The sequence below is a fragment of the Eleginops maclovinus genome, chromosome 12 (assembly GCF_036324505.1).
Source record: "Eleginops maclovinus isolate JMC-PN-2008 ecotype Puerto Natales chromosome 12, JC_Emac_rtc_rv5, whole genome shotgun sequence".
Lineage (NCBI taxonomy): Eukaryota > Metazoa > Chordata > Actinopteri > Perciformes > Eleginopidae > Eleginops > Eleginops maclovinus.
The window spans coordinates 10,037,543-10,159,438 of record NC_086360.1 but is presented as its reverse complement, the minus strand read 5'-3'; the positions used below and the strand labels follow the sequence as shown (position 1 = coordinate 10,159,438).

General features: G+C 41.3%; 5 protein-coding genes across 8 annotated transcripts; 2 read left to right on the top strand and 3 right to left on the bottom strand.

The window, feature by feature from the left end:
• Window positions 1–459: 459 nt before the first annotated feature.
• LOC134873303 (flagellar attachment zone protein 1-like) lies at window positions 460–3,815 on the bottom strand. Its single transcript, XM_063896798.1, has 2 exons — window positions 3,597–3,815; window positions 460–2,214 (listed from the first exon to the last, which is right to left on the bottom strand). The coding sequence occupies exons 1-2, from the start codon at window positions 3,813–3,815 to the stop codon at window positions 460–462; spliced, it is 1,974 nt and encodes a 657-aa protein (XP_063752868.1).
• Window positions 3,816–9,482: 5,667 nt separating this feature from the next.
• Window positions 9,483–32,194, top strand: camsap1b (calmodulin regulated spectrin-associated protein 1b). 2 transcript variants are annotated; one of them, XM_063897673.1, is made up of 18 exons: window positions 9,483–9,885; window positions 11,691–11,857; window positions 16,272–16,534; window positions 19,320–19,481; window positions 20,403–20,483; window positions 23,457–23,598; window positions 23,854–23,993; window positions 24,103–24,199; window positions 24,736–24,859; window positions 25,267–25,352; window positions 25,455–25,539; window positions 26,105–28,403; window positions 28,725–28,861; window positions 28,946–29,169; window positions 29,755–29,857; window positions 29,986–30,098; window positions 30,302–30,420; window positions 31,713–32,194. In XM_063897673.1, the coding sequence occupies exons 2-18, from the start codon at window positions 11,692–11,694 to the stop codon at window positions 32,007–32,009; spliced, it is 4,638 nt and encodes a 1,545-aa protein (XP_063753743.1). In that variant the 5' UTR covers window positions 9,483–9,885; window position 11,691; the 3' UTR covers window positions 32,010–32,194. The 2 variants fall into 2 exon arrangements, with proteins under 2 accessions (XP_063753743.1, XP_063753742.1); XM_063897672.1 differs by having other exon boundaries at window positions 24,736–24,892.
• A 2,733-nt stretch (window positions 32,195–34,927) lies between these two features.
• On the top strand, window positions 34,928–40,679 carry LOC134874063 (uncharacterized). Of its 3 annotated transcripts, none has more exons than XM_063898052.1 (8): window positions 34,928–35,037; window positions 36,043–36,567; window positions 36,636–36,797; window positions 36,903–37,004; window positions 37,100–37,195; window positions 37,938–38,015; window positions 38,093–38,134; window positions 38,222–40,679. In XM_063898052.1, exons 1-8 carry the CDS (start codon window positions 34,962–34,964, stop codon window positions 39,457–39,459), a joined length of 2,319 nt encoding a protein of 772 aa, XP_063754122.1. In that variant the 5' UTR covers window positions 34,928–34,961; the 3' UTR covers window positions 39,460–40,679. The 3 variants fall into 3 exon arrangements, with proteins under 3 accessions (XP_063754122.1, XP_063754121.1, XP_063754123.1); XM_063898051.1 differs by having other exon boundaries at window positions 37,079–37,195; XM_063898053.1 differs by lacking the exons at window positions 36,903–37,004; window positions 37,100–37,195; window positions 37,938–38,015.
• kcnt1b (potassium sodium-activated channel subfamily T member 1b) lies at window positions 40,262–109,753 on the bottom strand. Its single transcript, XM_063898050.1, is given in 35 exon segments — window positions 40,262–43,602; window positions 44,374–44,458; window positions 47,684–47,746; window positions 49,585–49,882; window positions 50,561–50,581; window positions 51,243–51,371; window positions 51,448–51,531; window positions 52,529–52,630; window positions 54,740–54,851; window positions 55,104–55,141; window positions 55,143–55,239; window positions 56,121–56,192; window positions 56,979–57,151; window positions 57,277–57,382; window positions 58,534–58,747; window positions 59,281–59,301; window positions 59,625–59,860; window positions 59,950–60,099; window positions 62,012–62,120; window positions 62,215–62,323; window positions 62,604–62,667; window positions 63,800–63,936; window positions 64,403–64,567; window positions 65,051–65,231; window positions 66,484–66,578; window positions 68,053–68,136; window positions 68,338–68,412; window positions 70,280–70,339; window positions 70,553–70,601; window positions 70,690–70,731; window positions 71,330–71,435; window positions 72,626–72,705; window positions 104,490–104,657; window positions 105,454–105,586; window positions 109,285–109,753. Coding segments are annotated over 35 exon segments (3,840 nt in total). The 5' UTR covers window positions 109,352–109,753; the 3' UTR covers window positions 40,262–43,487.
• An 889-nt stretch (window positions 109,754–110,642) lies between these two features.
• On the bottom strand, window positions 110,643–117,889 carry si:ch73-29c22.1 (kelch-like protein 20). The gene is made up of 4 exons (XM_063896796.1): window positions 117,654–117,889; window positions 115,648–115,859; window positions 111,838–111,944; window positions 110,643–110,700 (listed from the first exon to the last, which is right to left on the bottom strand). Exons 1-4 carry the CDS (start codon window positions 117,772–117,774, stop codon window positions 110,643–110,645), a joined length of 498 nt encoding a protein of 165 aa, XP_063752866.1. The 5' UTR covers window positions 117,775–117,889.
• Window positions 117,890–121,896: the final 4,007 nt, after the last annotated feature.

The window sequence follows — 121,896 nt, the reverse complement described above, 5'->3', positions numbered from 1 at the left end:
CAGTTGTACTGTGTTTATCTCTGAGAAAGACCGTAATCAGGTTTATATTATAGCTGTTATTTTGAATGCCAATTACCGTAAACAGGTTTATAATATAGCTGTTATTTTGAATGTTAATTACCATAAACTGGTTTACAATAAAACATTTTTTAAAATGTTTATCCCGTAAACAGGAACAGTTCTTAACTGTAATGTGTATGGTTGCCAAAGAAGTAAACCGTAACTTCTTATACGTTTTTACACATTTTTTTTTTACGGGGAAGTTTCAGGAACACTGCTGCCGGTAATTTACCGTAAATTTCACTATTTTTGTTTTACAGTGTACATTCTAGCAAATAGTACCATTGCATTCCTCTTCCTTGAAAATGTAGGATTAGCCAGTTCATCAAAGTTCATCTTTGTATCATCAAAAGCACAATTCATTCACATATCTGCTGGACTATTAAACACATTTCACAATTACACTGTGAAACAATGTGGACTGAAATCTGGGCGTGCGTTTCCTTGTGCGTAGCTGAGCCTCTCATGTCTGACCTGGAGGGCAGTGTGAGATTTAAGCAGCTCGCGATAATCCGCATTGATGACGCAGTGGCTCTTCCCCAGATCTGTGTACTCCTGCTGCAGGTGGTAAAGTGCCTTTCTGCTCTCATCCAGGGCGGCGTTCTTCTCGCTGAGCCTGAGCTCAGAGTCGCTGGTTTGACGACCATTTGTCTCAGCACGTTGTTGTTCCTGAATCATGGGGAAGATTTCCTGAGCTCTTTGCAGAGACACAGCCAATCTGTGCTTCTCCTCCAGGGTTTCAATCTGCTTTGTCACTGCTTCCTTGAGCTCGACACGATGCTTCTCACACCTGGTCCTTTCTTTTTCCAGAGCAGAAGAGGTGTGATCGAGTCTTTTCTGAAGCTCAGAGTTTCTTGTCTTGTCCTGTTTTAAGGCTTCTTCAAATTCTGCCTTGCTTTTCTGGGTCTCTGACTCCTTCGCTTGGAGTTCATCTACCATGCACTGGAGCTTAGTGATGGTAAACTGGTTCTCAGAGAGGGTGTCATCTTTGATTGACAGCATCTCTTCATGGCGCTTAGAGAGAGAGCGGTGTTCAGATCTCACTCTGTCATGTTGTTTTTCTAGGACATGGAGTTTAGCCATGATGTCGGTTTTCTCCATCCTCAATATCTGCATATCTTTTATCAAATGCTCTGAGGACATGGATGCTTCTCTCAGTTGGTTAATGAGTATTGTCATAGGTCCAGCTGCAGCCTGCTTTTCTACAACCATCTTCTCAAAGCGCTTCTTCTCACTTTTGAGAGACGACCTGAGAAGTTTTTCGGCGGTCAGGCTCTTCTCCAAAGCCAGAGTCTTCTTTGATAGCTCTTTCTCTTGGCTCTGGATCGTTTTGTTGGCTCTGGATAAACCAGACTTCTCCTGCCGAATGGCCTCCCCCTCTCTGCTACAAGCTTCTCTGTCAGCCTGAAGCTGCCTTTCCTCAAACTGCTGTTGATTTAGAGCAGCCTTCAGGTCACAATGCAGCCTTTTGTTTTGAAGGGCGAGGTGTTGGTTCTCCTGAATCAGAAGGTCCAGTTCTTGTGCCTCCTTCTTTTGCTTGGAGACAACAGCCTCGTAGTCCCTCTGCAGTGAGAGGTTTTTTGTTCGCTCTTCTTTGTGTTCTGAAGCCCAGTTGTTAACTTTATCATTCAGTGAGGAAAGAATACTATCCCTGGCTTCTTTGTCGTTTTGGAGACTCTGGATATTTGAGCGCAAGGATTCAATTTCTTTTTTTTTTGTCAAACATTCCTCCTTCTCCTCATTGAGGCAATCCTTGAGTTTTTTTTCTTGGGCAGTATTCACCAAAATCATTTCTGAGATTTCTCTTTCATGCTGACTGGAGGATGCCTGCAATTCTTTCTGGAGCTTCTTAATCACCTTCTTGTCGTCTTCAAGGTCACAGTTCATTTCAGAGATTGTGTCTTTCAGCTTCTCTTTTCTGCGCTGCTGCTCTTTCTGTGTCTTTTTGAGATCAGCTATTTGTGCCTTCATGCACTCCCTTTCAACACGAATAGAGTTCTTTTCAGCTTCCTTCATCTCCAGAGCCTTTGCAAGAGCGTCTTTTTCCTTTCGCTCTTGCTTCAGGTCTTCTTTATGTTGAGCTGTAACGGTTTTCTCTTTCTTCAAGGCCTCTTCAAGAGTAGATTTGGCTTTTCTCTCCTTCTCCAGGGCTTCCTGAAGATCAGTTGATCTCTCATATCTCCCAGATCTCTGTGATTTCTCAAATCTCCCAGATCTCTCTGATTTCTCAGATCTCCTAGATCCCTCAGATCTCTCTGATTTCTCAGATCTCCTAGATCCCTCAGATCTCTCTGATTTCTTATATCTCCCAGATCTCTCTGATTTTTCATATCTCCCAGATCTCTCTGATTTCTCAGATCTCCCAGATCTTTTACTTCTCTCGGAGTCCTCTGTCTGTAAAACATAAAACAATTATAAGTGTGTTGTCTATGTGCAGTCTTTTTAGATGTTAAAGATGTCTACAACACCAAAGTACTCTGTTTCCCCAAGGATGAGTCAGTCCATAGAGACTATGCTCCAATTAAAACATTGAGTAAGTGCATTGAACAAATCAAAGACTGGATGAATCAGAACTTTCTCCAATTGAACAAAGACAAAACTGAGGTAATTATTTTGGGAGTGAAGGAGGAACAACAAAAAGTCAGTGCTGAGCTTCAGTCAGCGATGTTCAAAACAACAGCAAATGCCAGAAACCTAGGTGTAGTCATGGACTCTGACCTGAATTTCAACAGTCCCATTAAAACAATCACTAAGTCCGCCTAGTGTCACCTGAAGAACATATCTAGGATTAACGGACTAATGTCACAGCAGGATCTAGAAAAACGTGTCCATGCTTTTATCTTCAGTAGACTGGACTACAGTAACGGTGTCTTCACAGGTCTCACTAACAAATCCATTAGAAAGCTGCAGCTGATACAGAACGCTGCGGCTCGAGTCCTCACTAACACTAAGAGAGTGGATCACATCACTCCAGTTCTGAAGTCTTTACACTGGCTTCCTGTCTGTCAAAGAATTGATTTCAAAGTGCTGCTGCTGGTTTATAAAGCATTGAATGGTTTAGGCCCAAAATACATTTGTGATCTCCTGCTACATTATGAACCATCCAGAACTCTCAGTTCTTCTGGGACAGGTCAGCTTTCTGTCCCCATAGTCAGAACTAAACAAGGAGAAGCAGCATTCAGTTATTATGCTGAAAATATCTGGAACAAACCCCCAGAACCCTGCAGGTCCGCTGCTACTCTTAAATCCAGGCTGAAAACATTTCTGTTTGCCGCTGCTTTTAATTGAACTGTTCTTATCTAACATTGCACTGTTACTTTTATTCTGCATCATAACTTTTATTCATGTGTTTTACAGCTGTTGTGTTTATTTTATTATCTTTGCTCTTAAATGATGTATGTATGCTGCACTAATTCTAAATGCTCTTAATGTCTTTCATTTTTGTAAAGCACTTTGAATTGCCTTGTGTTGAAAGGTGCTATAAAATAAACTTGCCTTGCCTTACTTAAACAATATTATATGGAACTTTATCTTACCTCATCGACAGAAGTGTAGTCGTAGTTTTCGCTCCAGCTAGAGTCAGAGGGCTGGTCCTTTACAACTTTCTTTCTGAATTCCTCCTCAATTTCCTCCTCAATCTCCTCCACTATCTCCTCCTCTATCTCCTCCTCTATCTCCTCTTTTATCACCTCTTTAACAACAGGGTCTTTAGAGGAATAATTTCCCGGGAGCCAGGAAGAGTCGAGGTACTCCATAGTGAAGACTGATCTACGTCTGTCCATTTTCTTATTGTAAAGAAATGGCTGCAGCTTACTGATATTGTGGATTCAATGTAGCTGGGATAACACCTTGCTTGTTAGGATCCTGAGTGAACTGCAGTTTGTGATCATTAGTAATGACCTGCAGTGCGGTGTCATCTTCAGAATCACATCAATAAAGCGGAACATTCTAAAGGGCTTTGAGCTACTGACACATTCTACATTCCAGAGTTCCAATGCCTGAGTTCTTTGAAATGCCTTCCTAACTCCATCGCATCCAGGCTGAAATCATTTATTTTTGCCGCTCCTTTTAATTGAACTGTTCTTATTTAACATTGCAGTATAACTTTTATTCATGTATTTTATATCTGTTGTGTTTATTTTATTATCTTTGCTCTTAAATGGCTGTTTTTGAACATTAAGCTTATTGTATTTTACAATATTGTATTATATGAATATGCTTTGGGCCAATTCAAAATTGACCAATGGGCCCCCGGGCCACAGTTTGGACACCCCTGCTTTAAGTCATCTGCTATGTCCTCAAAGGCTTTCCCACAGTGGAAGTCCTGCATGGACTCGGTTTTATATTGCACAATTAAACATGATAATCAAAACACCTTACATATTATTACATCAATGCATCAATATGTAAAAAGGTTTTGAAGGATTAATAAGAGGCTGAATTCACACATTAAGGCAACAAGACCAATCAACAAGACACATATACATTAAATCAGGAATTGAGAGGAATAGTGCTTTGTTTTTTTTGAATTTATTTTTACCACCTTGTTGTTTTTAACCTTAAATGATTGCTCTTATCCAATTTTTTTGTATATATATATATATATTTGTTTAAAATATTGTCTACTTTTGAGGTACATTTACTACGTTTTTACGTAGTATTTTACGTTATTACTAAAATTAACAGACTCTCAACATAGACTCCCTGTAGCCATGGAAAGGCTTGCAGGCAATTACTCTGGGTGATTTGTGATCCAATGAGCATATATTAAACGTGGAACAAAAGACAGTTTATTGATAAATATATTTTAAGATTGACATATTCATGCTACAACAGTGGAGGCCAGACCACACTTTAATTTACATTCTCGGTTTTGTAATTTTATTTTAAACCTGTGTTTAGAATACGAACACTTATTTGTTTCCTGCATACATTACTGCATGTTGAAACTGCTGTACAATTACAATGAAATGTTTTATTTCAGATTCTGACACTTTAATCTACCACTAGATGGCGTTATTGATCAATGTCACAAGGACAACACAGGAACATAACAATATAAACGTGTTGATCTGTTTTGATAAATTCCTTCTGAAATAAAGACATCATTTAAAAGACAACAGTTGGGCATGTGAATGGCTTGAGTCAATAAATACAATAGTCAGCAAGAGTTTACATAACTGGAGGTAAATCAAAACTAAGCAGATTTATACCATATAATTCTTTCTATAATTCCGGTTGTTTGTAAGAACTTTTTCAGCAGGTTAAAGACTTCTTCTGATGTCCCTAGCAGATTCCCCAAAGTAAGGCTGAGTCTTTCGTTAGCTAATTTAGTAGCTAGCACTCTCCTTTCATTTCCGTACTTGTGACAGTCAATAAGATGTGTTTGACGGTTTCCGGTTTATTGCAACCTGTACAGAGCCCAGTGGGGTGCTTGCCAATTATGTGGAGCATGTGGTTTAGTCCCGTGTGTCCTATTCTTAACCATGATGTTCTTGTCTTCCCTTGGGCTCCTGCTTCGTCTTCTACCTACCCCTACACGTTTCTGGATGCTGTAGAGATGCCTTCCTGTATCACTGAGATCCCAGTATTCTTGCCAAGTTTTCTGTATATGAATATTAATAATGGTTTTACTTAATGGTATTTGTACATCTATTGACTTTCTTTTTAATGATAGTTTAGCTAATTTGTGTACTTCCTGATTCCCTTCTACCCCAACATGAGCAGGAACCCAAAGGAAGGAGATTTCAAGTCCCCTACATTGCAACCCAACTAGCAAGTGCAAAATATTAAATACAATATCTTGCCTGCATATCGACCTCCCAGGTTTCACGCTACACAAACCAGCTAGGCTGTCAGATGCTACAAGCACTCTGGGTTGGTTGTTCACTTTCCCACTTGCCTGTACGCCTGGTCTCTGGGTCTTTTGAGCCATCCGTAAAGATAAACACTTCACTTTTGTGTTGGTCAATATGTTTTTGTGCGCTTATTCCAACTGGTGTTTGTTTTGGTTTGCTTTTCAGTTCAAACTGCAGGCTTGTGTCAATTGTTGGCATAATAAATGTCCATGAAGGTATAGGCGATGATGGAACAGTGGGACTAACTTCTAACCAGCATAGAGATGCATTTTGTGCTAGAGCATTTCCTATCTACCCAAAGCTGTTAATTGTGGAACTATTATGTTCCCAGAATTCCTGTAGGATTGCCTTTGTGGGTTGAGAAATACTATGCCCTCTAATGTTAACCCAATATGCCAACAAAAGCTTGATGCTCCAATTCGTAGAGGAATTTCACCCACCTCAACCTGTATTGCAGATACAGGCGAAGTTTTAAAAGCTCATACATATTCGGAGAGCCTGAGCCTGTTCAACATCAAGTTTTTTAAGGTTGCTTTCTGCAGCAGACATATAAGCAATACATCCATAATCCAGGGCTGCTCTCATTAGAGCCAAATAGATATCCAGTAATGAGGTCCTGCTTGCTCCCCAATCTCACCCAGAAAGACATCTCAGCAAATTATTAATCTTTTGTCTCTGGTTTGACGATATATTTAGACCAGGTACGTTTTTCATGGAATAGGATTCCAAGAAACCTAACCACCCTAACCTATTCTATTACTTGTCCATATTGTTTAATAACAACTAATATATGACTTGGCTTTTCAAATGATATTTTAAAACCCCATTTATTTGCCCATTCTTCCACCTTACCTATACTGCAGCTTGCATTTTCCTTTTTAAGTACTCTACATTATGACCCCTTACCCAAAGAGCCCCATTATCAGCGTAAAGTGACTTCCCTACATTTTGCTGAACCTGTTTAAAGACATCATTAATCTTTATGTTTAAAAGTAACAGACTACAAAATCCGCCCTGCGGAGTTCCATTTTCAACAGAATACTTTTGGGAATATCCTGTTCCCACTTTTACTTCTATTGTCCTCCCAAACAGAAAATCTGATACCATACACACTTAAACCATTTAGCTTTATAAGCAATCCCTCCTTCCATAGCATGTCATAAGCTTTTTCTACATAAAACAAATACTGCAACAACCATTTCTTTGTTAGTTTGAGCTTTCCTGATTTCTGACTCTGATAAATTGGAATCCATGGTGCCTCGCCCTTTCCGAAAACCACTGAAGAAGATAAGAAGGAAAAAGGTTTTTACTTTCTAGAAAAAGGGAAAGTCTCTCTGTCAAAGTCAAAGTAACCATGTGTTCCATGGTTTTCCCTAAATGTGAGGTTAATACAATGGGCCTGTAGCTTGATGGTTTTGATGGATCTTTGCCTGGTTTAGGTATTGGCACTACAACTGAATGCTTCCATACTGAGGGTATTTTGCCTGTGTCCCATATTAAGTTAAATAATCTTAATATTACCTCAAGTGCACCATCACTCATATGATTTAACATACTATAACAGATGTTATTTTTACCTGGTGAGGTTTGTCTTGCATTATCGAGGGCTCTCCTAATTCAAATAAATAAAATGGTAAATCTATCTCTTCTTTTGATGTTGTCATTATTTCTGTTATTCTTGGATTTTCCACAAGGGTGCTATCTCTAGACTGTTTGTTCTATTAGGGATCATTTCTCTGAGCTATTGATCTTAACAAACTTTTTGCTAGGAGTTCAGCTTTTTCTACATTACTGACTGCTTGCATGTTATTGCTGGTAAAATCAAAGTTCTTTTTAATGCCATTCATTTTCCTTGTCATTCCCCAAATATCTGACAACTGAGTTTCTCTTCCAGTTTTGTTACAGTATTGTCTCCTGTATAAGCGCTTTGCTGACCTGATCGTTTTCCTTACTGCTGCGTGCTGAGTCGTGTCCTTTCTGTATTCTGTGAGCTGTTATATCTTGTGCATTTTCCATCGTTTATACATACTTATTCCTTTTCAGCCATATACTCCTCTATTATTGACCCATTTGCATCAGTAATGTTACTTCCCCAGAGGTTGCTGTGCGCATTAAAATCATCACACCAAATAATTTCCCCTTGTGCCAATCCATGCGTCATTTAATATAGCAGGATTTAATCTATTATAGGGATTGTAATAATTTGTTATTGTCCGACTGTCCCTTCCAGTCCAGACTTTAATAACAAGGGATTCCTGATCCCTACCTTTATAAATAACATTATTGCTTACTCCATTTTTAATACAGCTCCACCTTTCCGAGTCCCTATCATTTCTAACTGCAGTGTAACCGTATACTACAAAATCCCATTGCGCCTTTAACAATGTCTCCTGTGTGCAAATTACGTGAGATTTATTCTGTAAACTTGTGACACACTTTTTGAATTCTTGACCATTTGCCATTAAACTTGTTGCATTCCACTTTAAAATAACTAACATTATGAAGATCCACCACCCCATGTCTGTGAGTTAGATGAGCCTTCCTTTAACATTTCCCCCACTGCTTCCCAGCTTAACCCTGTGACCCCACGGTATTTCTCCGTTGACCTTACTATGATTCTAATATTTTCAGTTTTCTTGTTTGTCTGAGCGTACAATTAATGACATCCACCATGAACAGGACAAACTCATTTTTGCTCATAACTAGTGTGTCTTCCTATACAGCCGTCTTGTCACATCCCTCACAGTATGTGCTGCTGTTGATCTTCACTAGTAGTCATGCTCGACTGCACATTTACCACATCTTTGTTTCCCCTTGCAAATCGCCACTACATGGCCAAAACGTTTGCACTTTAAACATCTCAATGGTGGAGGAATATAGTCCCTGACATAGTAGCTCATGTACCATATAAATTACTTTGGATGGTAACTTTGGCTCATCAAACTTTATCATGACTGAAAGGCTGTCAGAATTTACCCCATTTCTTGTCATTTGCAGGCGTTTGACCGCAAGCACTTTTGCACCTTTCATGCTATTTTTGATTTTGTCAGCTGACACAACTGCGGGTATTCCTTAAACAACTCCTCGGGTAACCTACCTATAATCTAGCAGTGAGCACTGCACTTTCTTGCCATCTATTTTGTTCAGTTGCATTGCTTTGCCTTGTTGCCCACTATTCCTGCAAAGAACCAACACCCATTTTGCAGTATTTTTGCATTCCTGATCTCACCAATGTATCGGTCTATTATTTCTGTTAGCTGAATTGGGTTCTGCTCTCCAAACGATGCACCCTCCTGAACAAGTTTAATTATGACTTTATATTCCTCTCTCTTTCACATGTTGATCACTGTCTCCACTACACTTGCGTTGTCATTACGCTGATCTGTATTTTTTTCCGTTTTTTCCGATTATTATTAGCGCGTACGGTCTACGGTAGCCAACGGTTCATCACTCCCGCCAACTGCTTCAATACCCATCTCACTTCCTTATCCGTCACTTCCCCCTGCCGTCTCCTGCATATTCACAGTCCAGCCTACCTCCTAATTACATTTCTATGGGCAGAGCGCGAACACACCACGGGTCCTCGCTGCATAGCGCCAGCCACTTAAATATGTGTTTATCTGATAACTAACATGAGGCATTTAGTACATGGATAGTTTATAAGACGGAAAGCCCCCGTACGTCGTGTTTCTTCACAGGAGAGCACTCCCTTTTTCTGCCTGGCGTTTGTTTCAGCGGAAAACCTGCCGTGGAGCGGTTGTCACACAGGCCGCGGATCGGGTCTTGTTGCTGGGAGGAGACCATCCAGACTCGCATCCCTGTTAGCATTATTAGCTGGCTACGATGCACCGCTGCTGCTGGTGTATTTTCTACACGGCAGGCCACAGTAAAGCGAGGCAGGTCCTTGGATAATTGTTTACACCGACGGAACTGAAGGGTGACTTGGAGAAACACCACACCTTTCAAGGTAACGTCTTCCCCTCTAGCTAACGTTACACACGGGGCCGATGAATGCAGCTCCTGTAACGTTACAGTACACTTGCTAGCTAACGGTTAGCGGGCTGCTTTACATCTGCATGCATGGTCGTGCAGCTAACCTAATGTTAGGCAAACGTGAACCATGTCTCTAAACGGCTCATCCCTCCTTTAGGTTAACATAAAACAAGGTAAATAGCTAATGTTTTAATCATAGCTAATCTAGTTTATTAGCTATTCCTAGCTTGTTCATCAGGCCAACATTGGGACGTTAATGGTCACATCAGTGATGTAAGGTTACTAAGTACATTTACTCAAGTATTGTATTTTAGTACAATTTTGAGGGATTCTACTTTACCTGAGCATTTTGTTACTTTGTTTTTCTACCCAACTTCAATTCAGAGGTAAATAGTGTGCTTTTACTGTACACCTGGAGTAAATTCACAAGCTACCCTACAGCCAACAAAGGAGTACAAACTATCTCCACCTTTGATATGATTTAAATGCATCAATAATGGACAGAAAATATATATTATGGCCAAATGATCCAAACTGCATAATGAGTAGATTTATTTTTGGTACTTTCAGTATATTTTGATGCCAATACTTTTGTACTCTTACTTGAGTAACATGTTAAATGCAGGACATTTACTTGTAACAAAGCATTCCTGCTCTCTGATACTTCTACTTTTACTTTAATACACCATCTGAGTACTTCTTCCATCTCTGGGTAACACAATGATGAATTGGTAAGGTAACGTTGAGGTTATTCTACAGGTAATATAACATGTTATCTTTCAAAATAAGTAAGATGTGCTGTGTAACGTTAAGCAGGTGTATGCATTGTTTTTCTACAATGTTTGTTCATTCATTTCAGTAAGGAGTCGTGTCCAGCGAAAGAAACAGAACAATGTTACAGTGTATTGGTAATATCTAGGCAATAAATCAGCCTGAAGGCACAACTGAAAGTGAAAGTGCTCTGAGTTTGATGTGGTCTCTGATTAGAAACATAAGTCTCAGGCTACTGCAGATGGCCTGTTACGCAGTGGTTATAACATTGTTAGGGCCGGATTACTTTTTTAAACACATGTGCTTCAGAGGAGAACTGACTGAAAATATGAGTTAATATTCTTAAGAGACAGTGGAAATAATTTCTCAGACCCCAAACATATGGCTCTTGTTGTGTTGCAGGATCTGGGTGATATCAATAAGCAGGTGTAGGTTAGCTTCGTCTATTATCAGTAAACTTTGTTTTTACTGTTAAAATGTGCCATGACATGTCCTGCATGTCATTTTCGGTTCAGGCAATACTATGATATTTTATTGAGAAAAATACACAAGTGACCAACCAACATCAGATACCTTTTGCTCTTCAGTTCATGTACACAATATCCATAATGACCATAAGGTTTCATATTTGAATACAGCACTGGTTTCAGGCAATGTAGGCCTTACTGTAGAGTCATGTAAGTCCCACACAAAGCAAAGACACTCATCCAGCATCGACTTAATGATTGTGATTATGCCAGCGAAGATACCACTTTGGAGCTTCTCTCAACAAGATGTGAGCCTGGTTGACTACTAAAGGGAGGGGTAACTACAGCACCCAAAACAGTACTTTACCCAGTAATCACCTTAAAGCAGATGGAGATTTAATTTAATTACTTATTGAATAATGACTCCAATAGAGCCACCCTCACAAACCATGTCGATGACATTACCACTCTGTCGATTATGGATGGCTAGTGTCCCTTACTCAGCAGTATAATAGTGACTTGAACATGTTTTATTTTTCAGGATGGATGTTGATTTGTGTGCTTGCGGGGACAGCACCAGAAGAAAAGTGGACTTTGCTGGGGTTTCCGAAGTCACGATGGAGGTTGTACCGTTGGAGATGTACGATTCTGCCAGAGCAAAAATAGCTGCCAACCTGCGGTGGCTGTTTGCCAAAGCATATGGCATTGGTAAGTAATAACATTTACATTCATGCTGGACAAACAATTCAAATGTTTTGTTTTCTTTAGATCTCCACTGGGTTAAATACAAACTTAGTTACTTAATAAATAATATATATGTAAACCTACCATAACAATGTGAACAAATGGCACAGCTGGGATAGTGGTATCTGCACCTTGTTTTCCTCATATGGTCATAGTTATTTAAAAGGGTATTGTTGCATCAATTTGTTTAATTTTCTCCACCAGAAGATTGTGTTAATTTTCGTGATGAAGCATTGACAGGAAAAGAGAAAGAAATACTAATGCATGTGTGCACTTGACTCGAGCCAACATTAATTCCCCCATGACACTTGGCAGCTGAAGCCTCACTTACTGACTCACCAGATCCTTTCAGGCTTGACTGTCGGCCAGGGAGGTAGAACCTAAATGAGGCTGAGTGACAGGGACTGAGGATTAGGGTTCGTTTGTTAGACCGGACTCAGAGCATGGAAAATACTCATCCCCACCGCCAGCCACTCACACCCCCTGTTAAGATGGGATTGGCGTCAGTAACTGGGCTTTAAGGCCAGATTTTCAGTCGTGTCTGTGCTTGCAACATTCTATTGATGAGTATGAGAGGAGTTGTATGGAATTGCATTTTAGTACAACCCTTTGGTACACATTTCCTTGTGGCTGCAGAACTAGCAACCTTGCAAACCCCAGCACTATTACTGCTTATCGGCTGTTGTTTTCTTCGCATCCTAAGTGCAGTTTCTCATGTGTAGAAGAATGTATTGTAGATGTAAATGCTTCCTACTCAGTGGCCAGTTAGTTTGAAAGTCTGGTTGCCGTATCAACTTACACAGGTTTTCCTTGCTGTAACCTTTATTATTCCTGTTAAATATCTTCGACTGTGGTTTCTAAATTCTGGTGGACACAATCTTAGGTTCTTGATCTGCAAAATTGGATTTATATTTATCTGAAGATATTTGAGATCAGCAGTCTAAGGGAAGTGGATATATCTTCCAAAATGTTTGTAGTATAACGTTTTCTTGAAAAACTATGAACCTAATCTATAACACAATATGGCACCTTTGCAACAAATGTTACCTTCATCATGATAATTATTTTGTTAAATCAATTCAGATTGATGATGATTCCAAAGACGGATATGCGGCTGTTGTATTACGTTATATTTTGAGATGTTTAACACCCAGTTGAACTGAGTGTACCTGAGTCTCACTGCAAACACAACAAATGCAGCTAGTTCTATCTTGTTGGTATATAATGGTTTGAACAAGATACAAAACATAGACAATAGGTTTTGGATTTAGTGGTGGTTGTGTTGTTTTATCCCAGCAGTATGCAGAACACCTTATGTCTTTGTATCCGCAGTTAGAAGTGGAGAGCAATGAACAGTCCAATGTAGATGATCTGTATCCTCTGCACTGGTAGGTAACCAGCCATCATTAGGAACTCTATTATCATAGACTTTCGAGTCCAGTGTTTCTTTGTGTATACATATTATCCATGACTAAAAAAAACCTTCCATGTGAGGATTTGATCCTCTCTGTTGGCCTAATTTTTCTCCCAGAGCCTTCTCTCAAATAATAAATATTTAACCTCTTGACGCAGACATGGCAACTGAGAACATCCTCCACTGTTTGGTATTTGTTTAATCATCCATCCTGGAAAGGCTGCTGGATGAACACCATGGCAAGCTGCCCTTCTTTTTACTCCAGGGCTGCTATTTAATTTTAGTGTATAGCACGTTGTCTCCCTATCGTAGAAGTTAAGCGAAGTCGGTGCAAGCCTTGGCTATGTATTGCACAAGGCCCATCATTCACTGCTTTGCATGTCTGTCACATCAATGTAGTCTTTGGTCAAATCCTCCATCATGATTTCACAGATTCATACAAGCTTTCCTTTGTATTCTGCGGTCTCTTTTATATCTGTGGTCATTACACAGATTTTCCTAATGCCCCTGAGCACTCATGTTGAACAACTGACCGTACGAGTGGAGATTTAATGCTAATCCAGGTTTTGGAGGGAAAGCTATTATCTCTTTTGTCAGTTTTTTTAGGCCCAGCGTTTGCCCTAGCATGTTCGTTAGGTCTCCTATTTTCGTATACAAAAGCTAAGGCCTTTGCTTGCTCAGTTCACTGTCTGTCTTCACTCGCCCTAGCTAATGATGCACGCATAAAGGTGGAGCATAACAGCATCCCTGCACAAACAATAAGGAAGCACTGCAAAGGATTTGGACGTACTGTTACAACAGAAAGCGAGGCATCTCTCAGGTGCAGCCGCAATTATCTTCCCCCTCGGGAACTGAATATACTAGGCCCATTTGATTCTCACCCTGTAGCTCACGGTGTCTCCTATGTTCCTATCGCTGCCTAGCTTTCACAATGATTGCCAGGAACGAACAACAGCGTGGATACAACAACCTCCTTCTATTTTTAATAAGTGTAGTCACGTCCGGATGTTTTGGTGCGATTGGCGATCACAATGTCTGTATCCATGCTCTCCTGTCCTCCTGACACAGCTGATCCTCCTCCGCTCTCTAGTGGTGCTCTCCACTGCTCCTGCCGGACGTGTTGTGCTGCGGCTCATGCTCCGCTGACTCTGCTGTTGTTTTTCCAGCCAGACCCTATCCTCATGCTCCCACCCCATCTCCGTAAATGTTTCAGCTTGGTGGAAGGAGGGGCGGGGGGGCAGCTGCCACACAACATCATTGTCTGTGGAATGAAGTCAAACGTGAAGTCTCACCACAGCCAGACCCCTTTTGTTTTTGTACACAATCATTCCCACTGTTCTGATTTGTTACTGAACTGAGACGCAGCTCTCTAGGACTGACCCTCGCTACTGGGGCTGTGCAGGACAGATGAATGCTGTCGTACAGTAACATCCTTATTGGCACACATGTGTAGTGGCAGGATGTCAGTGAGGCCTCTGTTGTGTTAATGAGCGTGATGGATGCTGACAGAGCATTAGCAGCTACTTACAGGTTTATCAATGTATATTACCATTTCAGTTTATACCTTATTATGCAGTCTAATTCTTACATATCTTTACAGTTGTGTGAGTGATTTGATGCGTCAAACAAAAGGCTCTTAATAACTTCCTGATGGGAAAAGTCCCGAGTCTATTCTAAGGTTTGGGATATCCCTACTTCTTAAGTTGCATCAGCAATGACTGTGATGCTCCACTCTGCACAGGAAGAAATAAAAGCAGATCCAACGACAGAACAGAGAAGAGCGGCACTTCGGTTAGGAGGACTCTTAAAAAAAAAAGACTGAATAAATGAAGGCTAGGAAACCTCTCCTTTGATGTCAAGTATTTGATCCTCTCTAAGATGCTTCTGAGTAAAGGTTCTGTTTATTCAATTCATGAAAAGATGTGATGATCGAAAGCTGAAAGCAACATTTGCAGCACTTGAGGGGTAGTACCACACATTTGAACATTTAGATGAAACACCGCAAAGTATAATATGATGTAGGCCACAAAATAACAGCTGACCGCCAGACATGTACGATGTGATCATACCACATTACGCTATGATAGCCTCTGATGAATTAGTATCGTAGCTGTATGCGTTCATAAAAATGTCGTCCCCCCCATGTCATTGTAATTGGAAAGCAGATTTTCATTTGAATCGGGCAGTTAATTTGTGCTCCATGTATTAGGATCTATAAAACCAGCTGAAGGGAGCTGCCTTCCTGTTTTTCTCGTGAGTTTGCTGACGAGTGGCTCTCTTTGTCCTGCCAGTCAGAGCTAAGAACCCATCACATGCACCCGTACGGCTTATGCTGTGTTATTGCAGCCTGACGGATTCAACAGAATACATTTCTTTCTGTCTGGTTTTATGAAGTGCAGGATTCTGGACAGGTTCTGTGACTCTGTTAAGCCTCTGTGTTCAGTATGAATGATTTGTACATGCCTGAAGTCGACTGCTTCAACCTTTGCCCTTATATGGCTGTGATTTCTGGTATCGAGGGTGACTTCACATCCAAAGCAACAGAAGCTCTGGTGCAGGTCATTGTTTCCTTTTCTCTTTTTTTTCCTGTTTGAGTATTGTTATGTTTCTGCTGGCAAAGCCCATCGTGTCACCTGAGAGTCCTGAGCATTCAGATTAGCAAGGATCTGTTTCCCAATGAGCTCCTGAGGCAGTAAGCCCTGACTTACGCTTACACATGGCCATGTTTGCTCCAAGTAAACTAATGCAGGCGTAGAACAAATATTACATGGTAAGTTGTCACATTCCTGTGTCCTGTTGATGCTGAACATGTTCGATGGGTGTATACTGAAGCAGATGGAGATGTTGCCACTGAAGCTGCTTGCCTAGCACCGTCATATTCAAACAGTAGCTTACTGTATGGTTTTACCAGCCCTATCTTAAACTAAATGCATCATGTTTTACCAACCCCTTTCTCAATTGCAGACCATATTCCAGAGGATCTAAGGGACCCCTTCTACACGGACCAGTACGAGCAGGAACACATAAAGCCTCCCGTCATCCGCCTGCTGCTGTCCTGCGAGCTCTACTGCCGCGTCTGCGCCCTCATCCTCAAGACGGAACAGGCGGCGTCCCTGCAGTCCCACCTGTCCGTCATCCAGGCCCTGTCCAGAAAGGGCATTTATGTTGTGGAGAGTGACGATACTCCCGTCACAGATGAGGACCTGGCCTGTGTGCCCATCAAAATGGTGAGTGGATGGACTTAATGTTTAGGTAGATGTTTGTTTTATTCTCCTATTGTTTACCTTCAGCTCCAGGCAAGCGGTCAATGATGACGATGTAGCTTTGATCAACTTGTAGCACACATTTCCTGTCAGAGAAGAAGGAAATCAGAGGCTATGCACATTAACTGTAACACCCACAGCTCTTCCTGCTTCTGATGTGTTATCTTTCCACAGAGAAACCAGAGGAAAGGCTGCTGCTCAATCACTCTCAGACACTGGGAACCTATATCCATTCTGCACTTTAAACCTCGTTTATAGACTTGATATATACTGCGAATCAGTGAGTTGCAGAGATTTTTCGCTGCTTAATTTAGCTGAAGTCCAGCAGATTTTAGCCACTTGCTTATCGTTATTTATTCAAATGAAGAGGTGGAATTTGACTATTACTCAAGCTGGTCGTGTGAGAGCTATCACGCAAGATAAGGCTGTGATGATTAGGGATGGTTTTATGTTTGTTATATTGCTATGGCAATGTTATGTTGAGTGTGTATTGGGTTGATGTGAGTATAACAACTAACTGGTACTTTATTAGTAATTGGGCTTGTGTCCGCTCAGAACCTGAAGTTCAATCATCCCAGTTAGGCGGGTTAGTTTTGTGCTAATTCTCCTTGATGGATTTTATTGTTGGCAACATTTTTCTCACTTACATTTTTGCCAATCTTTTAGGAGCTTTTGCTGAATTCTGGCACTTGGAAATCTAACCCCTGTTTGTCCTCAAACAACCTGCTTTTATCCAGTCTGTCGTCCCTCCGCTTTAGTTAGTTTTTTTGAGGAAAATATAAATATGACGTCAGAGGAGATCTTATCATGCAAGAGGCTGGTGTTGGCGACGCTCTCCTGAATGTTTCTGTAATCATCATACAGGGCAGGGTTAGGGTCCTCTGTTCCATCAGCAGCACCACGTCACAGCGTGAAGAATGAAGTACTCTGTAGCAATGAGATCGGATGTCTTAAAATTTCTCCAAGAGCCCTTCACACAGGATAGATAATCGCCAACCTGCTCACTCGCTCTCAGCCATCTTCCTACCTTTTTTGTAACCAAGGAAACCAGATTTGGCTGCAGCTCGGCAGGGATGTGCCTCTGCTGTTCCTGCTAGACGCCTGACAAAATAATCCACACAGGCCTGTGTGCTTGCAGCCAGACACAAAGCCTGGTGAGGGGAAGGAAAATCCTGAGCAGGACGGCGCTTATCTCTGGTAGACCGCTGGAATCCCCCCCACTTTGCTGAGTTGACAAGACGTTTCTATAGCAACGTGCATTTTTTGACTTTGTGTGAATGGAGCGGCCTCTGCACCTTCAGGAAGTCCCTCTGCACCAGGTCTGATTCTAGTTGGCGGGGGGGGGGGGGGCTTGTACAACCTTGAGAAGCTACCAAAGGTCTTTAGGCCATATAAACCTTTTATTTTGTGTGTGTGTGTGCTCAGGGCAGCAGCAGCCCTCACCATGGGGTTCCACGTTGGAGGAGAACAAAGCGTGCTGTTATATTTTCCAATTTGATTATTTACTGAGCACTTCTTAGCAACGCTTGGTTGGTAAATGAAGTCCTGTGATATGTTTTAGTGCTGCATTATAATTTGCACAGACCTGATTTATCCTATACATGGTTTTGTGAGTGAACTCCCCTCTTGAGTCTTCATGCTTTGTTTATTCACTCGAGCTCTTGCTTACAGTTTAGGTTTGTCTGGAGGTAGATTCTAACTGTGACTGTCAGTGCTGTCCATTAGCGTCGTGCTGTGGTGAAAGCTCCGATATCTCCTCTGTTATGCTAACGAGCCACCTCTCTCTGCACTCATTACCAATTAAGGGATGCACGCAGCACTGACTGAGACGGCATGCACATATTTGCCATGTAATGGATTCAAGGGCTGCATAATTGGGATGTTTTAATCTTTAGTACTGGACTTTTCTTTTCATTAAATGATATTCACAGAAAGAGGTTGACAAAATTGGGTTTTGCCAGCTTTGCCACACAGATTTATTAGTATTTGGTCCATTAAATGACACCCTGCCTACCAAAAAGCAATAATATTACTGGAGGGCACCAGGTGTTAGGCTGTTGACAGTAGGGATACCCCTGCTGGGCCTCATGATTTAAGGAGAGGTTTAAAGGCAGACCCCATCGTGCTGAATGAGAGGCGTCACCTTTGATTAAACCATGGCAAGTTATTTAAAGGCCTCGAACCTGAGGATTTAATATTATTCTATAAGCTACTGACACTTTTTCTGTGTTGAAATTCAACAGACACTATAATGGCTGCCATACATGTAGAGATAAAGATTTAAGAAACATTTGGAGTGTTCTCTTAATTTTTTCCGAAGCTGTATGTCCCAGAATTCACTGGTCCCTTTTATTATAGAAAATAATCTTTTAAAATAATGGTTCAATCAGTGGCCATAGTGAGGACTGGGAGATGCTTAAAATTTACACATACACCAAACACTTCTGAAAGATGTTTTTTAAGAATTCCTAGGGGGGGAGCCGTCTAATTTAACACATCAAAGTCTGCAGGTCGTGGGGAGTACTACTGTAGTGTGAAAAAAAGTAGTATGAAGCCTTTTCTCACTTTTTATCAGAAAGAAGAGATCAGGTACCTTACGATCAGCCGTGTAGTGTTTTATGTTGTTTGCGTTGAATTGCATTATATTGCAATCTGGAATTCCTTGCCTCCAGCTGATATAATTGCAATGGAAAGCTGGGGGAAATCCAATGAAATTGAGTTGTCCTCTTTCGGTTTCTCCCTCATGCAGAGTGCTCACATGCCCATGATCGATGCCCTGATGATGGCGTACACAGTGGAGATGATCAGCATCGAGAAAGTGGTGGCTTCTGTCAAGCGCTTCTCTACCTTCAGTGCCTCCAAGGAGCTGCCCTTTGACCTGGAGGACGCCATGGTCTTCTGGATCAACAAGGTGGGCACACGCGGCACAGAAAAGAATACAAAAATAAATAAAGAAACCCAGCTGCAGGGGCTTCAAAATCAAGTATTTGTATTTCCTGAATGTTTGATTATGAACCTCGGCTGCTTTAGTGTGGTTTGAATAATCTGTTCACACTGATACTATAGCGGCCAACTTGAAGTAGCTGCTCAGAGACCAGCCAACAGATCGGAGTGTGGATCTGGCGAACACACAAGAGGCCCGGGCTCATGTTGCACTCCTCTTTCAACCGGTTGAGACCCTGAAGCAGCGAATGCCGTGACACAGTGTCCATTACATATCATGATGTCTCACACCCCCAATGTCTGGACGGAGCAAAGGGTCCATTTGGGATTGAACGTTTTTATTTCCCATTGGCAGCATACAAACGATTCAAAATGATTGATTGTTGAGACAATGAATGTCAGAAAACATTGATAAGGGTCCATTACAATTGAAATAGTGTAATCAGATAACTCACCTGTGGCATTGTACACAGACACATCTGTCAGATTTCTGCAGAGAAAGTAGGCGCTGTTCCCAATGACCTAGCAGTGTTTCCAGCAGTGGCTGTGTCAGTAGGGGCTTGGACTGGGAATCGTAGGGTCGCCAGTTCAAGTCCCCAAACAGACATGAAATATGGAAAGTGTACTGCTACTTGGAGAGGTCCCAGTTCACCTCATAGGCCCTGCTGCGGTGCCCTTGATCAAGGCACCGGACACCTCCAATCCCCCCTCCCCATTGCTCCCCGGGCGCTGCACAATAGCTGCCCACTGCTCCTAGTACTAGGATGGGTTAAATGCAGAGGACACATTTCACTGTGTGTGCTCTGCTGTGTGCATGTATGTGACTAATAAAGAGGGCTTCATCCTCCGATTCTATTCTATCTACATAATGTCTTTATTCTTACTGCAGGTGAACATGAAGATGAGGGAGATTTCAGAACGGGAGCATAAAGTGAAGCACCACCCCCTGGAGTCCCCCAGCCACCAAAAGGTAAAGCCACATAGTGTCGTCCAATCGCTGAAGGATTCAAGAACCTCAAACACAGGAGCCAAAATGGCCAACAAGTTTCTCCCAGCAGTTCCATCGAGTTGCTTCTAGTTTAGTCTTTATTCAGCTGTCATTGCAACCACAGGATCCTGAGTTTTTTTACAAGGAATGTTTCTCCCTAATGGCATTTCAGAGTTGTTTTGACCCTGCTCTCTTTCTCTCTGTTCAAACCGGAAGCAGATCTGTTCCTTTTTGTCTGTGACCTTTGACCTGTTAATCTCTCTGCTCCTCATCTGTCCCCTCTTCCCCTCTCTTATCCCTGCAAACTGGATAGTCTCCCTCCAAATGGTATTGGAAGCTAGTCCCTGTAAGTGTGATTCCAGCTCCCCCACCATAATCCCATTTTTCTCCCCCCTCTCCCCCTTGCACGCATAGTCCTGTGTTGTTCTGCGCGCACACTCCACCACGGCTCGTCCAAGCTCATTCTGTGCTGCTTGTAGCCAGTGTGTCAGCAAGGAGGGGAATCTGACCATTTTTTGTTTCCTTTTTTTTGTTTCCTGCTTGTGGCAAACATGTCACAGAGGTGTAAGGTTAGTCCCAGCTTTTCTGAAGTGTTCAAAAGATCTCATTTCAGGCATAAGAAGGCCATGTGGGTTGGCTGTGCGTGTGTGTTTGCCCAGTGAAAATAATTGGAAACCCATGCCTAATGCTAACACCGCGGCTTTGCTTTGCAGTCCCATCCCGGGCCACATCCTCTCACTGATCTGCTTTGTCATCCCCCCTGCGCTCTTTCTCTTCTGCTCTCACACTCCGTTCCCCCTGTGCACACGCTCTCCTCTGACAGTGTATCTGCTCTCTCCTGTGTATGTCAGCCTGATGTCATGCACGAGCTGGCCCACTGCATGCTGGAGCCAGAGCAGCTCTGCGAAGCGGTACAGTGCTCCTTCTTAGTCAGGAGGAGTCCCTTTTTTCTGTAGAGCTGATGTTGTAGTAGAGTTCTTGAGCGTGGTAGGCTGTTTCAGCTCTAGCTCTGTATTCTTTAGGATAACTTGTAGAAAAGCATCCCAATGTGTCAGAGTAAAAGCTGTACAAGTTAGTTAGATTCAAATAATGAAGCTATTCGGATGTGTTGTGTATGGTTGATCTTTATTAATCGTGCAATGTCATCGAATAGTTTCCTACGGTTTGATAATTTTGTGCTGAAAAGGAATTTAGTTTATGAACAGTTTTCCAAAGGCTGACATTTTGTTCAATTATTATGTCTGCAATAATCCAATATTGCATCTATCTACCTATCTGTTGCAAAATGATCTGTTGAAGTCATTTCCACTTCATGATGTGATAGTAGTTTCTTCCACATTTATTTAAAACAGGAGAGACATCAAGGCTACTTCAATGTTGATTTCTGAATAACTTTGATCATTTAATTTATGAATGTTTCACAAATTCACAGTTATAGTTGAATATCTGTGAGTCATGCAGAATAATCGGCAAACGGTAGTACCAGTCAGTACTCTATATTAGTAGCTCTATATTGCTGTTGCTCTAAATCTAATGTAGGTCTCTATTTGAGCTCCATGTCAAGATTCTATAATGGGTTCACAGGCTTATGTAACAACCTTTATCATTTGAGTAGTCAGTTAATCTGTTCTTGTTTCATTTAAAAAAGACCTGAAATGAATACAGAAAACGCCCATTCTTCCAAGCTGTGTAGAGTTTGATCCAAAAACAAATGCATCTACAGTGAATGAGTAACTGTACGTCCTACACACACATTTGTGGGACGGTGGTTACCCCAGTGTGTCTCCCACTCTGGGGCATGTTTCCTGGTTTGACTGGGCTCCCAGCTAGCCTGAGGAAGGCTGACCATCGACTCTGTGCTGTTCATATCACCGCTCAAACACTTTCATCTCCTCACCAGTCACCAGGTCTTCAGGGTTCTCCCTAAACTCGCTGTTTATGGTCCAAAATGTTTTGTCATCATCATCTTAAAATTATACTTAACCTGTTGTTAATCAAACAACCAAAAATCTGTTGTTTGGATTCTCTGGGGGAGAACCTTGATCTGAAGCGTCTCGAGCATAAACTGAATCTGAAACATCCGAGACCAATATATGCCCTGACTAGTTCAGACGGGAATCTCCCAGCAAACAGAGATTTGTACTTGTGACACTAGTCATTGCATTTAGGATGTTTTCTGTTGTCAGTGGTTGGTAGAACCATGGAGTTATTTAGAGATTTTATACAGGAAGTGGACTGCCGTTGTAAAATCTTGACATCTTTTTTAGACATGAGGTTAGAACTGGGGAGGAACTGCTAAAGCTCTGTCCTGATTGGCAGGTGGCTCCGTTAGCACCTTGTCAATCAAAATGTAACACTGCTATAAAACACAGGCAGCTTTCTCATTCATTTCATACTGAAGGCAACAATGGCTTACAGGTGAAGGTGTTGCTGTATGGAAAAAGATTTGACACGAACAAGTGAGATGATAATCCGTTTTATTCTTTACTGAGGTTATAAATGAAGTGAGTAGTTGGAGTATATTCTCATAAACTTCTACAGCTCTGGAAAAAATGAAGAGACCACTCCAAATTGTTCTTAAATCTTTATCTCTACATGTATGGCAGCCATTCCAGTGTCTGTTTAATTCCAACACAGAGAAAAATTGTCAGTAGTTTTTTAGAATACAATAAAAGAATAAAACCAATTTGAACTCAAAGACATGCCTATAAATAATACAACGAGAAAATGATAATGCTGAAATGGTCTCTTAATTTTTTTCCGGGGCTGTATACAACCAGACTTCTTTTGGAGTCGCCCCTAGCTTCCTATTGGAAAGAATGCAGGTTCAAGGCTCTTCCATATTTAGCCTCACACTTCAGACCCGAAGGCTACGTCCGCTTCTTGAATAAAATCTGTTGTTATTGCTGTTTTTTGTCTTCTCATAAAACCTCTTCTTCTCTGCTGGCTGGTTAGGTACGGTATCGCCGGGAGCACGCTTCAGGCCGACAGCTGCCCTTCTTCCCCCTGCTGGAGGACCTGATGAGGGATGTGTGTGACGGCGCTGCAATGCTCACTGTGGTCAACTACTACTGCCCGGACCTCATGAAGCTGGAGGGTAGGCTGTGCTTGCACGCTCACATGCCCACATTCAATAGCTCTAACTCACTAATTATCAGTTTGACCTCAAATAATCTTTCCGTGAAGAGCATTGAGCTGTCTTTGCTCACACATTGAATTTAATATCCATGTGTGACTCTATTTCTGGCCGTAGCACATGGCTTACTGTCCCAGTACAGTCAGTGTGACATTTATAGCTCTCAGGTCATTGAGTTGTGGCCCAATCTAACTTTCCCCCCCGTTGTCTGATCAGATATTTGCCTGAAGGAAGTCCCCTCCATTGCTGATAGCCTGTACAACATCAGGCTACTGAAAGAGTTCGCCAACGAGTATCTGAATAAAAGTTTCTATCTGACGTTGGAGGATATGCTCTACTCGCCGCTTGTGCTTAAGGTACAAAAAGTGACTTTCATTCAAAACAGATGTGCGTTTATTATACCAGGCAGCAACACAATCTGCATGCTGTCACTTTATAAATATATGTCTTATGCTCTTCATGTAGCACAATGTCATGGTGTTCATCGCTGAACTCTTCTGGTGGTTTGAGACCGTCAAGCCCGAGTTTGTCCAGCCCAGAGATCTCCAAGAGTTCAAAGATGGTAAGCGTCCCAGTGTGACTCCAGATACAAACTGAAAGTATCCCATTGGTTAAAGACTTCACAACTAGGCAACTTTTGTATTCAACACAACAGGAAGTATAATTAAAACACATTGTTCTACAAGCATGACAGCAACCTATCATTCAATTCAAGCAGTACACAAAGCATCAAACTCATCACCTTCTGCCATAATTTGCCTTCTTGCATAAAAAAAACATGTTGTACATGTGCTTCACGTAGACGGGATGTCACGTTTGTTTCATAGTTTTCAGAATGATATGAGAAATCCTGTTCAACTGAATATAAGAATAATTATGTATATCTATTATTTTTATTCATTAGTGAGAGTTCAGACCACAATGTCTTTATCACATTTATATGCCAACAACTTTCTTTCTTTCTTTCGTTGTGTTTGGATCCCAGATTAGAAATAAATCCCATTTTTTTTATCTCCGCCTGAGCTTTTCCAATGTCAGCCAGCATCACCGCTGAAAGCTTTGGCACAATCAAAACCCTACTCTACGTTCTTTCCTCAGCTCGAGCTATAGCTCAGCCCAAGTGTGCCCGCCCTTCAGTGCCTATCTCCAACGCCACCAAGCGCAGCTTCCTGGCCAGCCCTGGTGTGGCCGATAACCAGAGCAGCCCTGAAGTCTGTAACAGGTACTTCCTGCACCCTGAAGACTCTGACCCCCTGTAAGTCTTCTCTCGCTTTCCTTCTCGTTCCACCTCATCATGACCCTGTCTCCTAACCAGTTACAGAACAAGGACAGGTAGACAAGCAGTGCCTGACCTTCATTCATGAGCCCTCTAACCTTCTGCTCAGCTCACTTATTAAATACGTATTGGAACAAAGTTCAGATCATTCTTGCATTGTGTCTGTGTGTGCAGTGTTAGTGTGTGTGTAGTGAGGGTTTAGGTAAGCTATCTTAAATGGTGCTGAACACACATTTAGGACGTTTCCATGCCTCTATCTTGTGAGAAGTGTTTGGCTTTGGTCTTTCTGCTCTCCCAAATGAGTTAGAATAAAAGTTGTGATTTTGCCTATTTGCTAAAAATCTTTTTTTTAGTAAAGGGGGTCCAACCTTCAGTCCTTCCCACCCGCTCCTGCCCCTCCGACAGAGGCAACAGAAGCAGCAAGGAGAGGATGTATCGAGTAAGCACCACATTCTTTAACCCACCAAAGATACAGCCTTGCTTGATGGTGATCAGCAGCTGCTTTATTCATTTCTTCTGTGTCTGTGTTCTGTCTGATCAGGTGTCAGAAACCGCTCCAACTCCCTGACTCAGATGGAAGGACAACCCCGAGGCTCTGTTGTTGCATGGCCCGACAAGAGGCAGAGGTAAATACCAAAGGAAAAAAAACCAAAATGAGATTTGATCCAAAGGAAAGGAGGAGGATACTGCTGTAGGGGTTTTCAATGCTGCTGAAAACTATTTAAATTGCAATGGATGCAAATATGTGTTAATTAATGTGCATCATCACTACTAATTAAGTAAATCAAATAATTACGTAAAAAATAAAACAAAAACATGTGTAGGATGTATAGAAATTTCAAATGTTGTTTTTTCATATTACTATTGATTCATTTAACATTTTTCCAATAATCTTTTTGTCTGTAAAATTTAAGATCATATTTAAAAGATGTCCCTCCAAATTTCTTAAGGTCCAAAGTGATGAATTCCAAATTGTCAACCCCAAATCCATAAAAATATAGTTTTATATGATAAAAAAACATTCTCTGAAAGGCTGAAAACTGCATTTACTGCCATGTTTGCATGGAAAATTACTCTTATGATTTAAGAAATGATCTAAATAGTTGGAGATATATATATATAATGGTTGCTACTCAGTTGTAAATCCTGCTGACTTTAAAGTGAGCTTCTTCCTACGTTCTCCTCCTACAGACCCCTGTCCACACTGGGCCCCTACATGTTCCATTCAGCCATAGACAGTGACGCAGACGTTGCCTCTGGAGACAGTGTGAGTCTGGCTCGCTCCATAAGCAAGGACAGCCTGGCATCCAACGTCGTCAACCTCACGCCCAAACACCAGCCTGCTGTGCACCAGCCTCTGCAGACGGCCCTGCGCAGAGTCAACGGCCACAGCCTTCTGGGTAATGTCAACATTGAGGACAAGGAGGACACTCTGGTGGCAGTTGCCAGGACTGAAGCTCCCGTCATCCCCAAACGGGTCGAAGGGACGCAAGCAGCTGCCACGGCAGGACCCAAACCTTCGGCTGAGTCCAAACCCGCGACAGATAGCTTTTACCTAGAACCACTGATGCCTTCTGTGATCAAACCAGCTAAAGAGAAGTCTGTATGCCTCAACAAGGAGGAGGAGAGTGGCGAGGGGCCGCATTCTTCAGGCAGGGGCTCTCTGCGCCGAGGAGATGGGTCTACGTCGGTCGTTCGGAGGAAAGCTCCCTCCGGTCTGAACCAAACCTTCACTCCTCCAGGTCAGGAGGCAGACCTGTCGGAGGAGCCTCAACAGGCTCCAGCAGAACTCCGACCCGCTGGGACCAGCAGCACGGACCCCACGCCCATAGAGCCGGCTGGGGGCTTCTACCTTCACTCAGATTCTGAAGAACCAAAACCTAGCCAGGTCCTGGATGCGGAGCTGGAAGACCTGGACGAGGAGGAAGAGGATCTAGACGAAGCCGTCACCACTAAAGACCCCAGCAGGCCCAGGAAAGCCTTTAACGATGAAGACGAGGAAGAGGAGTCGGCCAAACTCCAAGAAGACATGAATGTAAAAGAGCACGAGGACAAAGACCTGAATGGTGGCAGCGGTCGCTCCAGCCCCTGCCTCAGCGCTCACTCCCAGGCCAGCAGCATGGCGAGCGGCAGCGTGCGCATGACCTCCTTCGCTGAGCGCAAGGCCCAGCAGCAGCGCTTCGGCAGCAACCATGACCTGCGCTCCAGCGCCTCCAGCTCCCAGAGGACCACTCCCGATGGGTCAGAGTGCAGCGGGCCCCTGCCGTCCTCGTGGAGGCTTAAAAGGGACCAGAGCCCCTCCTCCCCACTGGGAGGATGTGGCCGTATAGGCGATGGTAGCGGCTCTAATGTCCTGGCGTCTGAAATCGTCCAGCTCCGTATGCAGCTGGAGGAGAAACGGCGTGCCATTGAGCACCAGAAGAAGAAGATGGAGGTGCTGTCGGCGAGGCAGAGGCAGAAGCTGGGGAAGGCCGCCTTCCTGCACATCGTGAAGAAAGGCGGAGGCAAGAGTGACACGCTACCCAACCCGCTGAAAGCCGACCTCTCCAAAGACGAGCTTGGAGGGGAGAAGGCTCTGTCCAGTAAAGATGATCTGTGTGTCAACGCCCTTAAGGGGGGCAAAGAGGCGGCGGGACCGACACCATCCACGGTCCTGGAAGCAGACAAGATAGGGAGCGGGGACAGCTTCTATCTGGAGGAAGAGCTGGACCTGAACGAGTGCAGCCGCTCCATCGAGCTGCTGAACGACGCCATCGGCAGCATCCAGCAGCAGATGGTGCAGCTGTCCCTGCAGCAGGAGGTGCTGATGAAGCAGAACCCACAGCCTTCCCCTGGCACGGCTCCACCTGTCCCCACCGACAAAAACAGCGACTCTAAGTCAAAGGCAGGCTTCCACTTCGTGGAACACAGCTCCAGCTCCAGTACCAGCACCACGCCCACCAGGAAGCCCCCGAAGCTAAGCTCAGGCCGGAGCTCTAGGTCCAAACCCTCGGAGCTAAAGATCGCCAAGGAGCAGAGCCGGCAGCCTTCCAGGACCCTCACCCCCACCCAGAGTGGATCAGAGACATCACCACATGCACGGCAGTTAGCTGGGGGCCGGTCCCCCAGGGCCGAGCAGCCCAACAGCCCCAGAACCCCCACAGCAGGAGAGCCGTGCGACAGGCCGGGCTCCGGCCACATCCGGAGCGTTAACTTCCGCCTTCACGACGAGGCCAACATACGCCTGCCCACCCGGGTGGACCTGAGGGCGGTGGCTGCCCCAGAGCTGTCCTTTGAAGAGTTCCTGTCTAGCACCCTGAGAGGGCCTGACCACTCTTCAGACGGGTCGGGCAAGGAGAACATACCGTCAGATGAGGGGCAGCGTAACAGATCCCACCTGATCGAGGTGGACCTGTCGGAGCTGAAAGACCCCGAGGAAGTCGAGGCTGCTGAGGACTCGGTGACGGATGCAGATGGAGAGCAGAAGTCAGGCATGGGCTTCTTCTTCAAGGTCAGGCCTCTGAATATGCAACTTTATTTAAATATATGAATTCATGTTTTATTGCAGTGAAGATGATTTCAACTGACCTAATGATTTCAAATGAATTATTGTCAAATATAAATATATAATATTCATTTGATGGTATTAAAGCTGTACGGTCTAGAGTCTGAGCTGAGAGGTTCTGATAGAGCGCGGTTGTGTTGTCTTCTCCACTGGCTGCTCATTGCATCGTCCTGTATTACTCCAGTCCTGAGTCATTCTCGTTAGTGTTCTGATGGTCTACCCAGTCATTCCTGCAGTAAATAAATCCTCCATGCTGTTTTTGTGTAGGATGAGCAGAAGGCAGAGGATGAGCTGGCCAAGAGGAGAGCAGCATTCCTGCTGAAGCAGCAGAAGAAAGCCAAGGAGGCTCAACTCCGTAAACAACAGCTAGAATCAGAATCAGAGCAGAAACGAGATGAAGCCAGGTAACCACCAACTTTAGCATCAGATCCAGATGTCTCTTTAAAAAAAAAAGAAGCTAAAATTCATGTGCTTCTTTTCAAAACCAGACGGAAGGCGGAGGAGGACCGCCTGCGCAAAGAAGACGAGAAGACACGGCGGGAGCTGATAAAGCAGGAGTATCTGCGGAGGAAGCAGCAGGAGATTTTGGAGGAACAAGGCCTGGTGAAGCCCAAAATGCCCAAAACCCCCAAACCCAAGCAGAAGAACAGACCCAAGTCTGTGTTCAGAGAGGAATCCCACCAGGATCATTTCTCCAAGTGCCCTTCCACACGTAAGAATGTTACATAAGAAGCCTGACATTCAGCTGTTTCATTTCTCTTTACATGTCTCAGCACGGCGCCATACCTCCGTTTTTCCAGCTGAGCCCTCCCTGCCAGTCATTCCAGTTTCTCTGCACCACGTCCTTCACTTATTAACACCGCATCACTGCTGACTGAGATCAGCTCTGACAGCATGTGTTTGGGCCTCAAATGAAAGAGTGTGATTCAAATATCAAATATTAAGTAATACTGAGGATAGTTCAGGATTTTTTAGTGAAGTTGGTCAGCTTTTATCAAATACAGATTACCAATGTTAACATCCTAAAAATGTCATTACATAAAAGTATTAACAGGTTAGTGTGTAGATCACGTTACCCTGGCTAAAAGAAGTTGAGTAGGAAACCTCTTTTTATTGTTCTTGATTGTCACCCTCAATATTTTATTCTTATATTTGATGCGTTCTACCAACATATTGTGTTGTATATGCATTTTAAATTCAGCGTTTTCAGTCAAACAAATATTAAGCGGCTGTGTGTGTAGCACTTTCTCCTGAAGTTATATCTTGATATGTGAAGTATCCTGTCTGTTGCTCCTAGCTGAGAACCTGAGCACCACCCAGTCCGGCTCCAGTCTGTCCCTGGCCTCCGCCGCCACCAACGAGGCCGACAGCGTCAACTCGGGAGGGGCCGGCTCTCAGCGGTACGTCTCTCACACATTTAGTTTGTTTGCGCTTAAGAATATTCTGTGTATTGTTCATGGTTAGGATTTTGTGTTTACAAAAACAAAAGTCACACTGTTTGTTAACCTCCGGTCTTTCCGTCTTCCAGCTGTGACTCTGTGGAGTCGTTCCCAGGCAGCCGGAACAACAGCCGAACTGTAGAGAGAGACTGGGACAACGGCTCCACCGCGTCCTCCATCGCTTCCATGGCTGAATATACTGGTGAGTGCACACATCATTATCTTTAAAAATGTCACGGCTTGTTAAAACAAAATGAATAGATTGCATTTACCTGGGAAGGGACTATTGCATCACAAAGACCTGTTGGCTTCAGTAGTTCTCTACTAGTCTGACTGACAGATTATTTAACCTCTTGTTATCCACTGCATAGCAGATATGTGGTCTAACAGGCTTTTCTCCTCTAGGTCCCAAACTGTTCAAGGAGCCCAGCGCCAAGTCCAATAAGCCAATCATCCACAATGCAATCTCCCACTGCTGCCTGGCTGGCAAAGTCAACGAGCCTCAGAAAAACCAGATCCTGGAGGTCAGTTCTCCACCACACATCCACCTGCTTAATCGTTTGCTTCTGCCTGTACTCAGCATTTTCTCATATGAAATTCTGCAACACTTCTGTAGACTTTTTCTGGTCCATGTTTGCGGTAACGAGGTGGGAATCAGGTTTAAACTTGTACATTTAAGTTTATTTCCTCAAAAACAACAAAACCTGCATCATGAGGCTGAAGTAAAACACTATAGGTTACGTACTATACATGACACAAACACAAGGTGTCACTCTTACTCTGAATAGATCTGCTTCTGTAACATCTAGATTCTTTGTCTTTAACCCATTTACTCCTAAAACGCCTGCAAAAAACGGCTCTAAAACCCTATGTATAATAGATTGAAATGTCCTTATGTCCTGAGAGTTTTCTGAAAAAATACTAAGAATTGGCAACGTCTATGAAAACCTTAATATCTAAGCCTCTGCAGCACATAGAAACATGAAATAAACTGCATTTAAAAGGTAAGACTCACAGGTTGTATTAAAACATGCTCCCTTAGCACTAGCATACCAACACATTTTTATAAAAAATCTCAAAATCAGATTGGTAGGGAAAATATTTTATATGATAAAATCACATTTTAAAACATGCCAACACACAGACCAAGGCACCTTGGTATGAGAGAGAGGTGGGGAGGGGTGGGAAAGTCCTCTACCAAAGGATCATCAGGTACAAAAACTTCTTCTTCCACCTCCTCTCAAACTCCTCATTCTCTCCCAATTCCAAATCGCTGACGTCGCTGTCAAAGTATTCGTCGATCGTAGCCATTTTTGCCTTTAAAAACAAACGCACGTGAATGTCTGATTGATTGACGTGATTGTCGGCCAACCACACAACATTTGGGTGGTCACGTGGTTTAAAAAACCCAACAAGACCCACCTCATGTGTATTTGAACCAATGACAGTGCATTATATGCTGCATGCGTCATGAAAATGACGACAAATCAACAATGTTGCGCTACGCTGCAGCCGGCAGGAGCTTCAAAGCTGCGCTACGCAGCAGCCGGCGGTAGATGGAATGTTGCGCTGCGCAGCATCCGGTACAAATGGGTTAACTATACCATGTCCCTCCCAACTTTTTCAAATACATTTTTTGAAATAGAATGCCAAAAAGAGATTATCTTAAGACACTTTTGATCAAATTTTTCATCATTTTCTGGGTTTTAAATCAGCAGTCATGCACTCACAAACCCACTGATAAAATACAGCTCAATGTTTTATGAACCCGTCGTTAATTCCCCTTTCCACCGTCTGTGACCCTCTCTCCCCACAGGAGTTGGAGAAGTGCGAGTCCAACCACCTGATGATCCTGTTCCGTGACGGCGGCTGCCAGTTCCGGGCACTCTACTCGTACTTTCCGGACACCGAGGAGATTCAGAAGCTGACGGGAACGGGACCGAAGACCATCAGCAAGAAGATGATCGACAAGCTGTACAAGTACAGCTCCGACCGGAAGCAGTTCACCGTCATCCCCGCCAAGACCGTGTCCGTCAGCGTGGACGCCCTGACCATCCACAACCAGCTGTGGCAGGCCAAGAGAGGCACCGTGCCAAAGAAGAGTGGGAAATAACAGACAGCCAGATTCAACCCCCCCTGACCCCCATCATGCCAAGCTCACCGCCATGGAGACCTATTCTGGAGAGGCAGCACTTATGAGGTCCTCTGTGGGGGGGCAGACAAAAGTGTGTGTGTGTGTGTGTGTGTGTGTGTGTGTGTGTGTGTGTGTGTGTGTGTGTGTGTGTGTGTGTGTGTGTGTGTGTGTGTGTGTGTGTGTGTGTGTGTGTGTGTGTGTGTGTGTGTGTGTGTGTGTGTGTGTGTGTGTGTGTGTGTGTGTGTGTGTGTGTGTGTGTGTGTGTGTGTGTGTGTGTGTGTGTGTGTGTGTGTGTGTGTGTGTGTGTGTGTGTGTGTGTGTGTGTGTGTGTGTGTGTGTGTGTGTGTGTGTGTCACAGGAATGCTGACTGACTTCCATTCAGTGCGATCTGTTCGGCTCTGTTTTTCTACGAGGAGCTCGACTGAAGCATGTGGCATTTCGTTTCCTCCATCATCCTCGTACGTGGGGGACATTTCATCTTTACATTACGTATTTATTAGTTCAGCACTGTCATGGTCAAGAGCTCAGCCACAGCACTAAAGTCCTTCCTTCTCTCTCGGGAAACAAAAACAGGGAGGGGACGTTTGGGGGAATTCTGTCGCTCTTTTATGGAAAATCCCGAGAAAGGGCGCCTGCTCTGCGAAACAACGAACAACAATCTCTTCCTGCGAGGATTTGTCGAGTCAGGCTGGCATTGCCGATCTTGCCTCACCAGGGATCTCCAAACTGCTGCTCTGAACTGTCTTCTTCGTCACGGGGGGGGGGGGAGACACCCGTTGACCTTTCACGCACCGTGATCCTGCCGTCTATTTATTGGAGCGCTTTTTAAACGCTGAACGTGTAGCACTGGATATGTGTATAGCAATGTCATTTTAGATACTTTTTATTTCTCCAAACATCCTTTTTTTTCGAGGGTGTCAGAAGAGGGACGTTTTGGTACAGAGGCGATGCTTTTTTTTTTCTTTTGCTTCAGTGTTTTTTTATGCGGTGTGGTGAGAGCTGATGTTATGTGTTTTTATCATAACGGGGATTCTCTGATGTTTAGAGCTTAGCTGTGTTTTCTCTCTCCACTGGGCACTGATTGTCCTGTACGAAGGTGCACTCATGAACACTTGTCGACGGCTTCTGTCATGCAATGTAAACCCCCCCCCCTTCCTGAGTGTTTTTGTCGGGCTGTCCTCTCTCTGACCACGATAGCGGGACAAACTCTGGTTGGGAAGGGTGTTCTCTCGCCGCTCCGTTCATACTTTGGATGACAGTATTTGGTATATCCACAAAGGCGTTTGTGTGTGTGTGTGTGTGTGTGTGGGGGGGGGGGGCGGGGGGCTGTGGTTCAGTTCTGTAACATTAAAGAACATTCCTCCAAGGTGTGGACAAACACTGCCACGGCGTCTCTCTTCTCTCTGTAAATCTAAGTGCTTTTTTAACCATTTGTTGGCCTCGAGATCAACCAGAAGTGTTGCACGAGCACTTTACTTTCTGTTTGTTGGGGAACCTTTCTGAACGGGCATGGAAACTACAAACTCATCGATAACACTGCTGTTGTGCGCTCCTAAAATCTGTTCAAACTAAACCAAACGCTATGAGTGCATACTGATATGTAAAGCTGACGTCATACTACTGCTGTCTCCAAAAACAGAAACTTGATTTCTCCTTTGCTGCATATTGTTTTTATAGGTGGCTGATCTGTAATTGTATGCAAGTTTATGTTAACTAAAAGATTGTACTGGCATTTGGTCACCGTTTTTGTTACACTAGTGTACTTTTTCATCTTTGTTGATTTTATCTTTGATCCCATGCCATCTATTTATTTAAAAAAAGGAAGCACTGAAACAATAAACTTTCAAGTGAATAAAAGCCACATCTTTAATTTTCTTTTTTTTCTCACGGCCTGATTTGTCCATTTGTTGCATACCACTGTTTGTTTGTGTTTATTTAGCAAGTTTTTTTACACCACACTGATTATACACAGCTTACTAAAAATACATTTTAACTTTTCTTCACCACAGGCAATGCTGCATCTTTTCACTGAAGTGTTTATTTTCTTTCACATTTATGAGTTAAAGAGGTCCTTTTTTGGGAGTTCCCAATTTCCTGCAGTGTGTTTATATAGGTTTTATTGAATGTAAATGGTGTGCGAAGGCTAAAATCCCGAAGTTCCCTGCCTCAAACGCCTCCATTAGACTCATTTGTTTACTTCTGTAACATCCCATATGTGACACTTGCACTTCTATTAGCTAGTGCTCCAACACATTGGATGTGTGGGGCTAAGGAGTGGGACATCTCTAAGCAGTTGACCTATCACAACAGAGCCGCCCACCAATCAGAGCAGACTGGGCTCTGGTTTCAGACAAAGGGTGAATTGAGGTACTGGAGCTCAGGCAGTACGAGATAAATAAAGAGCTTTTTTAACCTTAAAGCAAGCAGACCCTGTCGAGGCCCAAAATACTATTATGACGAAGGCAAAATGTAGCATAATAGTGCCCCTTTTACACTGACGTCACATGATTGTATAAACATTTAAAAGCTTGGATTTGAAAATGCAACACCCGACATGATACTGGGTTTTCTAATTTAAGAAATCTAAGTAGTGAAAGCATCTCCAGGCATCCCTTGTTGCTACCAGTCTCACACTCCACCACCCAACTGGAACAGCGGCTTCACTGCCCGCGCTCATAACCATGGCAAACTCTGCTCCACCATGGCAACAGTGTTTCTCTTCACACCTGCTGCTTCAGGTGATCGCAAGACCCCCTGACCTGATAAACTGTCAGTGCAGGCAGAGTCCAGGCTGTAGACCCCACTGAGTCAGCCAGATCGGTTATAAAGCGTTAGTGCACATATTTCTTCCCTACGACATTTTGTGACCGATGAAGATTGGAACTCAGCATGGACTCCTTTGTGCCTCTAGTTGTTGCTGTTCTCGTGCTGATGCTGGTAAACGTGAATTTGAGCCAGTCATGTCTCAGACTCGAATCGGTTTTCTTGTGCTTGGAAATGCGAACAGGTGAGGACCCTCAGTTTAGCTGGATATATTTGGCTGATTTTTGCCTTTTTGTTAAATGTATTCTGATGCAATTTCTTCCTTACCATCGTGCTATAAAAACAGTATCTCTGTTATCATTCCTTCAAAATAATAACACAAAATACTTGACAAAGACTTTTTTAAAGGTTGAGAGTTTTGGTGTCTAAGGATAAAAATGCTGGTAAAAGGGTAGTCAGACTAACTATTTTAAGACATAAAAAAACAGGTTTGACCTGCATGGATTGAAGTTTTTCATATTTTAACATTTATCTCTTAATCATAGTCAGAAAAGTTGAAGGGGCTGTTTTGTGAGTTTCTCTCCAACGTCCCCCCCCCCCCCCCCCCAACCCCCCCCCTCCTCCTGAAAGCCTCAATTTTACTGCTTTACCTCTGTAACATAGAGGCATCACTATGTATCACTTGCGCTTCTATCAACCGCTCCAACACAATGTACGTCATAGGCTAAAGGGCGGGACATTTCAGAGCGATTCAACAATCATAACAGAGCCAGCTAGGCAATCAGAGCAGACCGGGCTCTGGTTTCAGGCAGAGGGTCAATAGAGGTGCTACAGCACAGGCAGTATGAGAAAAATAAAGAGATTTTTGAATCTTAAAGCATGTAAACATGTCACAGTAGAGGCAAACAATTAAAATATGAACCTGAAAATGAGCAAAATAGGGCCCCTTTAAATGTGGGGACGATACATGATGTATATCAGCCACTAGATGACAGCAAAGCTTTTCTTGGAAATTGCTCAATACAAAAAATGTTCCGAGGCCTCCAGCCCGGAGGTTTAACATCTAGGAGCATTTAGTTTCATTAACAGTGAGACATTCAGGTTACCTTTTTAACCAATTACCAAATTGATTCTGTTTTCAATGCAGATGTTTTCATGTCCAAACTGCCACTGTCCAAATTTGTTGAATTTAACGTATTCAAGTTCCACGTGCCTAAATATAATAGTAATAATAATGCTTTGCTTTTAGTTTTCCCTCCTGGTTTATCCAGTCTGGGATTTCTTCTGAACAGCGCTGGGGTCATAAACTCCACTGTGTTACGCAGTGAGAACCTCACCAATGTAACACGCCTCCAGATTGACAACTCAGGAGTCACAGGAATCGCTGAAGGTGCCTTCAGTTCTTTCGAGAGCCTCACAAATCTGACCTTGGACAACAACTTGCTGACCGAGATAAACCCAAACTGGTTGGGCCGTCCTCATATCCTCAGAGCGCTCAGCGTCACAGAAAACCAAATTGAAACTCTGAATGAGTCCATGCTGGACGGTCTCACTCACCTTGTGGGGCTCAGTCTGAATAAGAACAAAATCAGAACAATCCATCAAAATACTTTTAGCTCTAACAGAATCCTGGCTGAGTTGGACCTGTCTGGGAACAGGATGACTTGGGTTTCCCCTCAAGTCTTCCAGTCTCTCAGGTCCACCCGGATCAGACTGGACGGGAACCCCTGGAACTGTTCCTGCAGAGCTGAAGACTTTGTGGACTTCCTGAAAGGTTAGTAAATTATACAACTCATAAAGTAACAAGTCATTGCAGAAACCTAAAGCTGCTGCTCTGCTCAGATCTACAGAACAGATCTCTGCTGGACAGACAGATGGACGTGACCTGTGAGAGTCCTCCGTCTTTGAGGGGACAACGAGTGTGGAACGTGTCTGTGTGTGTGACAACAACCCCAACCCTGCAAACCTCTGATAATCCCACAGCAGGCCCCGCATCCACATCTGGTAAATCCCTGTTTGATATTTCACATTTTTCAACATTACATTTTGATTTTGCAAACTTTTTAACATCTATCATAAGTGCTTAGTATCTCTGTTGTTCCCTCCTAGCAAATGTTGTAACAATACCTCCATCAAAAACTCCATCAGAGACACATACCTCTCTCCATCCCAAACCCTCTGACGCGCCCACAATAATGTCCTTGCACACCGGTACATGTCGCTCTTCTTGTTCCAGTTCTAGTTTGAATTGTTCACCATTAGAGTTTTAATAAGTGTTTGCTTAGTATCTGTTTTGTTCTCTCTAGCAACAACTCCACCACATACTCCATCAGAGACACAAACCTCCGTCCAACCCGAACCCACAACGGTCCCTTCATCTACTTTAAAGACTAGCTCATTTGGTTGGTTGTGTTTTTATTTTAATGAAATATAATGGGAAGATAATATAAGTCTATTCAGAAATGAGTGAAAGAGAAGTAATAACAGGGAAAATTAAAACTCTCTGATCTCTTTTGCAGAGCTTTTTAGAGCCTAGCTGCTTCAGGACATGTCTGATTATGTGCACAGTGTTTTTGATTGAATTATAATATCAATAAACGCTGATAATAAAGGCTTTTGTTGTGTCACCTTGAACTTCAGGCCATCCACATCCCCCATGTGACTGACTAATATTTCCTTAAAAGCAAAATAAGAAAAATAATTAGAGGATTATTTTGTCTCTTTTCTTAAGAAAATAACAACTTATTATTCTTCATTCTTGAGACCTGTTTTATTTGTCATATGTCCCTAAAACTGGGATATTAGAAACTAAATACATGATTACATTATTTACTATTATTATTTAAATTGTTATTATTTAAAAGTGTTAAAACATTTAGGATAGTTTTTTTGTCAACAGCACCACCAGGTGTTCATTTAAAGAGCAGGTAATATTGTCACGCAAAAAAGACTAAAATGTTCTAAAATGTGTTATCTAGATCTTGTGCGTTTTTCAGCAGGACTGTCACAAGCTTTATGTATTTTGGTGTAGATCTGTATCCCGGTGTAGATTAAACCAATTGTAAACATTGTCATCTTATTAAATTAAGAAGACTGTGTCCTCCGAACAGCTGCTTTCCTTAATTTGTCTGTTGTTTTCTCTAGCAACTCATGTGACATCAACTCCATCAGTAACCAAGATCTCTGTCCATCCTGGACCCCCTGTGACACCTACAACCACTGGTAGCCCTGGTTCTTCTCTGCTTTTGATGTGTGGCCTTTATATAATTTTTGCTTTATTCATCTGTTGTTCATTCCAGATACTTGCGGGACATCTCAACTATCAAGAGATGTCGTGATAGGCAAGTTGTGTTTTTTTTGCATGTTTCACTTTGATTTCCTGAGACTTACGTATGATCAGATGCTTGGAAATGACTTCTTCTCTGCAGTGGTCCTGGTGTTGCTCCTGTTGGCGCTGTGTTTCCTGATGGTGCTGCACAGGAGGAAACGCAAAAACAAAACTGTGATGCCCATCAGTCCTGAAGAAAACAGTGACGAGTTAAGAGAAGACAGCAGATCTCAGTCTCCGGGACACTCTGAGAAAAGAAAAATCAGCCGGGGCGACTCAGAGACAGGATGGAGGAGATCTTTCACTGGAGTCAGAGCTAAGTCAGCAAATGCTATTCTCTTTGTGTCTCCTTTCTGTGCTCCTGTGAAAGATCAAGTGACTTTACAAACTGAGGCTCAGACAACTGTCACAGAAAACCAAGCGGAAGTGAAGCAGAAACAGGGACACGACACCGGAGTACACGGAGAAAGTGAGACAGAAAATCCGACAAATGATGCTGATGTAATAAAATATGCTAAACAAGCCGCTGCTGGTTTGAATCTAGATGAAACCCCACACTGCGTGCCTACAAATACTGACACTGCACCTTATCTGAGCATTGGTACAGTCCAGAATAAACTAACTTCTGATGATTTTAACAAACAGTCCACTGATGCAGGTCAAAGATCACAGGGAGGAAGAGTGATAGGGAGGATCTCCACCTGGCCTCCATCTGCAGTACAGTGGCAGGCAAGGTGTAAAATGAAGGAGGAAGAGGGAGAGGGATCTGATGTGTTCACTGACTGGACACTACAGTTTTCAGGTGAGGTGGTGAAAGGGTTAAATCAAGAGCAGCATCCCTTTGCGTCTGATCTGGATAAACAGGAAGAAGAAATTGAGAAAAACCAACATGATCCCTTAAAAATGAGTGTAGTTCACATGACATTTGGACTCTCTCAGTCCTTCCAACAAAACGATGACACCATCTCTCCCAGTGAGGACCTTTCCACCAGTGACACCAGACTAGAAGAGCAACTAAGGCAGGAGGAGGTGATGCAGGATGTTGCAAACGTGACTCAAAATCTGAATCAGTCTCCAAACCAAGTTCAGAAATCTGCAGGAAATGCTGAACTAAAGAGCAGCAAGAAGAGGAATGAAGCGAGCAGGCAGAGGGCAGCGAAGGCTCCCTCTGGTGGAGCGTCACCTGATGATGAAACTCTACTGTCCGGCAACAAGTACGCCTTCATCGACCTGCTGCATGAGGTCTCCCAGAACAACGGCCGCTGGACCAGAGACAGGTGGAGGCAGATCCATGTCGACAAGCAGCGGCATCAGGACAGAGGAACTGAGGGACAGTAGGAGGTTATGAACACAAAACCTGACATCATATAGTGCAGTTTTAAGATACCTGATGCAGTTAAACATGATTTTTGTCAGCAATTAAAGGTATGATTTGATATTTAGGAAAAAACAATCATTTTGTTTTTATAGCCAGAAGATGAGAGAGAAAATCAACTCTGTCCATCAAAGGGATTTTGTTTTTAGCCATCATAATATTATATTCTTGTATTGGTTTATATCATATTTAAATTAATATATTTAGGTTTTAGACTGACAAGACAACACACTTAAAGACATTAACTAGGCCTTTGAGAAACTGGTATGAAGTTATTTTACTGTTTCCCATTTGAGTGGAAAACACAAAATAAAGGATGGTTAAACCCTACTTACTGACATCAGTCAAATGGGGTGAAGTTCCAAAAAATCCCACACTCTCCCTAATATAACTGAACTTTTGACATTAGAACTATTCCTTTAAAAAAACATGAACTCTACCTGATTCGTATTTTGTATTGTATTTTTTTTTAACAGAAAACCACACATTGAAAGCAATCACCTCGGCCTTTGAGATACTGGTATGAAATAATGTTACTGTTACACATTTTAGTTACCATTGATTCCATTCAATGTTTTTTTGGCAATTATGTAGCCACAGCCACCAGACCGTTAGCTTAACATAAACATTTAAAGCAGAAGGAAACAGCTCGCCTGAAAGCACCTCCTAACATCACTAAGTAACACTAAATAGCTTGTTTCAGCACAAAAGTGCACATTGTTTTTTGGTAAGATTTAACTACAAATTGTTTCTCATAGCTTAAATATCCTTCTAGCTGTTTCCCCCTGCTTTCATTAGTTTAGCTTTCGGGCAAAGCTAAGCTAATTTCCTGCTAGCTTTAGCTTTATAAATATCATACAGACATGATAATAGTGTCTTCATTTAGAATGATTTAAATCTGTTCTTTTAAATTCATATTTTTTGACCAACATATCAACTGAGTGATACATTTTATATTTGAATTTACAAGCGTGTCTAAAACATTACAATACAAATGATTTACTTCACCTGCTTCTGTAGTTAAAATGTATTGTAACACTGTTATAGCAGATATAGTCATACTTATTCTATTTTGATATGTCTCTTCTCAAATTAAATTACACATTATTTACATGTGATTGCCTCATATTCACCATTGAAGTTGTCATCAATCTTTGATCAAATAAAAACGACTTTCCATTCATTGTATCTGGCTGCATGCAGCGTTTATTTGTTCATATTTTATACGTGGAGAAGAACACTTGCTTCCCATAAGAAATAGTACAAAATGGATCAACCCCTTTCTGACAACGACTTGAGAACACAAATTTGGAGGTAAACGTAATACGTAGGCTTTTTAATAACACCTGGACACAACATGCATGTTCCATTCATATAAATACACAGTATCAAATAATGGCTCCAATTTGCAAGCAGTTGACTGGACTATGGGATTCCTAGTCATGGGAAGTCCCGCTAAATGTACAAAATGTATCGTTCTTGGCAAGCCTGGATATCAAAACATGCTGTTGAGTCTTTTGCATGCCCCTCGTGGTATTTTTAAGTAGGAGTGTTAAGGTTTTCCAGGCGTGAGGAGCGCGGAACACGTTAATGGATGGACCAGCACACCCACCGTATCTTCCATCGTGGTCGCTCACACTCCTCCGCTCTCCTGCTCTGTAAACTGATACTGCTGAGGGGCGCGCGGACATAATATCAGCAGTACATTTACACGGGGCAAAACACATACAGGTGAACATAAAAAAGCTGACTGCTTAAAAACAAAACAAAGACAACACTGGCTGATCTTAAAGAGAAAACAAATCCTTCTGAGATTACCTTATCATCACTTCTTTAACATTTAAATAAGAATGGCATCCAACAAATACGATTTCTCATACATCTGCAAACGTGAATCGCACCACAGGAATGGTTGAACACTGTCCACCGTGTCGCACAGATTCATATTAAAGGGTCATGCTATTCCGCTCTTCACGTCCCCAGAGAGCTTAGTGCAAAAATACTTCAAGTCCTCTCTCACTTTGATCACCCGGAAGAGACCGAAACTTAACGGCAAAACAATGGATATATAAAGTTACTATTTACAGAGAACAAAACATAAATTAAGATTAAATACTGCACTCTGACGCTGCCTTGTACACGAGGTGTGGCCTAGTCAAATCTGGGGAGGAGAGCACTTTGTTTTAAGGTCAAGTACGCTCTAAATAGGAACGGTACAGGACAGAAATGTGCCGGTCGCTGTCTGTGCAAAACCATTCTGCTACCAGTTCAACTGAAAATAAAAGACACCAGACTGATGTTTAAGTTAAAGCACTGTGACTGCCCAGTATTCGTTTTTTAAACACATATAAGAATACCTTATAGAAAGGTTAGGTGATTGGTAATATATGTTTTCTAGCTTTAATAAGATTGAAAAATGGACACAACTCAATGTTTTTTGGCAATTAGGACTTTAGCTTAGCATAAACATTGAAGGCAGAGGGAAACAGCTAGCCTGAAAGCGCCTCCTAACATCACTAAGTAACACTTTAATCAGCACGAAAGTGCAGATGTAAAGCAACAATTTCACTTGGTACATGGTTTTTGTCGTAAAAGTCGTAGCTTTAGAGGTCTTTCCAACTCTTTCCCCCTGCTTTTATTAACTTAGCTTTGAGGTTAGGCTAAACTCATGTCCTGCTAGCTTTAGCTTTATAATTATCATACAGACATGATAATGGTGTCAACTCAAGATGTTTTTTTCAGAGGTTTAAAACTGTTCTTTTAAATTTGATTATTAGAGTTGTGAACAAGATATGAACTGAGTGATATGTTTTACATTTGAATAGACAAAAGGTGTCTAAAACATAATACAACTATAAATAAAAATATAAAGAACATGACTATACATAAGTTAAGCTAAGAAAAATAATACTCAATACAATAAATAAAGTAGAACATTTTGTAGGCAAACTAGAAAAACGTAAATAGATTTTTGTTGAAATAGCCACGCGGACAGTTCATCTTCTTTGACATCTCGTTGATAATTTAAAACAAGAATATATATTGGCCTGGCAAATAAAGTCAGTCAGGCTCTTAAACAAAACAAAAACTGAGATCATAAAACAAATGCAAAATGGCATGTAATGTACAAATCATTGTAAAGATATTTACAAAGTAAAACAGTCAACAAAAGAATGGCACATTCTGTATAGCAGACATCATATGGGACACTTAAAATAGAGAAATAAATTAACAATATTCATACTTTAACAATAACCACAACAAAAATCAGTTTCCAAAACACAACAGAGAAAAATGCTGACAATTCTAATATGGCCAAAAAAAGTGCCACTATAGAGTATATTTAGATAAAAAAGTTTGTGCTCATAAAGTAAATGGAAATATTGTCTGTTTTGAGCAGACTTCATTAATTGTAATAAATTAAGAAAAGTGCACATGTATTGTAACTGCATTGTAAATGCTTGAATCAATAGGAACTCAGAGAATTTACTTGTAAGAAATGCGATTAAGATGTGGCGGAGGATGCAGTTACCTCGGGATTCTTTTCTTTGTGAGTTTAGGCAGAAACGGGTGTAGATGAAGTCGGCCCGTGTTGTGGCACGAGGGCAGCTTTCCCCCTGAGTGAAATGTTCTGATATCCTGTACAGTGTGTGCACCTTGAAACCTCCTGCAACTGGCTAAAGACCTCTCAAAACATCCGATCATATCTCAGTGATTCCTGTTTCTGGTGCGAGGTGGCGTGTGCGAGTACAGAGGTGTGCGAGGGGGTCTATGACGAGGCACTCTTCATGCATCCTCCGGTAGCAGCTCAGTGGGAAACAGCAGGTTTCTCATCTTTTAAAAATGTTGATTCTTTTTCTGATCTGAGAGACACATAATGTGGCTTCACGATGGGTCGCTGTCCTCGGCTGTGAGGTCAGCCTCGCTCTGTGTGAGACGAACATGCTCTCTCCGGGGTTAAGGTGTCAGGGTGTCAGGGACTGAGGGGCTTTCAGAGGTGAGTCTCGTCTCTGGTCTCTGAGCCAAATTCCTGCTGGTTCCTGCGGGCCTGCCCTGACTGGGAGTCCTCGGGCATGTGTGCCAGCGGGTCGGACCGGATGATGTACCTGTGAGCACATCATCATCATCATCATCTGCCAGCATGTAGCAGGAACGAGAGTTGGAGATCTACTTTAGATGCTTTAATCTTGGCAGCAAAATGTGACAGTTGGTGTATTTCTTTATATTAAATAAATGTTTAAAGTTATGCATAATTAACAGCATACTGCTTCATGTGCTGTTGGTCAGTCTCTGGATCACAAAGGCTACATGACACATCCTCTCATCATCACAGTTTGGTTTCTAATATTATTAGGCTAGGTTGAGGAAGACAAAGGTTGGGGATACAATTAAATATGTGAAACCCAGAAGTTATATCAGTGTGTCATATAGCCTGTGACTGTTAAAAGACCCTTATTGGTGGCAGTCTGCTGTGCAATGTAAACCGAGACAGCATCAGCTCCACCTCTTTGACCATTTTTGGAAAAGCCAGAAGTAAAAGCCAGAGTCTGCACTGCCAAGACAGCGACAGGCAGATAACCGAAGTTACAGTTTATAGTTTTAAAATGTGTTTTTGAAAAATACTTCGAAAAGAGAGTGCAAATAGTCAAGGGTAGTAATACAAAATTTTCATATCGCAAGTAGAAATTAAGGTTTGAAAGACACATGCTTTTAACTTGTCTGAGACTACAACATTTATTGCAATATGTATTACGGTGGGTTAATTCACTGATACGTTTTCCAGTGTCATTGTATATAAACAATTCAGAAAAGCATCATTATGACATTCAGTGCCCTGATTTAGCACCGAGAGAAATAGAAAAAGCTGTGGCTCTTACACGATGTCATTGAGCTCCAGCATGGTGTCGGGGGGAGGATTGATGAGGACGTAGGACAGCGTGTTCTGGTGGTCATTCATCTCATCTGGAGAGAAAGACAGAGGAGACCTTCAGAGCTGCTCTGGAGAGCCCCCCCCTCGTCCTCCTCCATTTAACACGAAATGAACCCTCTACCCAGAGAAAATATGAGACTCGCACTTTTCAATCTTTCAGTGAGGACGAAGGAAAAGAAAAGAAACCCATGTACAGTATCGATGCTCTACTGCAGGTCTGGCTGTTATTGCTGTTACAGTTTACGATTACACTTTAAGAACTTTAATTGCTGTAAGATGACAATGCCTTTTTTTTGATAGGAAATAAAAAACATAATTTACAAATAATATCATTGGGGTTCAATAGTATTCTGACTGATATATACTGTAAACAAGTTATTTTTTTACATACAACACAAAAAAATACAACACAAATAACTAGTCCTGATGTGGATGATTAGATTGTTTTGAGTTAAACAATACTTTACAGATAAATGTATGTTACTTGATTTGTACTTTACTATTTATTTTGATTTTAAACTATTTATATATTTTTTGTTCTAAATTACTGCCAGTTTTAATCAGCTTTTGAAATATTACTAACTTGTTTCTAGTTCAACTAAATATTTACAAATGAGTTTTTTGTGAATTAAAAGGGGACATATAATACTAATTTTCTGGTCCATACTTGCATTTCTTATTGAACATGTTAGCATGTGTAATTAACAAAAAACAGGTCATTTTTCTTATACTGTGTGTATTAAGATATCAGGATATACTCTCGGTCTGAAGGGATCGGTTTTGCGCCTGTCTCTTTGAGTCCCCCTGCGCAAAAACTGCTCAGATTGGTAAACAAGTATTATTAAGTGAGCTCTCCAGCCGTAGGTGGAGATAATCAAAAGGATGGAGGTTTAATCTAATGAGCCTGAATGTGATACAGAAAGGGAGCCACATCTAAATGGAAGCCCAAGAGATGTCTTATTCCACATTAAGTGGGTAAGTAGGCCCTACACATACCTAAGTTAGTTTTTAATGATACGTCTCTTAGACAGTATCAACAGTTGCAGCAATATTGTTCCACAGTAAAAGTTGCGCACCATGGAAGCTGTTTTATTTTATGAAGAATCAATAAAAGTTTAACATCCATTCCCCTGAAGAGTCCCATTACTGTGTGTGTGTGTGTGTCAGTGTGTGTTATGTCTGTCTGTGTATGGCAGCAGCTGCTACTTGCGGTGCGTGATGGACGGTGGAAGGTAAAGGAGGGCACAAGAGTCTCCATGACAACCCACCTGCTTGTGGCCCTTTATAAAGCCAGGCGGGGTGGAAGAGAGAGAAGGGCTAACCGTTACTGACAGAGTTCTCTGTGGAACAAGGGGGGGGGGGAGGGGAGGGGGGGGGGGGGGGGGGGGAGGCCCATGCTGCCTGCTGCCTCACACAGCTCCCCATGCGCAGCGTCAGGACCGAGCCAGCATGCAGACAGCGTCCGCGGCTACGCCACAAATCGTTCTCCATCACATTCCTATTTTCCTACTTTTTCTTCGGGGCATTCCACACTGGACCAAGGCGGCAGGTTGCCATGCCAGACGAACGACACTCAGCCCCCAAACCCCCAGCAGCCCAGAGGGACATGTGACACATCCACAGACACAGAGAGACATGCTCCAGCATCCGCAACACCGGACCAAAACGCAGAGCGACTCCGACCAAACTGAGACTGGAGCAGAACACATCGGGAGTGTGAGAGTGGAAGAGAACAACCAGCTGCAGGAACACACACTTATTCATCAGTAAGTGGAGAGGAAAGTATTAATGTGGGGGATTTTCACCTCTAATTAACAATATTATTGTAGGCTAGTCTGTGTATTCGATATAGATTATACCATGGTCACATATAGAACTCATTCCAAATTTGTTGGTATTCTAATCCTCATATATAGATGCAGAAAGTATCAGGTCTGTGTGTCATCTGTACTGAGAACTTGCAGCAGAGACAAACTGGGACTTTAAATTGCAGTTTTTCTTTATTCATAGCTCAATCTTAGTACCTTCCAGAAGGCTTAGGATCCTAACCTGCAGGACAGGAAATAACATCTGGCCTCCAACTTTGTGTCACTTGCTAAAGACTGGACTTAAAGCATGAAAAAACTCTAAAATAAATCAACAAATCTTGCTGGTCTAGATTTAGGAAATACTCCTAAACTGTCTACATAATACTAGAACTATGGACTGCACAAGGAGGATGCTTCAACCATTTAGCTTCTTTTACGGGGGCCCTGGGAGCTCAACGCACTGCAAACTAAGGTAACATATTTCACTTGTTGGCAAATTGGTAAAGATGTTTCTTCCTTAACTTGTCTACCTGCAGTTCTTCTTAATTTGCAGCGCGTTGCGCTGTCAGGGCCACAGATCCTTTCTGCTACTTCAGCTCCCTGCTAACTTTAATATATCCCTAGAGTGCACTTAATATAAACAAACTTTAAGAAAAGTAAAACTGCTTTTCCTTTTGTCTGCTGTTAAGTGGCCATGGGATAAGTGTGAGAATACACTTGGAGGTGTCCTGATATATGAAAACGACAGACCCAGTTCTTCATTTTCTACATCAGGACACCTCTGGTCCTTATACATCTACCGTACACACTTGAACATTACATCTAGCCTTCCATCCGCAGACCCGATGCGTTCCGCTCCACTCTTTAAGCCATACTCTGCACCCTGCAGTACTCTAGCCATGGGGGACGCCACCTCACGGGAACACAATGCAAAAAAGACCAGGTAGAGAGAGGGACAGTAGAGTGAGATAGTGAGAGATTTGCTGCTGATGTACCACTCATTCTGGCAGAACACACACACGCACACACACACGCACACACACACACACACACACACACACACACACACACACACACACACACACACACACACACACACACACACACACACACACACACACACTCATGCAGTAAAGTTGTAACACTGATCAACCAGCTAACCTGACGGCCTGGTCCCCTCTGTACACGGGTGCTCTGAAATGTCCTGCAACTCTAAGCAACAGCATTCACTGTTAATTTCCTAATATGTTAATTTATAATCAACTACAAAATGTATTAGCTACCAACAAAAGGGTTAGGACAAACACTAAAGTCTACTTCGATACATCTAGTTCTAAATTCAGTGCAATCTTCAGTGGATGCTGGTGAAAGGACAACATCCTTTCCTACAAGATGGAACGCAGCCACTCACATTGTTGTAAATAAGTTATAAACGGCACACAGGATTACCTTGCAAATATCCTAGATTTACTCGATTCATGACATCGCTCGCAGTGAGATTAGAAACATCCTCTACAAGCCAAAGGAGGGAAGACACAAGAGTCAGATAGAAAGGTAGAGAGAGAGAGAGAGGAGGGGAACAGAGGAAAACAAGAAATAGAAAATAATCAGGCAGGCAGCGAATGCATTTGCAGTTTCAAAAAGAACGTTTCAAAAAAAGGTGAGAGCGATGCAAAGAAGCCATGCGTCGGTGTGTGCACAGAATCACTTCAGAATTATTCATCTGTCACATGTTATGATCCTGCTGCAGTAATCCTCACTGACATTCATGGTTCATAAGGTGATCTTGAGCTTTTGGGGTTCTTCCTGAAACGTATTTAATCGACACGTTACATAATATTTAGCAAGTGCAACACATCTGAAGCATGATTCTGCTTTAGTTTGGAAGCATGAAGCTGGGAGGAAAAGAAAAAGTGAGCAGATAAAAGAGTGCAGGCAATTGCAGTCTGTGTTCATATGCAATTGAGATAAGGCTTGCTGCTCCTGCATCTCCATGCGTGACGTGTTGGTATGATGATGAGGAGTGTGAAGAGGTGAGAGTGTGTGATGGCACATGGAGTAGTTCATGAGTGTGAAACTGATGTGAGAAAATGATTTCTTTAAAAGGGTAATGATGATGTAGTGTGATGTTAATGATCTCTACAATCAAGACCCACGGCACCACAGCTTATAGACGGTGAGATGACATAAAATGACACAGTGGAGCTTTTAAACACAGACTCTCTCACAGCTGAAATCATTTATTGGTTGAGAGTGGGTAGAGCAAAAATTATTACCGGGTATATTGAGTAAAAAGTAGCTAGATTTTAGTGTATTGTTGGTGCTTTTGCCTTGCCTTTCAGTATTTTTGCCCTTAAAAGAGTTGATAAATGTAACTTTAAAACAGTTTAAAATGCTATTTATCTTAACATGCATCCTTATGAAAGACAACACCGGACTAAATGATCTGGTTTAGCTTTGTAATACTTTGTAGCTTCACAAAATCACTGCACCACTCCTAGTTCATTTAAAACAAAGCCACTCAGTAGAAAGGACAGATCAAAGATTAAGCTCTATACTAATGTTGGCCATGCCTCATAAAAGACGCTTTTGAGAGAAGACTTACTTCTGATGTTCTCAAAAAGTCATTTAACTGTATTTAAAAACAGGCAAAAACTGTCAAAACTGCAGTCGCAAAAAACATTTTCCTGTCAGAATACGGTTTAAATGGATGCAATTATTTCCGCTATTGATGAAACATTACATTGAAATTATCTGTTTGGTCTAAAATGTGTCAGAAAAGTGTAATTATGGAACAAAAAGAGCCTAAATTATAATATATATTTCGTCTGATGAACAGTCCAACACCCTATAAGATTTACTTCTCATTAATAAAAAAATAGAAATAAAACCAGCATGTATTTACATTTGTGAAGCTGGAACCAAACTGTTTTCAACTCAAGACGGTTAATCATACATTTTAAAAATACCACCACTGTTTTTAGTGTGCGTTATATTTTAATTCCTGAGAATGAAAACTTCCCGGACTGATGTTTAACTCGACCATTAAATGATTCCTGCGCCCGGAGGTGCTGTGGCTTTAAAGAAACGTTTAGAGAACTGAGAATCCAATCTGCAAGAAACACTATCATTTCATTACTATTCATTTACAGGCACCTTATTATTAATTATGATTAAGTACTTATACATCGAAAACAAAATGAGATTACTTAAACTAAATTGTTAATAACCTTCATTTACCTCTGCTTACAATAAGACATGTATCATTAACTATTCAAGTGAATTTACTATGGTCAACTCCTCATAACATCATGTCTGTCTGTCTAGAGGCCGTCAGTCGGCCCACTCACCGTATCCCACGGTGGGCAGTCCCAGGTGCTTCATGCGGTTCTTCACCAGCTCCGACAGCTCCTGGCGCTCGGAACGTTGGTAAAGGTTGAGTCTCTGCTGCGAGATCCGCTCCGCCCTGCTTGACGGTTTGACGTTCTTCCTGCTCAGCCGCCGAGCCCACTGCATGCTCTTCTTCCTCAGCAGCGGGTGCTCCGATTGGTCACTCGCGGTGGAGTTTCTGTGCGCCGTCTTCTCCTTCCAGGACTCTCCGCGCTCCCGGTGCTCCTCGCCTTGCTGCACGTTGATGGACATCTGAGACTGGGAGAACAGGGGGATATTGTTAACGCTGGGTACTGAGAGTGTGTGTGTGTGTGTGTGTAGATAGAATAGAATCAGAGGATGAAACCCTCTTTATTAGTCACATACATGCACACAGCAGAGCACACACAGTGAAATTTGTCCTCTGCATTTAACCCATCCTAGTACTAGGAGCAGTGGGCAGCTATTGTGCAGTGCCCGGGGAGCAATGGGGAGGGGGGGGATTTGAGGTGTCCGGTGCCTTGCTCAAGGACACCACAGCAGGGCCTAGGAGGTGAACTGGGACCTCTCCAAGTAGCAGTACACCTTCCATATTTTCAAGTCTGTTCGGGGAAATGAACCGGCGACCCTACGGTTCCCAGTCCAAGCCCCTACTTACTGAGCCACTGCTGTGTGTGTGTGTGTGTGTGTGTGTGTGTGTGTGTGTGTCTGTCTGTCTGTCTGTCTGTCTGTCTGTCTGTCTGTCTGTCTGTCTGTCTGTCTGTCTGTCTGTCTGTCTGTCTGTCTGTCTGTCTGTCTGTCTGTCTGTCTGTCTGTCTGTCTGTCTGTTTCAACATCTACTGTGTCAAAACTTCCTGGTAAATGCTATTTTCAGGTGCCAGCATCATCAATTTTTAATTGTTGTGCTCTGCAAAAAGTTGAGTGAAATATCCAAATTAGAAAGCATCACACTCTTACCTGTGCATAACTGTCCTTTCCCTGAAACAAAAGACAAACAGACATCCAAACAAAAAGAAATGCAATGATGGGGACATCCAAATCAAGCAAAATTATCAAAAGCGTCAAAAATAAGCACAGTGTATAGTACATGGGGATTATATACTTTTAAAATGGTCGCAAAATAACAAATCAGCACTGGTACATTTTCTCATGCATGGCGGTGAATTGTTTTGTATACTGGCATCGTATGTTACATGACAAATATTATTTAGACTATGATTTCCATTTTATTAAACCCACAGGCTAATGAAATATCTAAAGTAATTGGGGCTTTCTGTTGGCAATGTATCAACAAATGTTAATATCCTTTTTTAATCTCCCTCTGCTGCTTGGAGTTAATCAAATAGAAGAAAGGATTAAACAATGATTGATGAGAAGAAAAATAAGAAAAGTAACATGTTGAGCATTAAAAGCGGATGATTGTGAAGATTAAAAAAGCAAAGCGAGGGAGGTAGAACGGTCTTGGGTTTACCAAGAAATAAGACATTTCAGGGGAAGAGAAATGATAGCAGGAGAAAATGCAAAGCAAGGAAGAACATCAGGTTTTAAAAATGAAACACAGAATGTGAGAGAGGAGAAGGAAATGACAAAACCCAAAGCAAAGTCTCAAATTTTCAGCATGTGATCGAAGTGAACCTGCCTCTGAGGTGGCGAACATGTGCGACTCAGTGCGGTAGATCCCTATGGGGATCTCAGCGCTGGAGGAACAAAGTTTCTGGAAGAGTCGGCCGTAAGTCCTGATCCACAGGTCCTCCTCTGTGATCTTCATCTGGGGACAGAGCAAGACAATCAAGCACAAACTCATTTACTCACAGATCTAATAAAGTCTGAAGATATTTACTTACAGCACACAGGTACCCAGAGCCGGGCGTGGTGTCCAGACCCAGAAGGAGCCTCGCTATTCCGATCATATAGTCCTTCACAAATGACTGTGGAAATAAAGAATGACTGTGATGAGCAGTAGGAAAACAAATTCAGACAAAAAACTCCAGCAACACTCAAAGTTTTTAACATATTGGGAAAATCAGACCTATTTCATTATTAAAGCAGATGCTCCCATTCCCTTTTAATACTTACATCTGTGTTGTTTATTGCAGGATTAAAATAAGAATCAACCTTCTTATGTGGTTTCAGTGCATCAAGTACAAAATCCTCCTGCTCGCATACACAGCCCTCAACAACCTGGCCCACACCTATCCGGCAGGATTCCTTCAGGAGTACACCCCCTCTCGTTCCCTATGCTCATCCTCTGATATCTTTCCCACTGTACGCCTCATCACCATAGGTGCTCAGGCTTTTGGCTGCACTGCTCCCAGACTCTGGAACTCCCTCCCACAACACATCCGTCAGACTGACACAATCACTACACTAAAAACCCTCCTGAAAAAACCCACCTGTTCAGATCATCCTACTCACTGTAGTGCTACATGTCCACTGTTACTGTCCCTTTGTACAGTTTTTAAGAATATTTTCTGATTTGTAAGGTGTCCTTGGGTGCTTTGAAAGGTTTCTCTAAATAAAAAGTATTATTATTATTAGTGTTGTGAAGTTTGTATGTAGACGTGTTTTCATCCTCAAGACCCTATCTCTATAGGGCAACACTTTTTTTTCCTTTCTATCTTTGAAACAAAACTTGCTTAACTTAAGGATGCTGGATATTATCAGAAAAAAAAACGTCATAAAAAATCCATAGTTAAAAAATAAATGTAGTCTATCCCTTAACCTGCTTTGGGGAACATGGCTGCACAAAAATCTAAGATTGATGAAAACAACATATTTATCTTTTCATATATTTATATACTTTTGTTTAGATTCTACTATTACAATATTAATACAGACAATTTTTGATTCCGTCAAACAAACAAACATAGTAGTTCACAATGAACCCCTATGTTCAACTTCTGATGTCTTTCTTTGTAATCCCACCTGGTACAGCAGTGTGTCCAACATGCTGATACTGAAGACCCTTCCTGCAGCGAACGGCAGCCGGAACATGAAGGCCAAGTTGGAGCCCTTATCACGCTCTATCTGCAGAGAAACAAGAAAGAAAGATGTGAGGAAGAGAGCAACCTGATAATAAATCTTCACTTTTCCAGGTATGTTTGCTTGACTATTGCTCTTTTGCTCCATCTCCAGGAAGAAGTAATAATGAAAATGAAAAAGACCTGTTTTCACCTCTGAAAAGGTGGAAAGTGTTTTTCAGCACTGTGAAGGTGAAGGCTTTACTGCAAGTGGGACAGAAGCCACACATGAAGGATTCCGAAAGGATTAAAAGACTTGGATCGAGATAAAACTCCTTAAAGGGGTAGTCCGGGGAAAATTGACCCCAGGGTCTTTTTCTGCAGGAAAACTGATCAAGTAAGCCCTCCAGAGAGTTTTTTTCATTCATCAACCAGTAAAGAGCTTGCCCGGAAAAACCGGGAGCAACCCTAATAGCCAAAATGGCTTACGGTGCATTCGATCGGGGCAGTGTGCAGAACGCTTCCAAATAGGCATTTTTCAACCACTAACATTGCTCGAAATAGCACCAAACCTCTGCAGTAGCATGACTAGGGTCCATCCATCCAGCCATCTTCTCCCGCTTTTCCGTCAGGGTCGCGGAGGTAACAGCTCCAGCTGAGAGCCCCAAACTTTCCTTTCCCTGGCCACATCAACCAGCTCTGACTGGGGGATTCCAAGGCGCTCCCAGGCCAGCGAAGAGATATAATCCCTCCACCTGGTCCTAGGTCTACCCCTCGGTCTCTTCCCAGCTGGACGTGCCTGGAACACCTCCCTAGGGATGCGCCCAGGTGGCATCCTCACTAGGTGCCCGAACCACCCTCAACTGGCTCCTTTCAACATGAAGGAGCGGCAGTTCTACTCCGAGTCCCTCCCGGATGACTGAACTTCTCACCTTATCCCTAAGGGAGATGCCAGCCACCCTGCGGAGAAATCCCATTTCGGCCGCTTGTATCCGCAATCTCGTTCTTTCGGTCATGACCCATCCTTCATGACAATAGGTGAGGGTAGGAACGAAGATGGCCCGGTAGACAGAGAGCTTTGCCTTCTGGCTCAGCTCTCTTTTCGTCACAACGGTGCGGTAAAGCGCCTGCAGTACCGCTCCCGCTGCTTCCGATTCTCCGGCCCATCTCACGCTCCATTGTTCCCTCACTCGAGAACAAGACCCCGAGATACTTGAACTCCTTCACTTGGGGTAAGGCTTCATTCCCTACCTGGAGTGGACAGTCCATCGGTTTCCTGCTGAGAACCATGGCCTATGACTAGGGTCCCTACACAAAAAACGGAGTTCAGTTCAAGGAGGAATGTTTTGGAATGTATAATTCCAATGAAAGGAGTTGCATGTAAGTTACAGGTAACTCCTTTCATTTCCGTGTCAACACTCACTAGATATGAATTTCCATGGAATTATACATTCCAAAACATTCCTCCTTGAACTGAACTCCGGTGCATTCGACAATCGACTTGTGCGGACTTTCCTTGGAGAGGAGCTGGAATGGGGGGCAGTTGGTGAGTCTTGTAAAACAGTTCTTTTTGATAAACTTTGGGTTTGCAAACTACGTTGTTGGTGCTCCGTTTTTCGCCGGACTACCCCTTTAAGTAAGCGTTTTTAATGTGTTTTATTATTTCCATTCACGATCAATAACAATAATACATGGTATTATGTAGCGGTATTCCTAGGACTAAAAAACAGTGAATCTGAGAAAAATAACAACACATTAAATTTGTTTTGATCCTGAATTTGAAAACTCAGTAATGTATTCAAACTAAAAATAAGTATTTCAACATATTTTTTCAGGTAGAATTTTATTTTGATTCAGTTTAGCAATTTCTTTTCAAATTTCACTTTTATATATATTTTGATATCTGAGTCCTCCTTTTTCAGAGTCGGATTGTATGATTTCAGATTCAAATTGTATTTTGTTCATTTTGAGATTATTTTATCGCTTCAGGCTTTTGGCCGTGATGTTTCCTAGAGGCGTAGCCTTGTGGAGGACGTGGAGGGTAGGGGTATTTATAAACACTGCTACAGACTATCTTCTATAACCCAGCTCAGATCTTCCTTTGAAACATTCACACAAGACGAAAAAAGTGAAAGCCAGCGAGTCTGAACGTGCTTCCCTCTTCTTCACAGCTCACCTTCTCCAGTTTGGAGAGTGCGAGCGAGTAGCAGTCCTTGGCTCTGAACTGCATGAACCTCATGTTGGACGGGTGTGTGAGCTCCGTGATGATGCTGAGGCTGGGGAACAGCCTGGGATTAAACAGAGAGGGATGTTAGTGGAGAGATCAAATGCTTTGTGCTAAGGCGGTGATGGAGGGTTTTAATCTCTGTTGCTAAATAGAAGACTTCTGTCTTTGAGATGAACTCAGTCCCCAAACTCCAAACAAGCATTTACTTTACAACATTTAACTAAGAATAGACAAGGAAGTTGATCAAGTGGAGTCTGACACAACTACTTCAAAATCTTCACTGTGTGTTTGAACAAAACGCTCTCCGTGTTACCTAAACATAGTCTGGACGTTGACGATGGTCTTGGCGTCAGGCCATGTAGTCCTCCTCAGCGCTCATGGTGCTCTCCTTGTCCACAACCACCAAGTTGTCGGCGTAGATTATTCCACACTGGAGCAGATTGTCCAAACTGGTCCATTCACAAAACAACAGAGCTTGTTACTGCACGTCAGGAGATATCTCCACTTGGATAATACAACAGTGATAAAACATCTATCTGTTAAGTGCAATTAATTCTGATAAGATTTGTTTACGCACTTTTTGACGAAACTGCTTTGGATGTTAATTGCTCCAGTTATAAGAACTACCAAGATGCACCATCTTTAGTGTAGCAATAACTATGTGAAGTGTTTATAGTGTAAAGTACATATTTATGCATCCACTAAATTAAAAAAACAAATGGGTTGCGTCACAAAAATCTGTTCTTATATGTTATTTAATACTTAAATCTAGTACATTTTCCAATAGTTACTTATTTATGATTACTTGGTAGCACTTACTAATGATCTGTATAGATTCATCATCTAAATCTGACCTTACACTGGATCAAAATTACTTTTAACAATATTATTATTTCAATTCAACTAAACAACACAAAATATGAAATACACTAAGTTACCAAATTCCACTGGATATGTAAGCATAGTAGGTTATTTTTCAATAATTTTCAACTAGCACTAACCCAGTAAATGTAAGTATTTCTCAGCAGCATTAATAGAAATATTTGACAAAATATTTAAAGTTTAGTTTATTTTATCCCCCTCAATCAATTATAATACCCTAATAATCTAACTCCTGTCTAGCTATGGTGAATCCTATCTTTAACCAGACCCTGAAGCTATGATTTGTGATTGCCAACACCTGCTATGTATCATATTGCATTTTATTCATGATGCATGCAAGTTGAAATATTGCCAGTAGCTATAATAAAATGATAAAACCACCAGCGGAAAAACATGGTCAGTAAATGAGCTAATCAAGTGAGGAGGTTTTTTATGATCAAAAACATACTTATCGATGGTGCCAGCCATAAAGTAAACCATTGGGAAGCAGCAAATGGCCTCTAAGAAGTGGTTGTCTGGCCTGCGGGAGAGAGGAAACATTATGATGTGCACACACTCTTCATTTCTGTAAAACCCCGGAGAGAGATGATGTCACTGATGCTGTCATTTACTGAAATGTGTTTCTGGATCAGGACAGGGAAATGCTGTTTGAATTGTATTTTGATGTTTTTATTAGGCAACAAGAGAGGAGCAGTATATGTTTATTCCTTAAATTCCAGTGTAGGATGTAACTGGTTGCTATGGAAACCCCTTAGGGTCTCACTGTCATGGCTCTCTGTCTGAGTGGTCTGCAGAGAGAGAGGATTTTTATGAATAATGCAAAATCTATTTAATTTGATCCTAAAGCAAAGCTGACCAATATTTCTACTGGAAGCAATTTGGTTATTCTAAATTGCGAACATAAAAAGCATTTCCACATGCAAACAAATACATAAAATAAGACACAAAAAAGGCACTCTGAGCAATAATAATTGAGGCAAGGTTAATTCATAAACTTCTACTGCAGGTAATTTTTTCAGCAACTCTAAAAATCTCCTATAAAGAAAGAGCAGAATATTTTATATGTACTGCCAAACTCTCAAAGAGCAATTATATAATACATGTTACTACCACTAAGCATTTATCAACAATAATGTACACTTATTGTCCATTAGTCTACTAGCAAGATACTAATTTAAGTACATGAGTAAGAGGTCTCTACATATTACACATTACCATTGAGGTTTTGAAGTTATTGTGGAAACGTCAGTGAGTTTACATCCCTGTAGGAGTAAGAACAAACATACAGGACGGTTAAAAGTCTTACTGGTAGTCCAGCAGCAGCACTATGGGGTTGAGCTCCTTCCTGGGCCGGTAGTAAGCGCGCAGAGGGACGATGAAGTTGTAGAGACCGTTTCCCGCCGTCTCTGCCGAAACTATGATCAGCTTATTCTTGAAGCCGTATGCTTTGGCATCCTCGAAGCTGCTATGTGTGCAGCCCTGAACGGAGACAGACAATCAGAGAGGGATTCAGTCAGGTTTTTGCAGAAATAAGATGGTGGGGAAGAAGTTAATGCATGTTTTTGTGGTTTAATTCTGAGCTGTTTTCCTGCGATTTAATTTACCTTGTCGAGGCGAAGGCAGCAGAATGCAGCTTTCTGTGGCAGGAGGTGGCACAGAGTGGGAGAGCTGCCAATGTAGGGCGAGTTGGGAGGGTAGCCCTTCACAAAACTGTTGGTAAACAAACAAGAATATCAGGAAAAAAAACGACCAAACTTTATCAGACATATTCTGCAGATACTTTTTTTTAAAGTATTGAATTTCCAACAGAAATGACCATCTGTGAATGAGTATCCTTCCTTTCATCGCTTAAACACATCATAATAGTGTGGACTGTAATTGAAAAACACCATATACATGATGGTATAAGGGGAGTATAACTGCATGGCTCTTCACTACCTTCATTATTATTCTATCACACTAAATGACACAATGATTCTTAACTAGATTCTGCTGCAGTTTTGCTTAAATTACTAACAGCCTGAAGGACTCATTGTGGATCAATACCAACTACAACAACAATTACAACGTTATCGCAGTCAGTTTAGTTTTAATCGTGTCTCATTTTGTGTTTGCGTCAAGTGTCAATTTGGTTCTGTGTCCTTTAATTACCTTAAATCAGTTTCACAATGCCCTCTAGTTTGCCGATAAAATAGATCCTGACTTTGTTAATAAGCTGCCTCCACAGCCTGATCGCCACATGGGGGCACTGTGGGACCTTGAGCAGCTCTGTGTGTTTCCTGCAGACTTTATCTCCCATACTTCTGTCTGACATTTCCTTAAAGAACACAGTATTAAAGGATCAGAGGTTAGGGGGACTATTTAATGTCCAACTTTGCGAGACCCAATAATATTAAAAAATAATTGGGTTGAGGATCAGAGGCACCCGATCTGTCCTAATGGTAATCTGCTATATAAAAAAAAACGCATATAGGAAGAAGGGAAGCTGCAGATAACCCCAATCCTTGCTCAATTGCTACAATGGCGACTGATACATGAGCGTTGAGGGGTGAGGGTCTATGCAAGGACACACAACAGAAGACATCTCTCGAGAAGGGAAAGTGCTGACCCTCCCCGTCATGACACACACATCCATCACAGCCATGTTTGCACTTTATAGCCTCATGACACACAGATTACACACCTATTCCAAACCCATCAATCTCTCCTCCTACACCCACTGAGACGTGACGGAGAGCAAGAGGGCAGGGGACATCAATCAAGTGATACATGCCTGCACTGTGAGGACATTTCACTTCTTTATATTTTGTACAGCCACCAACCTTACGAAAACACCACATCTCTGCATCAATAACACTTACTCTGAGCCTACGGATCCCTCCTCGTCTGATTGATTGGTCTCGTCCTCTGATTGGTCGCTGAGGAGGTCGCACGGCAGGATGGCGGAGGAGTCTGCTATCTCCAAGACAGGCGCGATGCTCGGCCGTCGGCTTCCTGCACCGTTCTCTGTAGGCAAGGTGAGCTTGCTGCTTTCCTCGGGAGGACTTGGGTTCTGAAGATCAATGGCCACAGTGCCTGGAAACAACACAGGGTTATGTGTGCTCCGCTATGTGCAGCACTGTCACTAATGTGTTGCTAAGTACACTGTGAACCCATAACCATTTTAACTCTTGGAACACTTGCGCTGTAAAGGCCTTCTCAATATGTAAAGTAAATAGGGTCCCATGTTAAGACACACACACAGCATAAAATATCACCTTATTTAACTTGGCTTACTTGACCTTGAAGTGAAAATGTATTGCCTTCTGTAGCGATTGGGCCACAAAAAAGGCACGTACAATCTATTGACATGGTGTGTTTGTCAATAAATATGTCCTTAAAAATACATCATATTGGCTGTGTTATATGATGTATGATATATGCATTACATATATCAGGCATATCATACATATGAACAATCACATATATCATATTATATGTAATAATGGGATTTAGTTTTTGAAAGACAGGGAAAATAAAGCCTTTATAAAGTGTATATCATAGTAACAATTCTAACATCTCTACTGGTATTAAAGTGTTAAAAAGTGATGCTTCATGCACAAACTTACCATATGCAGTGGCCTGATCAACTTTCACAGGTCAAAGAAAAAGCACAACACAATAATGTCAGCCAAGAAAGTAAAATAGGCATGTAAGAAAGAAGTCATGCATAACAGTCAGCGGAAGCATACAGCATCACCAAGGCAGCCAGCACTCACAATCTCTCATTGTGAGTGCAGTTCAGAGTCAGAGAAACACAACAAAAGCATCCACTTTCTCTGTGGACATGGAAAATCTTTCAACCAAACAAAAGTGAAACTTTAGTCAACTAGTAACACTACAATCATCCTCAATCTTCCTTTCTTTACCGACTTCTAACAAATGTTTTTCCGCCCCTGACTCTCAGTCTCACCCATGCTGGCGATGATGCTGTGCACGGGCAGCCTGGAGGGGGCATCGTAGAGGCCGCTGACGGGTATGCCCTTGTTGTGCTTCTCTTCCTGTTTGAAGATGAAGGCCGAGTTCTCCTCCTTGGTGATGTTGATGTAGTAGCAGGTGTCGGGGGCGGCCATGATGTGGCGGGGGCCGGGGTTCAGGAGGATGCTCTTGTTGTCTTCCCTCTTCACTCCGATTAAACAAACACCATACCTGCGGGGTAAGACGGGTATGCAAGGTTTAATGACCTAATGATATCACTGTAATGTGTCGGGATTTAGCTAGAGGAAGCTTTTACTAACTTCTTGTGGGCGTGGAAGGATGCGTAGGTAAAGCTCTTGCCATCATACTCCCCAAAAAACTTGCTGTCACACAAGCGGATGTGGTAGACCTCGTTTCCAGAGCAACGTCCGTACACCCTCTGCCACTGCTCCGGGGACAGCTGCCCCTCCCTGAAACAGCATTGTCATATTATATACTGCTTAGACACAAAATGTCTCCCACAATGAACTAATGGACTGTTAGCAAAACCAAAGTCTTGTTATAAAAAATATGGCTTCAAAAACTTGTTTTTATTTACATGTGGTGCTTCTAATTCCCCAGATGCTAGCTGAACTAAGAACCCATAGGGCCTTTTCCAAACCACATAAAGATGCAACACATATCTTCAAAAATAATTAAAAAAAAAATGCATGATCAGTTCTAATAAAAGGAATGTTTAGTTATAGGAAAAGGTCTCTTCAATAATAAATACAAATTTCAGAATGCTTTCAAAAAAGTTAAGCCCAGAGTTTGAGTTAGCAATAAGTGAGGGCAGGCTCGGGATGCGCACCTCTATTAAAACCCAAAGAAGGCATTACACTAGGAGTTTAAACCTGCTATTCCATTTGGCAGCCAAATAAAATTAATTGGGGGGAGGGAAAAAGACATCAAGAACTAAAAAATGAGGGACGGCCACATATAGAGAACTATAAAACATGTCACACTTTTGGAAATAAACAGCTTTTATTCCCGCAATCTGTCTGACCTTTCACAACCCTATGAAGACAACTTATTTATTAAATTCATGTCCTTCATAACGTCTAATCAAAGTGATAATGTTTATATAACCACAGGCCAAAAATAGGTCCACCCCCATTCCTTATCACCTTCACAGCCCCTGTGCAGCTTCCCGTAATGGAAATTAAAATTGATGTGCTTCTCTGGACAGCAGTGAAGATATAGTGGCCACCTTGCACAGAATATGAAAAATTTAGACCGATTTATTGCCGAGCAAGAATTTTGGTAATGTAAACTGACTCGACAGTAAAACGTTTCTCCGGTGGCTGACAGTTCAGTATTCAGCTCTGCAGAGACACAAACCAGGGTCTGTAGGACTGTAAACAAGCTGCTGTCGTGTTCTTTTTTATTAATCATCCAAGCGGAATTGAATCTGTCTAAAAGAATGATTACTCAAAGAGATATTGAACATTCAAAGAGCACTCAAAGTAAGAGAAGCTCAAAGTTTACTTAATAAAAACTTTTCTTGGAGAATTAACTGCTCTAGAAGCATTAATAATGAGTCATAGGTTCATTTGAATCTCAATGAATGGAGCCAAGAATAACATTGGTTTTGCAAAAGTAATGTAAGGCGGAGAAAAAACTAAGCTGGTGCAAATTAAAGAATGATGTGAATTTCTCTGGCTACTGTTTTTAAAAATGTAAGCAAAGACAAGTTATCAAGGGTCTCTAAGTGGCTTAGGTATCTTAAAGGCTGTGAACACTAATTACAGTAAAAACAAAACATGTAAAAGAATTGTTCAACTGGACAGAGTTTCTTCGCTTTTCTGCTGTTTATTTTAAAAATATTTATACTTCTCTAATGTGCACAAGACTGAAGCCAATATACAGTTAGCTTAGCCTAACAACTGGAAACAGTCTGGCTTTTTTAAGAGGACAACATCTCCCCATTAGCATCTCTAGAGCGTTACTACATAGTCTCTTGTTTGTCTTATCCATTCGAAAAACGTTTGTAGACAAAATGCTTTGCTTTGGACGAAGCAAGCTCTTTCTCCTCCGTTTCCGGTGCACATGCTAAGCTAGCCGTTGCTTCATATCTAAATAACATACTAGGAGTGGCAACATTTTTATCATCTACTAAGCGTTATTCATAGAGGTTTAAATTCAAACAATGTGATCACTTTGGCTGTAAGAGCTCATTCCTCAATTTGATAACTTGTGCGACACATGTTTACAATTTTGGCGAGAAAGGTTCAGAACCATAACAATAACTCACAGTTATAAAAAGGATATTCTGACAGTGGCTGTCACTGTAAATCCATAAGTGCTAATTGCAGTAATTGTACAACAGTAGCGTGTACTCACTGTCCTCTGGAGGTGTGAACCAGCAGTGTGACCAGGGTAGATGTGGCGGGGCACACGCAGTTCAGCGCCAACATGGCATACTTGAACTCCTCCTCGCATACTACATGATCTGATTGAAAAGGATAAATTGCAACAATATGGTACATCAAACTTAGAAATGGTATGCGTAAATTACTTAGTTTTGGCATCCTTTTTGCACTTACCTGCAAACTTAACATGGAACTTATTTTCAGGTTTGAGAATTTGGACGTACAGAGGGCAATTCGGAGCAAAATCTTTTGCAGCCCAAGCCCTCAAAATAGTCTGGTGATCCTGTTGGAGAAGGAATAGCTCTATTTCATTCACCCAATGGCTCATTTGTAAAAGCAATCTGAATTTTATGGAGCATAAAGTTGTCTCAGTGACTTGTGTGTGTGTGCTCCCAAATCTCAATGGCAGGAACAATATAATCACTACATAATTTGAATATCTCAAATCCTCTCGGCTACTTTATAATGGAAGGAGAGTGTGAAATTGCTCTGCTCAAATATTGTTATCGTGATGAGGTTTGTACTGGAAACAAAGTTGAGGGATGTTCCCTGATTATACTCACAGCAGCAGTTCGGTCAACCTCGTTCCTGCTGCTGAGGATGAAGCAGGCCTCAGCATCGTCCATCCTGAGCAGAGACAGAGCAGGACAGAGAGAAACTCGGGTAAGGGAGGAGAACATTCAGCCAGACGTAAAACTAAATATCTACGGAGATCAATCCTTTAAAAAAAAGCGGAGTGCTAATGCCCTGTGACAATGGCTGAAAAGGTTAAGCTGCATTCTAGCATGAAAACCATCTGCTGCTGTGTGACACTAGAGCGTACTGTCAGCAAAACTCAAGATTTCAGCATGGCATGGCCGATCCTTCCATTAGGCTTACCTGCAAGGGTGATTTTATTGACTACATATCAGGGCGAGAAATTGCCATAAAAACCGAATCACCTGCACAATTGTGCACATTGAAGAAGGGCTCATTGGAAAAGGGTATGGATTCTTGGACAGATTTATGATTTTCAATTCACACTATTATGTGCTGGTGAGAAATACTTAGAAACCATTCACATTATAAGCTGCAAAGCGTCTGCAAGCCACCAGCCTCTACCCTGAAGCGACAGTAAAACCCTGAATGGTGGTGCGATATTTTGTAGGTACAGAGACAAAACGAACAGGTCGGACAGCTTCTGATGGGATCCATCACGGTACATTGCTGCCCGTCTTAGCTGGCCTTTGATGTGAGCAGATGATCGGTGTAGAATGAAATCCTATTACACTGATGTGCAGGCAGAGGGCAGTAAAGTTAACTTGTAATTCCCTTATCCTCCATACGCACTTCAAGGACACGGATTTGCCAGTGGAGGACTTACACTTTCCATTTAAAGCAATTGAAACATTCTAATTCACAAACTAAAACAATTAGAATATAGATTATGTGCTAGACTTAAAGTCAAACCCCTTAGAGACATGACAAGTCCCTCTCAATGACAGACATTAACATGGTGCCAGGTTCTACATAGTGTGATATTCACACTGAAATGCCATTTTGTTTTAACAAATTCATTAAAATCGTATATGTGTGCAGAAATTTAGAGGTGTAGAACCAGGCTCCACCAACCAACCACTCACTCACACAACAAGTGCATTTATGAAATTTAATAGAGACAGTTTGAACAAGACCGTGGAAACAATTTAGTATATTTCTTTTCGTCTTTATATCCTTGTGCTTTTCTTAAAGTAGGCATGACTGCCACGTTTTCACTCACTTGGCCCTCATCAGGTCCTGGTCTTTCAGAGCCGATCCCTGCAGGTAGATGACCCTCTGGGACCACAAAGGGATTTGGAGGATACGACGAACCTGAATGTCTATTTCTGTTGGACACAGGATCACCACATAGTAGTCCTGAAAAAACATGGGATATAAATGAATTTGACTTAAAATCATGTTGCAAGTTGTATTTTATGCGTGTAGAAATGCATCTGTCCTGAATAAGTAAAGTCTATTTTATTAAGCGTTTATTCTGTATTCATGACATATTTTTTCCTTTTTTTGTTTCTTTTAGAAACAATAAGATTCAGGGACAGCCAGTATTGCAGAGATTTTAAAAGCCCCTTGAGGCACATGTTTCATTTGTGATATTGGGCTATATAAACAAAATTGATTTGACTATGCGACAGGAATACTACACAGACCAGTTACTGTTATAAAGAGATACACCATTTGTAAAATGATCTATAAATCTACAGTCATTAAAGTCCTGCCTGCTGCATAACTGTTCTCATTCTGACAGTAAAAAGCCTCCTTAAGGGGTGCTTTATACTGACTACATAATTAACTTTCTGAAAAAAAAAATCCACTGTTTTGGTACCTGTAGCCTAGGATGGGCGTAGAACTCATTGAGGAAATCCATTAGGAGGTCGATTTTTAGCGAGCTGACACACAACACCACATGCTTCTCCGTCTGCGCCCGGTGGCGGCTGTAGTTCCCTCCTAACTTCTGGCTCTCCATCCACAGGTATGCTAGTTCTTCAAACTGACACAATGATAATCACATTGACTTTGTGTCAAATACAACAAGAATGAGATTATTAATAAAAGGAAGGATAGATTTACTGTCTGGACACAGACACTGAAGCAATAGTTTGCCAGCCGCAAGACCTCATTCCTAACTACTATCCCTCTACCCTCTATCTCTGCAGTGACAGGTCACATTTGAAATGATGGACACGTTTGTTATCTTTAAAAAACAAATAACACAGCAAGTAGGTAGATTCATCATGTAACGTGAGCCAGGATGCACTTGGCATTTAGTTGAACTTTGTATTTGATGCAGCAGGTGATGCCTGCAGGAACATGTGATTTAATATTGGATGATGTCCCCAGTAAGGTGATCAGTACATCAGCAGCACACCATCAGGAACTCTGATGAAAAGACAGGGTCTGTTGCTAAAATGTGAATCCCCTCTGTGCACTTTGGGCAAAAACCTGAGTTTAGTTGAGCTTACAGGGTCATTACCTGCAGTGGGAGAACCACCAGAGCAACACAAATGAGAATGACCACCAGCAGCTGGGAGGGCCAGATTTGTGGCGTGACGTCCCCGTAGCCCACTGTGGAGAAGGTGACGATGCAGAAATAGAACGAGTCGAACAGGGTCAGGTGCTTCCCGGCTCGCTCTAGATGCTGGATCCCACAAGCTCTACAGAAAGAAGAGAAATTATACTCAATGATGCTCAATACAGACATGTCCTCCTTGAATGTGTATCCTACGATGTGTTAAAGCCTTATGGACTGGATATCAAACCCAATTTGCTGAGGTTTAAAAGGCATCAGAGTAAATACAGCTTTGCCTTCTTATCACTATTCCAATTAAAGTGACATCATTGATTGCTCTGTCAGTTCCAGCTCACTGCCTGTGAAAACTCGTTTATGTTTCCCCTCATTGATAAGATAGAGATTTAATGAAACCCTGAGGCAAAGGGGAGTTGAGATGTCTCAGTAGACAGAGTGAAAGTAGAGAGGATGCTGGGTAACGACCAAGGCACGGTGATGCTGTTGAAGAGCTAAAGGTCAGCTGAAGGAACAGCTTTGATTAAAATACATTTGAGTTCTAAAAGGGTAGATCAATGAGACATAAGACAAAAAGAAGGATAGGTCAACACCTTTACTGCTGTGTTTTCTTGTTGTTAGTATTTTTGCACAAGCTTTAACATCTGGTCACTATTTTATTGGTAAAAAAAATCTTCAAAATTCAAAATAAGAAATGCCAGAGTTTTTGAAAATGATTATGTTTTTGTATTTACAATTTGCTCTTTCCAGGCATCCCAGGGGTTCCTGGGATCTTACAAAGTCTTAAATTGAATCGATTGAAATGTAAGCCTAAAAAAGGTGTATCATAAATGAAATACTAATCATAGAATTAATGCTCTCCAATAATCAAGGTTTGTCAAAATGTTTTTTTTTACTTGGCAGGAGAATTTTTTGTGCTTTTTAACATCCACACATAATTCTAGGACCTATTTTCATTCGTAGGTAGCTAATTGTAATTCTCACTTATTCCAGCATGACCTCAAAATACAAATGGGTATTACATTTGATTCCAACTGGCTTCATAATATTATCTTACTATTATTTTGTTATGCTTTTCCATGGTATATTTCAGTTTTTAAGTTATCTTGCCAGAAACGCTGTGCTAATTACAGCACAACATTTCTGCTCACTAGCACTTCATTCTAAATCTCTACTATTACAACATGCAAACTTTTTCCTAATATTCGTAGGCTAAACTCGACATGCACATTACCTTCTGCACTAGAGATCACATTTTCTGGATCATGTTGTACACAGCGCAGGAAACAGGGTTTGCATTATGGGTCAGTAAACAGGTCTCAAAACTGTAATGGTCAGAGATGCATGTCTGTGACTAACGAGAAGAAGAGAGGCTCACTCACCCGGTGAAAACCAGACACAGTAAGGTGCAGATGAGGATGAACACCTGGTTGAACATGGCAGAGTGAGTCCTCTGGATGGCACGATGGAAGTCATTCTGGAAAAAATAAGAGAGGTTATTGTAACCATATCCAGACCAATGAGTGCAAATTGAGAAATGTTTCAAATTTGGATGACCAATTGTGCCATTTAGAAGTCATCAACAACATTTAAATCATAACTTAAGTAAAACATATAGCTATTGCGATTACATGGAGATGGCAAGGATGCAATTTAACTTAGAAATCTGCCATACATTCTTTGCACAATCGTTATCCAACACCACTGTCCCCCCTTTTTATACCATATTGTACTTTCTTATTCACCATCTTGAAAGCTCATGACTCATTTTCAGTTGCACCTTGTTAGCATGTTCTGCCTGCCACTGCCTCTCCAAATGTCCCTGCTTTCTCTCCATGTGCTGCGCTGCTTGGCCTCAGATTCTACCATCTGCCTAACTACCGCTTTGGCATGAGGCTCCTACCGTCATGGCCTCATCTGAATCACAGCGAGATGACACACTACACCAGTTGGATATCATCAAATTGCTTTGAATCCCATGTACCAGTCACTTTGCACCTATGGTTAAACCTGGACAATAATAACACTAAAACAGCAGACTTATGTGCACCTGGCATTTGTATCCCCACATTTAAGTGTTTTTCTGTCCGTTTCCCTTCAGCACTTGACACATGTTTTTTTTTGCCTCCCCTGTTTGCTTTGCTTTGGTTTGAAAAAAGTGTTGTGGTCTAAAATATATTTTTTCCAGATCAATACATCTGATATGTCTGTCAGGGCAACATACTCTTGTTAGACCTGGCAACACAGGGCACTTACGTGTCAAAATGCAAAAGCAAGGTTTACTAAGGTTCGCTAAATAGTTAGTTAGTAAATATCTAATGTTAATCCCAACCAGGAAACAAAAAGTATAAACTATTTAATACAGTGTCATCTTTTGTTATAGAACATATTTTGTAATAGTAGCTCTCTTTAAAGCCATACAGATCCATAACTGAAAAAATGCTTTTAAAAAGGATGTGCCTCTGTTCTATCTAAAACTAATTTCCTTACAACTTTATGTAAATTGGAAAGATTCAGATCTCAAACTCCTTTTATCTTTAGATGCTTTTCACTAAACTGTTAGCTTTGTTAACCTGAGAAAATAGTTGAAACCCAACTAATTATCCAGCTGGCTAACTTATTGAAGTAGCCAGTGCTAATGTGAACAATATTACACAACCTATGTCTTTAACAACACTAGCTTCAAAAACATACATTGACACATTGGTTTACAGTGTAAGCTCAATAAAGTTCTATTCATACAGCTTAAGTGTATAATCACATTTAGCTCTCATAGCCAGCTCTCTACTATGAGGGTATCCCACATGGCATCCACAAGAAAGATAAGTACCGTCAAAGCCCTCTGAGATAAAAAGCAAACAAACATGCTCTGTGTGCGCTCTTTCATGTAATACAGCAACCATTTGCACAAGCTGGTACAGTATAAGAAACACATTACTGCAAACACTTACAATCATGTTCTCCAGGGCACCTTTGGCTAGCCAGCAGTTGAGGAATACAGGAACGAATATGTTTCTCAATGGATGCCAGAAGATCTTTAGGAAGGCAAAAAGGTGTAATACATCAGTGGAATAAAAGCACAAATATATATCATAATAAAGGAAAGGCAATTAAGAAAATGAATATGCCCTTGGATGAAAGATGGTACACATGAAACCAAAATGACCTTGATCATGCATTAGTAAATCCTTTAATGGACCATATTGATTGCTCGGGTGTTCAAATAAATAACTTACTGTGATTATAAACGGCACTGTATTTATCATCTCCAATATGAAGGAAATCTGGAAGATCTGCTCCCAAATGTTACCCTGGAAAGGAATTATGGAAAATAATTAAATTAACCATAATAGCCCAGATGGTTATTGGAGAAGTGTAATACCACAAATAATGATGGTAACAATACAATAGAAAAAGGCAACAGATTATTATGTTGAGTTGTAAGTCCCAACAATTAAACGTGCTTCTTTGATTTAAATATTTTCAGTATTGATTCAAGTTTATTAAAGCTGAAATGGAGAGTAATTAATGCTGGGTCCAGAAACAACACTCGTCATTGACCTGTTTTTTTCCCCACAAAGAAGTGGTTGTTTGTGTTGCATGATAATGATGCAGAAACATTATTATTATCACGTTATTTGTAATTAAAACTCTCTATCAGAAGAAAAAGTGCTGTATGCTAAATGTTCTACTGTTGCTTTTATGTTCAGTGAATTATGTTTTTTAGTTCCCTTGCATAACTAGATTACGAATTATGTAATCGATAACACCTTTAATGAAGAAAAGCCAAGCTATTTCCAATCAATAAAATAAAAAACAATCCAGCACATCCGTTCTATTAGCACATCTACAAAAGCCAAGATCAAACAACAAACCCTCCAATATGGCTGCAGCCGTCCAGTGAGTGAGACTGACCACCAATCCCATATTGAGAGCACAGCAGAGTTTGAAAGGAGCAGTTCTTTGGTGGCTTCTATCTATGATGGAGCTTTTAAAAAGCTTGGTTAAGAAAATAAAACCTTGAGTTGCATCAATGTTTTACGGGGCTAAATTGCATCAGGAAATATAGTTACGAGTCCCCACACAGCCATCAGTGAAAGAGAAAATAAAAGATATAAAAGCCTCATACCATAAAGAACATTAAGACCTACAGAAAAACAAAGAGACACTACCAGTCTCAGAGCAGCACAGCTAAAGCTAATATTTCCATGTGGCCTGGATCCTGGCAAAAGGCAGTCCTGATCTTTAAAATGATAGCAAACTAAGCTAGGGCTAGCTGAAACAATTACATTAACCCTTAGTCTTCCTCTAGTTCTGGTTGTGCTAATGTCGACGTTAGTTTGCTAAGGACATTAGCATACATAACGCAAAAAGCAAAAGCTTGCTACTTGATATTGCATTACCTAGCCTTATAAGTGACAGTTATTACAAAATATTGGGTTGTTTGGTTTACCTTGGTGTTATTGGTGGTGGTTGTGTGGTATGGATGTGATATAATGCACCTAACATATGATTAGTAGTATACTTTGATTTATTAATGATAAGTGCTAATGCTAAATTTACCAGAGCGGCATGATAACGTTATTTATTGATAAAGAATTGAGCTAGACTCACAGGATTTTTACATTAACATATCATTTTCCAGGATGTTTGCTTGAGACTGGAGCCCTGCAGATACTTTTGGAACCATTTCATTAGGTTTTGTATGGCAATATTTTTGGTTATTTATCTAGTTTTACTGGAATTTGTTACATTGAAAGGTCTTTTTTCAAATGTTGTCCACCTCATTCAAAGTCTACATTACTGTATATGGAAAGGGAAAAACTCCCTCAGCCTTTGTGTGCTCATTAGCAGTAGAGGGATCCCACACAAAGACTGCCCCTTTCTTTTTGTGAAATCTTGAGTTTATTTCGATAAAAATTCTGCTCTTTAAATACGCAGGTAACTAAGGAACAAAGTGCAACTTTAGAGGAATCTCATGACTCAGCAATTCCAGCCCTGCAAACCAACTTCTGGCCCTGTGTCTTGAACAGGTTGGCATCGGAATTGGCACTTGGACTGGACATTAAGAGCTATGGGCCGGTAAGTGAGAACAGACTGTGTGTGCTTGACATCCGACAGCTGTAAGACATCAGCTGGGATTAAAGAGATAAGTGTCTACTGTTGATGGACCCTTACCTTGTAGCTGAGATATGTGATTAGCATGGTCTCCAAGAAACTGATTAAGGCCACTGTCACCTGCAGCAAAGAGGAGAGGGAGATTAATGAACCCAGCAACTGCAAACTCATCCCTTCTGGCTACTCAACCTTCACTGTGGAACTACTCTCAAATGCAATGCTTTTATCCAATACATGGCTGCTACTGTGTTGGGTTGAATCCTGCATTTAGCCTCAGTTCATGCAGTGGAATTTGATTTATGTGCACTTTCATTGTTATATTATCCGCCTCACCTGTATCGCCCATACAGGATCCTGTCTGGTAACCCAGAAAATCACAGACCTGTCAAAAACCATAAGATGCTTTATGTCCAGGTCGACAATGAACTCACTTCAGTTTACAATAAAATGCCATTTTGATCGATACATACCAGTTGATTGAGTCTCCTGTACTGTTTTTCTGGCATTTTGCACTGTAGAGAAAAAAGGGAGACAAAGAAAGCGTGAATGTGTGTGTGGATGTGAATGGAAACATACCCGCTGGGAAGCACTCCCATCAGTTGGTATGTTGCCATAAAGGACAAACTCAACGTGTGTATAAAAGCTGCTGGCAGTAAGAGAAATACAAATAATCCACCACGCTCAAATGACTGCACAGGGAGACCAACTCACACGCTCCAAAAAGAGCATCTTTATCCCCAAGCAGACAAATTCACACAAGAGAATTTACCTAAATGTGGTTGTAGAAGTAATTCTAAAGTAAACATATACCCTTTAGACATATTAGAAGAGTTGAATACAACATTTGCATAGAAATTGATGTTCTCTGCTCTCATGATATCGTTCAACATGCCAACTGGGAAATATTCCTGGAAAAATCCACTGGCATACAAAAAGGCATCTGGTTGGTTTGGAATAAGATAAAAGAGGAAAATGAAAAAAAGGGTACATAATAGAGAGGAATTAGACGATAAAGCAAGATAAAATCAAAATGTATAACTGGAGGATCAGAAAATAAATAAGCAACTTAAAAACATTGGGACAGAAATGGTATAGGAAGGTGACTCTCACCACGTGTCCCCGCTGACATCTTCAGGGTCATTCAGACTCACTCTCAGTATGTAGAGGGCACAGGTGAGAATCTTCAGTGAGAAGTTAAACAGCCGGATTCTCAGGCCTGTGGACCAAGACATATCATTTCATATGACTCAACAACTGATGGCAAGTAATGATCCAGGAAAATTAGCTAGTTTAAGTCTCTGGTGTTTTAGTCACAGGCTATATTTTAAAGCTCTCTCTTAGATAACACGTTCACAGTTATCCACCATCCAAAGCTAAAATCCTCTTGTGCTATGAATGTCTCTGTCATTGTGTTTCTAAAAGTTGACAATGTTTTAACTCCTTTGGTGAAAGGCCTAAAGAGACGGGATCTGTCGAAGCCCTGAAGCATTACTAATGTAGTTCTATGCTGCTCTGGCACCCTGTCACAACGAATTTCCTCTGACGCATAGCTCCTAAATCCTCCAATAATAACACAAAATTACACCGGAAATGTATGGGTGTATTCTCACATGAATAAGGAGTACAAATGGAAAATAAATGACTGGTGGGATTGCACAAAAGTTATAATGCTTGAGAAATCACAATTTCCTGTTTGAATAATTAACTGATCAGCACACACCACTTAATGTGTAGAATGCTAGGCAGTCGGGGGTGGTAGTTGAATTAAATATTTCTCATCAGCCTCTGCAGCTACCTAATCTCTCGTGACACAACCTCTCCAGATGAAGCCACAGTCAATGGTAAAATGATTTGAAACTAGGTAAACAAACAGCAGAATTACAATGGATGGGAGCAACAGACTCCTGCAGCCATGTGCGACATTTTCATTAGACGTTTTCTGTCAGACTGTGGCGGCTCAGCGACAATGACACGTTGAGGGGAAGACAGCAGTTTCAGTGCTGAGGATATGTTGACAACATGCTCTATCTGAGACACAGAGGTCCTATAGTGTGCATTTTACACAATGCACCAAGCTGCACCAATGTTTCTTTCACAGATGTTGTCTTATCTCCTGTTGAGGAAAACACTGCAGTGCTGCCTTCTCTCTCAAATAATGAGCCACACTTTCTGTCCTTGCTGGGACAAAGTGCGCACATCTAAATATACAAAACATTACAACGAGGATGCTTAAGTCATTAAGAAACTAAACTGAGACAGGACCGTGATGATGCGCCATCACCAACTGCAGTTTCCCCAAGGTATGATTTTATTTGTTAATTTAGCTCTGGGTGTACCTAAGGTCAGCAAACCTCTTTGTTTGAAGGCAGGAGAGGAAGTGTGATGTTCCCTGGTGGATTTACTTACTTGACCTTTGGTTTTTGATGAAGAAAAGCTTCAGCCTCTCTTTGAAGGTGTTTTCATTCACATAGAACTCCACCTGCACCCTGTTGGGGGGGGGGGGGGCAGTGATATGATGTCAGTGTAAACATACACAAAATGATGCATATCGTATACTAAGCATATGCTGTTGATTATACAAAAAGACAAGAGCAGACCACATTTGATCAAACTGTGTAAATCTTTCCATAGTGCTTCATGATCAGGCAAGGGATTTGCACAGGTATTGATTTATTCAGTAAATGTTACAACATGTGATCCAGGCACATTTATATGTCGCATTCTGACTACAGGTGCAAAGACAACACCCACATTTCAGTATTGATACCAATACGATATATAAATGGTTTGAATAATATAATATAATAAATATATATACATATTTAAAAAACGTTTACCACCAACCTTAATCCGCAACAAATTACCAATGCTATACATGTCTTTGTTTGGATAGCTTTTGCTAAATTTTCCAGCTGTTTAGGGAATGTTTTCATCCATGCTCCATTTCAAAATAGCGTGAGGTTGACCCATTGCTTGAGTACAGTATTTCATTCTTCTTTCTTTTCTTTTTTTTTACATAACGGATAATAAAATATCATCAGCCCGTCATTCATCCAATCAAATTTACCAGAAATGTGTCTGTATACAAGAGTCCAATACGTTTGATTTGGAACAGAACATAATCTCATCAAAGAATAAAAAACAACAATTTGACCAACCCTCAATGGTGGCTTACAGTAATACAAATACAAAAAAAGATAATTGCGCCATTGCCACAATTTTGTTTGTTGAAGCTTTCGAGTTAAAAACAACACCGACCCTGTGCATGGTGGAAATGCATTGCAGAAAAAAGCTATGCAAGTCTAATTCCATTACCTTCCATTTACCACCAGTAATTGTACTGTCTGCAGTTCCCCTTCACAATGTGACAATCAGCAACAGATGCATATGAGCTTGAATTTTAATATGCAGCATTTGTACTTGTTAAATATTGAAGATTATTACATAAGCCCTATTTTCCCATACACATTCTCTTAATGTTGCGCTAGCTGTGAATCATATGCACACTATGGGGACATGGCACATAAGACAAGGTAAGGGTTTTAATAGCTCCTCTGGGACATTAATCCCAATTTATCAATTTGTGCATGAAATACACACCCAGGAGGGTTCAATCATTTATAATTGCTCTTAATATTAACATACACATTTGTACCAAAGCACATTATTCTAAATGTTGTTGACACTTTGGAAGAAAGTCAGTTTCCTTTGCGAAAAAACGCTTGCCTTAACTTGAAGTGAAAACATGAACCGACAGTATGATTGAAATCACTTACATTAAAGCATCCATTAATCCCATTTAAAATGACAGTGTATTATATCCAAGGTGGTCTTTCTCACATTTTAAAAGTCATTAAAGGTTTGAGCAGATACAGTAATGACATTTAATTAAGCTTAGGAATTTGACCAAACGACCACTTAGCACGGAAGAGGATGTAGCTGTAGGTAAAATGTAACGTAGGCTTATTAAAACGTCATTTAATAGCTGCCTCTGAGGATGTAACAATGGCCTCTCAGTTCCAAGAAGGACCTTTAAATCCTTCTCCCTTGTCTGACAAAAAAAGTACAGGGTGCAAAAAAGAGAGGAGAGAGCAGGGGGGCAAATTACAGCAGCCAAGACCCGAGGGATGTGTAGATAAAGAGAGTAGGTGGAAGAAAGAGCATTAGATATGCAACATCTTCCAGCTAATCCCCTCCTTTCCTGCTGTATCGCCATGGAGACAGCTTCCAAGGCAGGAAATGTTCACAGATGTGGATGTGTGTTGTTTTTCCAGCTCAAGAAATTAGCTCAAACACACAATGACTTATCTATAGGCACCCATTGCACACCCCCATCCCTGTGACTCTATCCAACCCAAACACACTCTACTATATGTGCACCACGTAAACCAAGTGTATCGACTGCTGCGTCACCCGAGAAGCAGTAAAATACTGCCATGAACGCTGGTGTTGGAGAATCAATAATGTTTGTTGTCTCCATTGGAATAGGAATCACAACAGACACAAAAGCTGCACAGGATTCATGTTTACACAGCTTTCCTAAAGTCATCTGTAATTACACGTCGCATAGGAAACCTGAAAACAGCAAAACCTGAAATGTGACTCCAAGATAAACCCAGTGACACAATTCATATTGTGTTGTTTAACATGGGAACTGCATCGGGTTGACAACAGAAAGTTAAAAAGCCTAGGCATCCGAAGCATGTCTCCTGTTTAACTAATATTTTAAAGTAAGGATTTCCCTGCGTTTCTTATTGTGACGTAAGACACACCGAAACATTTGGACATATCTGTTGTGCCAGCTGTGTAAAATTGTAAAACAAGGAAATATGAGATTTAAAGGTCTCCTATTATGCTCTTTTATGGCATATATTATAGGTCTCAAATATAAAAAAAGAAACATGTTTCTGACGTGTTTTGCTTTAAATACAAAACAGATCATTGATTTTAGCATGTCCCCTATCCCTCTGTTTCAGACCCGTTTTCGAAAGTGCTGATTCTGTGACTGTCGCTTTAAATTTGAGCTGAGCTGAAGATGGCCACGCCGTCATGATCTCTCTGTCTCGAGAGAGAAGTTTCTATTGGAGAAACTCAGCTACACTTCTCTGTGTTTACCACTAGAACAGTGACATTATATGTATTACAATAGAACAGCTCTAAGTCCCTCCTGCAGACATCCTGCACAGAGACACAGAGGTGCTGCGGAGGGGATTCAGCTCTCGACTGTATATTGCGGACGAAAGGTTGAGACGTGTTACGTGGGTGGGACTTTGCCAGGAGTTCAATGGAAAGCCAGCCGACATTTTCTGATATGACGTCAGATCGGCAGCAAATCTGTATCAGCTCATTTGTACCCCCGTTTTTAGAGATGTGGGGAATGAGGAAAAGAGAGAGGGTTGTATTTTGTGACACTTTGTGAGTCTCCTTACACACCGGGGACACATATTTATGTATAAAAGACAGCAAAAAGTGCATTTTGCATAATAGGGGACCTTGAAGTCCTGACTTTTATATCGGTTTAAAGCTGTTTTCATCCAGACTGCCTAAACTGTATAGTGGAATTATAACCTTTAGCCATGCTAGCTTAGCTCCTCTAGCTTTGCTGTTTGTATTTAAACGACTACACTCCCCTAAAGCCAAAGTCACTCATAATATGGATATGAACTTTCAAATTTCCAAAGTATAGACAAAAGAAGAAATTGTGTCCCAGTCAGACACCTGAAGACCACAGTGTTAGTGTTATAGTCTTTGACAGGAAATGAAAAGTTGAACCTTTGAATTGTATTGTGTTCATGCAATTAAGAAGCACTAGAATAAATGATTCTAAAAGTCTTGACCAGGCACTGAGCCTTTGTAATGATTTTAAGTAGCACTTACTACCCGCTTGTCAACTGCTAGTCACCACAGCACACCCAGGGCAATACCTTTTAAGTACTTGCGCTCTTTTCTTTGGCATAGCCTGTACACCATCACCATTGGCAAATAGCCTATAAACACAAGGAGTTGAATATCCAAGAAGCCAGCAGGCAGCATATGTAACTGTATAAAGAGACACTCCTGTTGCTTCCCTTCAGTGTGAAGAAGTAAGGCAGAGAATAAGCCAGGGATATTTAACAGTCACAATTGCTTGAGAACTGTCCTCAACTAACAATCGGCCATGGTATGTAGAGCCTTTAATATGCCAGCCATTCATTATATGTGACAGAGAGACAAGTTCATATTGAAAAAGTGTGTAGGAGCAAAACACCAGAGATTTAGACGTGTGATCAAGCGTATTAAAGTTGCACACAGAGAGCACGCCATGACTATTGCCAGTGATAGGATTACATTTTACCCACCCTTGCCTGAAACACAGAGGGACTACAACTGCTTTGTAGACGCTGAATAAACATCGAACAGCTTGTTGACCTCGGGATAATCTGTCTGACAGAACAGAGCTCATGAAACACCTGCTTTAATTCTAGTGATGCCAAATATATATGTAAATTGTAACAGCCGACAGACGCTATTTGCCATATGGAATATTTGTCAGAGAAATGCAGGGGCAAGCAAAGGTTAACAGCAGTGTCAGTTAGCTATTAAGCTATATCAATAGCACCTGAGGGTGAAATGTCACAGAGACTCTTAAAAGGAAGCAATAACACATTAAACTTGATGACAATTAAAGCAGCATCATCTACCATCGATCTTGAAGTAGTAATCCCTGTTGAGAGCATTACATAATGAACAATCAAAAATAAAGTACCCATGTCTAATCAACTTTATTACAAGTGTTGGCTTAGCAACAAATATGGAAGGTAACTTCAACCAATCAGAGATTCACAACGCACTTTATCAGGTTTATGATAAGAACCAGGCTTTGGGGCACAGCATTAATATGTAGAGCAATAATACAAGGCCTGTGCTGTAAACAGTACAACAGCAGTGTTTTCTATCACAGGCTATAAATATAATGATAAATAATAAATACAGTTTATTAACAGATCTCAGGTTTGCTCTGTCCCCTCTCTGCAGAGGCAAACAGTTTCTGCACCAGCCACAGAAATGCGCCTGATATAAAGCCTGCAACGGTGCTAAAAATGTTCCACTCTGATATGAAAATTAAAAAGTGTCAGAGTCCTTTTGTAAGCATCTGCCTCAAAGCTGCATCTAAAAAACTGAAGCCATGGCAAAGGTACTCAACCAATACCCTCATTACACAAAAAATAGATGAATAGGCTTTCATTGGTACTGTGAAAGTACTTTGCAAATCTCTAGAGGAAAAACAAATACGTAAAAGAACAAGCACAGGACATTTTCAGGTCTCCATACACAGTGTATGCTGTTGTACTGTATATCTGAGTGGGAGTTTTAGAGAGGGTCTTAGCTCTATATGTCCACATGTTGTGTTCAAGGACCTAGAAACCCCTTAAGCAGTTTATTCTAAACTAAGCCCTTGCTAATTTAAGTGCACAGCAGCACACAATATCAAAGCTTAGCCTTGAATCAGAATCGCTGACTCAAAGTAGTTGTCCTGTGTCTTTCAAGGTATGTCAAGGAGTGATGAGCAGTCATAAAAAGAGTGCTGCTCACTTTATAGTCAACTACACTGTTTGTGTTATATCAAATTAATCTTCCTTCTGACTGAAGAAAATAAAGTAGCTGAATAATTGGATAGCACAGTACTTACTCACTGACAAAGACAAATCGACATACTGTAAGAGAGACATCCCTCATTCTTTACAACACCAAAGAGACAATAATAGTACATGTCCAACCCTGACAACTCTTGAAACTTTTAAAAAACATAAGAGGCTTTGAGAGGAGGCTGGTTGAAGTTAATCATAACAACACAACACGATTATTTATAGTCAACTAACCCTTATGGATGATTTAAGACCAACCCCTCAAATGCTCACAGTTTGGGTCCTTTTGGTAATAATGACCACGGTGATGGACAGTACGCGTACCTGTTGTATGGTTCTCTGAATCTGAATTTGTTTGCAAGGTGGTTATACAGACCCAAATCACATGCGCTTGAGGTTTTCTACCAATCTAGAAAGCACTAAGATCTCAGAGTATGAGGATTTCAGACTGGACCATGCCATCTGTTGGCCCTTGTAAAAAGGCCACAAAGGCTTCCAGCTTGCTAAGCATCGGTCTTCCGTAGAACTCGCTATCAAAGAAATGTACCAACATACCGGACATTGAACTATGAATAGAACAGCTCAGAAATTAAACATGTGAATGATTTAGAATACACAAGGGACAGGATATTGTCCTAATAACGAATGTGGAGCATTTTACTAGCAGTGCAAGGAGTCTAGAATCATTTAATGGTCACGAACGATTAATTATTAACTGTTTATAAAACTGCGGACGTTGAAAGAAGTCTTTGATACTTCCTGTCTTACAGTATAGTCTGGTTCTAGAAAAAAATATGATGGCAGTAAATATCATCATTATCTTTGAGAAAATGTTGAATAACCAAATAGAAATACAGTAAACAGCAACAATAAAAGGCACTGAAAGAAAAATCAATTTGTGCGTACTTCTAATGGGAAAATTCTGACCAAGGCAATCCAATTTTATCAGCAATTTCATCAAATAAAACAAAACAAGCAATTTTATCTCAAGTACCGTTATGACAATTAGTAAAGACAAGTAAAAAAAGAAACCAACGGTGACGGATTAAGATATTTTGTCATTTTGTATGCTTTCGAAAAATTCCACAGCAAATTATAGCAAACACGAATGTCCTCCAATATGTATCCTTCATTAGAGCACACTTAACTGTGAAATGTTCCACAATTGCTCAATTGACTTTTCTTTGAATAATCAAGAAAATGTTTTCTCTGAAGGTAGCACTAAAAGGATTACAAGAGAGAATAACAGTGATGAAGGGATCACTCACATGTCAACGCAGGCTTGTAGATCCCCATCAAGCTCATCCCCAAGGATTGCAATTCCCCTAGCAATGGTAGCACTGACCCAGCCCTGCACTCAAGTGGCTACACACCACAACCATTCAGAACTGCCATCATGTATTTAATACATGATGGTTAGAAAACAAGCAGTCACTCTTTTCACTGATTAAAAGAGAGTCATTTTTGCTTGATTGACAGATGTCTTAGCCTATAAAGTTGGTTGTGATAGTTGTATGTTCTTCCTGCTTTAGCTCAAGGTACTATTGGGATGTGGTGGCTTCATCAACAGTAAAATCAGTGCAAACCATTAAAAGGCTTCGAAATGTCTTCTTTTCCTACCCAAAGGCTAAATCCATTTATCTTACACACTAATTGGCCTTGCATGAAGTTCATTCCAACATTGTTTAGATTTTACCCATGATGCTAAGTATTACAGGCTGAAGGGTTAACAAAAAAACTGAAAGGGAAATCATTATCTATCTCTAAGCATTCTTTCACTGTCAGTTGCATACAGTATGCGGCCTCCATGCTTCACTCCTGTTTATCACCACATCTCAGCAGCTAGACTGTAATAAAGTCTTAATACTTTATTGTACACTTTTGTATGGAGGGTGACTCAGCAGCATGCACAGTACACAGTGAGTACAGCACAAACAATTGACATGTTGGTGTTTTCAGGACCTATTTAACCAACATAACCCAGAGATTGTAGTCTGATTTCATCTCCGCTCACAAGAGTAATGCTTCAAGATCCAGTACTTACATTGACAACAGTGACAGAGCTTGCACATTCAGGCAGGGAACAGATAATACCCCTGGAAGAAGTGGATTGAAACACACAAGCTGCCTTTTCACCATTTACTGTGGTGGGATCGAATTTGACAAATCTGCATTTCCTTTTAGTCTGCCACAACAATTGTTGAAAAGGTAGCCACATATGAATGGGTTATTTTAAGCACCATTATCATGACAATCATTGCCTTCTTTACAGATAATGGTAATGGTTTCTCCAAGGCATTATGTCCACATCCAGTCTTTGCTAAATCCAGAGTGAGACACTGCAATATATGTGCTTCAGTGCCTGTAAATCAGTCGTTGTGTACAGTTACTTTAGCAGACACAATCCATGCCATGCAAGCATGATGCTGCCAGGAACTTACTGAGCATTGGTTGAGTCCATACTGTACTCCTCTTGATACCTGGACGTAGCACACATGAACACAGATAGGCAAAGGTTAGGAGAGAGTGGGGTTGAGAAAGCAGGAAAAGCAAGGGAAGAGCAAAGGAAAGGATGCCACTGCAATTTATTTGCATTCACTTGCATTCTGAGTCAGAATGCAATGATTGAACCTTGCAGAAGAATCCGACTTGGCCTGTGCAGCAGGAAGGAGCAAGATTTGATCTGATGTCAGCGAGTTGATATCAGATCAGATCTTGTATTTTAGCAGCTGCCTTGTTACTGCACAGTTTAAGCCAACTGTCAAGACCTTTCCACCAAGGTTCATTCACACCTTCAAGTCACCTTCACACTCCACATGTAAGCAAATGTAATTATTTACAGTGGAAATTGACTGCATCTGAGCTCAAGGGGAAATACACAATGTATTTGTGAGCTTATAATTCACAGGGTGTATGCGAGAAAACACAATTAAAAAACAGAGCTTCAGTTGAAAAGATGAGGGCTTGATGCAAACCACAGGGGATCAGTGGACACACCCACTGGGTCAATCTCATTGGTTGAGATGACCATGGAGAAAAGGGAAGGGTGTAACACTGAGGGAACTTACAGACAGAGAGACATTTTAAGGAACAAACCCATGGACAATTCTGATGGACAAGGGGTCAAACGTTAAACACACATTTTGTATGGATGATGAACATATTGACTTGAACACTCTATATGGTCATGCCTCTGTTTGGAAACTCATTTCCTAATCTTACCCAGGGTTGTAGTATTTTATGCATGTAGATCTACGCACATTTCTTTCAAAGGTTCAAAATTGCGAGTGTTATGCGAGGAAATGTTAAGAAAACATGTAATAAGATGTATAAGATAAACAGACAACACAGCTTTTGCACCAAAGTGTCTTTGTTCTGTGCACCCTCCTGTAGAGAATATCTTATCTCTTACTATGCATCGATAACATGTTTGTCCTGATACAATAAAGTTATTGATTTTACCTTTAGAACATCATTTTTTATAAACATTTTAAATTGTGGTTGTTTGTTTGTTTAACACTAATATTGAAACGCAGTAAACTATACTGTACTGTTACTTAAGTACGTTTGTATTATGCCTTTTTTTGTACTGTTCGGTAAACCCAAATATGTGTTAGTACAGTATACTGTTAGTCTAGTGAGCAAAATGTTTCAGGGAGAAGTCCACAGCATGTTGAAAAATATACATTTCAGCAGATAGTTAATGAATAAATATATAATTTAAGTTGATTGAACCCTTTGAAGCTTGTGAATAATGAAAGCCTATTTGCTGGGGAGTAAAGCAGGAAAGCTGAATGTGTAATCCCATTTGCGGCTTTCTGTAACAGACTAATTTAAAAGTTGTTGGTCACAAGGTAGGACTTGTGCCATTCCAGGAATTAAAAAACCTACGATAAGAAACAAAGAAACCAATTATATCGTCAGCTGTGAGATTCAACTACAGTCCAATGGCTTTCACTCAAATTTGACAAATTATTGATGTCCATAATGTTCTTTCAGCTGTCGCTTTCTCGTAATTCTACCATAAAAGTGAAAATGATTTAAACGGAAATGCTTTTTGTTCGGAACACCGTCATTCACGCCTTAAGTTTGTCATTCACTAGCAGTTTGTCTGTAGGTGATCTTGATTTAACTGAAAAATAATATTGTCGGATAAATATCAATATCATTTGAGTTTATTTTTGACCTGTAGGGCATTTATGAAATATACCTAATAAACGCACAAAAAAAAAAAATGGATTTGTGAATTTATTTGGGAAAAGTTGTAATAAACAGCAAAGCTCAACTGTACTGAAGGATATGCAACAGACTGAGACATCCCTTATTTTACAGGTTCTTGAGAGGTTAAGCTTAGTGTACACAGGATAACTCTGGTAGTGTGATTCCCTTCTGTCCCTTTGGAAATGTAGTTCAGAACCAGGTCGATTTAGAAATGATAAGCCCGCTCATTACGGAAACTGTAAGAACATCAACCCCTCTTATGTGATCTCTGTCCATTTGGACAACACATTGAGGAGCAATAACAATGTAATATGGCTGCTGAGAGCTTTAGCTAAGAAACAGAGGTTCCCTTTGCGTCCATTAGCTCACAAGACACATACATATTACACATTCCTCCTCTGTTTCTTCATCATGAACCAAAGAAATAAAAATAATCCAAACATTCCTGCAGTTAGCATCGTAGCAAGATGCCCTTCACATCTTATTATCTATATATATGATATAAAACACACAACAAGGAAGCCTCACCCTCTTTGCAGCAGATCTGGATTCACATGTACGGAGCTGGGCTGGGACAACAAGTGCAAAACGAGCAGCACTTTCAAAAATATGCATTCAATTTCATTCCCTCAGAGCTGCCTCAAGGACTGACGGATATAAAGTGGGAGGGCTTCACTCACATACACCATCTCTGCAGCAGCTCCAAGGGCAAAAGGGATTTGTAGTTTTCAACACTGCATCAGGAAGCTTGCCAACATGTTCTCACATACTACAGCTCCTAACCGTTTGTCATGCCACAGAGGCAGTTCAAGTTCCTCCAAAAATATGACTAGTAAGTTTCAGTAACTTGAGACATGGTTAAGACAGTTAGTTGTCACATACAACAACAACAAAACTAACTCGAAACAAAAAAGGATCTTGCCGTGTAGTGTCATTATTATGGGTATAATATATATTTGTTAAAATACCGTTGTTTATAAAAAGCCTTTGGAAAGAAAATCTTCTAAAACCTGACAGAAACTAGCTCTGACAAACCGTAACTAGCTAATAATAGAAGACCTCACAAACAGTTCAGCAGCTGAAACTTATTTTCAGGTAGCCCATATTACACTGCAGGTAACCATAGCAACAGTATCTTTGCAACAGTACCAGCTGTGACTTTAATAAAAAAAAAAAAACGTGAACAGGTATGAAAACGACTACGAGCCAGTAATTGGAAAATGATGGACTGAATTTGTATGGCCATTAGTGTCGTAAAATTTAAAAAATGCATATTCAGCATCATCCGTTATTCCATATATCAGTACATTTACATTGTTAATTTACAACAAACTAGTTCTGAATCAAAACTGATGATGGTCTTTATCAAAGTTTGACATCATAAAGTTTTAGCAAGTTCATATTAATTGGGGTTGGTTAATGCAATAAGTACATCATGAGTCAATGAAAGCTATCCCCACTATCTCCGGGGGTATTTGGTCTTTATTTTAATGCTGAAAACCTATTCGCTGTAAGTGAAGCTACTGTGTATTGTACAGTACTTTTTATATGATTTTTGCATCAATGCTAACTGCCTTTATTTGCCAGGATGGGAGGGACTCAAATTGAGATTACTGATGAGTTAGCGCGAGTAAATGATTAATCAGAAACATTAAGCTCTGTCGATGCAGGAAGCTTTTCTCCATTTCCTCGTAAACAACTCAGATTATGAAGGTCCGTGCTGGTGTTGTGAGTTTTTTCTGGAGCACGCCTCAGATTCAGTTCGGATAACAAACAGAGTAGACAGTGTGAGCGACTCACATACTTCAGGCTTTCTAATTGACTCTCTGTTAAGTAATGCCATCAAGAAAAAGGACAAGGCAAGTGAGAGGAGAGTGGGATTGATGTTTTGGTGCTATTACATATTGTTATGTTCAGTATAAGCAAAAACCGGTATCTTAGTTATACAGAGACTCTTCTAGCGGCCACTTACTGCATATGCTTTTGGATTTCTCCTCTGGATATACAAGGACTTCTTAAAAGGTGAATGTTTTTAAGAAGCATGCATAGCAACCAGGGTGTTATTTTCAACACTAAAGACAACTACTAAGAGATTTCATCTTAATGAACACGGATGATGTGGTATGAACTTTAATTTACCCCATGGACCACATTAAAACTCCTCATTAAACCTTTGGTTCTCAAATCAAAATGAGAGCGTAATTGTTCTGTGAAAGCAGGGCATTATAAATACACATTCAAACAAAAGGGCCGACTGACACGTTGTGTAGAAGGGTGCACAGTGAATAAATGGTGACATTAACGTGCAATCATTAACAACACAGTGTAATTAGGCAGCGATGAATTTGAAAAGGGGATGAAAAAGTAATCAACATGATGGAAAAAAAAGGGACAATCATGTTGTCTATGTCGTTGTGATAAAGTACAATGATTGTGATTTAAAGAAAACCTGGTGTAATAGGCAAACAACGTCCAAGAGGCCAACCTCCAACTATAAAGAGAATACTATAATTGAGGTTGTAAACAAGTCGAGGACAAGAGGCTTACAAACACACCCTTACAGTTCTTTTAGTGAACTGCTTCTCCTCTTTTGCATCTACATTCATCTTAGGATTTATTTAAACACTAGTATTTCACCTTTCAGCTATTTATATTATAAGAGATCTTCTCATTTAGCGGTTTGGATCTTTCCCGCAAGGCAGCTCTTAATGAAATCCCTTGGATTAAGACAAAGCAGGAGATTCACAGTTCCACGATATTTCATGCCTAAAATGCTTCCAAGTTACTGTATAATGCACTATATGCTTACCTACATTTATAGATTGTGCCTGCAGCAAAGTGTTTGAAGTGTAAACAAGCTGTGTTTGAGAAGAGGAAAAGTGAAGGTAAGTAAAGGTGCTGGTGCACAGAAGGATGCTCAAATTAAGTGAAAGATTTTAAAGTAAATTTGCCCGGACACTGAACTTAAAAGTGTCAGTCAACTCCACTTACAACATGGGGTACCCATATCTGGACTATTCAACTGCTATATTTATGTGGTTTTATGCACAATGTCTTAAATGTTCAGTATTTTTGTTTTGAATAAATGACCTTAAATGATATTCTGCTTGGAAATACAGAGCTTTCTTCCAGATTCCTCCTTAAAACTTCCTTATGTAAAGCATTTATCATATGCTCATTATAGCTCGGCTTCATATCCTGCAGAGGACCTGCACGGTATCTCCCTCTGTGACCGAGCTTTTTCCGTTTAACTGTCAACTAAAAGAAATATGCAAAAACAGGAAAACTTGAAATGAAAACATTGAACTGTGAAAGCATCAACCAAAAAGTGAACAACATGAATAGTGACAATCGTGGTCTAGCTTTCAGCTTTGATATAGAGGAAGCGCTGCTGCTGACTGTACAAGACTCATAAAATAAACGCAAATTTAAAACTTCATAAAAGCCAAAGTTCTATTGACTGACAGTCATGTACGCTCAGTAGAAACTCAGAGTTGCTGAGACGTCAGGAATGCTATAAAGTCTATGCTGCATATCAGTCAATCAAATATCCAGATTCTCGGTTGGCCTATATCGGAAAAGAAAATTAGCTCACCCGGTGTTATATACTGCGGTAATGAGAACATGACTAACAGCTCTCACTGAGCCTTACAATTGATTCATTAGACACCAGCATACCAAACCAAATGCCCATCTTCTAAACTGATTTTTCACAGAGAGGCAATGTGGTGGCGAGGCTGAGGATGCCAAGATAAATCTGCGTGAGTTTCTGTTTTGACCACATCCTGAGTTTAAAAGATGGTCAATCCCTCTGTTATTGAACATCCTCCAAGTCTCATTGAGTGTTTTACTGCCTACTGTGTTTAGCTGTCAATTCTGTATAGAGAACCCTATCAACAAACACCAAGGGAATGCCGAGGTGTTGTAAATTATGCAGATAGATAAATTCTTTTAGAAAATAGTGTAGTAAATGGACCACAATATTGATCCTCTCGCTCCACCCTCCACAAGCCTTTATTCTCGGGCCAGCTGGACACAAATCCCACGCTTATAACATTACACAATGTAAAAAGCTTTCCAACATCCTGTCTGTCTGGAGGACACATACAGGGGCGCTGTGTGGAAATACATAACAAATGTATGGAGTTAAGAAATATATGTAAAATAGTTTTGTATTTCCTAAAAGAGTGAAGTAAAAGGACACGATCAAGGTTGTATTCATTTAACATAGAATAACTTGTTGCTATGAGTGGCAACCTCTTGAATGATTGATAGTGGTCCAAGTGTAGTTGCTCAGGGCAACTGGCCAACAGGTGCATTACATGTTAGAGCCTCAGCCATTTGCAGAGAGTACATCAGATGAATACTGTCTGGCATTGCAATATAGCCATGCACCAATCTTTTTCAACTTTTCAAATGTGATTTAAAAGCAATCTATTCCTTGCCCGTTCAGAGCAGTTGTCAGCTGACTTACTGGTCTTCTGTAAGACTAACACTTTGATCGCTCTGACAGATCTGCGGGCATCAGGAGTGCTGGCTCCTTTCCAGCTACAAGTCCACACTTTGTACTTGGTCCGTGCAAGGCTTGAACAGGTGACTCTCCGGTTCCAAGGGTCTCATTCAATACAGTCATGATGAGATGAGAGCTTGTAATTTATTGATCGTTCTGTCATGTAAAGCTCAAACATTCATTCATCACTATTGTTGACATTTAAAACTACGTGAGAAGCAAGTTCACTTAACCTCAATATCATATGTTTTACATCCTTATCTGAACCTCACAGTATTTGCATTTCTTGTTGTGTATATGCAAGTTAACATAATAAACTATGTCCATATCTGTGATTTGTGCTATTTTTAATCAAAGAACGTCAGAATATTAACAAGAGAAAGCCTCATTTGGGAGGTACCACATTGCATATCTAACAGTGTGGAGGTTTAATTGGGTACAATCATTTACTTGCAAGAGGACTTTTTGGGGTATTATTTCTGCATTAACTTCTCCAGAATAAAAAAGGTAGAATAATGGTAGATAGAAAGATGTTCTTCAATAAACATCTCAAGAATTTCTGACCCACCTTTGAGGCCAATCCGTCTGCTAATACGTGATATTACTGCCAACTCCCTAACACATCATGACATCCTTCAAGGTCTGTCCTCCAAAATAACAGCTAAGCTAGAGATGTATTGCCCCAGTGGAAATCTTTGCAGAGGTCTTTATATTCAGTTAACTGGAAAATTGTATGCCTCAAGTATTTGTTGTGAAACTGCAACGCTGACAATTTCTCAATGGGTCTATTCATGTGAAAATGAATGAGGGAGAGCTAGCAGATTATTAATATATAATATGTATGAAACAATTACAGCTCCATTCTAATGATTGAAGTAATAATCCCTGATGATTTACAATAACATGTCAATTTACATTGACTGACATTTTGAATACAATATATGTATTGTGTCCCCTATGCCATAGTTGGTACTCTTGCTATCAAAACATATGCATGATATAACAAATGCTACTGCAGCAGATACCAAACTTCTGATCCCAAACATTTGCAACAAATGTCAATACCCTGAAATAAATATTGACAAGTATGTGAAGTAAATACTGAGAGACCAAACACCACACCGCACCACCAGCATATTGGCTGTGCAGTAGTCTCAGAAACACTGCCAAACAAGCACAATATTCCTGTTTTCGGCCAAACCGACCTCAAACAACCTCTATTAAGAGCCAATCTGAGTTGTAATGTCTACATGCCCGCATATCTAGAGTTCTTACTTCGCTGAAAGGGGAACAAAACATTTAGTTCATCTCAGTTGCAACTGGTTCATGCCATCTCACACAGACCTCAATCTAATTTGTCTACCAAATGGCATCACAGTATCCTGACGGCGAAAGCCTGTGTGCAGGTGCTATTGAGTGGCGCAGACATATGCTGAAATGTCTTTTTGGAGGTATGTCAACATAATCTCCTGTGGTTTGCATCTTTATTGTATCTTTTAATCTGGATGCATTATGCACATACATATCTTCAGCTTTGAATGAATTGGCATGACAACATTTTCACACCCTATAAAATATAAAACAAAACAACATAAAATTGTGATGAGAATGCAGCATCCACTATATTATGTCATCACTATCAGGCTACACTGCAGCCCATTAAATGAGAGGGGAATGATTGACGGCAGAAGCAATCATTCAGCTGTCTGTAACGAAAGTGCCTCACTGCATGCATTAACGTTAAAGCTCAATGGGGAAAATATACTGTAGTAGGACGCTTACACATTACTATCCGTGTGAAATCTGAATTAACGGCTTAACCGATTTAATGGTACATCGATCACCGCGCAACCTTTGCCCCAAGGATAATTCCAAGTTATTACTGAGACTTTATGCAGCATGCACTTGCAGTCGCAGCACCATGTTGTCTCGGATCTGTGCAAGCGAGCTGCATTCAAAAACATGCGGCTTTAGTTGCGGATCTGCGGCAGCTACCTTTGGCCGGCATCGCTCCCGAAGGAGCCCATGGTCCGGAGAGGGCTGGAGGGGTTGACCCATGTGGGCTGGGGGGTTTTCTGCGCCTCGGTCTTCACGTCTGGGTCGATCTCGGAGGGAGAGGGCGTAAGCTTAGCGCCTGCCATGGCTCTCTGCCTCCCGAGCGGTACCTCCAGCTGAGAGCGGGCAATATGTTTCCTCCTCCTGGTGTCACAGCAGACTCAGAGACCGACGCTGCTGGAAAACCGCATCCCCGTCTCACTGGTGCTACACGAAGGCGGAGGGAGAGCAGCTCCCTCCCTGCCGCATCACAGGTTCCTTTCAGACACAGTGAGGGGAGCACCTGCCTGACTCCTGCTGATCGAGAGATTCTCCATTCCTGATGGAGATGTGAGGTCCCGTGCGTCTCTGAGATTCACGCGTCGTCACGATGTAACGTCAACCGCACCGATAAACCAACACCAACGGGTTACATAACAAAGATGATCAAATGATCCAACGAATTGCCTTCGTCATCTCCAACTGTGTATTGCCTTTAGGATTCCTACTGATTGTTAAGCAAATGCATCTTCTTAATTAGTAAAAGGTTACTGAATGGAAAATGGAATTATTTCAAGCTGTGCTCACTGTGGAGAAATCGTCATTAGTCAGCTCATTTCTAATATTTTTATGGTTTAAAATACGCCATGGATAGTGAGATGCAACAGACTGATGAGCAGGTGGCCTGGATAAACACTGCATGATGGGATGATTTTACATTTACATGAAACACGTGACACCTGGAGTACATGAACCATAATACCATGATCTATCTCAGTTTATTCAGGGAAAGCATAAGTTAATAAGGTGTTTATAGCTTTTTAAAGCAAGTTTTTTAGTAATGGGGTATACTTGGAAACATTAGAAGATGTATTATGATTTTATCAGCCGTAGGTAAATATTTACTGTGCAGCAACTCTATATAACGTGAGTCAAAATTCCCGCTGTTAAAGTAGATATAAAACACATGAAGCATACAACTAATTCAATTAAACACGAGTAATTGTGTTTACAGCGGATGTCGTTTCGAGTGTGACGTTGATTAGGTTCTTTCACAGCCTGCAGACTACGAGAGCAAACACAAATCAAAGTGTCCTTAAGGTTTAACTGATTTATTGTTTCACAGGGCCTGAGCAGCTCACAGCATATATTAAGCAGAGAGTGGGAAATGCACAGGCTCCCAGTCCAGCAGGAACATTCAGTTACAAATTGCATAGCTCATTTGTTTTCTAATCCATCCGACTTAAAGGATGTGGAAAAGTTGCAAGTAACTGTAACACCCTAATGAAACGTGTAAACAAGAAGAGAAGATCACAGTTTGTATCGGGAAAATATTATCCAGAGGGTACTCCAACTTCCAGGTTTGCAGTCAATAGTGCACAGGTGTTAAAGTTATATTGTGTAAGATATGGCAGAACTAAAAGTCAAATGAACCCACAATTTCTAGAGAAAGTAAAGAGGTTACAGTGTTGACGTTATGGCAAACACATGTGTTGTGTTGCAGAGAGAGCTACCGAAGTAAGCATGCTAACTGATTAGCTCTGGCCTGTCCTATCAATTCACTCTGTAGGAAATAGTGAGGCACTGCAGCGCAACACAGTACTTTTGGAGAACTTCCAAGTTATAGACATATACGTATATAACATAACATTAAATGGTTTCCCATTTACTTAAAGTTAGCATTAGCTAATGCCTCAGATTCCTGGTGACATCCAGGACTAAAGTGTTTGCCCCTAATAACCTGTAGGCTATTGTCTTGCAAAGGTAGTTTTCAAAAAAGTGATTTCTTATTCTCTAAGGCAGAAATCCCCAGCAGCACTGCTATACTGTATATGGACAATAATGTGTCATAAATCATCTATACAGCCTGACTTATTTAAAAATGCCATGACAGTTTGTTGTGATTTATGGAGTTGTATTTGGATACAAGATATCCTAAATTGACTATCAAAATCTTTGACTCTTATTGATGGTAATGACCATTTAAAGTTGGTAAAAATGACCAGTTCCTACATTGTAACAATTAAAACACAGCTTTTGTCATGATCCGTGTTTCGTATCTGTCATGTCTTTGTGTTGTGTGTTTTATTTTGAAATGGTTTCCCCTCTTGTGTCACTCGTTAAGCTTCACTTCCTGTCTGCATTTCCCTCCTGTGCCTGATTGTGTCATTGTGTTCACCTGTTGCCCCTGTGTTTCTCCTCCCCCTTCCAGCTGTCGCTCATCTTGTGATAACCCATGTGTATTTAGTCCCCGTTTCCCTTTTGTCTGATGTTCGGTCGTCTTCATTTCTTCCCTGATCCCTTCCATGTTACCTGCCTGTTCCTGTCGCCCTTCATGTCTGAAGCTAAGTTTTTCATGTCCTGTGTTCCCCTTGATTCGTGATTTCATTAACAGCTTTTGAATAAAGCTTGCTTTTGTTTTTGACCCTTACCTGCTTCCCCTTGGGTCCAGTTTCCCCAACCCTGACAGGACGACCGAACACCAAAAATGGACCCAGCAGTACTTTTTGAGGATGCTCCTGTGGAGTTTTCCTACAACATTTTATGTATTTATGGACAGTGGAGGAGAGCAGGTTCTAAAGAGGCTCAGGATGCAGCTCTTCTTCAGGCATGCCGGGAATTGGCAGCTAAGCCATGGTTCGAGAACTCACTGCCGGACTATTTAAGGACATTTGTCAATTCCCCAGAAAGCCTGCACCCTTTCCTTAAACCTCGTGTCACAGCCATGACGCTTCCTGCAGCCAAGCCTCCTTCAGCCAAGCCTCCTTCAGCCAAGCCTCCTGCACCCACGCTTCCGGCTGAAGTTTTGGCCCTAGCAGCCGCGTACCCGTCTACAGTTCCGGCCCTAGCAGCCATGTTTCCAGGCCAAGCCCTGGCTGCCATGCTCCCAGCTGCAGTCCGGCCGACTCCAGCCCCTGCTGTCCTGTCGGCGGCCCGGCCGACTCCAGCCCCTGCTGTCCTGTCGGGGGCCCGGCTGACTCCAGCCCCTGCTGTCCTGTCGGGGGCCCGGCCGACTCCAGCCCCTGCGGTCCTGTCGGCGGCCCGGCCGACTCCAGCCCCGCCTTTCCTGTCGCCCGCCCGGCCGACTCCAGCCCCTGCTGTCCTGTCGGCGGCCCGGCCCACTCCAGCCCCTGCTGTCCTGTCGGCGGCCCGGCCCACTCCAGCCCCTGCTGTCCTGTCGGCGGCTGCCAGCCTCTGCACCTGACTGTTCGGGGGTCCCGCCGACGCCAGTACTACCCGGGTTCCTGCCAAAGCCATCTCCTGCCTCTTCGGGGGTCCCGCTGATGCCAGTACCAACTGGGGTCCCGCCGACAACAGCTCATGTCCCGTCGGGGGTCCCTCCGACTCACGCCATCAAGTCGGTCGTCCCTCCGACACCTGTTCCGTTGGTGATCCCACCAACCCATGTCCCTTTCCAGTCGGGGGCCCCGCCGACTCAAGCTCATGTCCCGCCGACTCTAGTTCATATCCCGTCGGTGGTGCTGCCAGCCTCTGCACCTGCCTCTTCGGGGGTCCCGCTGATGCCAGTGCCAACTGGGGTCCCGCCGACAACAGCTCATGTCCCGTCAGGGGTCCCTCCGACTGGTGCTCCTGTTTCCTCGGTGGCCCTGCTGCCTCCTGCTCCTTACTTTCCTCCGGAGCGGTCCTGCCGGCCTCGAGCCCACCGTCCTCCAGTCCGTCCTACAGCCCATCCTCCAGAGGCGTCCCGCCGCCTGCCAGGCCGTCCCCCGGAGCTCTCTCGTCATCCTCCAGGCCATCCTCCGGAGCTCTCTCGCCGTCCTCCAGGCCGTCCTCCAGGCCGTCCTCAAGGCCGTCCTCCAGGCCGTCCTCCAGGCCATCCTCCGGAGCTGTCTCGTCGCCTTCCAGGCCGCCCTCCGGAGCTGTCTCGCCGCCTTCCAGGCCGTCCTCCGGAACTGTCTCGCCACCCTCCGGAGCTATTCCACTGTCCTCCAGGTCGTCTTCCAGAGTTCCCTCGCCATGGTCTATGCCCTTGCCTCCGCCCCTGTCTCCGGCCTCTGAAGTTCCCTTGCCACAAGGCCTGTCCGTGCTCTGTCTCATGCTCTGCCTTGCCCGTGGGCCGTCAGCCCGAGACACCCTTCTCGTCCTCTGCCTTGCCCCCGGGTCGACCCCCTCCACCCACCCTTGTGGCCTTGGTCATGCGTCCCTCCTCCAGACCCCCTCAGCCCACCCTGTTGGATTTTTTGGACTTTGTTGGGACGTCTGGAATCCGCCCTTTGAGAGGGGGGTTCTGTCATGATCCGTGTTTCGTATCTGTCATGTCTTTGTGTCACTCGTTAAGCTTCACTTCCTGTCTGCATTTCCCTCCTGCGCCTAATTGTGTCATTGTGTTCACCTGTTGCCCCTGTGTTTCTCCTCCCCCCTTCCAGCAGTCTCTCGTCTTGTGATTACCCATGTGTATTTAGTCCCTGTTTCCCTTTTGTCTGTTGTTCAGTCGTTGTCATTTCTTCCCTTTCTTCCTTTCTTCCATGTTACCTGCCTGTTCCTGTTGCCCTTCATGTCTGAAGCTAAGTTTTTCATGTCCTGTGTTCCCCTTGATTCGTGATTTCATTAACAGCTTTTGAATAAAGCTTGCTTTTGTTTTTCACCCTTACCTGCTTCCCCTTGATTTACTGCACTTGGGTCCAGTTTCCCCAACCCTGACAGCTTTTTGTAAAGATGGGTTGATATTCCTTATCTCCTGTTTATAACAATGATCTGCGGGCCTGTCGAGATGTGTTTACTGGAAGCAGTTTATTTCTAATGTTGCCCTGAGCAACCATATGAGCTGAAATCTCATCAGCAATGCATTTAGGCAACCTTTAATACAATCCACATTCACTGCGCATGGCATTTGGAACTCCGCCTTCAGGAAACACGTTCAATTATCCATTGTTAGTAGCCTCAGCATTAGAGAGGGAGGCCTGTGAAGAGATGATTTAATGCTGAACTGGAAAATTAAAGTTTGGGGGTGTGAGCTAAAACTTAACTCTGACAGATCCAGTGGACCAGTTTGGCCCTGGTATACAACAGACTGTTTGTACTGATTTAGCCCAAGTTGCTGATGTATGACACAATATGCCTGTATAAGGCATTGATGATAATGTTATGGTTACCGACTGAACCTGGTATCTTCTGTACTTCCACTCATATCCTAACGACCAAACAGCAACACCCAGCACATACACTCAATGCATTTCATGGCAAGCTAAAATGTATTTATTTGCAAGGGCCTATTTAACAAGGTAAAATCATGTAAAATAAAAAATAGATTTCAAAACTTCTAGTCTTCTAATCATCACGACGATACAACTAAAAGCCCTTTTTTGTCCACAATCCAAAAGCAGGTGGCCAATTCAAAACAAAAAACATGAAAACATTGTGATTGTTTATCCTTTGACAATCTTGATTTGTCTTGAATATTTTCAATCTTTAATACAAATCTAATAATGCATTCTACTGCCATTATGATGTCCGTGAAAGAAAACAATGAAACCATACCTTAAAAAAGGCAGATCAATTATTGTATGTATCAATCAAAACAGATCTGTTCTTGCGGAGGTTCTGTAACTGGTATCAATTCAGTGCAAATTAATGACATACAGGAAAATAAACAACTTGCTTGACACTGACAGAGAAAAAGGATGCAGATAAATTCATCAGTAGCAGAAACAGGTCTATAAACACTGATTTGAGCACAGAGACGCCTTGTGGTGAAGCAGAGAAATGCAGGCTTTTTAAGTCTAATCTGAAAATCAGCAGCAGTGGGAAAACATGCTGTACTACAAGGAACAGGCTTTAGCCAGTGCCAAGGTAATGCACTGTATACGTAATGACACAGATGGCAGTATGGCCCTGGGTTTTTATCTCCCGTCAGGTCGTACTAATACAGTGCCCTTGAACAAGCTGCTCAACACCCTTAACATGTTTCAGAAACATCAAAAACTGCATGAACCTGCACTCAAACCAGTGGAAAATAAGGCAAATTACGCTCTAATTTAGCAGCAATCTAAAGCATTATACATGATATACATTTAAATGTATTAAGAACTTGCTTGGTATAATTTGCCAGTTTATCCTCCTGTGTGCAAGAATACAGTAGAAGTTTTAGATGGGTAAATATGTCTCATCTTCAGCTCATATAATGCAGGCATATTTGGGCATTACAGATGCAGATCATATTTAAATGAAGCCAGAGCTTAAGAATCATTGCAGAATAAGGAGCCACATTCAATGGCTTCAGATTCACACTGGGTATCTACATATATTATATCAGGTTCAGGCTGGATTTATAAGGGCAGCACACGCAGGGATATAAACCAGGGAGAGAGAGCTGCAGTGAAGCCTATTAGCCAAGTACTGTCTGGGTATAGCTGTTATAGCATTCCCCTCTGAAACGCTTGGCAAATATACTTGAACAAATTCCAGATACTGCAAGATGACTACCTTCCAGCCACTGAGAACATGAAAGAAAGCAGAAAAAAAAGAAAGGAAGAGTTTTTGGGAGAGAGACCATGCTGGGACAGAGGGGCTTTGATATTGAAATTGGTACAGTAGCAAAATAAGGCAGCAGAGCTCAAAAATACATGAATTATATTTTAGAGAAAACAACAAGATTTACCAATCAGGGATTCTTTCTGGTATAGAGCACATGTGAAACGGGTTCATTTCCTACTCTTTCTGCCTTTAGGAACACTCTAAAGCTATTAAGATAATTAAAGTCGTGGGGAGCATCCAGGCCTCCCTTTAAAGGCTGCGTACTCATTAGGAGCGCCTGGGCTTCATGCTCCCTGCTGCAGATGAGTGTGTCAAGTGTGGTGATAATGCCTCCTCTGTCAAAACATATTAAGGCAGTGAGCTGGCGCTGCTGTGGGCGAGCTGTCTGCCTGAGCACAGCACAACTAGAGAGGAGGAAGAAGTCTAGCCAATGCCACTGGCAGGCGTACGCAGAAGGGAGAGTTCACACACACACGCACACACACACACACACGGATGCTTTTGCTTTCCGACTGTCGTTTTGCCAATGGCTGTTTCGTGCAAAAAGGTTATACTGCCCATTTACTGGTCATAACCTTATGTTCTCTTTCAAAAATGAAGAATATTCACTTGTGTAAAGTGGGTTTGGTAGAGCCAAAGTTGCATCCATTAAAAAGAAACATTATCTTCATTTCAATGTCGTATATGTGCCCTGAAAACATGAGAGTCCCTTTGTAAGAGTAAGGAAATACTATTGGTGCAGAATTGTGCATCATTTATTCTATGTGCTTCCAAATACAATTCTGAAAACGAGTGTATGCTCATTAACTATGTCCCTTTATAACTTTTATAGGCCACCACATTAAAGACAAACAGGCCATACTCAACATATTCATGTATAAAACAAGCGCTCCCAGCATGACGCTGTGCCAGAAAGCCGCTGTTGTGTTGATAGTTGCATAAAATAAGGCTTTTATTTGCCTGTTCTTTTATATAGATCTTTTGTAATTGGGCACAAGTCACACCTTTGAATCTCCGCTTTAGTTATTCATCACAGCGCAGTTTTTCCAGTAATGACCCTTGTACCTAAACTGTTTGAATCACGGCCTACTTACAATGTCCCATGAAGCTTTTTATAAATCAGGGATGCTTACTAGGATCAAATAAAGAAAAGAAATTGTTGACACATTTCAACTTTTGGCTCAATCTTCTGTTGACAGCATGATATATTATGCTAATGTGTTTCAGTGTTATATTTAATTAAGTTTGAATAAAATCTTCCGATCCTTTGATACATTATTGACAAACAATTTATTAAAAATGTGGTTGTTTGACAAAATAGTGTTTCATTATTCCTTTCATTCAAATAAACATCCGATAAGCTGTACATAAAGTATGTCATGCAGTTTATAAGGTCAGAAACACATATTTAAGCTGAATCAAAATATAAGATCAATCTAAATCTCATGTCCAATGTCAAAACGTTATAAAATGTTAATATTTTAAATAAATTATAATGTATCCACTGTTTGAATATACAAAAGTACTGAGCCCACATCAGTTACAGCTAATTTGAGTTAAATTATCACAACTGTGCCATCTAAATGCTAATGGGTGTCCTGACATGTTTAAAAAGATATTAGACAAATAGGCTGTTGAATCAGATGAATACTTTACGAATGAGGCCTATCGTATAACGCTTTGTATATATAACTTACCGTTAATGATATTGACAGCAGGAATAACAGATTGTGTTTGAATAAACACAAATGTAATTGGTAGATAGGGTTTAAAAAGAACAGACAGTATAGAAGAACAAATAACGCTTAACTCCAAGGCTGCCACACGGTGAAATCCTGTTAATGACAATGCAAATGCAAATAAGAAACATTAATCTAAATTGTTTTTGGTATTTTAGGCGGATCGTAATTGGGGCAAATATGTATAACTGCTTACAAAACCAGGGAGATGTTTTACAATTGAAATGGCGCTTCAGTGTTTAGGCTGTGCATATTTAATTAGATCTCTGGGAATCGGTGGAGGGGATTGTGTTGTGTGACTCCTGACTAATCCTCTGTGTGACGCTGCAGGTCTCAACACTCTCCCACGCCAGTGGAACTCCCCTCCATGGTGCTGACAACTTCATCCACACGCCTCTAACATCATAGCTGCCTATTGAAGTCTGACAAGCAAACTCCACAAATGCTAATTAAGTTGCTAAGACAAAGCATGGGGGCTAAACAGGCAAGTGCTCCAGAGACTTCCAGGCACAAAGACGCAGAGACCCAGAAGAGATTAAACATTTCAAAAGAGTTAAAAAAATATATTTCTCTGATCTGCAGCCCGCTGATAATTCTCTCTTAGCAGCAGTACCTTTACTGGTCTGTCCGATTTGAGATATCCCTCTGAGATTGTGCACTCATCTACTGTAATGTAATAAAAAGCTTTAGGAGACACACACTCATTTCTTTCAGCTTAAGCACGCTGTGTTCATTTTACTAATACTTCCGCTGTGTTAAAACACAAATGAATCCGAGCTTTTCAGGAATGCCTCGCTTCTTCCTCATTTTCACATTCCAGTTTCGGCTTAGTGGCTGCACAAATCCTTAGAAAAACTACCCCCGGACAATGTCATAAAACAGGCAGGAGGTACAATGTCAGGGGCCTCTGCTTCACTGTTATAACAATGGTAATTCTTAAACACGAGCCACTGTGCTGCTGAAGAGAAGTCTAGCGGCACTCAACTGTCGCCCACCCACTCTGTGCTGATGGCGGTGACTAATGCCACCTATGGTCCAATTTGCAAGCTGGAGTTTCAGAGCGGATGTCACCAGCAACAACACTCAGCCTTTCAAGCACGTCCGACTTTCCATTGCCATAACAGTGGGAAACTTTAGGGTCCTGACGCATTAGCCTTTGTCTGACATGTAGATGCGAGTCCATGCTATTTTTCTGAAGTCCATCATCCCTCTTGTTAACCTTCGCCTGACACATAACAGGACTTTGTGTATCAGATTCACCAATAAAAGAAAAGTTATAAGCAAAGTCCCTTGATAAAGAGAAATGAATCATGAGCCAAAATTGGAATTCGCATCTAGTTTCATAAATAAGGAGTTGGGGGTGTGTGTGAAATTATTATCACATTATATTATAAATGAAGCACGATAATGTGTTTCTTTCAATCCAGTGATCAGTCTAATTGATCCAAAGTGGACACATATTTACATATCATCATTTATAATATACGCCTTTTATTGAAATTCCAGTGGCACATTTTTGAGACCATTTCCATCCAAGAGCAACACTTTCCTAAACATTCAAACGTGTATAAACATGGGAAATGCAGGACTTTTCTGAAAACAGGGCTTTCCTCGTCTAAAGATGTATTCATTCCATTATGTCAACCTATCGAAAACTTGATTTAATCACCACCTTGAAACATGGAAATAGGTAATTCAGCAACCTTTATAAACAACAGGATTTTTACTCTTTTTTCATTTGAATTTCTGGAAGTACACAAATTATTAAATTGTGTTCTAATACTTTCCTTGAGTTGAGAATAAATGTTGCTTGTGGTATGATACCTAAATAACCGATAGCACACAAACCTACCAACATGTTTTGTAAAATGAGCAGTGTTTTGGCTCTGAGCATCGAGGGTCTCCAGTGTAAACATAGCCTGAGAGTGCTGAGTCCTCCCTGACTTAATGGACCTAATCATCCCCATCATCAACCTCATATCAGTGTCAATCACCACTCAGCTGCATCCTTCACTTTCTTCTTCTATCTGCCATCTAATCCATCTTTCTCTTCCCCTTCCTCTGGGATTTTGTGCTCCTTCTGCTCCTCTTCCCCCCCTTTTGTCTTTGTCCTCCATCTTATCATCAGCCTCATAAACTCAGATGGAAAATCATCCAAGCGCCAAATCCCAGCAGTCGCCTCTGCCACAGAATTGGCGTACACAAACAGCTGCTGCCAGCATCGTTGTACAATTGTTGTCTCTGTATACCACTTAGAGTTTCTGTGCCTGGATGGAAAACCTATAAAAACAAGGAGGCTTCAGAGAGATACAACCGCTCTCCTCATATCAAAACATGAAGTATTTTGAGAAACCAGAAAAACAGTGTAGGAAAAACATGTTGTTAAAGAAAGCTCAGCAACTTTGGTTATAGAAATCAATCAGAATCCAAATCCACTCACTAATAGAGGATTACCAAGCTAAACCCGGCCTCTGTAAAGCTGTCGTATTAGAGATAAAACATTTTCGCGGCAATACAAGTGAAAGATGTGTGACTGGGACTAGCTGTTGCATGACAGCAGAATGTGCGTCAGTGTCAGGTCACCATGCCAAGAGCCACTATTTGACTCACGACGAGGTGTTACAGTTGAATCAGTGACCAATTAACACTCCTCACTCTGTCCACATTAGTCCCATCAGAAGCCTGCCTTGATTAGAGGAGGAAAACAAGATTAGACACGCAGAGGAAAAGATAGATGGAACCAATTCTATTCTCTGCTGCTCTGTTTCCATCCCTGTCGGCGTGTATAAAAGTGTCATGGTGGCTTGTTTCTATTTCTGACGATAAGGCTAGCCCCCCTTCCGCTGGCTGACAGACAGAGAGATAAACCCACGTACACACACTCGGATGTATAATCAGACACTCAGGTGCGCACACCGGTTTCCATATACATGAACACCTGCACAGACAATACCACTCCCCCACACACACAGAGAGACAGACAGACCAATCACTTGTCAGACTTCATGACTTCAGCGTGATTGCTCCTCTTCAGCACCCACACAGCGAAGCCATAATTACGGCCCTCTTACACCCAACCCTGAAGATAATGACAGCTCAGGAAGATGAAGATTCAAGATTCAACTTTATTGTCATTGCACAGAGTACAAGTACTAGGACAACGAAATGCGGTCTCTGCATTTGACCCATCCTAGTGTTAGGAGCAGTGGAAGGAGGAGAGCCCCCCACACACACACACACACACACACACACACACACACACACACACACACACACACACACACACACACACACACACACACACACACACACACACACACACACACACACACACACACACACACACACACACACACACACACACACACACACACACACACACACACACACACACACACACACACACACACACACACACACACACACACACACACACACACACACACACACACACACACACACACACACACAGGATTACTGCCTTAATGCTCTTGGATTGCCGGAAATCGAAAAACACAGGAGTGCATTTTTTTTTGTTGTTGTAAAAAATGTCTCTCCACTCCTAACCTTGGTCTATATTTGTTGAGATTTTCGGATATTATAGTAAACATATATTGCCTTTTTTCTGCTTTAAATATTCAGAAGCACATAATCTTTTTTTCATACTGTCTCTCTGAGAATAGCTGTCCTCAGCCTCCTTCTGAAATGCTCTGTTTCAGCCTTATTGAAGTCGTATCCCTAAAAGTCAAGTACGCTCTGATTGGCTGGTTGGGATAATATCATCGTATACAGTGGTGAGATGGTACGCCTTTATCTAATCTTTGCTTATTTCTTGTAATATTATGTATTAGCTATAAGTACTTTTGCCTTTTGAATATGTGTAGAGTGTTACATTTGGTAACTAAACTGCTTATAATATGCAACCTGTAATGGAGGGGACTCTCTCTAGCAAAGAAAAGTCCGTAGACACTACACTAGACTATTGCCGCAGCCCAGATTTATGGATTTGTCAAATGTTTTAATATTTTTGCATCAATGTTAAGAAGTACCGGAATGTGTTTGTTTTCCATTTCTTTCCTTTAAACATTCCTGTGTTCATTTTTATCGTCAAACAATAAGATTATCAGAAAGATGTATTTTATCACAGTACTACTATAAAATACAGTTTAACATGTTGGAGGACTTTAGCCATCACCGGCTCCTTTAAAAGAAAACTGATTTAATATATCGTTTATAGCGCTTCCTTATTTATTTATTTTTAAATACAATGACACTAGTAATTTCATTTTAGATTTTATCTGCGATCTCCTACAACCTATTTGAGCCTCTAACTGCTCTTGTAGCGATGTTATTATGTTTAGTGAGTAATCACTGCCTGAGCATTTCCTTCCACTGCCTTTCCTTCTCATAGCCCACTATGATAGATGCAAGGTAACAGATGCAAAAGCTATCAGGGCAGTAAGAGGGGGGGGGGGCTCTGACTTTCCCTCTGGGGGTCAATTTGTTTCGTGGCTTTATACTCGACAAGGCATCAGCACAGGAAATAATCAACATCACAAACGAGAAGCATGAGGAGGATCCTCAACCGAGAAATAGAGCATCACCAAAGCCCAGTGGCATGATCTGCCTCCGTTTCCACTCCAGAGCTCGGAAACTAGCAATTATAGAACAGCGCCATAAAACCCAATCAATAATGGGGTTTTCTTGTCTTTTGCATCTTCATTCATTTCCTAACACGCATTGTGCAGAGGTGTGTGAGAGAAGCTGCAGTTTACAGCTGTTATTTGTTTTGAAGCAACAAAGGCTGCCGTGTCTGTATCTGTGAATTACTCTGTATAGATGTTATAAAGACAGAGTGTACACACTAAAATGGGATGCAAACACATGTACACACCGAAGCATACATGTTTCGGTAGCCCAGCAACACACCCTACTTACCCTTTGCAATTGAATAGTGATCAGCAAAACAATTCACAGGGGACGCAGTGCACGAAACACACACACTGTTAAACAAGGCTACACATTCATTCTCAAGCAGCCTGATAGACATATTCAAACATCTCAAGGTCTTCAAGATGCTGCATACATGTATAATTATTTTAAAGATGAGGTAAGTTTAAAATAAAGTTCATGTAATTAATATTCAGTGTAATCCATATGGTGAGTCAGTATTGCTTCTTTTTTTTCCCTTGGCTTCAAGGCATTTGTTATGTCATCACTATTGATAAAACTGGCATGCAGATAGAAATACAAATTCTATAAAGGATCTGTTTGAATACCCAGGAATGGCTGACTCCCTTGGGAATGCACACAGACGAATGTGTGTGTGTGGGGGGGAAGGGTCAAATACTAGGCTGCTGCTCTAAATGTGTAGACAAAAGAGCTTGCCTTGATATAAAACATACTGACAGCAATTCACTGCAGGGAGCCCTGGAGACAGAGGGGGAGCAGAGAAATCCAGCGACAGCGATAGAGAGGATGGTGGCAAAGAAAGACCAATGTTGTATTTCATTTCAGCCAAAACTCTTTTTTTCACAAGTGATGATATTCACTATCCATTCATCCAAGAGGGAGATCAATAAGTTAATTGCAAAACACAAAAGCCATGGAAGGTGCTCCAGTCATTGCGAAATGTGGCTGCTGCTGCTGCTGCTGTTGCTGCTACGGACAACGGAAAGCCTGGAGTCGAGAGATAACAAACACGTGGCTTGTGTGTCAGATTCAACCACCGATAAAATTATGAATCTGTTACAGAGCGGGATAAATGCAATGGTTGTTAAGCCATTTCTTTCCCGAATGAGACAACAAGCAAGGTTTAAAAGAGAAGGATGTATAAGTAATGTCAATTCTGATACACCTTTGAAATGACACAGGTATATAAAAGAAGCAGAATAAAAAGATGTTATGGGAGGTTTCTCATTATGTCTCATAAAATCAAACTTCATCCACAGTATTTGGATGGCTAAATAAAACTAGTTTTATTGTGGAACTGAGCTTTACCTCACTCTTACTTCGACCCTTAAGGTGTCTGATTTAAGTTCAGATAGGGCATCTCATGGTACCTTTAGAGTTAAGGTTACTGACGGAGCAAGAGGATAAAGCAGTGAACTGTGATTGGTCTTTGCAAGCCCATGCTGAAGTGATTGCTGATCCCCCAGCTCTATGTCTTCATTTCAGCACCATGGAGAGCTCTGCAGTACTCAGCCGTGGAAGACGCTCGGCTAAGTCTCCCCCTCTTGGCCAGCAAAAAGCATCTGTTAGGTCTGCCATTCAAACGCTGAGACTCCCAAACATTTCAGCATGAGTGAATCACCAGTCAAGGGCCAAGGGGACGGCTGTTTGATGCTCAATGCGAAGCAAGAGGACATTTCAGTCTAGGAAAATCTACTAAACACTTTACAAAAATAGGCAGACATTAATTAATGTTCCTTGAGTTTCTGCAATTTTGTTCTTAAATGTACTACTGCAACAATTCAACAAGGTCGAATTCACAGTAAAAAAAACCATCCTGTAGTATATCGTCGAAGGTGCTTTCAGCCACAAGATGTGTGCAGGTTGCAAGACACTTTCTCAACACAAGACTAAAAACCTCACTCCATTTCTATTTTCATTGCTCCATCCACCTACACACAAAACCAACAGCTCAATATGAGACATGCCACAACTGTAGCGGGATGCCACGAGAAGTCATTCTTGGAAATGTGGGGAAACTAACCAAGGTAGAAGTAGATGAGGCAGCTGCTCAAGGAAACGCGGTTACAGCAGTGTGGAATAATAACACGCAGGGAATAGAGTGGTGCAAGAACGAGTCCTGAAACCTGGAAGTGAGTTAGCATTTTACCACTTCCGGTTCTCTCGTCTCAGAGTCAATGGGATTTCTCCATAGAGTTTTGGAAAATAGTTTGAAATAAGGTCTGTGGTTGACACAAATTTAAGAGACGGAACATGTTTTGTTCTACGGCATTAAAGACATCAGCAGTGACCCCCCCCCCAGTGGTGATTTTTGAAGAGTTTACGTGTCAGAAAAACGATGGTTGTTAACAAGTGGCTGAATAGGACTACAGAAGTTGTCGAGGACTTTGTACGTCATTACGCCGAAAACGTAAACACTCCCGCCAAGTTTGTTTGCCCCTGTTCTAGAGCCATGACTTTTAGTTAAACTCAGTGTGGCTAAAAGGAAAAGCTTTGTTAAAATATGCAAGCGCGAAAGTCAGTTGAAACGATCTGAAGTTGGCGTGACGTTGAAGTCATGCGACCCTGCTCTACTCCTGTGTAGTTCCTTTATAGCATATCGTTAGCATTTTGCTTCTGGCGATTAGATTTATGATTAGAAAATGATACAAGTAGGGTAGACGTGGAGATTATCCGGCTGAACAAAACGTGCATTTATCCAACAGGTTTGTTTTCCACAGATCTTATTTTTTACAATACTCCATAACCCTCTGTAGAAATCGCATTGTTTTTTGTCGAGGGAACCCATGCGCAGCTTACTTCTGAGTCGGCCTACAAAAATACGTCATCCCTGCATCACTCTATAGTGGAATATAATAAACAATTGAAAACATAAATAAGTTGTATGCACACACACCCACAGTCGACCCAAAGCAGTCTCTCATATACCATAGTACAAGTGTTTTTAATGCTACCTGTCATCGTTCTGAAATGTCTGGTCCCCCAGCAGTAAGTCCCTGAAGCGATAGCGAGGTGGAAGAGGAGGCACCTCCGTGTCCACTTCCGCCATCTTGAGAGCCGAGATGTCCAGAATCACGCCGGAGTTGCTGCTGTTGTTCATCTGCACGGTCTCAGTGGAGGGCCTGCAGGGGGGGAGAACGATGGCTGAATCTGTTAACAACATGTTACATTGCAATGTTGATATTTTCTGCACAGTTTTCCAAGATGTCTTAAAATAAGAAACCTGAGACTGTTTGTTTATAAAGATAAATAAAAGGGAATTACTGGGAGGAAGGTTAAATGTTGGAAGTCTTTAGGCTGGGCTGTATAATGAGTAACAACGCACTGTTTGAAATCACAAAAATCAATGTCCGGCGACTTTATGTGGGACTGAAAGCCTTTGCTTTATTCATCTTGGACAAAAAAAATCTGAGCAGAAGAAAAAAAGATGCCCATTTAACTGTCCCATGAATACAGATTTTAAGTGAACATGGCATGCATATATACACTTGACTGAAGATTGTAGCAGAACTCGTAAACTGTTTTCGGTCAACAGTATCAAGCAAAGTCGAGAAAACAGCTTAAACCTAAATTCAATGTGACAGACGGTTTAAGAAGAAAAAATGCTGAATGTGGAATTGATTCTCTGAGTGGAAACAAGTCATGCATGAAACCACGGGACTTCACATTACTGTGCCGTGTTTTATTTAACGAAATAAAAAAGGACATATACAAGCGCATAATTCAAAAAGAAAAACCTACTGTTTGTCACCATCAGAGTGGACCACAGATTATGAGATAAATTCGAAAAGACAAACTGTCTTCATGATGGATGACAGCATGCGTATGTGTGTAATGCATACAAAGGTTTCTACCCAGTGGTTTGTGTGTGTTCTTACAGTGTCACACACAGGGGGATTACATGTATCTGTAGAATACCTGTCATCAGGAGAACTTGATGGTCTCCGTGGAGGGCTTGCTGACCGGCGTGGAGGGCTTGATGACCGGCGTGGCGGGCTTGATGAACGCCGTGGCGGGCTTGATGACCGGCGTGGTGGGTTCATGGCTGCCTCTTGTGATTGACGGACAAGAGAAAGGGAGAAGGAGGAACAGTGTGAGAGTTAAACACACATATTAAAAATTCAGCATCTTCGTACTTAGCAAGGATGGGACACGATTACATTCACTGGCTGTGTCGCAGCTTAACACTCCCCAGACTTCAGCAAGGTCTCTGAAATGTGCTGCTCTTTAAAGGCAGGGAAATTACAGTAACACTCTTTAACTGTACAGTTAAATGTTAATGTGTTCCCCGTCTGACTCATGCCAGAAGAGCGATGTTGTGTATTTTGTAAGTAACATTTAAGGTGGGTTATTCTCCCCAAAATTAAGGTTATGTTTTCAGTTCAGTTTGATTGATTATTTGTCTTTTTCTCAGAAGGATTACAGAAAAACTCCTGTCCCGATGTTCTTTAAAACGTTGTGCAAGGGCTAAGCATGAGCCAAGGACCGATCAAGTCAATTCTGGAGCGGAATTCATTACAAAATTGATAAGACTCATAATTTTTCACAAAAACAGCTTTGGCAGCGTTCTGCGCTGTATATAATAGTATAGGTATTACGTGTGCAACCATGGTGAGGAAGAATTGCCTTATCAAAGTGGTTTTTTGCAATGTTCTGCCTGTGAAACAACACAAGGAGAGAAAAATAAATAAAAATATAACACTGCCATTTCTAAAACACCTACAATGTATGTACAAGAATGCATTTTCAATCTGGCTGAACATGAGGGGCTCATTCATGTGTACACTATATGTTTCTACTTGAGTGAGTCAATGTTAAGATTATTTTTTCGATGCTTCAAAATGTCCAATCAAATGATGTATTGGTCTAGTCTTCTGTTGAGATGTGTGTGTGTATGTGTGTGTGTGTGTGTGTGTGTGTGTGTGTGTGTGTGTGTGTGTGTGTGTGTGTGTGTGTGTGTGTGTGTGTGTGTGTGTGTGTGTGTGTGTGTGTGTGTGGTCATCATATTACAGTGTGGGCAGACTTGAGTGGGCAAACAGCATCCAGACACATGCTCTCCCGTGATTAAGCAGTAAAAGCAGAAACCCTCAGAAGCGTAGACAGAGGAAAGAGAGGCAAATAAAGTCCTGTTTGGAAAAGGAAAACATAAGAGAGGAAAACAGGAAATAAACAGGGTCATCCCAGAAGTATAATGAACCCATTGTCCTCAATGTTGACTTTCATTGAGGGGAAAGGAGAGGTTTGGATTAGCCAGATGCCAAGAATTATTTAAAAAAAGACTTGATGTCTGCAAGTCCATCAAAAAAAGTATTTTCCACTTAAAAACCTCTGAAGGATGACTTAATGGATGAGGCAAAGTGACCAGTGCCATAGGGAGGAGAATTGCTCCCAGTAAGAGAATGTCTCCCCTTAATGAAGAGGAAACTGCAAACTTATAAGAAAGAAAGCAGAGGAAACATGGGGATATAAACATGCAGGGTGAGTAATGTATAAAATGTGTCTCTAAATTAACAATGTCCAGTGTGAGCAAATCTAGAATATAAAGTCTGGGGAAATCTGCAGCCTCCTTCATAAATATGTATTGCAGTAAGCCCATGGTAGATGTCCTACTTACTGTATATGACAGTATAAAGCAATGAACATCATACATATCGATACATTATGATCTCACGGTCAAAGTGTTCATCTGAAAAATGTACCCTAGGATTATACAAAAATAAATTCATTCTTTTGGACAGAGGTTCGTCTTTGAATCATAGTGTTACTATTCAAAGATAAGTTTGTTGGTGACTAGCCTACTTAAAGCCCACACAACAACCTCCATGTGTAAAACAGGCATACTTTAAAGCAACTTCACACAGCTGATCAACCAAAAACATCTACATTAAAGTCCAGCATTAGCAAAGGGGTTTCAATCAACAGCACTACACTAAAGCGTAGGCTATAACATCCTACTGTTTAGGAAAGCTTTAAAACTAATGAAGCTAAAGGGTTAAATTAAACTTACACACTATTAAGTCAGTACGAATTTACAAAAGAGTACTACATACCATTTCCCATTACAACAGCTTGAATGGAAATGTTATTGCATAAAAACTAAATAACACAAATACACCAAAGCTAAGTAAACTTAGAAGTCACTTTGAGTAAAGTCAGGCTTCCTGAAGGAACAAAGGCTAAGATACATGGGTTAACTTCTTGCTAAGTTGGTTTACCTGGCTGCGTTTCCGTGTGTGCCCGAGGTCCCATCATCGTAAACATGTGTTTGGTTTAGATAACCTCCCTACACCACTCATGCAGCATCGCCTGTGTGACAGAGGATGTTTCCCACCAAGGCGCCCCTGTGAGAGTTCTGGCATCGTTGAAAATGGTAATTACAAAGGGAGGGAAGTCGACTCCAGCAGTCAGAGGGCAGACAAGAGTCCACTGGAGCAGGCTTAAGTGTTCAGTCAAATCAGATCGATCCACTGTAGGTCCTCTTGGCGACAAAAACATCAACAAGCTAGCTTTCTATCGGCACTTAGCTGACTATGCTGGTTTATTTTGGTTTAAGAGAAAAAAAAACAAGTCCCGGTCCTCGCTGCTGATTGGCCGACACGCCTTTGAAACAGTAGTAATTAATTGCACACCTGACAGTTAATTTAAATATCAATGCGCATTTGCAAATCCGTCATCACTGAGAGACTTCATTGTCGCTTAGCAACAACTTTTTTTTTCTCCTAGGGTTGACGAACTACATTGCTTGGCGGAAGGAGGACAAACTGTTATTTTTAGTGCAATTCTGTTGACTATAAACCTGCCTTTCCACGTGACTTCTCTTTATTAGCTCGCAAATCCCGTGTAACCTTTTTCAGCCGCTGTAACGTCTCTTAAAATCACAGTAGGCTAAGTACCTCATCTATGGCTTTCTCCGTCGCTGTCTTGCTGCCTTATAACATTGGCTAGTGCGCTGAATATAAGGGAACGCTGTACTCCCTGCTGTTCTCCATGCTACCCTGTCAGCATCAGCATCCCTTCCTCTCCAGGACAGAGCTGCACTAAGGGTGCTAAGTCGTTCACTCGTGCCTCTCCATCTACTCGAGTAGGCTAGGTTTATTCTGTGGAAACTGATTTGTGATGCTAACAGAAAACTTCCCATTAAAATGCTTGTAGTGAAATGAATAAACCGAAGAATAGATATTATAATTGTGCATCGTCATGTTTTGCCATTGCCCATTTGATAGATAAAATCACCTTGTCGTTGTTGTGGAGATGCAAGACTGTGGCTTTTTTTTTTATTGCTTATTGCATTGTAATCATTTAAAGTGTGTGTGTGTGTGTGTGTGTGTGTGTGTGTGTGTGTGTGTGTGTGTGTGTGTGTGTGTGTGTGTGTGTGTGTGTGTGTGTGTGTGTGTGTGTGTGTGTGTGTGTGTGTGTGTGTGTCTTCTTCAGTCAGAGTCATCTGGTGGTAAGAGGTTGAAAGTGCAACTGTACTGCATGTACTTGTGAATACTATATAACAGTTACATATCATTCAACAGACACAAGTACAAATATCTTATCCAGCCATTAACTTGCCTGTGTACATGTAGCCAAAATATTACATTGGAATTAGACCTCTACAGCCCCCAAAATAACGTATTATTTATTGATTATTCTTGATATATTCAACATCAATAATAGAGGATATACACAAAGTCCAGGTAACTTCTAGTAATCAACAATCACTTATAGGCAACATCTGTTATGCTTCATCTGTTTAAAACATACCTGAAAGAGCTCTGTCCTCTGCTATTTGTCTCACAATCGTCCCCCTCATATTGAAAAAAATATTCATTCTGTGTGCGCCAAGTGACTATAGGGAGACACCGCTGGGTTGTGTGTCTCTCCGGAAAAGCTGCGTCGCTCTGTGCGCGTTTCTTGTGCTCAGCCTCTCCACATTTCAGCCCATTATTCTCCAGGGGAAAGAGCTCTGAGCGTCATCATTTCAAAGCCCACACAGCCACTTATGCTTTCCCATGCCAACAGACAGATCTCACTCATTCGTTTATCTCACTCAGGATCTTGATTCCCTCAGATTCCTTTTTCCACAACTTGATCCAGCCCATTTTTGTACCCATTTTGGCTGCAGTGCCTTATTGTAAATGTTTACACAAGCTTAATGATGAAATATGACAAAGTAATACATGTTTACAGTCGATGCTGAAGGGGTTATTGAAAAATATGATCGCAGCACAGATATTCCCAGATGCTGGTGTACATACAAAATATGATTAACATCTACATTTCAAACGCAGAAAAATGTTTGTAGCAATTCCAAAAGGCTCAGAACATATAAAACAAATCATTACTCTGTATCATTATGCCGCTTTACCAATCAATATTACTAAAATATTCAGTATTCTTTCTCCACTTTCAAGAGCCAACTGAGTTTTTCACCTTCAAAACATCCCTCTACAAAACATCAAGGCTGAAATTGACTAAAATACTCAATGCTCAAAACATTGTGTTTCTTGCCGCTTGAATCCTGCTTTAACCCAACACCTGCATTTTTTCAACTCCATCTTTTTGGCTCATACATGTTACTTTCTTACATGCAAATAACTATATATACAAGTGGCTCATTATTTTCTGAATCATCAGTGATTATTTAAAACTATGACACTTAACATTGCACTCTGACATTTTTTAAATTACAAGACTAAGGAATTTGCTGATATATAAAACATATCCAGTGCTGGTCTGGCTATTAATATGGGGATATTGAATGCAATCTTTTTCCAATGAAATCTTTTTGACAAATACATATAACACCTGAAACTTATTTGCCGCTGATTCACCTGTCCCAAAAAAAGGTCTGTTTGTTAAAAAGACCCATAACTTTAATGAAAATGTCCTAGCCTATAATGTCCACTAATTTATTACGTGTAGTCATTTTGTACCAGCAGCTGCCAGCTTTGGGTAATGCAGCAACGTTTAATTTTGTAGTGAACTCTTCAATTATGCAGTCAGTATGCAGCCTTACTTAAACCATTTCACAATGTATCCCTGGAGCTGGGCGTACATCCATTAGGCTATTTCTCTCTAACACCTTTGTCCTGTTCATATAATATGAGCATTGTCGAGTCTCAGCACAGCACAGCCACTCTGCCTCCTGGATGCTTGCTCTTCATGCTTCCAAAGTGTCTAAAAACAGATGGAGAGGAAAACATTGAGACATTGAAGCACTCAGATTCAGTAAGCAGCCTGAAGGCATATATTAGATATAGGAGCCTTACATGAGCTTGGTGCATGAATCACAAAGTGACTTATTTATCTGGCTGTAAGCAGCAGACTCTGGATATCTAGTATTTTTGTCCAACGCTTGACATTTCCTGACAATTGTTTCATAATTGCAAGAACATCTCTATAATATTAATTAGTGTTACATTTTATGAATAGCAGAAATTAGTTTGGATGATTGGACTATTCTCTATTCTCTTCTTCATTATTCACACTTTTAGTTATTGTCTTACATGACTTTGACCAAAGTCAGTCAACCTTTTTATCACTTTTACAGCACTACGCTGTGCCTTTTGAATTGATCCTATCTACTGAATATTATCCAATTATACCTACCATTATTTTGTTAAAATACAATTTATCAGGGAAACTCATTACATTATTCATTCCTATAAAAAAAACAAAAAAACACAACCCAGTTTTGCTATACTCACATATACACATCATACAACCTATCCTTTACTTGTGACATGGTTTTTGCCCCTTAATGTTTTCATGCCAATCACATTGTATTAAGTTATGTATTGTATAGCCAGTATTTTATGGCTGCTATGCTGAAAATAAAAATAAAAAACAACAAATGTGAACCTAATGCTAAAAATATTGACTGTTTGTCTAGGTACATACATACAGCCATGGAAAAATTAAGAAACCACTCCAATTGTTTCTTAAATCTTTATCTCTACATGTATGGCAGCCATTCCAGTGTGTGTTGAATTCCAAAACAGAGAAAAATTGCCAGTAGTTTACAGAATACAATAAAAAAACATTAAAATTGTATTCCTATAAAAAATAAAACAAGAGAAACTGATAATGCTGAAGTGGTCTTTTAATTTTTTCCGGGGCTGTATATTGTATATTACTGTAATTAAAACTGTATTTAGGATGCGATTATCCCTGTAAAGCACACAAAGAAAACATGGAATTTAAAAATGACATTATTGGAATAATGAGTAATGGCTCGGTAGCTCGATTAAAAAAATTCCCAGCAGTTAGCATTAAACAGTCCAAAGGATGTCCCAACAATGATTTCCCTCTTACCTCCATGTGTTGGTTACATGACAGTACACTTCTATTGTTTTCAGATTGATGACACCATCAGAACCTCCAACAGCCATCAAGGCTCCATTGAACACTACAAGGGACATCTGAGGCACATAACAGAAGAGTTAGTACGACATGACTTCAAAAAATGAGTTGTAATTGAATAGATTTGATATGTTTTATGATTTTGTTTTCAATATTGCAAACCAAAAATAAACAAATGGGTTTCTTAAAGATATACTCTTGTAACAATATTAATTAAATGTTTTTAGCGTACAATACATACAAAAATGATCAACCCACCAACAACTGATAAATGAATTGCAATGACATTTTGGTGATCCCTTGACTTCTCAATGAATTCTCCTCTAGATCAATTTCAGCTAAATCATGTGCCTTCATGGTGCCCAGACAATGAGTTGTGTCAAAGTCAAAAGTCAAAGTCCACTTTATTGTCAAAATGTCCACGTGTTATGCATATAGAAAATTGAAATACCGTTTCTGGCAGTCCCACAGTACAAATGTAAACAAGAACACATAACATAAAAAGATAAGAGCCTAGGAAAAAAAGGGGGAGTGAAAAGGGGTATACAAAAAAAATCCTGCTCGCTTGAGCTTCCTGACGAAGTAGAGGCGTTGCTGGGTTTCTTTGCCAGTGCAGTGGTGTTGTTGTTCCAGGTGAGGTTGTCTGTGATGGTCACACCCAGGAATTTGGTGCTGCTCACCTGCTCCACAGCAGTACCATCTCTTTTGTTTTCCCCACATTGAGGAAGAGATTGTTATTTTGGCACCAACGGGCCAGCTGGTTCACTTCCTTCCTGTAGTTAGTCTCATCGTTGTGGCTGATGAGACCCATCACGGTAGTGTCGTCAGCGAACTTCACAATGTGGTTGGAGCTGTAGTTGGGTTTGCAGTCATGGGTCAGCAGGGTGAAGAGAAGGGGGCTGAGCACACAGCCTTGGGGGGCCCCGTGCTCAGTGTTAGTGTGTTCGATGTGTTGTTGTTGACCCGGACAGCTTGTGGTCTCTCTGTGAGGAAGTCCAGCAACCAGTTGTAGAGAGAGGAGCTGAGGCCCAGGTCTGTAAGTTTACGTACAAGCTGCTGGGGGATGATGGTGTTGAATGCTGAGCTGAAGTCTATGAATAGCATTCTGACGTAGGAGTTCTTAGTGTCCAGGTGTGTGAGGGCTGGGTGTAGCGGAGGTGATTGCATCCTCTGTGGACCGTTTAGCTCGGTAGGCAAACTGAAACGGGTACAGGGAGGGCGGAAGAGTGGATTTGATCTGCTTCATGACCAGCCTTTCGAAGCAATTCATGATGGTCGAAGTCAGTGCGATGGGGCGGTAGCCGTTGAAGCAGGCTGGAGATGAGTTCTTCGGCACAGAAATTATGGTGGTTTCCTTGAAGCACGTGGGAACAACAGCCTGGCTCAGGGAGGTGTTAAAGATGTCTGTGAGGACATCCGTGATCTCCTCTGCGCAGTCCCTCAGCACTCGACCAGGAACGTTGTCAGGTCCCGCAGCCTTGCGAGTATTAATCCTCAGCAGTGTGCTCTTCACACTGGCTGGGGACAGACACAGAGCCTGGTTGTCGGTGGGGGGGGGGGTGTTGTTACGTAGGTGTTTCGAAGCGTGCAAAGAAGCCGTTGAGGTTGTTGAGCAGGGAGTTGTGACTGTCACAGGTCTGCGGTGGTAGTTTGTAGTCCGTTAGGGTCCTAATACCCTGCAACAGGCTCCTGTGATTTTCCTGGTGTACAGATGTTTAGCTTTCCTGATGCCACGGCACAGGTCAGCCCTGGCTGCTCTCAGCCCAGCTGGGTCTCCAGCTCTGAAGGCGGGGTCGTGGGCCTTGAGCAGTGTGCGGACCTCCCCTGTCAGCCATGGCTTCTGGTTGGCTCGGATGGTGATGGCTCTGGTGGTGGTTACATCATCAATGCACTTGGTGATGTAGCCTGTGACTGTCTCTGTGTATTCTTGTATGTTAATGTGATGGTTGTGGGTAGCTGCCTGCTTAAACATGTCCCAGTCTGTCGTATCAAAGCAGTCCTGAAGTGCAGCAGTACTGTCCTCTGTCCACACCCGTACCTGGTTGGAAAATCAACATGCTGGTATATTTTAGGCAGAACAGTTTTTAAGTTAGCGTGGTTGAAGTCTCCAGCTGCGATGAGAAGGAGACGTCTGGGTGTGCTGTCTGTTGCTCACTGATGGCGTTGTAAAGTTCACTGAGTGCCTCCTCTCTGTCCTTGTTGTTGGGGGCTGGCTGCTGAGTTCCACGGAGAGTTTGGCTTCCAAATTGAAGAAAAAACTCACGGCAATTTCAATTAAATCATGTGCCATGATTGTGCCTTCATGGTGCCCAGACAATGAGTTTTGTGATGCCTTTTCCTTAATCGTCACAATGACATCAACATTTGTCTTACATCAACAATTACTGGATGAATTGCCATGACATATGCAACAGACATTTGTGTCTCTCTAAGGATGAATTGTAATAATTGTGAGCCATTCTTTTCTTATATGGGGCTATCAACGGCTCAAAATTGTTAATCAATCCATATTTGGTTTATGAGTCTGCAACACTAATTGTATTCCTATCGGCTTTGTCTTTGTTTGTATTTATTAACAAAAACATGCTAAACTAAGATGGTGAACATAATAATAAACATAATACCTGCATGGCATGCCAGGAAAGATTACAATTTAGTTCCCCCCTTTATTTTGTTCTTGTGTATAGAAAAACTAAAACTAAAAACAAAACAAAAACATTTACACTGTGGGATCCAAAAGAGAGAGATAATAAATTGAAACAATCATTAACTAATTAATGCACACAAGATGTCATTTGTAACTTCAAATGTCTACAAATGTTCTCAGATTAAATATTTTTGGCAGTGCAAAAGGACAAGTCATTCAGCCCATCCGTCACCAGCTTAAGGCACTGGTCCTTGGTTGTAGATCGAGACTCTTTAATTAAGCTTTACTTTAGCATGGGATGGGTTATCAAGACATGGTGACACTTGCTTTGCAAGAGATTATTGTTAGTAAAAAGCATGGCTGCCTTATGGTCCTTGAAATCCCTGGAAGTTTGTGAATTTAAATGGGAAAACTCATAATAAACCAACATGACTGACTAAAGTTGTTTGTATCCATATTTTGTGCAAGACTTGAAATGGTTCTTTTGAGATGTTGTTTTCTATGAGTGCCTATATACCCTGCTATTTTGTATGATAACATTATTCAGTGTTGCTAGAGTATTTAATCCATATTAAATACTCTAAAGAGTCCTTGTCTTTGAGGTCTGTGAAAAGTTATTATTTTACGCGCGTTTCAGTTAACAAAGATATTAAGAGCTTGTGAATTATATCGTTGGCAACATGCTGACTTGGTAGATACCATCCACTTTATCGTTGGTCAATTGGAAACCCTAATGATTACCGGTGGATGCATGTACTTCAAGCAGATATATATCACTGCATGCTTCATAGAGACAGTTTGGTCTGTTGTGCTGGCTCTCTGTATACTTATGTCATTTGCACAAATAATCCAAAACGTGGGAACATTTTAATGAAATAATAAATCGTGACCTCCATTTAATTATTTGTTCTCTCTTGGGCTATCCCGGGCTCTATACACTGAGAACCTAAACTTCTTCTGAAGATTCAGAATTGTGTCCATTACGCAGTCTTGTCAGTCACATTACCTCCCTCAATTCTGTCTGTTCTTATCATCTGGATGTAAAAATAAATGGGACCTTAAATCAGAAGGGAGGCCAGACACCTGATCCGGTCTCTGAGGGATCCATTACTCACATTGTCCCTCTTGCTCCTCATGCGTTTGACAGGAGTCCACCTCATGCTGTCTGGGTCAAACCTCTCCACTCCGCAGAGCTCCAGGTTGAGCTCGTCTCTGCCTCCAGCCACGTAGATGTGTCCCAAGTACACGGCGCAGCCCGCGTTCTCCCTGGGACTCAGCATGTGGGCGCATATCGACCAGGTACCGTCTACAGGGTTGTATCGCTCCACTGGGGGACATTTAGAGGATAGCAGGAGTCATAAGGGGCCATATCACATAATACACGTCTGCACACACACTATGAGTAACACTAGCTTACAGACATGGGTTGTTTTTATTTATGTACAAAAATGGCGAGGGTACATTGTTTGAATGCAATTCTAAGTTTACATAAAGAGCTCAAAAAGTGTCTCGAAAAAAGCTAGCTACCAAACTTGTAAGTTTATATTTTTCTATCTATTATTTTTATATAAAAGGCTCTTTAAAATGGCTTGCAAATAAGGCTAATTTCCAACAAATTTCTCAAGACCATGAGTTTGATAGGATCCAAAAATGGTTGTGGGAATTTCACGTACGTGCACTTCTCACAGACTGAAATAGTCAGTGACAAGTGGCAGCAAAACATAACCCCTATTTATCTTTTGCTAGGGAAGGGGCTTGAGAATTTGGCTGTGTGTGTGTGTGTGTGTGTGTGTGTGTGTGTGTGTGTGTATGTGTGTGTGTGTGTGTGTGTGTGTGTGTGTGTGTGTGTGTGTGTGTGTGTGTGTGTGTGTGTGTGTGTGTGTGTGTGTGTGTGTGTGAATATGGGCTACTTGCAGAGAATAAAAGGTCAAGCCAGTCATAATCCATGGCTTAAGTCATACCACACGTCAGAAAGCTGTCACATTAAACTGAGATGTTTTGTTTCAAATAGTGGTGGGAACAAGTCAATTCACAAAATGCCTCCCAAGCTCAAAAAACTGCTGGCTGTTGGTAGGTTACATTCCCACATAAATATATTATTGGTATGGCTTGAAGCTGCTTTTCTGTATTATTTTATTCAAAGTTTTAGCATTTGTGTCAGTCACATCAACACAAACACTCAACAAGCACTAACAGACAATTCAATAGGGGTGGTGGTGACAAAGTGGTTAGGAGCTTGGCCTGGGAAAGACCAAGTGCTACCGTGATGTCCCTGAGCAAGGCACCGTTCCCTACACTACTCCCCGGGCGCCATACATATGGCAGCCCACTGCTCCTAACACTAGGATGGGTCAAATGCAGAACTCTCAAATTTCCCCACAGGGATTAATAAAAGTACATCTTTCATTCAAGTAAGTGTTTGAGATGCATTTTTAATTGAGTTTTCTAATGGCAAGCACTTAAACAAATTAGTTGAGAGAACCGTTTAAGAATCAATGTATCCTTTTATTAAATTTCCAAAACAAAAACGCCTAACATTAATTAGTGACAGTTTCTATTATGTTAAGATTTGCTGGACTCTGTTTAAAATGGTTTTAGATTGAATCAGTTTGGGCTGACAGTTTGTGACGGCTGAAGTTTGATGTCTGTAATGGAAATCATGGTATTTAGGGTTTAATATGTAACCTTTTAAGAAAAATAATCCTGAAGTATTGTAACCCTTATTTTAAAGATGTTTTAAGGTTTGGAATTTATAACACTGAATAATAAGGATAAGGTAGAGAACCGAACATGAGGGTGATTAGGTCACCCTCTTGCAGATACCCCCTTCAGTGTATATGTCTAGTGTTGTGGTTTATAGTAGGCATCTGGTGCAGGGAGTGTTTTACACATCTATGTGTTTTATAGTCTCTCTTGTAGATCTTTAAAGGTTGAATGTTACTCTCCAGTGGGGCTCACTCACTATGTATGCCATGCTTGCGAGCATTCAATTATTTTAGGAGCATAAAATACAAAAGTTGTTTTTAATCAATTGTTTCCTCGCCCATCACTCTCTAGACAACTGATTTTAAGTTGTTAGGACATTTCAAACTTGGTCTTTTGTTTGTAACATATATCTCACCTGAGTTCAGAGCCATCACCCCGTCATTGCCTCCCATCACATACAGCTGACCCTGCAGCACAGCAGCCACGGCCCCGCTGCGTCTGCTCAGCATCGCTGCCTGCTTGGTCCATGTGTTCATTCTCGGATCGTACCTGGAACAATTAAACAAAATAAGGTCAGCAAGACCTATTTAACAAAGTGGACTGACTTTCAAAATCATTCTATTGCATAACTCAAATCAAACCACGTCTTTGTTCCTTCCTCTGAGTCAGCCACTTCAGATGCTTTCACAGTAATGCGAGATGTCAGGTAATTAATATCATTATAACTTTTATTCCAGATATACATAAGAGCCTGTCTTAGTGAGATACAATTTAAATGTGCTTCAAACATTCAAACAAAGAGAAGTCTCTTTTTTTATTCTGTATAGTAAAGGGAAGATTTCATGGTGACTTACTGAAAGATTTTAAAAATTTATTGAATCTTACATTACATTGATTGAAAGGCTGCCTAAAACTATGTATTTCTCATACTCCTGAGCCTGACATCTCATTTAATCTAATATTCACGGAATTTGCCAGTTTCATTTTAATCTACATTATATTTTAAAAGGTTTTTTACAGACAGGTTTGCCGTTAACAGATTTTTGTATCATTTCGCCAGCATTTTCTCATTCATGGAGTTACACAAAGAAGTATACACAAATCAACCAAATTGAACAATAGTTGTTTCTGGAAAACTAAGCAAAGAAGCACTTTTAGAATAAGCATAATTTGTGTACTTAAAACAACATTTCAGAAAACTTGTGAGACATAACAAAACAAGTCAGAATGTAGTCAATCAGCTAAGGAAAGTTTCTGGTTTTGTAAAGTATAGTAAATATAATATATGTATTACATTTTTACTCTTTTTACCTGCAGTGTCGCCCCTCAAGACGATTCACAGGTAATATCAAGGAAAGAGATTGATCTTTTGTAGCACTCACTACCTCTCCACAGTATTTATAGCAGCGATGCCATCGTGTCCTCCAATGGCGTACAGACATCCGTCCATCTCCACCAGACACACTCCGCTGCGAGGGCTGCTCAAGGGTGCTACATCTGTGCTCCAACTGTCTGTGTCGGGGTTATACCTGCAATGAAGGGGTAATAACTGCTCGAGTGGACCAAACACAGGCACATGCTTTGATATACACGTGCATATACTTTGGTTTTGTTTGGAAGACATCCGCACTGAGAGAAATAAAAGTTGTTTGGGCATCTGTGTAAACCTCTGCCAGTGTTTCTTCTCCACTGTTGGGGCTATTAAAAATGTTTCCCCTCCATTTAAGGCCATTATGTGAAACCCACATCCCACTAAAAGACATTTCATATTTTAATTGGCAATTTTTATTTTCTAGACGCCTGCAATTCCGCAGAAATATCAGTGCTGTCACCAACCCTCAGCCATTAATAGCTGATCAGTCGGGGACAGGTCGTTCTCTGCTGGTCTGCAGCCAGACGGGGAGGATCATTAAGGGGTCAGCTGGCAGTACAGCTCAGATAAGGAGTGGCTGTCTGTGGGAAGTGGGAACAGAGCCAGCTCCTATGAGACATCTGATAGATAGGAGGAGGAGAGGAAACGGGAGAAACGTGCTACAGGAGAGCTGTGTGTGTGTGTGTGTGTGTGTGTGTGTGTGTGTGTGTGTGTGTGTGTGTGTGTGTGTGTGTGTGTGTGTGTGTGTGTGTGTGTGTGTGTGTGTGTGTGTGTGTGTGTGTGTGTGTGTGTGATTATTTTAAACTTTTGAGAACTATGAGGAATAGATACCCTGGCAACATGAAGATGAGGGAAATCCCAGAGTGAGGATTTAAATTCGCCTCTCACAGAAATACATAGCCTGTGGTCTAAAGGTCTTCATCTAATTTCTGCCTTAATGCTGACCTCTGCTGTTCAGTGATGGAAACAACAACAACAACAACAACAACAACAAATACATAAAGAGCTTTCTCCAAGATAATGTCATAATGCTGAACCTAGGTGATTAAATTACATAAATATATGATGATACAATTGAAAAAGTGATGGTTGTAAGTATATATCTGATGATATTTAGAACAGCTTGAATTGTTGATCTGTATGTACTAATTATTTGCCTAAGTAAAAAAAAGTGTTTGTATCATAGAGTTGGTTTTTACTTGTTATCTTTGCTCTAATTGATGAAGTTTTCTGATAACCTTTTCCTGACTACATCAATCCAAAGATAAATAATTTAAATCTCAGCAGGGCCAATTTCCTGGTTAGATAGAGTTATATAAACAGTAGAACATAGTTTCCCCATGTATGACCCCTGGTTTGGTCTCTTTCACCTGAGCTACAACAATGATAACCTGTGTCAGATAATACAGTCTCAGTTTGACTAATCCTATAGCAAAAATATCCACATAAACCAAAAGAAACTCACAGCGTCTTATTAAATCAGAACTTTGATTTAACTGGTATGAAATCCAATGGTGCATGTGGGAAACATACAAAATGTGTTTATTGCTGATATGAGGTTCTCAAAGCAAGAAATCCTTTGCCTCGAGGAGCTCAAAGTTAAAATAACTTGGGAGAGAAAATGAAGCTTGACATTTGGGGATACAAAATAATTGCCAAGTGAATGCACAAACTGTCGTTCTAAAGCTGTACTGTGTCTCACCTCTCCACACTGCTGTAACAGCGGATGTGATCCTCCCCACCCACTGTGTAGATCATGCCGTCCAGCGTGCCCACAGCCACTTTGCCACGATTGTTGACCATGCGTGCCGCAGCCCGCCACTCATTGTACTCAGGACAGAACTGCTCTACCAAACAGGATGGGTCCTCCTGGGTCCATCCCCCCACTGCGAACACAAAACACACATTATTTAAATACAATTCTCAGTCATACCTTACTTTCTTCATCCTTTTTTTATGAATTGTGACAGAAGAAAAATGTTTCTTTTACAGTACTTCCTGTTTTTTTCAATGATATCTCACTTATTTTGCATTTCTCCACATGCTGTTAAAGCAGTAAACACATTTATGTATGGACCCGATAGTATTGAGCTGTTTTGTCTGGTTTCCATGGTGATTCTTGGCTAAAAGAGGTGCGATCCGGGAACGTGAAACATCCTTTATAAGACTGCAAATGCACAGATGGGTGACAAATGAAATGTAAAAAAATGTATTAACCATCAGTCTCCAGAGCAGCTCCAGAGCTTTTTGGCAGAGGCGTGAAGACACTCTTGAACTCTGAAAATCTTTCAAAATGTTTTTCCTTTTTTAGTGTTTTGACGCTGGAGGTAGAAAGAGTGCTGTTAAACAACATCTCTGATTCTGACTGCTTGTTGAAAAGGCCACAGGATTTGAGTCACATCATGTTTTATGCTCAGTTCCCCCCTCTAAGGCTTTTGTAATGTTCCTCCATTCCTTCACTAAGGTTTGTCCTTTATTTTGTCACCTGTCAGAACATTTTTAGAGAGGACATATTGCGCCCATTTTCAGGTTGGATAATTGTATTTTGATCATCCATATTGTTATAAGTTGTGTAATTACGCTTTAAGTTGATAAGACCATTTCTCCTTCAATATGATCATCACTTTCTTTAAATACTATACAGGCTAAATTTTTTGATATCTGTCTCTGCAGCTCTCTGTGTCTGCTTTCATGCTACATTCTCCTTGAGGGGATGAACTGTTGTTCTGGAGATTCTGTTAGAGGTGTAACATATAATAATGGAGAGCGTTGGTTGTCTTGAGAATTATACGATGGATGAATAATAACAGAAATGTGCCTTCTGCATCTGCCTCTGGGAGCAATTACCGTCAAAGGTGACCACAGTAGTCTCTTGACCGCACTGATGCCATACAGAAAGTGTAAGACTCAGCAGGAAATGCCCTTTAAATTGGTCTCTGAAGACCACAATGTGGTGAAACATGTATTCAGTTAATGAGCATTGCAAACTTCTTAGAAAAGGCGCATGTATACTTAAAAGTAAATAAAACATGTTAATACAAAACATTTCATTAAGCTGCTTCAGTTTGAGAATCCCCATCATTCCTGGGTGTTTCTAGGACTTTTGAACAATACAGAACAATTGTGTCAGTTATTGCTATTTGTAGCATAACATGTGGAAATGTGCTGCTAAAAAAGATAGGATTTGCAACTAGTTCATTTTAAAGCATTCTTTTGAACGTATTTAAGTTGTATTCTAAAAATTGATTAAGGGCTATTTTAAATGAAAAATGTTCAAAATGGATGC

What these genes read in the sequence shown, in the direction of transcription:
- LOC134873303 (XM_063896798.1), bottom strand. Translation starts at nt 3,815, where the DNA reads ATGGAGTACCTCGACTCTTCCTGGCTCCCGGGAAATTATTCCTCTAAA. An exon ending in ACTACACTTCTGTCGATGAG is followed by an intron (nt 2,215 to 3,596) that starts GTAAGATAAAGT and finishes ACTGATCTTCAG; the next exon opens with GAAGCCCTGGAGAAGGAGAG.
- si:ch73-29c22.1 (XM_063896796.1), bottom strand. Translation starts at nt 117,774, where the DNA reads ATGAACACATGGACCAAGCAGGCAGCGATGCTGAGCAGACGCAGCGGG. An exon ending in GGTGATGGCTCTGAACTCAG is followed by an intron (nt 115,860 to 117,653) that starts GTGAGATATATG and finishes AATGTCCCCCAG; the next exon opens with TGGAGCGATACAACCCTGTA. An exon ending in TGAGGAGCAAGAGGGACAAT is followed by an intron (nt 111,945 to 115,647) that starts GTGAGTAATGGA and finishes TATGTGCCTCAG; the next exon opens with ATGTCCCTTGTAGTGTTCAA.
- camsap1b (XM_063897672.1), top strand. Translation starts at nt 11,692, where the DNA reads ATGGATGTTGATTTGTGTGCTTGCGGGGACAGCACCAGAAGAAAAGTG. An exon ending in TGCCAAAGCATATGGCATTG is followed by an intron (nt 11,858 to 16,271) that starts GTAAGTAATAAC and finishes TCTCAATTGCAG; the next exon opens with ACCATATTCCAGAGGATCTA. An exon ending in GCAAGGAGAGGATGTATCGA is followed by an intron (nt 25,353 to 25,454) that starts GTAAGCACCACA and finishes CTGTCTGATCAG; the next exon opens with GTGTCAGAAACCGCTCCAAC.
- LOC134874063 (XM_063898051.1), top strand. Translation starts at nt 34,962, where the DNA reads ATGCTGGTAAACGTGAATTTGAGCCAGTCATGTCTCAGACTCGAATCG. An exon ending in GTGCTTGGAAATGCGAACAG is followed by an intron (nt 35,038 to 36,042) that starts GTGAGGACCCTC and finishes CTTTGCTTTTAG; the next exon opens with TTTTCCCTCCTGGTTTATCC. An exon ending in CTTTGTGGACTTCCTGAAAG is followed by an intron (nt 36,568 to 36,635) that starts GTTAGTAAATTA and finishes TGCTCTGCTCAG; the next exon opens with ATCTACAGAACAGATCTCTG.